General features: G+C 42.0%; 2 protein-coding genes across 4 annotated transcripts; one reads left to right on the top strand and one right to left on the bottom strand.

The window, feature by feature from the left end:
• Positions 1–48,914: 48,914 nt before the first annotated feature.
• Positions 48,915–52,350, bottom strand: lsm6 (LSM6 homolog, U6 small nuclear RNA and mRNA degradation associated). The gene is made up of 4 exons (XM_075464437.1): positions 52,283–52,350; positions 51,757–51,862; positions 51,546–51,659; positions 48,915–49,108 (listed from the first exon to the last, which is right to left on the bottom strand). Exons 2-4 carry the CDS (start codon positions 51,848–51,850, stop codon positions 49,074–49,076), a joined length of 243 nt encoding a protein of 80 aa, XP_075320552.1. The 5' UTR covers positions 51,851–51,862; positions 52,283–52,350; the 3' UTR covers positions 48,915–49,073.
• A 12,863-nt stretch (positions 52,351–65,213) lies between these two features.
• On the top strand, positions 65,214–131,362 carry znf827 (zinc finger protein 827). Of its 3 annotated transcripts, none has more exons than XM_075463144.1 (15): positions 65,214–65,604; positions 88,230–89,507; positions 92,155–92,327; positions 92,612–93,107; positions 99,806–100,084; positions 110,352–110,594; positions 112,533–112,587; positions 112,765–112,865; positions 116,727–116,864; positions 118,112–118,283; positions 119,215–119,381; positions 122,063–122,272; positions 123,412–123,589; positions 126,474–126,524; positions 126,849–126,935. In XM_075463144.1, exons 1-14 carry the CDS (start codon positions 65,562–65,564, stop codon positions 126,520–126,522), a joined length of 3,582 nt encoding a protein of 1,193 aa, XP_075319259.1. In that variant the 5' UTR covers positions 65,214–65,561; the 3' UTR covers positions 126,523–126,524; positions 126,849–126,935. The 3 variants fall into 3 exon arrangements, with proteins under 3 accessions (XP_075319259.1, XP_075319260.1, XP_075319258.1); XM_075463145.1 differs by having other exon boundaries at positions 126,884–126,934; XM_075463143.1 differs by lacking the exon at positions 126,474–126,524 and having other exon boundaries at positions 65,215–65,604; positions 126,849–131,362.
• The last annotated feature ends 12,817 nt before the right edge of the window (positions 131,363–144,179 follow it).

The raw sequence follows: 144,179 nt of genomic DNA, 5'->3' as shown, positions 1-144,179 counted from the left end.
CAGTATCTATTCAGTTCAGTTTGTATTAATGTGCAGTATGGGTTGAGACGAAGCAAAGAAAAAGTTGAGAAAGAGGCGATGTGTTCCAATAATGTGTTAGTTCAGCCTCGGATTGTGTGATAGTGCCAAGACTTGCCTCAAGGGGTCATTTGTTAAATATGAGATTTTGCAGAGGTTTGGGTGTCCTATATTGTTGGATATGATAAAAAAAAAAATATGTTGGTATTTTTTCAATGATCTATGGTTAATCTGATAACGTCCTGTGCTTAATGTCCTGCAGCAATGAGTCCCTTCCTCTATTTGAACAAAGCTGTCACTCTTTCTTGCATCTCCATTGATTAATGGTTTAATGGACTTCTGTAGTAGTCTCGCTCTTTCCTCCGCTCTAAGCTGAAGTTCACGAAGGGCAGAGTTCGTACCCCGCGTTCCCATAGCAACATATGACATGTCGCCCTCAAACAGAAACTCCCTCTCAATCCTACGTAATGGATTTGACCTTTGCACTTCGCTGTCTCTAAAACTGACACATAACCAAGTGTGAAGTCACACTGGCTGTAGCCTGCAGCCGTGTCCACCACAGTGCACGCCACATACCTGCCACACAAGGTTAATGATCAGGTTAGCTGTGGCATATGTCATCTTCGTGAACAGGCTCACATGTACATTTAATGCCATTACTGCAGCACAATCTCAGGGATGACACAGCGTAAACAAGCACTTCCTCTAATGCAGTCATTGTTCAATCATAAGATATATCAGCAGTGCCTGACTCACTACGACCTCACACAGGTCGCCTGTCATCATTATACAGCTTCACCTTCCTCCAGCCAATCCTGTACTCCAACCAGCCTCACTTGCTGCATTATTTATTAGCACTAATCAGGACCCCGGCTCTGGTGTGCTAGCCACCCTACCGGTAACATCGCTTCCCTGACCCGACCCTGCCTGCTTCCCCACAGCATTAACGTGTGTTTACGCTAACGCCTGCTCATTAGGCCTAACTATGCCAGGCCAGGCCCTGCTGCCTGAGCCGGGGCTGGGGGGAGCTTTTTAACATGCTCTAACCAGCCCAGGCATCTCCCTAATGGAGCACAGAGAACCACTACGTGCTAATATCAAACAACAGGAAAATGCAACATCTGTAGCAAGTATACATAGAGGTAGTTTACTGGGAGACATGGCCTGCAAGGACCTGCGATCAGGCTCCATTATTGTTGTAATTAGCGTGCCTCGGCGGGGCCCAGGCTTCCAAACAGTGTGCCTCGACCTCCTTGCCTTTCAGTCTGTTCACAGCCAGCAAAGGCAACACAGAAAGGGCAGGGGGCTGGCCACATGGCTCGACGCCTCTGCTTAGCTCCAGTAGCCGCACAGCTGTTTGTTCATTTGAAGCATGGACACAGACGGTTTTTCATTTCTCTTCTGTCCAACGCTACACAAATATTTACTCAAGCTGCAGTAAAGCAAATGCTGACAAAGGTGAACAGGATCAGATATAATGTTTTTTATCTCTTATTCTGGAAGACTGCAGTAATTAGCCAGTGTACATAAATTAATGTCTGTATCAAAATCAACTAAACATGAACACTAATAACATTTCAAGTTTGCAAGTCAACTGAAGGCAGCATGTACCCATGTGAAAACATGCATGATCACGCTGTGCAGGAAGTGTTGGGACTAAACCTCCTGTCTGACTTATCCTTCACATTTAACTTCAACCTTTCAGCAACTACCCAAGCTCCTCACATTTAATTCCAACCCTTTGGCCCCCCATCATCGAGAGGCCATCCCCTGGTGCGACACCCATCCCCTGATCACCAATTAGCAAGACTGGTCCCTTTCCCAATGCAGACGCTGGTGTGGAAGCATGGAGAGGCAGAAAGGTACAGAGGCACTATCAGGGCAGTGTGAGGTGGAGGTCCCATGAAGGACACGACTCCCTGGGTGGCTAAGCGATGAGCAGGGGAGCGTGAAGGGCTGAGACAGGTCTTTCCCACAGAATATCAACCTTTGAGTCAGATGCTGTCGCAATGCTGAAGCACAAACTGTAATCAGCCAGCTGCTCTTATAAGAATTTTGCCTATTTGACCTGTTTTCTTTTACTCACTGGGGCATTTTAGTACTCGTCTTTGAGTGGATTTGTATCTTATTGTGTTTGCGTGTGGTTGATTTTTTCCCGTTTCTTCATGCCTGTGCTTACATTTGTGTTCATGTTAGCTCTGTCATTCTGACATCAATTCAATTTAGATAAAATCATCATGCGTGCTCTGCGTGCAGACATTCAGATGGATCAACCTTGCCTTTCAGTGGCCTTCGCCAGTGTTTCACTTTGTTGTCTCATTTCATTCCCTTACTTGTTGTATCTGATAAGAGGCCCTGTGTTGCGGTGTAGTAATGAAGCTTGTGTTAGAAGAGTGGCACCGCCGGGCATTCGGCCCCCCCACACCTCAGAGAGTCTCGTTCATATTGATCTTATACTGTTTCCTTGAAGCCAACTGCTTCAGTGTCTCTCTGCACTGTAACTCACTTTGCTGTAGTTTTATGTGCTGTCATGAAAAGCATCAAGTGAAAGCTTCCTGAGTGTTTTTATATGTGTTGCTCAGACATTTAGAATGTTTTGAAAAAGAAAACTCCTCTTTCAAAGTTTTTTAAGAACATCTTATGGTTTAATTTGTACTAAATCATCATATTCTAATCATATAAAAGGAAGCAATATGTTTTATTGTGGCTAAGATCAAGCAAACATTTTTTTATTTTTTTTTACACAAAATGGGATTATGTTGGAGAAACATTCACAAAGCAAAATAAATAAACTATAAAGCTAAATATTTGAAAGGATTTTAATAATTTCTAAATACATACATTAGATCCTACAGGCATCTTTATAAATAAATGACTCAGAGGTCCAGTAACATCATACCAGAGCACTCATATAAATCTAATGTTAATATAGATGCAGTCTGTTTACATGGGGCTTAATCTGTTCATGCAAGCTCTGTGTGTGCGTGCGTGTGTGTGCTTGCATGCTGAGCGCTTGTATCAGCTTGAGAAAGTCAGAGATCTAAAGAACTAAAGCGCCATCTGGTGGAAATGTGCTTCACATGTGCTTTGTTCTGCAGAAAGTATCTGCACGCTGATCTGATCATTCTTTCTTTCCCCGATTAAAATACAGCTGCAGAAATATCACATTTTCTGAGACTTCTTTGTATTACATGTAGTTGATTTCTTTTTCCACACATTTGCTCAGTTGTTCCGTGGGGGGACAAAAAATGTAGTTACAAATTTCCTCTGCGATCTGAGGCCTTTATGGCAATTCTAAGCCAGAAAAAGAAATAATAGATTTTTGTCTCAGTGTTTGTTGTTTAACATTTTGCAATTTAAATCAGAGAAAGAAAAGCAGCTTGTAGACAAATACCAAAAATACCAAAAGACAATATTAAAATCCATTCACTGTTCTGCATTGCAGTTCCTATCAATTCTTTGTACACTTATAACACAAACAGAATATTATTTTGTTTAAATCTGAACTATATTCAGAATACACTGCTCCTACAGTGTAAATATGTCATGTTTCTTTGCTTCACAACAAACTCTGAAGTTTATTTGTTTGCTGAATAACCGGTGACACTTGTCCACTCTTTTTCATCTAATTCTTTGTTCACAGAAGACTTATTTGCAGTAATACATGTAGAAAGGGCTTGCTGTTCTGTCCTCCCTAATTGGTGCTGTCAGGCATCCCTTCACTGGCTTGTTTCACAGTCTGATCAGATAACCCAGTCCACATCAAGAGAGGAGCGAAAGACAGCCTGAGTGAAGCTTTGGAAAAAAAAGGAAGAATGAAATGAGATGCAGGTTGTTAGAAGGTGGTGACCTCCTTAAGAATGATTAACCGCCAAGTAGACGACAGGCTGCGTTCTCTTTTCTACATAAATAGTTGTCTTTCGCTCCGTATCTCAGCAAACAATCACTGATCAGAGGTGTATAAGCAGGCAGAGGGGGAGGATCTCTAATGCAACATGACAAAAGTGCTACTTTGATATTGCTGATGTCATTACCCTCGTTAGGAGGTGAATCCACCGATAAGATAGAATGGGAAAACAGACATGGAAGGCCTGCTTTTAAGTGCAGGGAGGAGCGTGATGTTTAAGTGACGAGAAGAATGCAAAAAAAAATGTTTATTTCATTCCCTTTTATCCTGTCTTTCTACCAAACCCCTCAGTCTCTCACAGTCAATTTTATTTATTTAATCAAGCCTATTTTTAATTTTTTTAAACATTAGTCAGTCAACTTTTAACTGGTAGTGTGTGTATTTCTCTTTGCCAAGCATGGATGTGCGTGCACGCACGTACAAGTTATGCTGCGTGTGTGCGTGTGTGACAGTAGTACCTGTGTTGCAGTCGAAAGTAAGTAACTTCAGAAGTCGAGTGTATCATATTGCCAGGATCCTCTTTGTGGTGACAACAGTGATTAATAATGGAAAGCAGATGTTGGCATCTTGATCTGAAATTTTCATGAAACTTCGCTAACATGATTAAAGTGTATGTCTTCCTCAAGTCACTCTGAGTCTTTTAACTCCTCTCCCTGGGGAGTGGCAACAAATCATGGTTGAGACAACATGTCAAATCTCAGAGAATCTCTTGCATGTCAGAAACAAGCTCTCTGTTTTACCTTCGAAAATTTGAACTAATTTTCCTTCTATTGAAGCGAACAAATGTGAGCAAAGTTTGATTATTTTTACATTTTATTCTTAAAACAGTTTCACTTTTCCTTTTATTTCTCTTTGACGATAGACGTTTACAGCATTTCTGTATCTATATGGCCTCAATGATGTAATTTATTTTACCTTTTTTTTTCAAATAAACAAGATGCAGAGGATCTATATATATATATATATATATATATATATATATATATATAAAATTCAGTATCTATAATTACAACTTTGTACATTATTGCTCCATTAAGACATCAAGTACACATACCAGTGTGTCTGTATGGCTTTGTCTGTGGAGTGTGTTTCGGGAGGATTATATGACATTTCTATTTTCTATTTTTCTCTGTTTTGTATTTTTTGTTGGCGTGGATAAATGCATTTGCAGCTTCCACTCAGCAAAGTTTATTTATATCTTAAGATACATTCAAAAGCTCATGCTTCTGTCAGAAGGAGATGGCTTTGCTCACTTTGGATGGTGAGGTGCAAATGTATGAAAAAAGGCTCGAGCTGGAGAGTCAGCGTAAAGTAACCAGGAGTGTTGTGGCAGCAGAAATATCAGATCGCCTAAATGCTTTCTCAAACATTTCTTGAGGAGACACCAAGGTCTCTTATCTATTTTGATCTCTTGTTCTCTCCATCTTTTCCCCACTTTTAACCATTTCCCAATTTTACTGTCCCTTTGTCTCTCAGTAACTCTCCCCAAAAAATAGCAACACCAAAGCAACAGTGCGGCTGTACAAAGGAGCACTTTCTCCCTCTGCACAGATAAATAAAATCAACATGAAAAGGTGCCCAAAATTCGTCAAACTTTCCTGTCTTACACTTTCTTTTCTTTGTATCCCCACTCGTCTATGATAACTGAAGGTTGAAACCTATTAGTGCAGTTCAACCCTGATCCTAAAAATGATTACTTCTTTTCAAATAGGTATCTAAATCTTCAACCTAAAGGAGCTAGTGGTAATGTACTTTTTTTTTTTTTCTTATATTGATGAACTTCTAAACAAATCACAACAATTTATATTCCTGACAAGTACTGTCGTATTACTAGTTTAATCTGCACTGGCCGTTTGGTCTTTTTTTGGTGCGGAGGGGGTCGATACATCATTTTCTTGCATACATTTAACAGAGGAAGAAGCATAGGGGGAAGCAATGACATCAGTGATGAGTCCTACTTGACAGTGAAGCAGTACACACGAAAGCAAGACCTTCCCTTGGTGGGGAGCATCATTCCTACACCTGCACTTTTTCTTGATATGACAGCTGCAGATACTGTACATTGTCCTGCTGCTGTAATCCTCTCCAGCTCATCATAAAAGCAAAAACATTTAATCCTGCTGGAGATATATTTGTGAAAAACAATAGTGTAACAAAAAAAAATGAAGAAGGTGTACACTCTCTGATTTCAGCTTATTGGTTGCAAATAGCCATATTATTTTCAGTCCTATAATAAATTGAGAGGCGTTGCACAGCATGGAGGCTTCAGTTTGCTTTGATGTTGAAATGTATTCTTTAATGATGACATCTTCTGCTATTCTTTTGCCTTCTTCATTTTGCTTTTCCTGATGGAAAGATTTTTCTGCAGGATTGCTGTATTAAACTGCATCATTTGTTTCAAATTGTCTGGATCCGGACTATCGTAGCATTTTTGGCCTTCAGTAAAAAGAAGAGGCTTTGGGCTGAGTGCCACAAACAGGAGGTGGATGTCAGAAAACGTAACTTTTTTTTTTTTTTTAACTAAGGCTTTGGTGATTTTGGTCAATATTTGTAACAGTTAGTAAAACCCCTGAGCCAGATTTCAGGCTGAGACTTTATTTCCTCTTTGCAACAGCTGAAGTTCTGGATGCAATGCAAGCAGGTAATATAATCAGGGCCTCAGCGGTGATGATACAAATTATATACTATACTGAACATTTCACACCTCCTTTAGCATCTTCTTTTCTTTACCCTAGACCCTAGCTATAAATTCAGGATATTGCACTTCTTCAGATTATAATTTTTACAACAATTTGTGCAATGATTTAAACTGAAGGAAGAGGGCTTCTGTTGACTCAAAAACCCCAAACTCATCTCACTCCCTTCTTCAAATCCTCGGTATTTGGGCTCTAAAGAGCAAGCATCATAAAGTGCATAAAAGAATGTGGGTAAATGAATATGAAAAGCAATTTTCATTTCAGCAAGCCAACGATAGCTGTTTTCACATTCAATCTCACTTTTGTGTTTTCTCTCATACCTTTCACACTCTTCCCTGAGGCCATAAAACAGTACTTTTACATATATTACCTTTTGATTAATGGAGCTGTATTCATTATTCTGCCCTAGTGCTAATTAGAAAATGCACCCTGCTAATGATATACAGTTGGAATAATACTTGCCCACGAGGCACCCTATCACATCAGGTTTCACGTGCTCCCGGTACGAGCCTTCACACATACAGATCCAGATCTGCCTCCTTTTTCCCGGCTCGGCCATCAGCAAAAGAGTCAGGGCTTGCGCTTGGTGTCATTGTTTTTGTTCTGGCATAATGAGGCCTGTTTTCTCTGGGGAGTTGTCGCTGAGGGTTGATGAGGTGTGCAAGCACAGAGTCAGTCTTAATCAGGAGATCTGTGGTGTGTGTGCACGTGTGTGTGGTCTTGATTGCTTTTGTATTGTACACGAGGATCTCCTCATTTCAGCATCATCTCCTGATAGTCTTTGCTTTATTCCTTGTAAAGACAAGATACCATGTAAAACAAATAAATCCCATGTAGTGAATCAAATCATTTTGGGAGTGGTAGTGTTAGTGGTTCTGTAGTATCAGAGGTTCCCACTGCTCAGTCAAATGCTCCTGTGTGGCAATCCTGTAATGGTCAAAACAACCAGCAGTAGTGACAACCATCCATATCACACAAGCAGACTGGCCTACTAATGCAGGCGAATTCCCCTGGCTGCGGCCTAACTGCGTTAATGGCTGGAGGGGTGTGATGGAGACGCAGAGGTGGTGATGGGTGCGATACAGATTGGTGACAAGGTAACACCAACTTTTCAGTTGACATACTGTATATCACTTGTCTTCTTCAGCCAACAAGCTAACTGAAACTTTAGTATTTTTGTATATTATATATGCTTTGTTACTTTTTTTTTTTTTTTTTTGCTGGCATTTTATTGAGCTGCACGGCAAGACATGTTTACTTTATCTGTGCTTAGGATCAAGGTCACTTTTCCAGTGTCATGAATTTTGACTTCAAGCAAAACTGAAACATTGATCACATGACCTTCATTTCTAAAATCGATGTTTTACAATACTCTCAGCGACGCAATGTTACTAAGTACAGTTACTCAAGAGTTGTAGTTTAGTCCAATTTGAGGTTCTTTACTATGTTTCTTTACTTGTTCTTCACTGCCTTTCTCTGACAGTTTTAGTAACTTATTAGTTTTTACAAATCAAGATCTTGTACTAAAGCATAAACGAATGTCATATTCATTAAAAATGAAAATATGAAATAGTTCCAGTCCATGCAAAAAGAAAGAAAAGTTTCAAATAATCTTGCCTTCGAACAAATATGCCAAAATTATTTTTGTTTTTGTCCTTTTACCATTAAAACCTAAAGAATATCTGTGGTTGATAAATATTTCTGCTCTACATTTTCACTGCAGGACTTATAACAGAAGCACTTCTGCTCTGTGGTATGGGTAACTCTATGAATGCCTCCCTCGTTGTTCCTGACAATTTAAAATAAATTTAATACAACGCTTTTATTTGAAAAGGTTTTTCTTTGTTTTTTTTTTTGTGTTTTGTATTGATTGTACTAAAATAACAGTTTCAAGCTATCTCGTTTCATTTGTTTGCAATTTATATTAAACTAGCCTTCCCAATCTAGCCGCTAAAATTTCTGTACCCACCATAGGATGGGTGTCACACAGAGATACATCCACAGGCACATGTAAAATTACATTACCCAAAGTTAAGCTGCTGGTCTGGAGGAAAAGTCTAAAAAGATTTATCTTTGGTTTCATTTGACCCTGAAATGAGGCCAGTCTGTGGAGAGAATATACTGAAGGTAACGAAAAAGAACCTCAGAGTTGGGCCAAGCAGCCTTTAACACTTCGTATCTAGTTTTTTGTGGCTCAGAGGTCAGCATTTTCTGAGATTACTACTTCTTATTTTCTCTTTTCCACTCACACCAAGCACCATTACAGCCCAGCACAGAGCCATTAGAGATCAACAGCCCTTACAGTTGTAATAGCACCCTCACATAGCTCTAGGGTCTACTAACCTATAGCCTCTGCTGTGTGCTGTATGATCCTGCTGCTCAAGTTCTCACAAAGGTTAAGTAGGTCGGGTGAGAGGACTATAGTCTGTGTTACATCCATGTTCTCAATTTTTCCAGGCTTTGATAATAACAACGATGATGTGGTGCTTTATTGATCCCTGTGGGGAAATAGTTTATTCTTTCAAATGAACTTTGAAGTGTAAGTCACCATTGTAAAAGTATAATCAGCTTTACGGTGCATATTATATCCTTTTCTCTACATTTTTACATAACTTTTTGTTGGGATTAGTACAGAATAGAAAAAAGTAAAGCTCAATGTAGGACAGAAGTTGGTAGGATTTTCTGGCATTCTATACGAGTATTTAAACTGAATTAAATGACTCCGAAAACAACAGTTGTTAATACTGCTGATTCTGTTTTGAATCAACAATCAGTCTGCAGCTTGATGGCGCTTTTAGCATTCATCACATAATTGTGTTTGTTCTAATAATTGTTCAGTCTTTCTGATTCACACTCAGTTAAAGGTTGAACTAGAAGATAAACTTGACAATGTAGTGAGAGGGAGCGGTTAATTCAAAATCATGAGCAAGGTTTTGTGCAGATTCAGATTACATTCATGGCCAGATTGGGGTGGCGGTGGAAAATTTGAAAGAGAGCAAACTAGCAGCCAGGACATTGACCCGCAACTACCCTCGGGCCAGACAAGGCTACTCTGTTAAAAAGCATCATAAAAGATGAGGTTTACCTGTGGGTTGAAACGGGAGACCCGAAGCCTAAAAACAAGGAATTCCAGCAGATGACAAACGTGTGCTGGTTTATCACACTGTACTGTACACTGCACTGGTTGTCTGAGAATAATGTACAAAAACAGAGCAACAGTGTCTGCTGTTTCTTAGAGGTTAGATATAAAAGAAGGGCTATATGCAAGCAGTGATTATTGGATAAATAAGAGAGAAGAGAGATCACCAACTGAGCAGCACATTTGTATTGTAATCTCGAACTGCTCACAAGTCTTCCTTTGTGATATTGTCTATCAGGAAATAAAGAACAAGTGACATGGCACAGATGAAGCATCCTAAAAGTTTTCTGGATGAGGTGGAATATGGTAGTTTGGTGTGGAAAGTAAATAGGAGATCTGAATTTGCATCCTTTTCTTATTCCATCTGTCAGTGTTGTTTCCTTTTTCCATTATAATGACTGTATTTCACTCTAAATGTATTCAAGTTATCAATCCAACCAAACATGAGAGAGTAAATGATCATATCGTTTGTTTTGCTTTCTTTGCTTTGCAGTGTCTAAGCAAGTTAGTATTGTTTTTATTTTCATTCTATGTTTTTCTTTTGCTTTGTTATCATAACCTGTGAACATAGGCAGTAAAACATCATCCATCCCAAATGTGTGACACTTTGCAGTATGTGTAGTAAGCCTGTTTTTGTTTCATTAGGTTCATCTTCAGATTTAAATGATAAACTGATGGATTTTTTACCTAAATTTGAAAAGTTCGGCCTGTTTTTAAAGTCTGCCAATCAGTCACCAGAGAGCTGGGGAAAGGCCTTATGCAAAACTCCCATCTTTTCCTGATTTTATTCAGAATCTCTGGCAGTAAGCCCTGCGTCACTCAATGTAGAAAATACTTTTAAATCACTCTGGATTGATAGGAGATTGAGTGTCAAAATGACAGAATCAAGACAGGGTGTGATTTTCTCAACTCTAGTAGAACAGGAAGATATAAACTCGGCCCAGATGGGGGGAGAATTTTCTCTCTACTGTCCCTCTAGACTCTCCAGTTTGAACCTCACTTTTCCATTTTGATAGCGTCACAGCCAGAGTACTTACCGTTCCCTCCAGAGGCAGTGACGCTTCTGTCAGGATGACACAAAGGCAATGAAGTCAGGATGAAAACTTTCAGGAGGCGGTGGCACTCCTAGAAACAAATTTAGAGGGCAGCACATATTTCATTATCAGTCATAACGTCTGCTGTAACTTTGAATCACTTGAAAAACTGAAGATGTATTGCACAATACTTGATTTATCTATCTATAATTGATTTATCATCATCCCTATACCCCGATTTAATTTGCTTTGTACATGCATACGTTTGATTAACAGACAAACACTGCATTGTACTGTCTGATTCCTCTTCATAGGGTGTATAGGTGTATCAGACCTCTGTGTCTCATGCTGTCGCTCAGAATATCATCTGGACCAACATCCCAGAGTACTTCAAAGGTGGATTGAAAAAGGGAGAAAGTAACGATACAAGCACAAATGCTGCTGAGTCCATTCAGTGCATCTAATGTTGAAGCAAGTAGGTCTGGTTTAAGCAACTCATACTCCTCAATTTTTGGCTGAAGAGAAGAATCTCATCTCAAATAACCACGGTTGGAAGATTAACACAAAGGATGAACATTCCCATAAAAGCTGTGTTTCTTGCAAACTGAAAACATCTTTCAGTACATTAACAAATGTTCCTCAGTTTCTGTTTTCCATATGTTAGTTGTCACCATCTTTTCTCAAAGGAGATGTAGAATTTCTGAAAATTTCACTTATGATTTGTGAGTTTCCTAACATGTGCTTTTAACAGGATATATAACACAGATCATTTTCACCGTGCAGTTATTCAGAAGTGTTGCAACTCTTTGGCAGTCTAATAATCCACAAAGACATTTAACTGTTCACCTTCCAAGTCAAACGCATCCGAGGCACATTTACATCGTTTGTGTGTCTGGTAGAAGTTAAGCGGTCAAAGGGACTGGGGAGGTGTTTCCCGTATTGTTGAACAAAAAGAGAAATTGAGGAATTTTGTCGAATGGGTTGCACTAAAACTGTAATATGGTATTAAAAAGGGATCGACTCCATAAAAACGAAGAGAAGCAATGGAAAAGGGTTTTTTTCTTTCAGACACTTTGAAATTTTTCCATCAAATTTTGTATGAATGTTACGATATGTATCTTTCTTCTTGAAGATAACTTGCTGTATCACTGATATTTTTTGATGACACACGGGCCAAATCGTTTGTTTAGGAAAAAAAAAAATAGTGAAGATCTAAAACAAACTGTATAAAATGGGATTTTGTGGTTTGTGCAGTAGCTCCTTTGGGTGATATTATTTACATAAATTTTTCATAAACTGTCTTAATTACATGCTTTTTCAAAAACTTTAAACTTAGTTACTTCAGCTTATTTTTGTGCGTGTGTGTGTGTGTGTGTTTCCCTCTCCTAAAGCATCATGGGAACTCATTACTGAACCCAGCTCTGCATCTTTACAACAAGTCTTTACAAGAGGGCAAACCTCAAACTTCCAAGGACTTGAGTTAAAGGTGTAGACGTGAGTACTGGCGTGTGCGTATCTGCGGGACAGCAGGCCAATTATAAAATTATGAGTGAAGAGTTCCTCTAGATCCCCTACTGCCACCAAGAACCCCAATACCCAGCAGCCTTGGCTTTGAACACATCTCCCACACCTAAAGATGACACAGCCTCCATTGCTGACTACTGTCAGGGAAAGCTTCTGCAACAGAAGCCATTTTCTCTCCTTCTCCCAGAGCATTTAAAAGCAGCACCACGAAGCCACACTTCCTAACAGTGTCGGCTTAAAGGCAACACTGGCAATGTGACAGCCAGAAGAAGCGGCAAGTGCCACAATTGACATATTCCCCATCCTTTTGGCATGTCATCCCCCTTTTTCTGGACACCTGATTGATTCTGACAGCCTATATTGGGTATTTCATACAAAAGAGAATTTTGTGATTAAATCTTAATGAGTTGGAATTTCTCTCAGTGCTTTTATTACAGGCCGCCAGTTTTGAACATTTTTCAAAGTAACACACCCAAATTCCACTGTTTGCAATGAATTAATAATACAGTCTTGTCACTGAAGTATCATGCATTCTTTAATCAGGCCTCGAGTCTGAAACGGAAACGTCTTGAAAGGTATTTCTTTATGATCAGAACAATTAGAAACTTAGCGGCAATCATAAAAGGCTGCGCACAAACTCTCTAACTCATATATATATGTATTTATATGTTGTGTATGTGAGAGATAGACAGAGACCCCTGGGGTGCACTACTTTCTTGTAGTTGCTGTCTGAGTTATATGTCGTGACTGGCTTATATCAGCCATGACTGGGGACTTGAAAAGACCCAGGCCAAAGGCTGTCTGAACTGCCAGCACAAAAGAACAGACCCACACGCCTTTGTTCCATGAACTCAAAGTGCTCGCCAAGTTGTAAAATAAACATCCCCAAGTTTAGCTCGCCCCTCCTTTGTACAGTCAAGCCTTCCTTCAGCCCTTCATTGCTGTTCTTGCTGTTGAGGACAAGACACAAATTTGTGTTGTAGTTTGCAGTGTTTGGTCTCCTTTGTGCTGCGCAGCATTGGTGCTGACATCTATCTCATGTCTGCATCTGCCTCCTACCTGAAATCCTCTGTGGCTTTTCAACAACTGCCAGCAAGAGAAGAGAAGGAGGCAGCCAAGGCTGTTTCATTTCATCATCAGAGATCATGATGCTGCCTACCTCACCCAAAGTCTCTTTACCACTTTACCACAATCTGCTAGTTGTGTCTGTGTGCACTGACATGGGAAGAGAAGGAAATAAAGGAACAGGTAAAGCAGAAAGTAAAGAATACTCAGCAAAATGTCTGAGGTGTACTCACGGTCATATGCAGTAATCACAACAGGGATTGACAGATATATTCTTCAGTACTTCTATCTTTATTCTCCTTTAGTTTTATAATACTTGGTATGTCAGGGCCGAGCTGGGGTGTATGACACCAGGCTTTATCATCTACCAAAAGGGTAAGAGGCCTTTGTGGATTGATTGGCTTTATGCCGCTTTGGAGTTTGCTTTTCAGAGTTCAGTCTGTTCTGTTCTGCAAAGTGCAGCCTCTGTGAAACAGACCTCTGAGACCCCTCTGTTCCTGAGCAGAAGTTAGAACAGTTGGTTCCCCTCAATAAGTCATGCCACCATCATCCCAACTCAGGAACACGCAACAGTCTGGAAGAATTTCAGGTAAAAAAGCCTGTCTAATTAGTTCCCATCAAAAATGCAATTCTCTTTTGGAATTGCGCCGCAAGGGCAGAGTAGCCAAAAGCGAAGATACCTGGTGGTGAAAAAAAATATAATGAATGAAAAGAGATATTCTGACCTCGAGCAATAAGTACATTTATATGCTTGACATGAATCAGCCATCAATGTTGGGTCGAATTCTAATTTAATTTCTGAGATGTATGTGTAATTTTGCCATTAATATGAATGTTACCAGCCTAAATATTTTACGCTTCTCATGGATATTGTGAGCTTCTCATATATCCTTCAACAGTGTATTAATTAATAAACTCTTTTCTGATACTTTTTTTGCTGGAAACTTCTAATAAGAGCAAGCAGGTAGGATGATATAGTGAGAGGAGCCAGAACACGGTTGTCTGGTGCCTCATTAACATCCCCAGTTCATTAGGAAGAAGCTTTTTTCCTGTCATCTTTTAACATTGTGCCAATGTTGTGTGGCCTTTAATGTAATTAATATTAAATTAATGAACCAAATTAATCCTAGGTTGGAGACGTTGTTCTGTAGTGAGGCCAGTCAGTTTGGATTTGGGCCCTGATGGCTGAGGCCCTTTACAAGCTGATGTTGTTCATGTTTCTGACAGTGCCAGCCCACTGTCTAAAAGCCCTAGCAAGTGCCATTTGTCTCCGGGTTAACAGAAAGACGATATATAGGGCGGGCTGAATTATTTAAGCTCCCACAACACATGCACTTTTGCTTTTCAAGCATGAGTCATAATTTAATTAGAAACTTCTGGTGCATTGCTGGCTATTTAAATATTAAAATCTTCCGCTGATCACTTTGGATTAGCCATCCCTGTGAAATTCCCTGAGATGTCAGTTGTTGTCTTTCTGTCTCCGTCTCTCCTTCTTCTAACTCTCACCCCTTTCTTGTATTTCTATCAGCGTATTCTGATCTCCCACACTCACAGATTGTTTGTTAACTCTTCCATCAGAGACAAAGGAGTCATCGTGGACCTGTGGGAGCCTTAATGGGTGCCAGTGTGCATGAGTGTGAATACTGAGCTGACCTGATATGAATCAACAGAGAGAGGTTATGCTCATAAGGAGGTCTGCGTTAGGAGATGATTGCATTAGGCTTCTCCAGTAATAGTAGAAAAACAAGGGGTGACGGGTAAACCGCTGTTGCCACGAGGCCTGTGTCCCCCACCTTTTGTTCTCGTAATGTGAAAGGTGCAACCTGTTGACTTGTTGTGCTGTGTGTGCCTGCGTTTGCACAACTGTCCCAGCACCAAAGCTCACAGACTACATTTTTTATCCAAAAACTGATTGAAGAATCGCCGCTTGATTTTTCACTGTTCTTTTAATTGCACAGCAAGCTCTCACATTAGTCTATTGTAATTGCAGTGCTGTGTTTTAACAACTTGGGCCACTTCAACACATGACTCGCAATGAGATTGTGGTCAAAAGTGGAATCAGTACCAGCCGACCATGGCCAAATCTCAGAAATTTTAGAACTTAAAAATAAAACTGCCAGTTAAGTAGTTTTAAATCAGTTTGGCGTGTGGTGGTCTGAGCTGGGTTTGCTGTGTGCGTTAGTGTGAGCTCTGAGGCTAGTTACTGATTGCTCTGTCATAAGGTAATATTGTGCTTAATGAGTTATGAAGTATTACAGAATTCATAAGAGGCAGACCCTGCAGAAGAGAGGGGTGGAGGGGAGTTGAGGTAGTCTATCCGCACCCTGGACACTCTGCAAACTTTTGTAAATTCATGTTTGAAAAAGGAGATGTTGTACCTTCTCTATGCACTATTTTGACCAAAGTATGTAACAGACATTTCTTCAAGTCTTTAGGGAATTATATCAGGTTAGAGAAAAGGAAACATCATGTATTCCCTTTAAACAAATCTGAAAAAAGGACAGAAGAGCATGATGGATTTATTTACACATTTTTAACATGTACATTTTTCTATTTGATGCACTCTTTCATTATCATGAAGGAACAACTAGGCCATCCTGTGCAACAGTGTCTAATTTACATGTTTATAGTTCATAGTTGTCAGGCTTCAATGGAAGTCACTTACTCAGATATATAAACAGTCTTTCACTACTCAGAATTTTTTTTCAAGAAAACTTGCTTGCAGTATATTTTATACTGATTATTTTCAGAGAAAAAATGTAATATTTAAGAAATGCTAAATTAGAGACAAGAATTTAGACACTAAAAATTGAGTTCTTTGTTAAGGAGTATTTGTGAATGTTGTGAATTAGGGCTGACAGGTTGCTCTTTTTGTCCCCCAGTCAAACCAGTGTAACACACACTCTGTCACCAGTGGCAAAGATGTTGTATTGATTTCTAGTATTGGGCCAGCTGCCTAATTATAAACCAACATCTACTTTAATCGGTTATTTATTTCTTTGGCTTCTCTTTCCTGCTGTAGGTCGATAAATATATCCCTCACCTGCCTTTGATTCGGAGGAATCTCTCACATGACATTCAAAGAACACTTTACTTTATTCCTCACCGTATGCTGACGTGTGTGTATGTCTTCCTGTGTATTTCTACATGTCATTTTAGGCTCGTGAACAGGTGTACTTGTCTGCTCACAGTGTGCTCTGTTTCTCCAAACTCTGGAAGGGGTCCTGGCAGCAGCCCTGGAACTACGTGTCAATCAGGCTGCGCTGCAGACGGCCTCTAAGGCCCCCCATTGCGTGGGGTCCTGTTCTCCGCCTGTCTCATCCTGTCATCCCACACTCCTTTCATCTCTTCCTCTTTTCCTCCCATAAACCCTTCAATCATCATCCGTTGCTCTCAAAGAAACAAATCTCGCTTCATTTTTCATTCTTCTCTAACATCTGCTGCTCGATTCGATGGCATTCCAATCTATAAAAAGCAGACTGGCATAAATCTTTAGGTTAATGGTGTGGACTAAGTTCAATTTGGGGGTAACAGTGGCAAATTCCATTGTCCTGCTTGAGCTTCTATTTAAGATTGTTACATGCTTAACCACTCCTGCTCATAAATAAAAAATCTAATAAAATAGTATCACGTGGACTATGTGCATCAGCTGTACTGAATCATTCATTACAGTATACATATCAACATACATATCATTCAGATGATAATAATATTTAATATAATTTAGATTCAAAATGTTTCATCTTACATAGTTAACATAGTATATATATATATATATATATATATATATATATATATATATAGGAGTGTTAGAAAGAAAGAAAGAAAGAAAATAGAATTCATTAAGTGAAAGATTTGTACTGCTGTCTCACGGAATATATATATATATATATATATATATATATACATATATATATATATAGCAGAAAAGTCCTTAGATGTTTCCATTCAATTTCTTTAATCATCTTGGTTAGACTGTATTTTCTCCATTTATATTTAATTTTCAACCTTAAAAAGCGATTATCCAAATTCTAAATTTAAAATCCCCTTGTTTTCCGTGAGACAGCAGTACAAATCTTTCACTTAATGAATTCTATTTTCTTTCTTTCTTTCTTTCTTTCTTTCTTTCTTTCTTTCTAACACTCCTCCATTCATAGTTTGTTGGGTTTTTTTTTTGCTTTGAAACACTTTATTTCTTTTTGCAAATTAAATTGATTTCAGTGACACGATTGTGTATTCAGTACATAAGAAGTCAAGCTCTATTGTTGTGTCTAATTCAAAGGACAGTTGTGCTGTTTCTGTGCATCATCCTTTTAATTGAGTAATGAATAAGAAAAAATAACTGAAGTGATGATTGTCCACACTTCTACGCTTTGTACCATTCATGAGCCAGTCCAAAAAGGCCAATTGGATTACCTACAGGTGCTCTGTTACCTGATCAGTACAGTGCAGTCAGTGACAGCTCTCACTGTATCAGCGTTTGTCGCGCTTTCCAGACCCCCTAAGATGTTATTTGATTTCATTGGCTTTAATATTTCAGCAGTTTGCACAGTTAGAAGGCCTGAATTCACTGCATGTTTTAATTATGTTACGTCCCTGTAAACACAGTTGTATCAGTTGAAATCTCACCATCGCTCTGGGGTAATGTTGGATAATCATAGAATGTGGGAAAATATACTCAGATGTTCATGATGCCTGAAAGATGACAGAAAGGGTCACAGACAACGGTAAGTGTGCAAATGCAGAACATGCTGCCTGCATGTTTGGCCCTGGGCTTTAGGATTACATGATTGGGCAGCTTTCAGTAGCTTTAGTTAAGTGAGTAAATTGACCTTCAGATACCCCAAATAAAGTCTTTTGGCCTTTCAACCCTGCATACTCTTTCAGATCAATTGATAACTAAGCCACTAACATCCCAGCACAGGCCTTTTGAGCCTTGTCTGTTCTTCTTTGTACATCCATTCATAAAGAGTTCATCAGCAGCTACATGTTCAATTCAAATATGTTAAAACAATCTCTTAGTCAAAGGCTTTCTTTTTTGGGGAATAAAGACTATCAGATGGCCCTGACGATTAATACTATGGCGAAGAGGGCACTTTAATTATTAACTCTGCGTTACATTTGAAGAATGCTCACCAGGCATGAGATTTAAAAGAAGCTAATGTTTCACTATCAAACCATTTCATCCAATCTTCATAACAGATGTGTGTGCGGGGGAGGGCATTACTTTCCACAGTAGGCACTGAAAATATGCCTGCTTTCCTCTTATCAAAGAAGAAGTCATGGTTTGTCTTGAGGGGCCAAGTGTCTTCTTGTCACTGGTCATTGGTTTTAAGTGGCTTGTACATTTTTCATGGGACAGTGGTCGGTGGGAATGTCTTGTCACTCTATTAAGGCCCATTCAAATGGTAGCGGTCATAAAACGAAGCAGGCACTGAAATATTCATTTGATATTGCAACACACCACAGTGTGTGTTAATTAAGGAGAGAGCTATATGCTTTAGACGAGACAGGGCTTTCAATGAGCCGTAATGGTGGAAGATGAGTTAAATGAATGTGGCGTCAGGGTTTCCCATGTGTATATGAAGAAATTTTCTTAGGTGCTTGTATCTTAGCAGAAATGAAATGCCGGTCTTACATGGACAGTATAGAACTCAGCATGACATTTCATGTCACTGTGCTGTTGTTTGTTAATATTTGATCATAAATTGACTGAGTAGTATAATAGTTTTACTGTTTAGTTTATATTATTTTCACTGGATTTATTAAACTTGGCCAGAGCCATCGTTTAGTAAGCATAATTTAAGGTGCCTCTCTATCAGGTGTTTAAATAGAATAAAACAGGATCTTTTGGAAAAAAATCAAACAAAGATGGTCAAATGGCTGTATTATCAGATCTGTCTATTAATGAATTACGATTAAAAAAAAAAGAGGCTCGCAGTTACAATGTGTACCATATAAGTGTCCCATTTTTGTCGAACTGAAATAATTCTTTAAAAATTGACAGGAGATTGTTAAAGAAATACGTTTTTTTAGACATAGAAAATTACATTGTGTTAACAGAAGGTGCGATGGGCTTTTCATCAAAAGTGACAATATTCAAATCGGGTGTAATAGATTTAACACTATAGTATTAGTTGTGACCCAATGCAGACACTTAAACTTTAATAAAAGAATGTGGGCATGATTTCTATACCCTTCCTTTATATTTCTTTACTTCATAAAGCAGTTAAAATGTCATTCTGCTTCATTTGTATTTCCTTCTTTTGGGTCTTTTATTACCTTTTCACCATTTTCCTTTTCTCTATAGGACAGGCTAGCGATTATATACCCTATCTTCCATCTTAGAGCTTATTAACCTTTTTGTTGGAATATCTGGAGCATAAAGACCTCATTAAATATTTACATATGCACTAACCACGATGAAAAATTAAGAAACCCAAAGTTTTATTAACCTGTAGTAATATAATGTCTACTCTTGGCCAGGAAAAAATGTCTTTTTTGCACATTAAAGCATTCTGTTGCGCATAATAATGTATGGTAAGAAGGCTCCCCTTGCATAGATTAACTCCACTTTAATATAACATTAGGTTTCCCTAAACTAGCTTTATCATAGAATTATGCTTTTAATACAAGGTGTGGAGTCGAGGGCAGGGGAGAGATGTTTTGCCTGCAGAAATAAAGCATTGCGACAATCTTTAATTATCCATGGCTTTGTGTGTTGAGACATACGTGAGGACTTGAGAAAATTTCATGCGCTCAGATTTCATGAATATATTAGGAGCAGTAGCATAAAGGCCTGTCCCTGCAAGCCGTGCTGACCCCATGCCTCCATAGGTGTAGTTGATCCACAACACTCAACCGCCATTCAAAGGGGACTAAGTGGCTTTCCATTATTTAAACATATATTCAAGAAAGGCTGCATAATGCTGACTATCTTCTGCTGCTAGCGTTACGCTATTCTGTTTCAGATTGCAAGTGATAGCTCACTGCTAATAACTCAGTCAATGCTCAATGAATCGTTTATATTTTTCCCTGTGGACAGAGAGATTGGCCACTAGGCCATATAATATCCCCTCTCTGTCCAGTGCGGTCCTCCAAAATAATTCTCCTTTGTTCTGACGGGTAGTCAAAGTCTCTGGTTTCCAGAGATCTGCTACTTTGATTCTATCAGCGATGCATGCCGAGCAGACTGTGCTTCAAACCTGCATACCTACAGGCAGCTGCATGACACCAGCGCAGCTCATCTGAGGGAATTATCATTATAAATTCATAGTGGGAAAGGGTCTTATTGGTAGTGTCAAGGCCAGATAGAAAGACTTATAGAATGTGAGATATTGTTGTGGTATATTTTAGCCTACTGAACAGGGTAATAATTTTGTCTTCATTAATCAGTTATAACATTGTCCTGGTCATTATAAGAAAACACAAAAACAATTATTATGACAGTAAAAGGAGGTTTATTAGTTTCACACATTTATTACAATCTATTTATCATAGTAAATTTAATCATCACAGAATACGTAAATTTGAATTTTTCCTCCTTTACAGATATATATATATATAGGCATGTTATATACAGTATATATATATATATATATATATATATATATATATTGTATATACAACTACAGAGTCCCACACCTGAATGTGTAATGGCTACATTGGTTCACAGTATAAAATGTAGCTGTTTCACAATAAAGGCTCAATAAATGCTAAATGCTAATAATTACTCCAATTCTAAGCCTTAAAAAAGTAACATGCCTGATTTCCTTTGAAAGTTGAAACATTCATTGTGGTAAACTTTTACAAATGCGATATCTCACAACTATCCCACTGTTCAAAAATGCTCATCAGGAGGTAGGGTGGGTAGAATTCATGCCAAATGATTGTGTTTCAGTCCCATCCAACCCAACAATACATTTTCACTCTTCAAATTCGCGGTCAGTCAGGGTTTGTTAGGCTTGGGTATAAGAAATACATAGAGCTAAATATTGATAAAATCCTGGTCAAGGTTTTGGATAATAAATGCACATTGTGAGGCTTGAATATCCATAAATATCTGGTTTCAAGATCATGTTATGGTACCTGAATGCCTATACTAAACAATAGGCAATGAGACAGTAAGCAACCTCCTAAAATTTCTGCACCTTTATTGAGACATAGCTGTAGTTTGAAGATGAAGATAAACGTACCTATGACATATTTTCTTGTGAGACTGGGCTGATGCAATAAAGACCATTCCAACATTTTGAAAAGTTGAACTTTACTTTCACTTTACTGTAATAAAAGATTCAAACGTGTCTTCCTCTGATTTAGTAGTGCAAAAAAAAAAATTGGAAGAGAAATCAGAGCGAGTCAAAGACAGCGGTCAAAGAGGGACAGAAGTGGAGTGAAGAGTAAAAAGAAAGAAGTGCAATTACAGTGCATGATGAAAAGCTTGGAGAAACAATCCAAGAGAGAGAAACATGGAAAGTGAGAGATGAGATGTGACTGAGAGCTGTAAGTTGTAGGTGTTAAACTTTGATGCCTCCAGTGAGCGAAGCGGTAAAGTACAGTACAGTGTGGGCCGTGAGTAGCAGTAATAGAGTGAGGACCTATCGAGGCAGACAGAGGGGAAGAGATGTGGGGGGGTGAGTGGAGGGGGGCATTGTAAAGGGAAAAGGCGAGCCATACATAGTTTGAGTGAGACAGAGCGAGTTAGGGGGTGCAGATAGTTAGATAGCAAGAGAAACAAGAAGGTTATCCATGATTTAAAGCCTATGGGGTTGTGAGATGAGCCTTACCAGTTCAGGCTGCTGTGATTGCTGGCTGGTGCTGGCTGAGGCTAGAGCCTTTCAGCTCATTTCATCATGGAGCTCCTAATGAGGCCTGAGCCTCTTCCCTGAGCACGGGGGTTTCACTCTGATTGAGGGTACTGTGGGGCTCCAGATTCTACCAGCAAACACCGTGAGGTTCTGAGTATTTGAAGAGTGGAAAGTTGTGGTGGTTGAGGGAGTGACGGTGGTGGTGGGTAATGCTCCAGGGTGAGCTGGGAGAGCCACTTTGTCCCGAGGCTGTGTGAAAAGGTCACTGCCCGTGAGGAGAACCCACAGGCCCCTGCTGCAGGGCGTCTGGAGGGAGAGTTGTTTTTGTTCAAACAGGAAGTGGCAGGTTAAGAGGAGCACGTCCGTAGAAAAATATGTCTGCTGTTTGCTCATAGGAGCAGAAAAAGGAGTTTTTGTTTTTGGGAGTTTTTCTGGAATACTCTAAAAGCAGAGCTGGTCACTGCCTAGCTGCTCCTTTGTTATGGTTTGGCAATTTTCACTCACTAAACCAACTGTGAATGCATAGTTTTACTCCTTTTTTTTAGTTACACTTTAATGTCTAGGAAATCTCCCTGGCAAATAGCTGAAAATAGGAGTGTGGGTTTCTGCCTAATGAGGGATGGCTCTTGATATGAAAGGCAGAGCACCAGGAGTGGATGGCAGGGAGTGGGGCAGCAGGCTGGTGGAGCGACCTGCCTGTTCACCCCGGCTCTGGCCTTTGTGCAGAGTTAATGATGTCACTAATATGTTCTTTAAAGACCACACGGTGATTCATGGCTTTCATTAGCCCTGTGTGCCAGGGTGTCTTTCTCCTTCACTCTCATTCTCCTTTCTGTCGCTGTTTTAATGATGGCCTGGAGACGAGGTGGCACGCTTGACCCTTAATCATAGGAGGCTGGGGTGAGAGAGAGGTGGTGATGAGGTGGGAGGTTTTGGGAGAAGAGAAGGGGGTCAGGGGGAGGAAGAAGAAATCAGGTGGTTTTTCTTCATAATCCAACTCCCTGGGGCTGCTTAAGCATGAGCCTCTACTTGGGCAGGACATTTTAGCCCGATGTGCAGGAAAACAAACACTCATATGAGCAGTATCTGCACTTATGATTATCCAAATAATAAAGTGATCTCCTTTTAAAAAAAAAAACAACAATATTCAGACACGTTGTGAGAATAACACAATGCTAAACATCACTTGAGCTAATGAAGGTCAAGTGAACTTAAATATCTCAGTAGTTACTGGCGTTGAATAATTAGTATATTACTTATTAAATAATAACAAGTTCAGCACCTGCAATGTTAGTATCAGCAAAGATTGATGTCACATTCAGGGGTTTAACTACAATGTATTTTATCTGTAAGAAGAGACTGAAGAATATTGCCTGAGTCAATCACACAGCACTGAGGTGGGACAAACACGCAGCATGGTGTTCCTCTACACATACTTTTAGAGGAAAATGCAAGGTTTTGAAAATCTACTTTATGCAATGCCATGATCTTTTCCTAATCCTCATCCTTTTTTTTTTTACCTTAACCAAATCCAAGTAATCATCATCATCATCATCATCATCATCATCAAACTTTATTATATAGCCTTTTAACACAGCCGTGGCTGAAACAAAGTGCTGTACAACACAAAATAAAACAAGGCTTAAAACACAAGAACAATGTAAAAACAACAATAAACAACAACAATATTAAAATAATAAAAACAATACTAGAAACAGAGTCTCATGCTGGGTTATAAGTAGTAACTCAATGAAGTACAAGGAAATGGAACAATGATTCTATTCTTGAATCAAACCGGGGAATGTGTGTGTCCAACCTGGTCTCATGACAGATCCTGAAACACTTATATTAGTCCACACACAAAATGTTGCACTTTCACACTGTTGAGCTAGTTTCAAATGCTTCTAAGTAAGTGAATAGAAGGGGAGGGCGCTGATCACATACCTTTGTTGGTTAGCATAAAAGAGACAATTGGTTCAAGGCTCTTTCCACACAATTCCCTCCACAGGATTCCGACTGCATTCTCACCCATGAACGGTTAGGGTTAGGCATTAAAAGCACATGGTTAGTGTTAGAATTATTGTGCATGGTTAAGTCTATATGATACCAAAAACATGTATGAACAGCAAGGAATGTCTACATGGCTTCCGCTCACACATTTTTATATTCTCGTGTTGCAAATTTTCATCATGGTACGTGAATGCTACCCAACAAAAAAGAACCGCATTACCGTCTCACAGTTTACAACCATGAATTGTAACACTCCAGCTCAAGGGACAAGTGGACAAAAAGACTGATTCCAAGTTTTTTGCAATGAAACTGGGCTGGTGTGTCTGTAACACATTTTGTGCCGCTAACACGTTATCAAGCATTCACATGCTTTTGTAAGATCATGTTGAACTGTCGTCTTGTTTGCAGATTGATGAGGCCTGTGCTCATGTAAAGTGAGGCACTGGCTTGTGCATGTAATAGGGGCAGCATCAAGAAATGTAAACTAGCAACTTGAGAAACAATGAGATTATATATCTCTGTGGTGGAATCTCAAATACGTATTACTCTGATGACAGCAAAAAAAAGAAAAGAAAAGACTTCCGCATTCAAAATAGGCTGAATGCACGATGGCTGAGAAAATCAAAGAAAAATAGTGGCTGTTGCTGAGGGGGTAAAGTGGTCACCTTCAATTAGAGGATAGATACTTCGATCCCAAACTTCCTCACTCTACATGTTAAAGTGTCTTTGGGCAAGATACTAAACCCTGCATTTCCCCAGATGTGTTCCCCGCTTGTAAGCTGCTTTGGATAAAAAGTGTTGACAGAAGATGTTATTGATTGGAAGACAAGGACTGCCATTATTAGCTTTCAGTCGGAGCCTCATCTGCGTTCCTTGATGTGCTATAATAATAAAGACAAAAAAAAAAAAACTTAAAATTTCCACTTTTTGCATCACATCCTGTGTTCTGCCTCAATATCCCTCCAGAGTATTTCCAGTAGTAGAGAATGTGTCTCACCCAAGAAATTTCCAGCTCTTTCTAAATAAAGGATAACTGCAGACAAAAGGCATTAAAATGATAATGTTTATATATATATATATATATAAGAGTAATTATAAGAAGATCCTCCAAGATAATATTAAAAAAATATTCAATACAATAGCACTACATTTAAATTACAATTCTCAATGCCCCCCATTTATGACCAGATCCCCATATCCCTCCTTGCATGTGTGTATTCACAGCAACTTCTGTGAGTAATATGAATAAGTAAAAATTAAATGCATGAAAGGGTCCCACAATCACAAATTCTTTTTAACTGCTTTCATAGAGCATCTCTGCCAAAGCAGTCCTCTCACCATCCTATCTATGCCTTCACCTGCCCTTAAATTTTTCCACAAGGTCCCCACCATAGACTCCCTGTTAATTCAATCTCATTATTTTTCCAAACATGGTCGAAACTGTGTGGCTCCCCCTCAATCAGTGGCCGGCCTAACCCCCTGATCTCTGGCAAATGGGGCCCAGTTGTGTGGCACTTCTCTCAGCGTTCAGAGCAGACAAAAGGCCATGACCCAAATTGCGGGGGATTTAGGCCCTAATCTGTCTTTGCTCTGAAGAAAAATGGATGGCTTGGATGGAGACCAGAGGAAAAAGAGAAAGACGAGAAGAAAGGGAGGGGGTGATTTTATAGGATTGAAGGGGTATAGAAGCATTAAGAGTATACCCCCAGTTGGGAAAACATCTGCTCTTTATCATCAGGGTGCTCGTCTGGTCCAAAGCCATGTTATGGTTGTGTCCGTGCGCGTGTGTGTGTGTGTGTGTGTGTGTGTGTGTGTGTGTGTGTGTGTGTGCTTGAAGGTTGTGGATGTTCTGCACGGACTTGCCTGCCTACAGACCACAACTTTACATTTTTAAAAAGCAACACATGAGGCATCTCTTACAATCACATAAAGTGTAAATAATTGAAATTATCCCTGGTGACGGTGGTCTAAGACAGCACAACATGATGCACGGAGACGTGTGGCTCTGATCCCCCAACACGTGTAAACAACGTAGTCCTCTGCAATGTAAGTTCAAGTACAGTATGTCTGGGTGTAAATTATCTATCATTTATTTATCTGCCTCCTAACAGACATTTGAAGGTGAGAGGTACTCTTTGTTTACACCCTCTAGAACATGAAGTAGATACTCAAACCACATATGTGTGTGGACACGTGCACACTCTCGCTGACATCCGTCAGACTTAACGCAAAACTGCAGCTCTATCACAGATCACCTTCAAATCTTTGAACTTAACTGAGTTAACTAATAATCTGAAATTGAGATCACATTCTGAGAAATGGAAGAAAAATAACAAACATCACCAGAGAAAACAGCACATGGGTGCAACAATTCCTGACTTCAGTTTTGTGTGTATTACCGTCTCATCCAAAGTTCAAAGCAGCATAATGTTAATGAAGCTTCCTATGTACAAAGAGAAGCTTATGTAAATGTTACCTCTCCAGATGTTCTGTAGCTCTCAGAGCTAGAACTTCCAATTTGCCCCGAGCCACATACAACCAGTTAGCATTTAGACAAACCTTTGTACCTTCTCTTGCCTATAGGGCCTATCAGATTGTCGCAGCCTGAAAATCAATATCTGCTGCTAATGAAGTTTAGCCACACATTTTAATGAAGAACCAAATTTGCATTTAAAAGTAAGAAGAGGGGAAATGGGTTCATTTTCCCCCATATCTTATTTAGTATGTATATTTTAACAGAAAGCAAACGCGCAGGTTTGTTATGTGCGGCAACGTCTGTCTGTTTGTAAGGGCTTTTATTCTAATACTTTTTTTGAAATTTTATTTCATTCTAATTGGGCACTGTATACATGCAGTTATTGCATATCTCAACAAAATGAACTGACGCATGTGCTCTGCATGCGTGTTGTTTTAACACAAAATAACATTTAACAGAACCTAAATAAAACCAGACTCACTATTACTGACATGATAAAATAAATCACAAATTGTCTTGATTAAAAATAATGGGCATTGTGCACAAACAGGACATTTGTTTTATCCAAGAATTTTGTCATGACTATCCTCCAGAAGGACTAAAAATGGGGACCTTTCAGATGCATCTTTCTACGAATAGAGTCTATGAAGAAGCTCGTCAGCTTTTGTTTTCTACTCGAGCCTCAGACTGTTGAACGGTGGTAGCAAAAGGTGAAAAGGTTTTAGACACGAAAAGTAAAATAAAAAATGATGCCATAAATATGTTTTATTTATCAGTTAGCAAAATACAGTAATCGAAAAAAAGACAACAGAGAGCAACAAAAAAATAAAAGCTAAAAGCACCAATTCCAATGTCCAAGTTTTAAAGGTACTTTGCAGAACCTGCCGCAGCTTCTCTTTGGGTTAATGCCATTGCTTGGGTCTCTGTGTGTAGCCCTATCAGTGATTGTGAGATCAGGGCTCCATGGAGTTTTTTTGGTTGGAAAAAGAAAAAAAATCAATCCATTAACTTTGAAGTGGAGGGACAAGTTGGTGTAAAATGTTCAGGTAAAATATTGAACAAAAAACTTTGTTCGAATATTGATTTCGATTTTTTTTTTAATATTCTCCATCTTTTATATTTACCTGCTTTTTTCTTTATCTAATATTGTATCTTAGAGTATCTCACACCTGCCTCATTTTGTCCAGACTCTCGGACTTTTCAGTTTGGTCTGGACTGAAATTATTGGGATGAAACACAGGAGATGCTCTCATTCTGGGCCATGTTTAAGTTAATTTCTGGTGGGGATAAATAATTACGATTGTTTGGACTTTTATACAGGTCACAGGAAGTTAAGCTGTGTTTTTTTAGTTTTTTTGTTTTTTGTTTTTTACACTGAGCTTTAAATTGGTGATGTATTGGTAAGTATGCCATTTTAACATATATGAAAATGAATATTTAACCCAATCTCATGACAGATTGTAAAATACGTGTGTTAGTCAACGGGAAAAGATTCAGCAAATTTGCAATAGAGGCTGAAAAACTGTGCAATAGTTCAACTTCCCTGCCACAGCTCTCTGCAGCTCCTGTCATGCTACTGAAGACATTTCCACTCTTTTTGACAACATTGAAGTTCGTAAGCAATTATGTTGACGGTTCCAACGGTTAAGTGAGATAAATACTCTCTGTAAGTGGTTGGTAGGTTGCACTAAACCCCTGTTCTTCAAGCAAGATGTTGCTGGTTCAAATCCTGACCTGCACAATCTTTTCCACAGTCCTTTAATTTTTCTACTTCACTCCCATGCACTGATGATTACAGAGTTAAGAGAATTAAAAGTGTTTGGTTAAGGTTAAAATTAATGCACATGGTCGGGTTTAGATGTTAAAAAAAATCAGTGGTTGGATTACAAATTACACCATTCGCTCCTAAAATGACAGATGATTTAACAGCATTCTGGTTCCCGCACATATCGTTGGTGGATCTGAGGTGGGTTCTGGTCCAGCTAATCCTATTGATGCTCTGTTGGATTTAGTTATAGGTAGTCTAGAGAAAGGTCAACGCCTGTTTTTTGCCATCAAAGAGTTCTGTTGCATTGGGGGGAGGTGTGTGGTCTGCTGCAATTTTTAGTTGGGGTGTATTGGGGTGTCAGAATCTGTTTTTACACACGTTCACATGAGAAAACGATGTTTAGGACAATCTCCCAATGTTCAGGATAATATCTGGACAATGCGGTCAGGTCTTTTTCTTCAGTTGCAGTTCAAACAAGCAAAAGGGGCTGTGAGCGACTGTCTTGTGTGCAGAAAAACGCTGTGCATAAAGCACAGTGCGGAAGTCATTGTGTGCTCTCTTTCTATCTGTTTAAAGTAGCGGATGAGGCTCGTTGATGACCATTGTTGCCGTGTACATTATTGCTGCATGCATCTGAGCATATCCACGATGGAAAGGAGTGAGTGGAAATTAGCAAGAAGGTCAGCAGTAAGGAAAATTAGCTGAAACTCTCTCCAACACACACTCTCATTCAACTCTCTCATTCAACTAGCTGCAAAGGCTCCAGAATATTCATGAAACCATAGATGTGCACGGCCCCAATATTTCTCAGGAAATACTCCAGCAATTTGCACAAGACTTTGCCTTATCAACTGGCAAACAAGCCTACATTTAAAGTTAAAGGAAGTCACTGGACCTTAGTGTAAGGGCAGTCCCGGGTGAAACCCTGGTCATTCTAGTCCTCACATAGTGTCAGTGTGGTTTAAAAAACCATGAAAAGGCAACATGTTGTGGTTTAATAGCGTAAAACAAGCAGCTGATGTACATTTCCCAACGAGACTGCCTTTGATCTATATTTACCTTGCTTCTCTGCGTGAATGCCAACCTGTGTTTTTTTTTGGTATAATATTGCAACGGCATAAAGACTGAGGGCATTTTTTTCTTTTTCTCTTTTTCAAAAAAAAAAAGACAATAACAAAATGAGACTAATAATGTGGCCATGCCTCGGTTGTATTCTCCATGGAGAAAAATTAGTCTTTGGACCGGTGAATAATTGTTCAGTGCAATCGTTACATCACAACCACTGGTTTGACTTGTGTTAAATTAATCAAAGACAGCCACCGTTCTTCTTCAGCTGTGGCAGCTCATAATACAACAAAAATGGGGGGGGGGGGAAACAACATATACAGCTTTGGTGGTTGCTTATGTAATTGCCCTGCACTTAATAAAGAAACTTTTTTCTGTTTTTCCATCTTCCCAAATGTACCTTATTTTCTCATCAATGGCAGTTAAAGTTCCCTTTGAATCGTACTTGCAGTATATTCATGTTCCTTTTCTACCCAAGCATCTCTGTGTTCATGAAAGCCAACCTGCCTTATTTTATGTAAATAACGACAAGGCTGAGTCTCCTGTGTGCCACACTTGTTTAGAATACTGTGAGATCTTCGCAACAATTTTCACGTTCTCCCCTGCCGGCAAAGTGTGCCACAGTACCAGCTGCAGCAGGAAGGCAACTTAGCCTGCAGCAAGACTAAAGTGTGCATCAGAGTAAAACAGTTGTTTACTTTGTTTGAACTGCAGAATCTCACCCATGGGAGGCTGACTGCTTGAAGTTTTGCATCTTTGGTTCCCAACTTGTGACAAAGGACCGGCTGGATAACAATGTCATTTTCTTTACCTTCTCCCTGCACGTTTTCGTGTCACATTCTTTTCTACGTTCCATCTATTTCTTATATCACTCCCCTGCCACCGCAGCCACCATTCTAGCCATTTGCATTCTTCTCAAATTATTCATCAGCTCCTTTAAAGTTTCAGCATGCAGTAAATTGATGGTGACACACAAACTACATTATGTTTCTTCACTCCTGTTTTTATAAACTAACAGCACTGCTCATCACTCTTTAATTGCACGGCAGCTGCGGACACAGATGCACACAGATGCAAGTACAGAAGGGTGAGATGAGAGAAGGGAACGCTGGGATTAAAAGACAGCAGAGCAGAGGATTGTGTAACTTAGTTAAAGTGATAAGGCAAGGGCCCTAAGTGACCCAAGTCATGCGCGTGTGAGTGTCGTCTGTGCACTGATGTGGATACAAAGGAAGGAAGGAAGTACTGATACTCTTTCTCTGGCTTGCTTCTACTTTAACTGCCGCTCAAATGAACCGGCTTTAGGCGGGTTTTGTACTTTGACAACAAATTCTTGAAATTGGGGGGGGGGAAGAAATAGTTATTTAATCAATCAAAAAAAATGATGATCAAAAGGTGTGCAAATTTGACACTTCTTTAATGGGACCATTCAAGTCTTTAACTTCATTGAAATGTTTATTTAAGAATAAGTGTTCAGGTCAGAGAATGATCCCATGGCACAACTAAATATTCAGTTTCAATCAATTATTAGGTAATGAATGTCCTTCAATCGGAAGAGGTGCAATTTTTGGTTCTCTGGAGGATGTCATCCTACTGACCTTAAATCCTGTCAAGTGAAATATTTACACGATAAGGACAATGTAATTGTGGGACGTGTGTTAATCTTGTGGATCTTTATTTTTTAAACCGGCACTTGACTTCTTCCCCTCCGTGGCCCAGCCCCCCCCCCATAAAAAAATCTGTTTATTTCGCTATTCTCTTTGAGTTTAATAGAGATATATCTATGAGTGAACAGCTTCAGTCTGGGGACGTGTTGAACAGAACAAAAGCAAGAGCCAAGCAACAAAGGATTATTGATTGGAGGAAACTGTGAGATTTTTTTTGGTTCCAGACGTGCTTAAGTCCCTGTTCTTGATCAAGTGTGTTCTTTCTGTATGTTGATGGGGATGTTTTACAGCAAATTGAGCATGGTGTGCCTGCGTGCCTCAAAACATGTCAATACATCTCTCAGCAGGCATATTATAGATCAAAAACTTTTGCCCTCGAGAGAAACAAAAGACATGAGATACCAAAATATCTCCTTGCTTTTCTCTCAGTCCTAAAACGTGCACACACAGACATAAATCACCATGATGACGAGGATAAAAAAGATCGTAAATTGTCACAGTTTTGGTATATCGAAAGTCAAACACTGAAAGAGATCAAAGCAGCACATAACGTGTCACATTTTGCGCGGATGTTTGCATGCGTGTTTATGGCAGGACAAGGTTCACTTTTCACCATCCTGTCACTTCCTCCTTATTTCAACCTCTGCACCCCTCCAACAGGCAGGAAATAAATAAGTAATACCCAATATCATCTTATGTGATTGAGGAGGCTCTGAAATGGAGGAGTGAAGAGCATCGCCAGATGAAGTGAAGTGTTGAAAAGAGTGATTATTTTTGCTTCACTGAGGTCTTATTTTTCAAAGTGCCACTAAAAGCATGAAAGACTTATGTCACTTTGCGCTGGGAGGATGGAGGAGCTGAACGGTGATTTGATAAAAGATGAAAGGAAGGTAGTGACACCCAATCCGCCATTTTTTTTCAGACCTTTGCTCAAAATCTTGATTCTTCAAGTGGCTCCAATCATATTCTCCATGAGGCAGTGTGATATTTATGGCCAAGAGCCCACAGCTAAAGCTAATATTATGAACTTCCACAGTGCCATCCATATTGTTTTACCTCCCAATGCCTGCGGTGAGGAATAAATAAAGTGCCTGCCACTGTAGTGGCACTGGTATTCTGGGCTTTCAAAGCAGTCTTCCAGCAGGCCAGGCTGCAGTGAGGGAGGAGATGGGAGGAAAGCAGGCTGTCACTTTAGGTTGGGTAATTTTTGATGTGCAAGTCAAGGCCTTGACAAGTGGAATGTGGCCAGCTTGTACATTAGAGTTGGGCTCACAGGCAGTGAAGCACTGGGGACAGGTAGTAATGCAGTCCCAGAGAGTGCTGCTCATCTGCTCACACTATGTACTTGTCTGGTGCCACACAAGGATGCCCCCTGTCGCCGCGGCTCCACTCCCCCATCCCTCTGCAGAAATGACTTTAGTCAGTGAGGGAAGAATCCATTTACAATGTGTGCTTTATAACATCTCCTTGACAATGCAGTAGTGGATTAGAGACATTTGTGATGAATCTTTTATAAAGACTTTTTCCCCATCTTTCTTTTCCATGTGCAGAGGCTTTCTGGGTCCTGGCGCGCCACAAGCACATGCGTCTGTTCGGATGTCACTGCAGATAGGGAGAGGAGATAGCAATGGCTGCTTACAAAAAAGGAAAGAAAGAAAAAGGAAGAGGGAGAGTGACACTGACTCGTCAGAGTGGGGCATTAAAATTTATCTTCAAGTCACAATAGCTGCCACGATAGCGGCGTGAAACTTTCCTTTGAAACTGAACGTCACTTGTCCTCTCAGTCATCCACAGGCCTCACAACCAAGACAAGCGCTCTCTGTCCTCATCAATTCTTCACTGCAGTTTTGACATTCATTTCGCTCATTTGCATAACCATATAACTCCGTTTGAGCACAGCATTCCCTTTTCCTCCACTTTAAAATGCTGCTTTAAAATTAATGTTAGGCCAAAGAAATATATAAATATATCCCAAAGTTCACATGATGTTGTTCTACAATATTCCCCTTGAAAAGCAATTTTGTTCATACTTGCCAGATACTCAGGCTCGACGGCTGTGGAGGTGCAGCTACACATTAACAAACATGGACACGGTTGTCTGGCTTTACCGCCGTCTGTGTGTCTACTCCGGGTTGTTAACATTGTAAGAGGCAAACTGAAAGCTGCAGTCCTGAGCAACCAAACACAAAACTCCGGTGAGCATTCAGCAGACAAGTTCCCTTGTACCAGAATGTGTTTGAGGATGGTCGTCTTATTTTTTGTGGGCATTTGTGGACAATCTTTTTAAAAGCAGCCCTGCGACATCTATGTGATTCGGTGGTAAATAAAAGAAAAAGGGAAAAAAAGGGAGAAAAAAAAACTGAAAAATAATTCTATTTGTCATCAGGGGGAATTAGTTTAATTCTCATCAATAAATTTTTTAATAACTAAAGGTCAATGTGGAGCAGAGAGTCACATTTTTTTTGTCACTTCCCCATCTATTTTGAATAAATCCTTTTTTCAGCTCGAGCTCAGATGTTTTCTTCTTTTCCATTTTTGCACTTTTAAACTCTCCTGCGTGCGTGTCCATTTGAAAGGGACAGCAGTAGCCCCGGAATATGAGAGCGAGTCAATGCAAATGCTGCATGGAAAAATATTAAAAATTGATCACCTTTCTATTTGAATTCAAGGTAGGCATCACTCTCCATAAGCAGGCCTGTCTCTTTAAATCAGAGGAACTGTCACTTGTCTGACTGCCTGTTTACAAAATATGAGGCTGAAAATGAGACCTGCTCCCTGTGGACAGGCTCCTTGTATGAATATAAATAATGAATATTCACTAAATAATTTCTGCCGTTTAATAATGTACAACTTGATGAAATTCACTCACAGTGTGAAACTGGAGAATTTTAGTAAAAGTAGATAATGCAATGGTACAATAGGGGTTAGAGTGTTGTGTGTGGCAGAGAGATGCAGGAGAGGTTAGAGGCCCCGCTGACCCTGTGTTCACCTCACTGAGGTCATACTGCGCAGGTGGTAATACACTGGGTGGTCAAAGTCAATCTGAATATTACATTGCCTGGCTGCTACTATGTATGAAATTATTATGAAATGATGAATGAACAAGTCCTGTTTAAACTAGATAAAACTGTATTTACAGCCATAACAGATCATCAGTGGCATCGGTTACAGCCTGACTCCGTTGGGGATATGTGGCCTTGGGACTCCGGAGGAATCAAAGTGAGCACCACCGATGCTCTACTGCCTGGGTGTCTTCTGGCGAGAAATAGGGTGGAGAATTGATAAATGGTTAATTATGAAAGTCCTTGTGCCAAAGCTAAAACTGTAATTAGCCTTAATTGGCTAATTGGGCAGAATTGGTGGATGGCATAAGCGTAATTACTTCCTCTTTCTCTAAGCATTTAGTGTAAAATTGAGTATGTAGCTGTGACAATGACAACCAAGTCTTTTTTTTTCCTCTTAACAGGGTGATAGTAGCACAACCTGTTGTGAAGGTGAAGTTTTTTGCCACATGTTTCTATCAAACTCAAAATGACTGCCTTGTTTTGTCAGTTCTGATTCCAACTTTGTTTTTCATTACTGCTACTTCAACTTGTTGTGCTGCAGGCAAATGGCTAAAAAAAAAAAAAAAAAAAACAACCAAAGGAAGTCCAGCCTCCTGATTCACACCGCTGAGATGGATTGCGGGAAGACATTCCCTCTGGTTTGAGAAATGCAGGTAAAACAAGAGTTTTCTGTCCTCCCAAAACCTCCTTTCTCTCTCTGAAGCACCAACACAAACTCACACTGAGTATTAGTGCAGCTCGGCTCAAGGTGCTCAGACTCTCTGCTAATAACACCATCTAGAATTCACGCCCTCCAAATAGGTTAATGTGTTTTTGCCCAGAGGGCCCTATCTACTTCAACAGCAGAAAACTCTCTGCACTTCCATTAAGCTAGAACACTGACGCCTATTAGCTGCTTAGGTGTGTACAAGGCTGGAAGTGAGAATACGAGTAAAGACACAGTTTGTGAGTGTTTGTGTGTGCTTGCTTGTGTACGTTTGGACCACAAAAGTGCTCTGCAGAGCTCTGAGGGTGTCACTACCTGGAGCCGCACAGTGTGGTGTGTTAACTGCTGCAGAAGAATGTTGTGGCCCCTGACAGCTTGTTAAGGCTTCACTGTGTTGTCTACTGGGTCGTGTATTAGCACCCGGCAAAATAGCACATATATATAAAATCACCCACACGCACACACAGTGGTTTTTTGTTAAAGAGAGAGCCTAATAAGTGAGTAGAACATGGGAGAAATTTCGTGCTGAGCAAACAAATAAAATAGTGCATTGCATTTACTTTCAATGTATCGCTGATTTGTTTGCTTTTTTAAATGTCCAAATATTTGATCCCTTACCTGTCCTTTCATTGACTAATTGTGGCTTGATTGGTGAATCCATGAGTTCAACTCTGGAAAAAAGAGTATTTATGTGAGTTAATTCATCACAGGCAATTTTCATGTGAGCAAAAAACACAATCTATATTGTCATCTTATTGTTCAAAGCTTAGATGGTATGTTTAATATTCCTAATGATTTCTTATACCTCCTTGGACTTAAGTGCTTTTTTTGGCTACATTATGACAGCATTCAACCTCCTTCTTAGACATGTAATAGTGCATTTATTTTTCACAATGATGAGACAAAATTGGTGGGAAAGAACTAAAAGTGATTTGTCAGGAGGTGAACAAAATATAATGCAGAAAATAGCACTGTTCGCATAGAAAGCAGATGTTGATGTAAAAGCTTCAATTAACATGTAGGAACATGTAAGAAAAAGGTGAGGTTCAGTTTCAATTTTACCTTCAAATTGAATCTTAAGGAAGGTTCAAATTAGAAAAATGACAAATTTGGAAGATCAGAAGTATATTTGAGCATTATTGATATCCAGTTAAGTATTTCAGTTTTAGCTTTTTCCACTAATCTCTCAAGGTTCACCTTTAAAACAAATCTAAATCTAGACTCTCCAACCTACTTTCAAATATATTTGTGTTCCACATTTGTCCATATGAAGTTACAGCCATGGAGGGTGCTATCAATAAAGCACAATGTGGCTCTGTTTGGGATGTAAGCTGAGGAACGTGCACTTTAAACAGTTGGTTCCGGCTAGCAGTCCGACGAGGGTTGTACAAGATTTTCATTTTTAAGCATCTGTCAAAGTTAAACTCAAACATTACAGCTTTGTCTGCGGTCTCTTATTGTCTTTCTTTTTCTTGATACAATTCTAAAGGTTTTATATGACATTCATTTCCTCTACACTTTTTTTTATTCATTTGATTTTGTTTTTCACATAAAAATCAACTTTTCTCCTACCATCACTTTGGCATTTTTACTTTATGATCTCAACTTACGGTTCGTAACGCTCAACCATCTCACTGTGTGCAAAGTTGTCTCACCTCGTACAGGCGGCACGAATGTTTTGTGTAAGCCTGACCCCTGGTGGACATCCCCTCCACCTACGGATGCGCAGCTCTGACTTCTACTGGAGCATGAAACACAAAACAGTCAAAGGGAAACATCTATAAAACTTGTATAAGTGTTGTTAAAATGAATAAATCATCTGTTTAGATGTTTTTGATTGGATTTCACAGCAACACATGTTCTGAATTGTTTTGTAGAAAGCATTCAAATTAAAATGCCTCAGGCCCTCCGCACTGGTCTGCATCTGTAAACATTTATTTGTATTTAAAGTAGTCTGAGCCATTATTCATACTGTTTGATACCAAAGTCAGGAACAGGCCATACATGAATGTGAGCTAAATTGCCCTTAATTCTCTGAACTGCAGATCTTCTGGTTTTGACAACAATAACTTAGACACTGAGTAGGCATTAACATCTGAATAGTCCTCAGATATGCAATACATATAGTTGATGAATTCCATGAGTGACTGGACCAGACCATATCGTGGAGAGTAAAATAGATCTGACCAATTTAGAGACAGCAGAACTAATTAAATGGATAAAAGATATATATGGCCTCCTTAGAGTATGTAAAATTAATAGCAGACCAAAGAACTTGCCTCTAAGCCACTTCATTCAATCTGCAGCGTTTCACTGCTACAGTGTGCTCAGTATTGGAGGGCAGAAAAGGCTGACTTTGTGTTTGTGTAAATACTATATGTGTATTTAACTGTGCACGTGCATCTGGTCTTGCATGCGCTGTCCGATGCAAGGATAAAATTTCTCTTTTGCGTGTTGTATTGTCACATCTGCATTCATCTGCATGTCCTTTCACGTGATCTGCAGTATTACAAAGCCTCTGCGCTCAACATGTATACTGATATACGTGTGAACATGAATTACCTTGTTGTATATGCACATCTGACCGGTACACATGAAGAGGTGTGAAAAGAACTGAATTTAATTCTAATGTAAAGTATTTATTTTCACCCTGTATCCTGTAATTTCATTTGTTAACTACCTGAAAACAATGCTTGTGAGGAGTGGAAAAGCAGTAGCTACAGTTTAAAAGGAAGCTGCGGTTGACGATTACTGTCACTGTTGATTAATATGATAGTTGTTGTCACCATTTTGACATCTTAAGTTGGGGAAAAAAAATCTATTTCAGTTGTATTTTGAACAATGTGATTCAATTTGACATTTTATAAGGTCTATTTAGCACATAAAGCTCTAATGAAGGTAAAACTTAAGGCAGTAATTAATATTTTTAAAAGACAGTTCCTATGATCAATGATCATTTCAGTCATGTGTGCTGTACTATAGATGTGCTCTCACCCTGAACTTGATTTATTTTAGGAAGAAAGAGAGTAAAAAGAGAGCCAAAGCATGAGGTCACACCAGTAGTGGGAGTACTTTTTCTGACCCACTTTGACTTTTCACTTTTTCCCCCGTGATCCAGTGAGATCCAGGTTCAACTCCCAGCTGAGGCCTTTCTGTGTGGAGTTTGCATGTTCTCCCCGTGTATGCGTGGGTTCTCTCCGGGTACTCCGGCTTCCTCCCACTGTCCAAAAACATGCATGTTAGGTTAATTGGTGTCTCTAAAGTTGTCCTTAGGAGTGAGTGTGAGCTAGTGTGTGGTTGTTTCTCTCATTTGTCTCTGTGTGGCCCTGTGATGGACTGGCGGCCTGTCCAGGGTGTACCCCGCCTCTCGCCCATTGACCGCTCGGATAGGCTCCAGCCCCCCCGCGACCTGACCGACGGATTCAGTGGGTATAGAAAATGGATGGATGGATGGATGGATCCAGTGAGACTTTTGATGACAGGTGGAGACTCTGTGATTCCAACTTACAACTCACCCAATAACATATGCCTTTATTAAGATTCCAACTGCCGTTGTACAGTCGCAAAACACTAGCTTTCGAACATGATAGGAAAGAAATCAGGACGTGGCTTATTGTGTTTCTGATCCACTGCGATCTCAGATACATTGTGTCAAGATGCTCAAACAGCTGACTTATAAATCCTTTGTAAAACAAGGGTTTTAGATATAGCATCATTAAACTATGTGTAAATTGATTGGAATTGATTAAAAATCACACGAATCATGCTCACAGACAAACATTTCCAGAAGGCTAGCTAAAGTCTTGTACTGTAGGGAATCCTATCTCTGCAGGTTTTGGTGTTTGTGCTCCCATCTGGTGCATTTTGTGCCTCTTGAAGAATAATTGCTGTTAACACAATCCACCACTAGAGGACACACGTGTGAGAAGTCACTGCTACAGCTTTCAAAGGAGTGGCCAGCCCTGCCAACTTGCCTGGCCTTGACCGTGCACTTGGGAAGCCATCATTTATTTTTGGAGCACTAGGCTGCATAGCTGCTCTGAGACTGGCAGGGGGTGAGGAGGGTAAGGAGGGAGGAAAAGATGCAGGGTGAGGGGAGGGGAAGCAGGGAAACTCATGCCAGCGCCAGTGACACAAAAAGCATTGTCCTGATTTAATGGCTGTGAAGTCTCGCCTCCCACTGGTCCAAGGAGCTGCTGATGCTTAATTAGGACGAACATTCATTCAAAGACGCACAACAAATGTCACGCATGCACACGTACACCTCAGCCACAGCCTTGCCAGCCCTCTCCCAGCCCGGAGCAAATATGATTCAATCCAGCACTGCTGTCACAGGAGAGATGAGTTATGAGGACAGGATGGGTTCCTGTTGTAGCCCGACGCAACATACTCGCTCTCTGTCCAATATGGAGACCATTAAATTGTCACCGGGCTTTAATGTGAAGAGTTAAACCTCTGATGAGTCATCAAGTGTAAAATCAAACAGGCCCATGGTCTATGATTCATGAGTGTATGGGGAGATGTTTCTGCAATGACAAGATTAAAAAGCTAAAGAGCAGCTAGGGAGAATTGATCCTCAAATATGCTTTTTATGTGGCCTGGTATAACACTATCACAGAGAGTTGATGACATATACAAATGACTCAACTGTTATGACTTATGCACTGATGGTACGTCATCTATTACAAGGTAACTGGAGAAAGACTAAATCTTTTCTTTCTTTTTACTGTCGGAATGCTTTTATTCAATAACATTGGGTACAACACTTATTAGATCCATGGAAGGACACTGTATCTACCATGTGAATATATCATGTATTAATTGCGAAGTTTCATCTCTATTTAATCTTTGATCCAGCATGTTTTCATTGAATGACCTTGGTGATAATGAGGAAAATTGATTGCATTGTACTGATAATGTGAGCAGCACATTGAGAGGCTGAGAGCAATAATAGCTATGTGTCATGAGTCATACGACTGTTGGCTGTTTATTATTTTAATCGAGGACTCAATCCAGGCCCCTTTTTGTACGGCTTTCTGTTCTCTTAAAAAGGGGATCCTGCTCATTCTGTTAAACACAACCGCAACTAAAGATAAAAACATTTTACTGCACCTTTACTCAGAGAAATGAGGATGCAAGGCAAACTCATGTCCAAAACCCCCACCCGGATGTATGCCAAAAATGTTTCTTCAGTGGATTTACATTCAAATGTATTAAAATTCCCTTCTCCATTATCTGAAAATGCATATTTCTTAATTATTCATCGCAAGGCATTGAAGCACCCAGGTCTTTTAAATTTTTCATTTCTGTTCAGCTTCAAACAGGAGATCTTGTAGAAGGGACCCAGTTTTAGGGTGTGGGAATTGCTTCAGGGTGAAGCTGACAGGATTTTCAGTCTCGAGGCACCTCTCACTTTTTCATTACAGCAAAGCAAAGGAACAAATCCAGGTCAATTAAAATAAGAGGGCTGAATGGCTGGCTGGGAGTGAAGACAGCACCAATACATGCCACAAGAGGGCACAAGGGGCTTAGATATGTCTTGAGAACATAAAAACAGATACCTTAGGGTAATACAGTGCACCAGCCAGGGGACCAGTGGCGGCCTAGATAACAAGCAGACAGCCACAGCCTCACTTTACACAGTTAATTTGAAGGTTATTTGAGCTTCTCCAAAGCAGAATATGATAACAGTTGTCACAATAAACAAAGGGGAAAATTATGTCTCAAGTTGCATTTTGAATGCAAAGATAAAAGCCCTGCACCATCACTTTTGGCTCTTCATAAAAGCCTATCAGATGGCTCCTCGTGCAGGTCTAACCTTTATATGTGTGTTGCCTATCAAAGCTGCTCCTTCTATCCTCTGTGTGTGTGTGTGTGCGTGTGTGTGTGTGTGTGTGTGCGTGTGTGTGAGAGTGAGAGAGAGTCTGACAGCATCCCATCTTCACTTTCCATGATGGTCATTAAAAACTCTCAAAGCGACACGCCCACATAAAAAGCATCAGTGGATAACCTGAGGAGAGTCACTTTGATTTTAATGGCCTCTTGTTCCTGCACTGTGCTGCACAGAAAATCCTATCTTGATGTGAAAGGTGCTCTCCCTTGTCTGCCTCTTAATATGTTGTGATGCAACTATTCACGTGCTGTACATTTTCTCTTAGTCTGTCTCGCTCACACACACACGCACAGCAGACAGAACTAACCCAGGCCCAAGACTGAAAGGCTGTAATTGTGTTTATGACATCGCCCTGACTCTGATGCTGGCCGTAGTCCAAGGTATGCGTTTGTGCCTAAGAAGTGCTCTCGTATTAGGTAAATGTGTGTGAGCGCAATTGAGTGTGTGACTGTAGCCTCCTTCTGACCTCCCTGATGGCCAGAGATGGGCTGAAGTCATAACTCTTCTGTCGGGCTTTACCCTTGAGCAATATCACTGGCAGGCTGAGAGCAGCAAGTCAAACCTTGGAGCCTTCCCTGCATAACTTTAAAGACCGCACACATACTTACATAGGCATCTCCAGAGTGGCACATACAGTCAAACTCTCTGACAGTCAAAGCGACCTGGAACCACTACAGGGAAAGAAGCAGCTTACTTTCACTGTTGGAATTTTTGCATTGACTGTTAGGATTAGATAGCACTTATGTGCTCCACCTGTCCTCGTGTCCTTTTTTTCTTCTGCTAGGATTTTGCTCTGCAGGTGTATGTATCACCATTATTACCGGTATCTAGCATCCAATGCAGCCACATTTATGATTTACATACCACCCATTATTCCCTGTTAATTAAGACTTAATCTAGAAAGGTAACAAAGAGGACTAAGTCCATAAACTTTTGTCAGTGCATTTTATGTTTGTGGTTAATAAATTACATATAATGCATCAGGAACATGACAACATGGTGCACATTACTTTGTTCACTCAGTGAAATTAATACCTATTGGTACATATACAAGGAAGAGTTAAAAATGTACTTTAATCTAAGATTAGGACAGTAACAATTACTTCAATACAATAGGAGCATGATAAACTGAATTACCACAAGAGTGGGTTAGACATGTTGTTAAGAAAGATAAGATAGATCAGGTAGATAGACATTCTAGCGCCAACTTATTGAGGAGCTACTCCTTTGCAAAGAGTTAGAAACAACTAGAAGGCTATCAGATGTGGTGTTAAAAAAAAGGAAAAAATTTTTTTTTAATTAAATAGAGAAAAAGACACTTTTTAAAAGTCGAGCTGAGAAATAGCAGTAATAATTCTTCATTCACGGAACACTGAGCTGAGCCACTTCATACCTGAATGCTCCACTATGGTAATGGATGATCACAGCACACAGTGTTTTTATTTATTTTCTTTACAACTGCGTAACTCCTCTTTTACAAGATTCCTACTCTCCTAGCTTCAACTTGCAATCAGCCTGTCTTTGGTGTTGTCCGCAATCACAGAAATGTTCGACAAAATATTGTGCCTGGACAAAAAAAAGAAAAAAACAAACACGCAAAACCCACATTTATTTCCATCTGTGTGTAAATTTTTCACTAAGATCTCGTATTGATGCTGGGAGAGTCGGACCACACTTAAAGTCCTCTTCAGCACATCCCAAAGATGCTCAAGCTCTTTACCCAGTGGTGGCCAAACCACTCTTTCACAATTTCAGACTGTTGGCACAGTTATCTTCAAAAATGCCAGTGTCATCTGGGAATAAAAAAAATCTATTCATGGAAAAAAACCTGGTCATTCAGTTTCTCCAGTTTGTCAGCCGACCTAATCCTTTTAACCTAGACCTGACCAACTGAAGCAACCCCAGATCATCAGGCTGCCCCCAAATGCTTGTGCAGTAGGCTGTGCACCCATCACTCCAGAACAGGGCAAATCTCTTCAGATCACATAAGCTCATGTTTCTTTCTATGAGCCTCACTGATAAGTGTTTTTTCTTAATGCTACACAGCTATTAAGTCCCCTTTGAGTTCTCTTTGTATTCTGTGTGCGTCGTACTTTGAGTATTAAACAATGATTTGCTATAGATTTTCTTCAGTTGGCTTTCCCTAAATGTGAAGAGATTTTCTTCTACCCACTTTTTTTTCCTTGAAGATGACGGTTCACCGCTAACCTTTCAGGTTGTGATAATTCTTTGGAAGGTTCTGAACCCAGTTGTGGTATTTTCAGCTCTCTCCTCACACCAATTGCTGGACTTTTTTGAAACATTTTTTTCCACTGCCGCTGGATGTGTCTTCAAACTCACTGGTTTGAGGAACGAAACACTTCTCACAACATAAGCTACAGTTAAATAACTTGCCTCCAGCTGAAACCCATTAATCACTGCTCTAATTTTCCAGTGGGAGGCTCTTACCTATTTGCTTTGTAAAATCCAGGTGGTGATCTTTAAAGGCTGTTTATAATCCAAGTTGTTATACACGAAAACTTCCAATACATTATCATTCTTGACTAAGTGTTCCCCAGTTATTTCATTTTTTTCAACTAATGTGCCCGAAGAGATAGTGAAACAGCTCATGTGGACTCCTTTTCTTCTGGTTTTACCATGTGCTCTTCCTATTCTTAGCGTGAATGTCACCAAGTAATTATCTTACACAAATGGAGACCTCGTTACTATATGTGAGAATGCAAACATCCACGACCTAACTCTGCAATCCCTCTACGCACACGAACATACTGTTTGAAATAAGATTTATTCTTGTTTTTTTTCCAGAATAACTAGACAAAAGACCACCACGGAATAACCCATAAAGACAGAATAAATCATACACAACAGCGCTCTAAAAGCACTTGGATCGTAGAATTTGATTCTCCTGAATGCACAGTAAACATTTCCACTTCCTCAACATTTCATTCAGTGACACACCAACAGCCTTTGTATGTTAGTCTGAGAGGAAACTACAACAAAGGACTCTTGCATTACCATTATTACCATTTTGGGTGCTTGCCAGATACACTCCATATTACTTTGCATGACAGACAAATTGGCAATGAGAACACCAGTGTAATGAAGGCTAATTGCCCGAGTGCAGGGTTACTAGGTATTTTGTGCAAATCTTCTACACACAGTAGTGAAACTTGGCTGACAAACAGGACAAGTAACAGATATTTTGAAGCAAACTGTAATGGGAAATGGCTCTTTTACAAGAGCTGCTCACCTCACATCCACTGAGTCCTGGTCACAAGCACTGGTGAGCTCATCCCTAAAAGACAGGCACCCAAGGCCACAACTGATGCAAGAAACTGACGTCAATACGTATTCATGACAGTAATTTTTATTCTTTTATTGTTTAAATTGGGAGTTTGCATGTTCTCCCCGTGTATGCGTGGGTTCTCTCCGGGTACTCCGGCTTCCTCCCACTGTCCAAAAGCATGCATGTTAGGTTAATTGGTGTCTCTAAAATTGTCCTTAGGAGTGAATGTGAGCGTGCGTGTGGTTGTTTGTCTTGTTTGTCTCTGTGTCGCCCTGTGATGGACTGGTGACCTGTCCAGGGTGTACCCCGCCTTTCGCCCGATGATGGCTGGGATAGGCTCCAGCCCCCCCGCAACCCAACGGACGGATTAAGCGGGTAGAGGAAATGGATGCATGGACGGATGTTTAAATTGGACTTGAGTAAGTCTAAAAGGTCAGCTTCATAACATTTTTGAAAATGATTTTTAAAGAATTAAATATCTATCAGAGATAGGATCGTAGATTATTTAAGCAATCTGAGGCACGTCCAAGTCAAGTCTCAAAGCGTGTAAAGCAAATTTTTAGTGTTTATGAATTCTAACTATTCAAATGGCAGCGTGTCTGGCCTTCAGTTGTCAAAGTTATTATGAGACGATCTCTTTTGCAAGGTTGAGATGTACGGCACTCACCCCTTTAATGATTAGGATAAAGCTCTAAATATTTAATCAGTGCAACTATGAAAAGCCTGCCTGTTGCTTCTACTTTTGAACTGTGTCAGCTTCAAAACAGAGAGCAGAAAACACAGATACATTAATCTCGAGGTCTCTCGTGTCGCCATTTTCTGTCTCTCAAAATAGCGACGTGCGTTACACGTGTGTGCACGTTGTTTGGGAGAACCATGTTCGATCAATGAGAAATAGCTGTTTACTACTGTGGATACTGCCATTCCAATGACTTGCGAGTCCCATTCTTTTTCTGATTTTAAATTGTCTCTTTTGTTTTCCTTTCACAAGTTTATTCATCAAAATAACTTGGGAGAGGAAAAGATCATGTTTTTCCAACAGCCTGGCATGCCTAAAGACATAAGAACATTATGAGTTCAAGTTCATTCTTGATCTAAGTACAGTTGACCAACTAATGTCATCTTAAATCATGTAGTGGCAGCCATGGAGTTTTTATCTTTGTCTGAGTCAAGCCTCATGTCTGACTTGAGTCTCGTTCTCAACCCCATTAGATAACCAATTTTGTCTTATAATTGTTTCCATCATATGAATTGAATAATCCTCAATAACGATACTGCAAAATATGTTATAACACAAAATTAACTAAACAATTTTGCTCTGTCTAGAAGAATGATTGTGACGTGCTTTGTGTTTCACAGCCATCCGACTCATTGTTCTTTAAGGAGATCAGGTCACGGTCAATAATACAATATGTTTAACATAACTAAGCAAGTGAGTGTGTTTCCAAAATAGACCCTACTGTTTAGGGACAGCTGCAGAGTCTTTTGTAGTCGAGGTTCAAGGACTCACATGGAGTCCATATCATTCAATTTTTTTCCTGCCTTAATCCTCAATAAGTCTGTTACTGCTCACAGCAACAGACGTACACACAGTACATAGAGATTGCTACTGTATAGAAGTGAAATCATACTGGGCTCTAGCCTCTGGAGGAGCACCTAGTTACCCTCCCCTAACCTTACCATCTGCATCAAGCTGCCATTTGGAGCCAAGATAAATCGCAGAAGCCTCTCTCGGTGCTGGGAATAGAACTTTTCCAGATAAAGGGGTCAAGGGTCACATTTCTGGCCAAGGTTGACTGTCCTCAGGGTCTAAATAAAGAGCCTAGGAGTTGCAAAGCAACACAGGCTAGCACAGACCCTCACACTCAATTAGGATCAAACAACCCTTCAACTTGAACTTGGATTGAGGCTCCTAAAAAACAGGGAAGAAGAGCAGGCAACCTTGTGGAACAAAATGTCAGCGAAGCATATAATGCCCGCCTCGTCCTGTAACATGGACAGAAAATCCATAACCGATGATTGGATTCATCAACCAACAAGAGCCCCTTCATTTCATAATAAGGAGGAGATGCTTTTAAAATTCAGTTGCTGGTTTGTAAGGCTGTTTGTCAGGGATGTTTGTTTATTCTGCTCAGACCAAATAAGACCTCTGACCCAGCCCGCGGAATGCGAGAGCAGAGCCAGAGAGCAGGAGGTCACCGCCATCGTTTACATCCTAAACACATGACAGGCTGTCAGGCGGAGGTCAAAGCTGGTCAAGTTCACATCCTTATACAAAGTGAAGAGGGCGGTCTCTTTATACATGCTGATACAAACAGTTGCTCATATCCACACATCTATGCATGCAAGAAATCCCATCTCTATTAAGATTATTACGGTTTGTCACAACATTTCTCATACAGAGCGATCCCTTTGAGGGCCATGATTCATATACAGTGCAATATAATACACAACAGAATGTTTACCACACCATTTTGTTAACCCCCGCCCCCTATATGTGCGGTAGTGTTCTCTGTCAAGCCCTGCAAAACCATTCATAAGAAAAGATCCACTCTGAATATATTTCCATTGAAGGCAACAGAAATTTGTCCTTGTCCAAAAGAGAACCTAGTACAGCCAGACATAAAATAACCGTACAGATTTTTAGTTTGTCCTTGTCATTCTTTGATCCCTTGTGAAAAGGCTGGAGTCATGCTGCAGTGATCAGTCAGGGTCAGATCCTACTCCACTTTCCCTCCCTCCTTACTCTCTTAAGTCCCTATTGTAGTATCGCTGCTCTGGCAGTGGGTGGTGCTGTAAGACTTGAGTCTCCCCATCACCATTTCCTCCAAACATAATAGGGCTGTCACCTATTCTACCCTCCTTTGTCCTCTCCATCACTCACCTCCAAACGTCAACGCTGAGCTACTGCAGCATCTTCCTTCAGCCCGGTATTATCGGGTGAGTGGGGCCAGCGCCCTACTAAAAGTAGCCTGAACGAGAGGAAAGGCATCTTGCAAAAACAACTACGTCAAGTAAACGAAGTTTGATTTCTTTTTTGCAATCATCAAGACACCTAATGTCTCTGTTTTAGAAAGGAAAAAAAACAAGAGGGTTTGGAAATGAATAATTATGCTAAAATCGGTATTGATACACACATATACATGCCACATAAAGAAGTGGCTGCACCAATTCAAGTTTTTAAATTCTAAAAAAGCACACAGTTTAATCGCATATCTGCCATGAGGTCATTTGTGTGAATGATATTAATTGGGTTCCTGGCGAGGCCACACAGCCTGCAGCTCAGTTATGATTCCAGTGAGTAAATATTTGTCTGTACTAACCCTCACTAGGTGCCATAATGATTCTTTGTGTGTTGCACTGTGTACAGCGGGCTTCCGTGTACCTATCACTCAGTGCCTATGTCCGTCTGTGTAGCAGCTCAATCACCCCCTCCACCCCAACATTTTCTCTACAGCTGCAGCCCGGCAGAGTTTGATCAATAACGCGTCCTTCATTCTCAAGTCAGGCCTGACCTTGGCAGCCTTTTGTCTCCTTCCAGGGGCCAGAGTGCGCATGTACAGGTTGGAAAACAAGGCTCTCAAAGAAAAGAAAAGAAAGAAAAAAAAACCTCCCTTGGAAGGAAAAGAATTACCCTCGCTGCCTCCACACTACAGCCCTCTTATGAAGAACCTAATGAATCATACATTTATAGCATTGTTATCTTTTCTAAATGAGGTGATGCTGCTTCTGAACTTATTTGCTCATTTAACACAAGCCTCAATGAAATGGGATAAACTTCAGATTACTTGCATATGCTGCCGTATTGATTTTCACAGGTTCGAAGTCACCAGTGTAAAAATCCAAACCTGCCGGAACAAAACCAATGTTCAGCTATAGAGGACAAAAGGTAGGCTGCGTGTTTGGAGTCATTTTAAAAAGGGCTAAAACAAGGAGGGCTGCTGCAGAGGCCAGTGGGAGTCAATCTGACAGATCCTTTTACATGTTAATGCGGCCTGACACAGCCTGCAGGTGGCACCATTTATAGATTAGTCCTGCGGTCACATTCTCCTCTGTACCAATATGCATTTGCATTGTCTGCAAGAAAGAAGAAAATTCTCTGAAGATAGATATCGAATCAGTCTGCGGTTGTGTTACTGAAATGAGCAACAAGTTACATCTGTATGTCAGAGTGTTCGGTCATTGGCTAAAGCTGCTCAATTTATTCTGGCGGATATCAGCAAACCCTTAAATAACATTACGGGAACATTTTCTCACTATCCAACAATTGAGGTGGAGGAAAACTTTTAATGTCATTAATGTTTTTCCTTGAAAATCAAAAAGCTGAATGAGAATCAAAGAAGAGCTTTGATTTAGAGAAAGTTTTAATCTGAAATCGTAAAAAAAACGTCTAACGATGAGAACATTTTCACATGAGCCATTCGTTTCTGGTGTCTGAAAGCCAGCTGCATTAAGATTAATGACAAAATTAGCATATATTAGGACTGACAAATGTTGCTCTGATCCACTTGGAAGCTTGCAGGAAAAGAGTGTTCGATTTGTAGTGCTCCAGGAATAAACTGAGTGAGTTATTCAGCCAGAAAAATGAAAAGAAGCTGAACCAGCATTGTGGAATCCTGACTGCCATAAAGTTAAATCAAATGAATTTCATCTTTTTTTTCTTCCATCTAAATAACTTTAGGGATAAACCGTTGCTGTTTAAATTGTTCATTACTGCCTGGCTGAGGTACAATATATGCACGTTTGAATCAATGTCTTCGTTACAAGCAAGCGCTCACCAAATGAGACTTAAATCAAAACTCACAATTTATTAACTTCTTCCACTTTTACAAAATAAAAAAAACTTCTTCAGGCTTTACAGAACCAAAAACTTTAAACAGTAATCTTCTGAAACATCACCAAAAAAATAAAAATAAAAAGATGACAGTGAAACCCAAATGATCTTCACTACATCTTCCTTTTCTGGGTACTGATGTACAGAACTGTGAGGGAGAGAAGAACAAATGAGGACAAAGCATTAGTTTGTGCATTTTATCTTTTGTGACTAACTGACGTACAGTCACAGTTTTTCAGAAGTCGGTCAAGATTAAAGATGTTAAAGCTTTGAGTGATTGCTAACGCAGGAAGATGCATTATTCCACATTAAATTCAGTCTATTTTACATCACACAACATTCCTGGTGGGTTGCCCTACGTAAACAATTTAATTAGTGACCAAGCCAAATCAAATTCACCGCAGCAAAAAAGTATGGAACTGAGGGCTGGCTCCGAAATACAGTGTTTTATACAACATCCGACTCTTGATGCTCAACACTCTTTGAAGACAGCCCACCCTTCACTTACTATGATTGACCAAAAATAAGTTATCTGTGGGAAAGCACTGACTGACCGACTTAAAGGTAAATTGTTGAGTTGATTTGCTCTGGTCACACTGGGCACAGGCTGAAAAACAAGACAGGTATGTCTGACTGCTGCTCATACCTAAACCTAAATTCATCCACCTGCCCCACTGTGACTAAAATAGTTCTATCGAGAGACCAAACTCCACTGGCCTGCATGATTCACATTCACGATTGAATCACACAGCAGATACAGTACCTGAATCGTGTCTGGAAAATGTAGAAGAAGAGAGGAAGATGAGGACCACGGTTCAACAAAAAAAGCAGCGGTTCTGAGTCTTATGGGGAATCAAGGACTGATTAAACCAGCTCTACCCACAAGGTCCTTATAATAAACTGATGCTGAGAGATTAAATTTAATGGGGACTTATATAAAGGGATTAAACAAGCGTAAACCATTTTTTTTTTGGTTATTTGAAAGTCTCTACGACAAAAATCATAACTATTTTCTGGGTCTGCTCATAACTTTAAAATCTTCTTCAAATATATAAAAACTCAAGACCCTCCAAGAAGATCCAATAGCTCCATTCTTCAGAATCCAAATGTTCAAAATTGCATCTTTCACTGAAATCATTCACAGCATGCAGACTAATGCAAATTTCTTTGTTTACCAGCCAGATTAAATAATTGGTGAACTATGCTGTTAAATACTGATCCGATGACAACTACCTCAAAGTAGCATATAATAAACCCCAATTTATCGGTGGACTGATTAATCACTTAACAGAGCACGTGATGAAGTCTGATTAAGACTTTTGTGTCACTGCCTCCTGGTCTCCAGAAGTTATACCAAGAAACACCATAATATTTCTGCAATGAATGAAGCCTGTGTAGATAAACACCATAAAGATACATGTAGAAGAATCTAAATGAAAAGCTGCCTGAGCGGGCACACCTCAACGAAAGCTGAATCTAAGAAGAAAAAAAAATCCTAGCAAAACAAATTAAATCCAGATCAAATGACTTCTAAGCTGAGCCCCACGACTGATAACATCTTCAGATGGCCAGTGACAATATTTTTCATATTTGTCGGATTTACTACAAGAGATGCAAACTTTTTAAAAATCAACTATCGGTAAAACGTATAAAATACACATCTTAAGAGAAAGAAACTGCAATTGAATGCGAGTGTCCCATCTGCCCAATCACAGTCTATAAAGACGCGACGCAGCGAACCCATTACATCAGAAAATGTCATGCAGGAAGAAAGAAATAATATGCAAATGTTTTCTTGACGACTGCATGTTTGTTGCACTGTGCCATGCCTACTACCCTCTCTGAAGGTTCCCACTCAAGTTAAGAGAGAATGAATAAATAATAGTTTAAAAAGAAATAGGAACATCTTACAACAGCAGCGTGCACTCTCCCACACAACTGCATCTGAACCAGCTCAGATAATGGCCTGGAGGGTTTTAACCAACCGCTTTGTATGCTCACAAGTTTATGTTCTGCTAAAGGTAAGGCTTATTCAACATTTCTTGGCTAATAGACGTTTAAATTTATTGAACCATTTGATATTCGTAGAGTAGTTTTCTCTTTAAACAGACATTTTTCATTTGCAATGATTATTTATAACAAAATGATGACAATAAATGTAAATTTTGTGCTTCTATGATCCCTCAGGCAGTCGGTGTATTAAAATATTAACGGCGGTACACATTGCTGAAGGAGAGTAGATCATTTTACTTATTGAGTCCAAGTGTGCAATTCTTTATACTTTCACATTGTCTCAATTGCATGTGTGTAAAGATGCTATCTGACATTCTCCAACGTAGTTTTGCATGTAGTTTTCATACAGATGGGGGCTATTATGGAACTTGTAATCCCATAACTATCTATGATATCAGTTTTTATGTCTGGCTATGCAATACTTAATATGTATACAGAAAGCCTATACTTTAACATTAAGAACATGTATACATAAAGGAAATTTTAGGGCAGGTTGTCCTAGAGTACCACAGTGATCATCATTAAGGCTAGCAGTGCCTCAAACTTTTAAGTCCCAAAATGTAAAATCTTACCATTGTTTCCTCTCAAAAAGGCATCCCCATACTTGTTCTTGAGCTGTCCATTGACATACTCCTCAGTCTGCTCAATGGCAATATTCATGTATCCATCCAGACAGGCCAGAACACCTGCACATTGACAAACACGAGAAGTGGCTTTCATTCAATTCTCCTTTCTAGATCATCGTACAGAAAACATTAGGCTATGGCCTACTAGTTTCATTACCTCTGTAATCGACACCAGAGTTCAGTTTGACCACCACAGGTCTACCAATTATCTGCTTCAGGAAGTCACTCGGGGTTTGCTTTCGAAGACTCATCTTGGCTGCGATCTGAGAAGATGAAGCACAAAGTGTTGCAGTAGCAGTCATGGCAATAAGCTACATTAGCATCGTACAAGCTAATTCCCTCATGATCGATGGTGTTCGATTCATTTATTAAACTAGAGTATTTAATTTCAGTCGAATATACAATACAAATAAATATCTCATAGTTTTATTTGAAACAACGTGATAATAATAGACAGAGTACTCAGAGCAAATGAGTAACGTTGACGGCAACTGCTAACGCAGCTAACGAGCTAATCGATAACTCTTCAGAGTCTGCTAACATCTAACAATGTAGGAGGTTAATTCAACTTTTAACTACATTGTATAGGTATTGCGGTATCAAAGCGAACCGTAGTATATGGCTAATTAAAAGCCTTTTGACTTTAATAGCAGGAGCTACGAGTTTGTTAGCATTTCACTTACCCACGGTCTCCAAACAATTGTGTTCGGCGTGCTGCAGTGATTAACCAATCACAGACGTTTACCATACGGAAACTGCGTGAGGACAAACATCTAAAGGCGCATTAGTACCGATAAAGCTGGTATGTCTTCCCTAGTTTGAGAGTATAGCATATGTCATTGTGTTTAAGACTCATTCTCAGAATTAAATAAATAAATTAGAATAAACTGTGATCAAATCCCGGATGTTTTAGAATTTGGAAGTGAGTATTTTACATTTGTATAACTTGATATTCAGATCAATAGATCGTTGTCACATAGAGATATTTACTATCAAATTATACTTTGAAACGTTGGAGTTACCTCAATTACGACTTTAAGAAAAACAGGCTTTAAGGTAAAGAGTTACTGAAATGTCTTGGCGAGATTCACTGAAACAAAATGTCAAGTTTCGTACAGTGATTCAATGTGGCACATTACAAATGTAACTAGAGAGATGGAAGGACCATTGTTTCATGGACATCCAAGTAATTTAAATGCAGTTCAATTTATGCTGCACCAAATAAGAACATCTCATGGTATATTGTGAGGTCAAGGTCATTCACTCAATGCAACCACACAGCAGGCTCTGTATCTCATTATCAGACAGGAGACTTTGTCGCTTTGTTTCTGTATGCAGAGTTTTTATAGTGTAGCTTCCACAAACTCGGTGCTGCTGGACAGATTCTGATTCAAGGCACTGGGTGAAGTCGGAGTTGTCAACGAGCAAGGAGAACATGGTTGGAAAGTTACTGTACAGAATAATTATTTTCCGCTTGTTTTGATAATCAATCATTTTAGTGTTTTTTCAACCAAAATTTGAAAAGAAAATTCCTAATTCAAACTCCTGAAATGGGAAGACTTTTTTTACTTTTCACTCACAGGATAATAGAACATTTAAGTGTTTTGAGATTTGTGTTGTTGGTTGGTGAAAAACAGTGAAGAAATACATCACATAGTGCTGGGAAAATTACAATAAGCCTTTATAGACATAACAATGCAATTAAACGAAAGACTATAAAGTTTTTTTTACCATTCTTTGTCAAGGAAGAGAAAAGAAAGGGTTATCTCACAGGTTATAAACTCTCCATCTACACAAGACAAAAATCCAAAAGCAGTTTCAATATGATTTAGATTTTTTTTTTGTATGTAATAGATGGTTCAAGTCTTTTTAAATCCAATTATTATGCTACTGGTAAGCTGTGTTGTGGAGAATAGGAAAAAGTCTATCCCTTGATAAGTCCTGGTTGTTGGGAGCATGACCCAAACACTGCACAGCTTGGGAGGTACATGAAAAATGGTGTAGGGGGGTAAACAGGGATGAAAGGGTGAGGTGAAAGATAGAAGAGGATAGAGGGCGGGCGGAGGTGCCGGGACGTGTTAGTGGAGAGAAAAAGAAAGGGACACGGAGAGAAAGAGGGGGGATTGAGAAAGGTGGAATCATAAAGTACTTCTTGTGTGTCTAGACAGGTTGCTTGTTAGCAGGGCATGGCTAGCCCTGTGGAGGCTAGAGGTTAATTTGGTATCTGCTGCTGTGTTAAACTAAGGTCAGTACTACAAGTCCTTAAGTCATAAACAAGAGTGGTTAAGAGCCGTGTATACACCTAGGCACCAGTTAATGAATATTCAATGAAGATTTTTTTTTTTTCTTCCCCTTGTCCACTGCTCCTTTTGTTGTTGCTTGCTTTGAAGAAAAAGATTTGGAAGGAAAAAAGAAATAAACACACTTTATATCTTTGGCTCTCAAAAAATGACCTCTGTGCACTTATATTCATTTGTCCTTTGTTATCACAACACAGCTTCGGCTGTATTAAAAAAGTGTTTTTTCCTACTTGAAATATCCTTGTCATGCACTTCTGTTCTTGAATGAGCCAAATGTAACTACCCATCATTTGGTTGCTTAACACAATAAAACCAGTGATGTAATAATAATACAGTATTATTCCAGGCTGATAACTTTGTGGCTAAAATAAATCTTAAAAATAGAGCCAAGGCTGTATCCTCCGTGCTTATGAGGGGCAGATCTTCTAATGTGCTGCTTTGTAACTACGCAGGCAACGAGAAATTGTTTTTGAAGCGAGCTTTCAAAGACAAATTAAGGTATCCAGGGGTTCTGAGTTAAGTGTGTTTTTACTGTAAGCAGCAAAAAAAAACCTCCTCATATAAGTTAGCTGAAATTGGGGTTAATTGTAATCAGTGACACTGTGATCTAAAATCGTGGTTAATATCACGTCCTATATTATCGCAGATTGCATGTCAATGATGGTCACACATTCTGCTGCGTATGAATTATTTAAAATTAAAGTGTGTGGGAGTACACATCTGAATTGCCAAGCCTTTTTTTTTTTTCCCTACCCTGAAACAGATAAGTGCAAAAGCATTAGAAGACTTTGTCTTTGCTGCTGGGTTCAAATCAGAGTTGACAGGTGACTGTCAGCATCTGAACTATTTTGTGTATTGTCAAAAGAATGTGTGAAAAGACATCATGAACATTAGTAACGATAACTATCGTCAGAAAATGAAACAAAGAATACAGTTAATCTGTAGCATATTTTTTTGGGGGGAGGGTAATCTAGTTTGACCAAATGTGAAGGCAGAAAATGTTTTATTGTATGTCACAGAAAGTGTCTCCTCTCTGGTTTTAATAATTCTGGCTTAGTATATATAAGTTTTATTTTCTTTGCGATGTATGGAAATTTGAGAGCGTCAAATTAACATTTGAGCACTTTCTTCTCTTGCATTTCAGTCCTTATAGTGACCATTTAATAAATAAACTACAAAAAAAACGCATCCCAAATCATTTGGCTCATATGTGCTGAAATGGCACTTTTGATTTAACCAGCTGTGAATGCAGAATTTTCACAAATCCCATTTAATTTGTAATGACAACGTTTTGAGACTCTAAAATAAAGATATACAGATATTTGCTTTAACTCAAAACGTTCAGTTTCCCTGTTGTTTTTATTGAATGTACCACTTCACTTTTTTTTTTTTTTTTTGGAGTAATACTCACATAAGATCACCCTTTTGCTAATCCAATTGATTATGTTGCTAATTGTGAAAACTGCCATATTTTTTCATTCAGTAAATGACTTTGAACTCATTTATTTAGTTAGTTGACCTAAACAGGTCACCAGTGAACTGCACAAACTCTTCCTTGTTATCACTGACAATTAGTATATTATTCATTTATTCACTTTTATACTAATTTGCCCATTTTCCCAAATCCAATTTGTGGTATTTCAATATAAGATCACACTTTGGCAGATGTTCTTAGGTAGCAGATGTTTTGTGTCAAATTGCTTTGAGCAGGTTTTCTGTTTCATTGAAAATGTTTGTCTTTGTCACGTTTTGTGTCGGTTTGATTTGTCATTACTTTAAAGTTGAATTCAAAGCTGCTTTAATCAAAACTGCCAAATTAAGAAATTGATCAAACTGCAGTGTTAAAAGACAAAATAGGTTGACTGTAATGACTAACCCCACAAAGAATTATCATCAGGATCTGCAGTTCCAATCAGCTTCGTGGAGCACTGCGCGCTCTTTCTGCTCGTTGTTTGTGTTTTATTGTCCACAACTAACTCCCCCAAATCAGCAGTGTTTTCAGCCGAAACAGACATCTGTGTTCTTTTAAAAAAAACAACAACAACAACACATTTCTAAAACTACATGAAAGAAAATTTGCATGAATATCTGTACAAACAGTGAGTGCCCATTCCTTAGAAAATGCTCTGGCCATCCAGTAAAGAGTGCTCAGCCAGAAACCACAACATCAGTGCTGTCAATTGACAGACAAATCCTGTCTCCATCTCCAGACCCCTTAACCCTGAGGGATGGGCTAGCGAAATAGAAAGATTATGGTGACGGGAGATGCTATTGTAGGTGGGAAATGGGGGACTGGACCGAAGCAGGCGAGGGCTTTAGGTGAGTAGGAATAAAGAGGAGGGGGCACATCCCTCTTGTATCCTAAAGCAATATTCAGGATGGGAGGTAGAGGTGGGGGTTGGCAGTGCAGGATGAGAAGAAATTCTAGACTTCATTGACCCTTCTGTGGCCAGGTTTTCTCTTGAGGTCAAGCTTGATATGGAGAAGATAATGGAAAAGCTTGGGGGAGTTTTCAAAAAAAAGAAGGAAAAAAAAGATAGGTAGACAGAGTACCCCTGTTCTTGCGTCTGTGTAATCCCTTACTGTATGGAGGTAATAGCTTGGAAGTAATGGGAAACCTTTCTGCCAGCAAAAGGGGCCTGGAAACCTCAGTTGCATGGTTTGATGCTTGTATCTGTTGCTTTTGTTGCACCAAGGGTTGTTTTAAATGGCTGACTTGTTCAAACCTCTTATGAGTCTTTCCATGCCTGCCCCCTGGTTCATTTATCTGTACAACAGTAAAATGAACACCCACCGTAAGCGTTCTGAATCTCTTCATCATTGTAGGTAACTGCTAAAGTGTTCAAATTTGTATGCATTGGTACTTTGCCCACAGAGTGCAACGAGTGTCCCTGCGGTTTGGGTTTTGCTCCATATTATTTCCATGCCAATGACACAGCGCTCAACTTCCACTTAATAACTCAGCTGAAAGTTGACAGTGGTTGGCCGACCTAGGGGCCCCATGCCGAGTAAAGGGGCTGGGCGCAAGGCAGACTAGGTGGGATGTAATCACTCCCTGTAATTTGGAGGAAATCCACAGAGCTGTTCACAGTCAAGATGAAAGCCCTCCTCTTGTTCCGTCTCTTCACAGACACCAAGCTCCAGTGCTTCTGAAAAGAGTGGTTCAGAGAACCAATTCAGCCTGGTTGGTATCCCCTGAGGGTTAGTCCTGAGACCATCTCAAATCAGCAACAGCCCTGGAGCCATGTTCTTTCCCCAAGGAGTGCCACAGCAGCCAGACAGTCAGACTGCCCATCCTGCGCTGAATGGCCCAGGCGCAGCCAGCCAGCACACAACTCTCCTGAGATCCTCCTCAGTGGAAAGAGAGCTCAGTGGAGCTTATGCTGCAGACTCTACTTATATCAGGCTGTCTGTCTTTCTGTCTGTCTGTCTTTCTTTCTGTCTGACACTGTCCCATGCTGCCTTATCCTCTCATACTTCTCTTTATTATCTCAATCTGAGACAAAGAGGGAACGCGGCACATCCAGCGTGTTTATTTATTTATTTACTCAGGGAGGGGACAATGATTTTTCTTCATTTTTCTTACTGGCAGCTATTCAACCAGCTTGTGCATTTGTCATACATTTGTCAGTTTACTTTATAGTCTAAATGACAGTGAACTTCACAAGAAAATTTGACTCAAGCCATGAGCAGATTGCCCAGCTTGATCACTTTGTCACACAACGCCATCCTACCAAGTTGTCAAATAGACACTGTAGTGGTTTTGCTTGATAGATGGTGAATGGTGCTTATACAAGGAGCCACTCCAGTGCGCCCATAAATATGCATCGTGACATTTGGAACAAAGCCGCTCGTCCTCTCTTTCCTGATGAGCTCTGCCTGCATACTATAACATATTGCCATACTGTCACACCTTGTGTTTCATAGCCAATCTCTCTGTTCATCAACTTGGCAGATAACCTCTAGATGCTGACAAATGATATGGGGGATGGCATTAGAGCTCTATTGTATGCAAAGCCAGGAAGCAGTTTTCCAAGGCTGATGCTTACACAAGTAATTAATGATTAATGCTTGTTATCTTGTGATGATTACACTGTATAGTCATATGAATATTTTAAAAAATATAAATGAAAAAACAAAAGGTCGCACGGTCTGTGTGTTAATGGTCTTGTTTTCCTGATAGCATGGGGAATAAGTCAATCAAATTCCTCTATTCAACAACAACAGGTTAGAGGTGGGAACACGTTTTCAGAGAACACTCAGAAACACTCCTCACTCTTCTCAGTGCTGCATTAGGGATATATCTGGCCTCTTCCTCCAAACACTTCATTGCTTTACAGGGGAATAAATATCCAAGACAGCCAGAAGCAGTTCCTTTCAAATCCCACACACACACATATCTCTCTCCCCTCCGTGTTTCTCTCTCGTTCTCTCCCTCTGTCATTTGACCAGCAGTGCTTCCTGCCACCGAGGACCTGTGACTCAACAGCCGGAATACAGCAATGTTCTTTTGCTCACCCTCTTGAATATTCATAGCAATAAGAGGACTGAAGCTCAGACCCATCCATCTTGTGTCCATTCGCAATTATATAAAAAAATAAAAAATACAAAAAAGAGGCATGTATGTTTGTGTGTTAGGGGGGGTTACAGGCTAGTTCTAGATATCTAAGTGGGTGCTGTGGGGGAGAAGGGGGTTGGCTGGGCTGTTTTACACTAATTTCTTTATCCCTTTCACAGGAGTGCCATGTTACAAGAGAATTCCTGAGGCGAGCCAATGGCCCGATAAATCTGCCGGAGCCTCTTTCAATTTGTCTCAGTGGAATGTCAGCTGGCAAGTGCCCAGACTCTGAGAACCTCTTTTCACAATGCGCCAATCTAACAGACGAGATCCCATGTTGGAGCTACAGTACAAGGACTGGCATGGATAAATTGCCACGTGCCTTATCTATGTCTCTTTATGTCTAACTGTCTGAGGTCTCGCTCCTCTGAAGGCCACTTTCTCGCAGGCCCGACAGTTAACCTAAACGCCTGAGCGGGTGACAATGATAAAATGCAGGTGTCGCCAAAGAGGAACCCGTGATATGACACAGATGCTGTGTCAACCCGTCTCACTCCACATGACCTGCAGTGTGAACAGAAATTGCTCTGTTTGGTGTTGTTCATCACTGTGTGGCGCAGTCTCCCACATAGCTCGCTGTCCAGGTGGCGGAATGGCAGAGTGGGAGAACAGACCATGTTGGTGTGAAGATGCAACAACTCTCGCTCTCTTTTTCGCTTTTTCTCCCTCTCATTCCCTCCCTCCCTCCCTCCTTCCCCTCTCCCTCTCTGTGTTCAAACAGATTGCTGTAGCACTCTTTGTGCTCTATTTAAAGGTTGTAGGTTAGGAAACAACAAGATGACTTCCCACCTGTACCCCTAATTGAGTCGTGACTCATATTCATCTGTGTATTTGGAATAGAAGTATGTGTCCGTGTATACAGACTGGTAGGGATGAAGTTGGAATAATTCAGTTATTTAAAAAAAATAGATAGATCGTTTTGCTAAATTAAGTTTAATCCAAATGTTTCATTCATTGCTCATTGACGGACAGCAGGTAAGTGCAGCGGGACATTGAATTGGTTGCGACGTCATGTCATGCAGACATTTTTATTCTGCGGTTTTATTGTAGTACAATTGAATGAAAATTCATGCATATCTGTTTCATCAAAATGTGGCAATCTGAGCTTATTAAAAAAAAGTCTTTATTTCATGAAACAGATAGCATCAACTGATACGAGGCTAAATTAAAAAACAAGTGAAAGCGACCCTTTTCCCTGTACTACTCTGAAATTTCAACACCGCCAACCACACAAGCGTATTTAAGGGGTTCATGTTACTGCATGACAGTTGGCATGGCTGTTAAAAAAAGGCTTGTGCCAAGTGAAGCTGCCAATGCTCAGCATGGCTCGTTTTAATATTTTAATGTGCTTCATTACAACATTATGGTCCAGATAGCCTTTCTGGGGTCCAGACAATTGTCTGCAAATGAACAAGATTACATGACAAGCCCTGAATGACAGAGCTGCCCACTGTTGCCTGCCCCAGCCAGTTATCTGATGGTAGCCTAGCAACAGATCCCTGACCTGGCTTTGACCCTCACCGATAAGGTCAACACCTGAAGGCTCTCTCATTGGAGGGCTGGCTGGGAGAGAGGTGGAGCTTGGGGATGCAGGGAGACAAAGGACTCACAGAGCAAGGGCAGCCTCTTCTGCATATAGTTCCCTGCTCCTTGCTGGGGGGGAAAATGTGTGTGCAAAAGGAGGCCAGACCTCTTCACTCAGGTTCATTCTATCTGTCTTTATATATGAGAGTGCGCGTCAGAGGAAAGTGAATCATACAAGGCTGGTTAAAAAACATAAGTATCCAAATTTAGACATCAGTACCTTATTTTTAAAAGGGTCAAAAATGTTTTCCCCACCCCTCCACAGGAGGAAAAACAGCAGCTGTAACTGATCATAATGAAAAGTGCTGTGGTGACAAACAGAAGCATCACATTATGAAGGAGGTGCTGAATGTGAAATTAATCGACCAGAGCATCCTACCCTGTCAGACAGTCCCTCTTCTCTGTCTTTTGTGTGCCTGCGCAGATACAAGCCTCACTTGGTTTAGCAGCAGTGATATGGAAGTTAATCCAAATTGTGATAGTGGTGATATCCTATTAGACCGTGGCAATAAAATCAAGCTGAGACTGGTAACACATTACAGATATCAGAACATGTTCAGCTCACTCCATTACAACATGATGTGACATTAATCAGCAGGGGTCTTCTTACACATGCATAGAGGCAGAAAACAAACATGCAACTCCCACACACTGATGTGCAAACGCTGAGAGTACATCTCGAAAGAATACAGCTTTGAATTCAATTTGGGCTTTAAAAAAAACACTAGAATATCATTGTATATAATTCAGATACACTGTAAATAAAACTCATGGTTAAGCTATACCAGGAGCATTGATGGGGACAATGAAGAGCAAGGTTCGTTTGTAATTAATTTTGCTCATCCATTACTGGGAATAAAACATGATTTAGAGGCAGTGTGACCACCCACTGAAAACTGTACGGTACAGTTATCGTGTATGACTCGAGTAACTACTTGAAACGATAAAAAAAAGGAGGGCATTGTTTCTGGAAGCCCTTCACAGCAGACAGACTACGATCAATGACACAGTTGGAAAAAGCAAACAACTGTAATGCGCTCCTAATGTTTTTTTGAACGGTTTAGTTGGACATGTCTGCATCTAAAATATGTACATCCCTCTAACTTTCAGATTAGGTGAAGTTTTGGCACGGCAAAGATGACTGTTCAGCCCATCAAGTTTGGCACTAAAATAACTTTAGTCCCTGAGTCAAAGGACCTTCACTTCCCTCCAGTGCCTTTTCGCAAGACCTCTGCCCCAGTTCACTCAGGGCAACTTATGCTCCTCCTTTGTGTGTGCATGTGGAAGTGTGCATGTCTGTGTTTTAACTGTCTCCTCACTGCGGGGAAACTGTTGAAGGTCAAAGGGCAGGAAGTTGGCCACCTGCCTCTGTCACACTAGTAAAAGTAGTTGAGCAGTGAGAGAGGAAGTGGTAACAGGAGACATGGCAGAGAGTGAGAAAACACTGTACTGTGTGTGTGCACTCTTTTGTCTGACAATTTCATTTAAAAAGTACAAATGGGTTGCAGCATAAACAGCCTCACAAGATATCTTTTTTTTTTTTTTTTTTTAAATCAAACCTTCTAAAATTTCCTGCTCTTTTTGATGTCTTCTCACACTTTTTTTATGTGCCTCTGTGAAAGTCTGTTTATCTGATCTGCAGACTCCATGCCTGATTAAACAAAACAACTGTGATAATCTTTTGAGTTCCCTGAGACCACTACTGAAATACCTGGTCCAGGGATGTCTCCATTGGTATTTGCCGGAGGCGACAACTCTGCTCGCACCCTGCACAAATGTGCCAACCGAAGACGAGAGCATAGAAGGCCAGAGGGCAAAAAGGGAGTGAACCACCTGCTTCTGTCACACTGTCAGGAAGGCAGATGAGTGCAAATAAGGTGAAGAGTGTGTCTGTGTGTGTGTGTGTGTGTGTGTGTGTGCGTGTGCGTGTGTGCGTGTGTGCGTGTGTGCGTGTGTGTGTGTGTGTGTGTGTGTGTGTGTGTGTGAATGTTGGGCTGTGGATATAGTGTAGGAGGGGGACAGGTGGCACGCCGAACACCGCTGGCACCGGCCACCCCAGGATTTATCACTCAGCGACAGTCATGGCTGGGCAGGGGACAGATGTTTCTGTTTACCCCAGGGCAACATCTGACTGGCTGAGCCTAACGTTAGCCCAAACCAGCCTGTGGCCTGCACAGGACAAGTCCTGCAAGGACTCAGGAGAAGGAGAAAAAGAATCAGCAAAAAGAATAAACTGGAGAATGCACAGTCCAGCCCCAAGGCACACAAGGACGTTTGCTCTTTTCTCTCCAGTCTGCTCTATCCTTAACTGAGGCACCTGAAACTCATTTAGCCCCAAAAACTCTTGAGCCACAGTAGGCAACCATCTTAATAAGTAGTGCAAACAAAAACACCAAATATGAGCTGATACAAGAAAAATAGCGCTTGTTGACCCTGAATTTATGTTTCATTTATTTAGCTTAGCAAACAGAAATAACCAGCCCTTATTCCATCATTTACGTACACATATATAAATCAAATGCAAAAGAACACATTTATACAAGATGCGTGTTCAAGCAGGGAAACTCGAGAGCATTTATTAGAAACATAGCTAGAGCACTCATCCCTGGACTACTGAGGAACGACCTTTAGGTTCAACCCTGAGTGAGGTCATGTCATTGTTGCCATGGCTACTATCAGCAGACTGCCCTGTCGCTCGCATTACCTCAGCTGCCTGGCATTGTCAGGGTCAGAGAACAGGCTGTGACCTCCCCATGGTGACAAAACTCGTTGGGGAACAAAAACACCACCAAGACAAACACCGGTACCCTGCGATGGCTTATTTGCCGTTACTGTAAATCGTTACTGGAAATGTTGAGACCAAAGGCAGAAGTTTCATATTTCTGCCCTGATTTGTGTCTGGAATAAATCAACCAAGTACACTGGGTTTGACCACAGGGGGAGTTTGCTGTCATTAATGATCTCTAATGTGGTGTAATAAGTGAAGGCTGGACACGCAGAGCCAGACTCAGCACTGATTAAGCCCAGCATGCAACACCTGAAAAAAGAATTTAATTTGAGGGGTGTTTAATTCAAAATGTGGAAAGCATTTCTCAAATAAGTCAAAGAACAAGCATTTATCTGCGATTCCAGTGGTAAGTACAAACTGTGCAGCACCACTGATTGTCCGGAATGATAAAATGCACTTTGCTCGAATGTAAACTACATCTGTATCTGAACCAAATGTCTTTGTCATGTATTTACTTTTAAAAAAAACAACTTTTCCATCTGTTACTCAATTATAGCCAATGTGCAATACTTTTTAATTTGAAGTTAAAAGTACTCCGAGAAGTGGCTAAGATTTAGAAAAAAATAAATACTGTATGAGTTAAGGTCTTTTTTCTCGAGTCACCTCAAGGATTGTTAGAAAATCTTGTTTTCTGCGTACTTTTGCAAAGCAAACAGCAGAAGACAAAGGAATCTAAAAGCTTTTGATCTTTTTCTTGCACTCTCTGTTCTGAGCCCCTGTCTACAGACTGTCCAATGACATGTGCAGATGATAACACAACTCTTTACTCAACTAACCAAAGTTTAATAAAACAGCAACATAAATCATTGCTGTGTTCGGTATCACCAACAAACATGATCCCCCTCAGAAATGAAAACCCTTACAGGGATGTCTTCATTATTTTGTGCAGCAGATGCAATAATAAATCGCTCTTTGCTATTTGAGGAACATGTTTGTCCACTCTCCTCCTGATAGGCCCCATTTAATCATGTTGTTCTGTTTCCTAATTAGCAGAAATGCAAAGTGTCTTTGTCACCTGTGGACAGCCAAGAGGGCTAATTTGGGCTTTTCACTAATTGCCACGGTAACGAGCCTCCTGCGCCTCCGCTGGGGGTGGGTGGAAGGCATGGCAGGAGGAGACTGGAGGATGGAAGGATGGAGGGATGAAGCTCTCCTCACACACGGCCGAGGTGTGAAAGAACGCGGCAGGCCAACAGAACGCAGCCTGGAGGAGTCCAACAGCAGGGAGTGGGGGACAGCCTGCGCTGTGAAAAAGCCCCAACACCCAGCCGAGAGGGAGGAGGATTCAGCTCTGGCCAGTATCCCTCTCTCGCAACTTTGATGAGGAGATGACTGCATTAAGTTGGATAATTGTTGCAGATTTTTTTCTGGTTCTAACACCTGTGATTAAGCCCTCGTGATTTAAGAAAGGTTCTCACACAATGTCCTTTTCTGTTCTTATTATAGACCATTTCTAGGAATAACTCAGCAGGCAAATTTTAAACAAACAGCTTAGGATGTATGAATCATGTGCGTGGCAAATGAGTCTTGGATGAGCTGGACTAAAGGAAGTCAAAGCCTATGTGATAACAATGGTGATTTTCTCAATGAAGCCATAGCTCAGTTTCATGTAGGCCTAACTAGATACTTTGTAATTAACGATGAATTGAATTATAACAGAAACTTTTCAGGAGGAAAGAGTGCACATAAGTCAAAAGCTTGAGTGCGTTTTACAAGACCCATAAACAAACAAAGATAAACAATAATACTGTCATTACAAATTAATCAGATAGCCCAATTACAGTATTACCATCACATGATGCACATAGCAGCAGGAATTCAAGGTACACATTTGCAAATTATATCCGTAAACTTCAAAAGCCCGATATGCCTTCCCAGCGTTTGGATTTTATTGTGCAAGTGTTCATTTGAAATCATAATAAAGATCTGGTAACACTGGTCAGTTGTCTGTGAAATGTTTCCCTGTTGAACGCCAAATTCATGTCTAACATCTCACTACTTTATGCATATCAAAGGAGTCAGAGCTGAGATTGCTGGCATCCTTTACTACATGATTATCGCTCGTCGGTGTTGCGCAATTTTTTATTTTTTTTTTCCAAGAAGAAGAACAGGAAAATCACATCTTCTCTCCGTTAATGCGAGCCGACTCCATTAATATGGCCCCTCTGTTGAGTAGTGTCTCTTTGCGTTTTCAAGTATATTTTCGTTCCAGCAATACACCCTGAAAGCTTGGGGGCACCTTGTCCGTACGCTGCTCTCGGGGGCGAGCTCCTCCACTGTGTGCGTGCGCGCGAGGCTATGTTTGAGTGTGAGAGAGCGTGCGAGCGTGTGCGAGTGAGTGAGCGAGTGAGCGCGCGCGTGGTTGTGTGTGTGTGCGTGCCTACGCGCGTGTATTTGCTCTGCTGTTGCTGCCCTTTGATCCCTGCATTAGTGTTAGTTAGGGGCTCGGAGACACACTTGCACCGAGAGCAGCCATAGTCAAGACACGGCAACAACAACAGCGGCACCTCCTCCGCCTGTGTTCCCATTCCCCAACAATACACTTTAAACCGAGCAAAGCCAGGTGCACGACCAAGTCCCTGCCATCACTGGCGCCTCCAGTCTCAATGGGAAAAACCTTTTTTCTTCTTATCCCTAAACAAGGACGAGAATGTGATTAAAAACGGGGGAAAATGCCAAGGAGGAAGCAGGAGCAGCCCAAGCGCCTGCCTTCACGTAAGTCGTTCACTCGATTTGTGCTATTTTAACGGCTCTCCGTGTGTTTTGCGCAGTAGTTTAGGGTTATAGAGGTGAAACAGACAAAAGACTCGGCGTAGGTTATTTCTCCCTTTTTAGGTCCGAGCAAGGCAGCCATGTTGTTGGCGATGGGTAACGTTAGCAAGGCAGTGAGTGGATAAATGATACGTGGCTTTAATAAGAGTAGAATCGATAGAGGTCCGGTTCCGCTAAAGGTTGCGGTCAGTTGGCATATGTGTCGGTTGTGTGTGCGGTACAACGGCCGAGCGTTTTCGGTAATGTGTTCGCCTCTGCTTGGTCGCTTTTCGGGTAGAAAGGGGAGGATCTGGGAGTCTGGCCGCAATAAAATGAAGGGTCAGTCGGATCAGACAAGCCAGACTCAGGCTTCCCATACCCCAGTGTTCCTGGTTAGCAATAGCGCTATCTACCAACGCTTGGTAAACTTAATTTCCTCGGCTATAAACGTCTTAACTTTCGCCTCAGTTTTGCTGCTTCAAAATCGGGAACCGAATTCGCTCGCGCTCGTCTGTGGGTTCACTTATGAGAAGAAAAAAAAAAAAAAAAAAAAAAAAGTGTGGGGAGATTCTTTTCTTTCCAAGTCGATGTGTCTTTTTTTTTCTACCCCTCCCAGCTTACACGAAGGGTATGTCAGAGCCATGGTCGGTCACCTGAAGTTCAGGGTTTTTCCCCCCTTCCCTTTGCAGCCATTCATTGCAGACAGACTACGATCAATAACGCGGTTAGAAAAAGGAAGCGACACTTATAATGCGCTACGACGTTGCATACGGTAACGCTGTGCCGGAGCACAAAGCTATTATACTTTCCAAGTTGTTTATTTTGGCGGAGGTCCGTTCACTTTTGTGCATTTGACCCTCCGTATCTTCGATTTTGTCCCTTTATCAGCTCAGATAATGAAACGCTGCAATAACACACCCCGGCCACTGGAGGATTCCTTAGATGTTCGTGGGTAATGACAACGATTATTAGAGTGACATGTTTTTTTTTTTCTCCCCCTCTTCTCTTCATCATTTCTGCTTAATAGACGTGTAAGCAAACGGCCCCATTAGTCACATTGGTATGGAAATAGAATGAATAATTGAGTGGCTCGTGTCTAAATGAATGAAGACTTGATGCGTTTGTAGTCTTTATTTCTTAAATGTCACACCGCGCCAGCTGTTAAACATCACCGCTCGTTTTTTTTTTTTTTTAAATGTGTTTTTTTTTTAACTGCTTATCCACCACTCAAGGTGTTTGACCGGAGGTTGAACCTGGGGAAATTGCAGTGGTTAGTTAGAGGCATAAAGGTGGACACGAGGTGACGGTGGATGCAGTGACTGGGTCTCTGTGTGACAGTGAGTCCTCACTGATGTGCTGCATTAGAAGTGTGGAAGTCACACGGATGGACAGCAACTGAGCAGGGTTTGGATGTATAATAAAAAAAACAACCCACTGGCTATGCTCTTATTTGAGAGTGTCCGAGCATATTTAGTGCATGCTGGATTACACGAGAGAAGGCACGTTTCCTCTTTCATTTTTTCCTTCAGTCAACTTGCTGTGTAATTTCTCTGAATGGTTCCAGTTTGTTTGCACGGCGTGGACCACTGTTATTCTCATCGATTCACATTTGCATCCTCTTCCTCACAGTAAATAGCCTATTTGTTGTTTTTGTCAGTGATGCCACTTCATTTACAAAATGTTGTCGCAGTGGCTTGTGTACGGGTATTTGTTTTAGTTACATCCACTGCTCGCGTTCAATCGCCAACCTTTTAATATTCACAGGGATCAAATCCTGATCCTAATGAGGTAAAGTGTTGTCTCTGGGTTCCCGGTCAAAGGTAAGGTGTGGAGTGCTGAGGTTAGGCTCAGGTTATCTTTAATGTTGGACATGTTTTAGTACCTAGTTCCCACCCAGGAGGGTAATGTTGACTATCAGTTCATCCATCCATCCATCCTTACATCTATTCATTTTTGATACCGGCTTTATCCAATTCAGGGTTGCGATGGGGGGCTGTAGCCAAACAACATCCAAAAATACTCCACTACTTGTCCACTACTTTATTTCCCTGTAAAGAAATAAAGCACCACTTTTTGTCAATGACAGTGTCAGTGTCTTTGCTAGCGTGAGAAGATAAAGTGAATATTTGCTGATATCAGTTGAATTATCATTTAAGATCACTGAAAACTTATCAGAGAACTGGTGGGCCTAATGTAAGACCCGACGCCGAGACTGCACGCAGGAACTAAAGCCTGTCTGATTTCATACGACTGTTCTGTAAGAAGCTCAGGTGAAGTATGTATCAGTCAAACACGAAGACCGATGTTTTCTGTCTTTTTCGGCACAAAAAAAGTCTAAATAAACACGTAACAATATTTCAATTAACCAGCTTCATAATAGGTTTGCAGAATACATCCTCTTCACCCACATATCTGTGCTTTTTGTGTAGGCACTGCTGAGCCTCTGCTCATGAGTTTAAATTAAAGTCTTCTGTGATTTTGGAGTTGTCCCCTCACCCTCCCTCCATCAACAAACTGTCAGAGAAGAGTATGAATTTGTCAAAAAGCTTTTTGCGCTTTGTTTTGGATCTTCCCACTCTAGAATGGAAGTGTCACCTCTTGCCAGCCGCTGTCAGTCTGTGTGTTTTCATTATGCAGCCAACAACAAGCTGGTGGTGTGCCAGCCAACAAGCACAGTATCTAGCTTCAAATCTCTTCATCTGTGGCAAAAAAGGGGCAAGTTAATACACTGGTTTTAATGCTGAAGGTGCTTTATCTTCGCGAAGATCCGGATATGTGGCTTGTGCTGCCCATTGCGCATCGTGTTATTGTCAGTGGCACAGCTTGTGAAAAGAGACTATTCTTTAAGTCTGCAAGCATGGCGCCCGCATGTGAAAGTAAACACACTACTCTGTGTGTATGGGTGTGTACGTGTGCGTGCGTGCACGCGTGTGTGGGTCTGTGTTTGTGTGTCTGAGGGTACATAAGCTGGCTATGGAGGTCACGGTACAGTATGGCGCCTTCACTCTGACAAGCAAACATGACCTTTGGTGCCACAATGAAAACTGCCATTCTTTTTGACCTTGCACTGTCTTATTGTTTGTGCAATTTTGCTGCCTTATTACTCACTCTTCAAAGTTAGGAATGCTTAAATTACTAATGATTTTATTTGTGGGACTCTTTAGTTTAGAAAACAACAAGTCACGGCTAAATGATCAGCACTGAGCACAGGTTATGGTCTCATTAGATCGAAGGATCCTCCTTCACATGCTTCTAACTGTTAGGACAATTCATACCACGGTCCTTGGTGTGGATTGTCTTGACAATCTTGGAGAGCCACTTGTGTTCTTCTCTCTCCTCCCCTGATTATCTACATTTAAATGGAGATGTTGAGGCATTTCAAGACATAATTCTGCTCCTTTTCTGTCAGCCAATAGCTGAGTGACAGGGTGGCTCTCTACCTTACTGTAATGGTGGGTTGCTGGCTCCCTTCCACTTGCTATGATTATAATGACCTTGGTGGGACTGGGGCTTAAAAACATTGGATTACGGGGAAAGGAAAATGAGAGGAGGTTTCCATTTCCCTCTTGGCATAATGTCTTCGGGCACTTTCTGCCAAGAATCCCCACCTCACCACCTCGGCCCTGTCCCCCTCCCTCTGATCTTGATGGGGCCGGGGCGCACCGGTGGCGTCGGGTGAGTCGAGCTCAAGCGAATAATGATACACAGCCTTGAACTTGGAAACGAATTACAGGGCGGATGAAAGATGCTGGATGACTCGAACTGTATATAGTCTTAGAGAACATAGAAATCTGTTTTCAATAAGCAGTCATTTTCTGTGGACAAACTAGACTCAGCCATTTGTATTGTATTTGAAAGTAACGGAAAACACAGACTGATGTAAATGATGTTTGCTCGGTAGAGTTTAATTGGCCTGCTCTGCTCTCACAGAAGTAGCGAAGCCCTAGGGCTAGGATCAATATTTATACATAAATGTTAACCTTATTTGCTACTTCAGACAATTGGCAGGGCACACAGACAAGAGCTTTCATAGCACTTAGAAATAAAGGACTTTTAAAAATCAAAACCTTGTCTTAGCTAGTGCTTTAGACAAAAATGTAGAACATGTTTTTGGAAAAAAAAACATTCCACACGAGTGTTAAAACCTTTATTTGAATTGGTGTTGTACTTGTACAATACTAAGGCCTGAAATAGGTCTTATATGGGACTAAACATTGGTGCAGATCTGTGTATGCTGTCAGAACTGAGATATCGAGCCTATTTTGTTTAAGTTTACCTGGGTAGACTTGCTGAATTTACAGTGATGTCAGTTGTAAAGTGTATTCTGATACAGCAGGTTGAGCTTGCTCAACATCACTTTGGCAGTAATTGTTGGAGGAGATGGTTTTAAACCTGAAACTATGCTCAGGTTTTCACTTCCCATCCTGAAATCCAGGCCAGCACAAAGAAAATTTGTAGAAAAGTTTGCGCATCAAAAACCAGATTCTTGAGCTTCAGCGGGGGATTCCCGCAAATTTAGCATTCATAATGGTAAATGGACTGTACTTGTGTCGGGCTTTTCTAGTCCAGTTGACCGCTTAAAGCGCTTTTACACTACAAGCCACACTCACCCAGTCTCACACACACGGTACGTCTTTGTCTGTACAGTCTTACAGACAACACACACATTTCATCACACACACACACACACACATACACACACCGATGATCAGAGGCAACGCGGAGTCCAACATGTGGGGATGTGGTGTGAGGAAGCTGGGAATCGAAGCTCTGACCTTCCAATTGGCAGACGACTGCTCTTCCTCCTGCTGCAGCCGCCACATAATATGAGAGGTGCTTGCACACATTTACAGCGATTTCATTAACGTAAAACAAACAGGCACGGTGTGCAGGACGCAGAAGGAGGGAACAGAAACACTGCAAGACGGACAGGTTTTATTCCTGGATATTCTCTTCCCTGATGTACAAGTCTGAGAGATTCTGCTGCTGTTTCAGAATCCCTTCATATTGTACACAAGGGTTTGACGGATATGAAATTGAAGGCTTAGGTTTTGTTAGGCACTGGCATCCAGAGCTTTAGCTCCACAGCAAGCATGCTACAGTAGGTTTCTCTGTGTTTCAAAGAAGCCGGTCACTCTTGGCACCGGATGGTAGCTCAGTTGTGTCTGTCGATACAAATGTGGCAAAGTGCATGCAAAGCTACATGAGGTGAAAGATGGCTTGTGTCATGTTGCTGCAGCAGCACATGAGACGCGATAGAGCTGCTGTTTCATCTGAAAGCTCAGGTTAGTGAAGGAGCGAGCTCTTCTCAGGTAGCTAGTCTACCTCCGTGGTTGTTAAACATCTTTAGTCACATTGCACATCATTTATGAAAACATCAGTTGCCAAAGCACGGCCTTGTAAATGTGTTAAGATGGACTATCTCAGGTTGGAAAATTCTCACGCTACAACAGTGAAGTAAAAGTGTAGATAACATTAACCAAATGAACCAAAAAGAGTTTAATGAAACGTAATAGCTCAGAAAATGAATAACCCGAGAATACACAAAACTAGGGATGCACCGATACCACTTTTTTTCAAAACGATACGATACCGATACTTGGATCTGAGTACTTGCCGATACCGAGTACCGATGCCGATACTTCTACCACAAAAAAATGCAATGAATTGGAAGACAGGTTTCGGTCTCACTAGCCAAGTGGTTCCCAAACGTTTTGTGCCCAAGGCACACCAAAGGACAAGTAAAAATCTCAAGGTACACCTATTGTGCAAAATAGTCCTTATAACATGTGTTATCATTTATATCATGTAAAATATCTGTAAATGTGCATAACTATTTACTAATGCCAAATACAATGTGACAAGACAACTATTACTCATGAAATATTTATTAACGAAATATTAAAAAAATTAATTTGAAACTATCAAATTAGGCTTCATCAAAGCAGCAACACAAAATTAAAAATGAGGCAATGGAAACATCAGAAATTCAGCACAGAGAACTGTCAATGCAAGGAAGCTGCATTGTCCATGGTCCTAAACTACAAATTATCAATGCAACATTTCAGCAATCAGTGAAACATGTGCTATTGTAAATATTTTGCCTACTTACAAATTAGTGAGATACATGTGCCTGTCGGGGCGCGCAGTTTTCTTTAATCCTCGATGGCACTGAGCAGAGGGCCACTCGCAAGTCCTGTTCAACAGAGAGCCGTGACCTGCTGTTGTTCTTCATGTTTAACCCGAGCAGAGAACGCCAACTCACACAGGCAGGTAGCGGGGAAAGGAAGAAGTTGCTCAATTTTGTGGTGGGAGATGCTTAGGTAGTTCGATGCAGAAGAATTAGCTAACTAGCAGTTAAGTTAGCATTAGCTCACTAGCAGTTAAGTTAGCATTAGCTCACTTCTCCCTACAGGAAGCACTCGGGCTGAGGATTGCTGACATCCCCGGTCCAACTGAAGCCATAAGACGGGTAACTTTCATGATGCTGTCTGCTGACAGTTTTTTTTCCTCTTTTCTATCGGTGGTGGGTTGTCAGCAGTCTCTGCACTGGTGGTTGGTGGTTTGCTCCGCACCAGAAAGCGCTCTTTCTCTGTTTTCATGTTGTCCTTCAGCCTTTGATGTGTCACGGTCTCATAATTCCCACCTGCGCAACTGCGTTAACAGCGAAATATGGGTTCTCTGAGGATTTTTTTTTTTCTGAAATAATTTTTTTAGGAATATAGTTTTCCTCTGTATTATGAAATGAGTACATACAAAGCACTGATATAGTAAATAAAAAAATAAAAAAGTTAAGAGTTAAGAGTACGAGTATGTTAGAATAGTATCGGCCCGATATCGGTATCAGGGCATCCCTACACAAAACGGTAGTTCAGAATAGTTTGCAAAGTTAAACAAACGACAAAAGCTGGGCTAACAGAACACAAATCGTAGCAAAAAGTTATTTCGAGGTACACTGTTGGTATGCTCAGATAAATGTTTAAGCTTGCCATGCCATGAAAATGAGTACAGAGGGTCCACCAGACGAAAGACGAGCTCTTTGATGCAACCCAGAGAGATGACCAGTAAAACGCAGGGACAGCGAAGGTACATCAATCTTTATGCTTCAGAGTAAGCTCAGAGTATCCCCACCTGCTTTGAAAATTGTCATATTGCTCTATAGCAATGTCTTCCTCTGTCATCCTCGATCTCTGGCTCAGTCTATCCATATCACTACTTTAATAAAGATGAATTCTATGTACCGGTACACACTGTGACAATTCCTTTGCATTTTGCAGCATTTTTTTTGGAAACCGCGCAATTTAAATACATGACCACCAAATACATGACCTTCATAACTTGCATGTATGCCCCTATTTGGTCGTGTCATTTTAACTACTTTCTTATATCGTGTGCGTGTGAGCGCATGGTGTTTGTCTGACTGTGGCTGGAGAGTAAACGTGATGTTGTCATAACACGGGAAGTATAGCCAGTTCTGCTCGGCCTTTTGAACTGTTGCTTCATTCCTCTTAAGAAAAGATCCTTCAGATCCTCCTGTAACACTGCAGTCCAACATTTGAGATTAGGATAAGTCCAGGAATCTGCCAGTGTCATTCTCTCTCTGACTGGAATGGTTCCGTTACTGTGGTTGAGATGTTGCAAACAAAGGAACGCCATTCATAGGCTCTCAGTGTTTTTGAACAATTGCGGGGAAATCTGGTTTGCCAACTCGACTGCAAACTCAAAGCATGAAGCACTTGTAAAGCACGCTAACAGCGTGAAGTATAAACTATGTGGGGACAGATGCACTGATGGGATTGCAGCATGTCTGCCAGCAGCATTTGGAAGACAGGAATCTGCTAGGAGGTCTGTAGAAGAGGTTGAAATTACAATAAAATTCCACGTTGTAAAAAAAAAAAGAGAGCCGCCATTCGCTCAATTCAAGGATCAGATCAATTGGATTTAGAAAAAGAAGCTCATCAGCGGTAACGCCGATAGGTCGGGCATTTGAAATGACATGCTCGTAGCAAACTGATTTATGTGGTGCTTGTAAATTTTGTTCAGTGCTCCTAAAAGCTTCAGTTGTGCTAATGGTGGGAAAACTTAGACCTGTTGAGGTAGGACATCATCCTTGCAGATGCACAACTATTGTTTCACGGTGTCATATATTAGGGGTGATACTGTCAGCGGGAAGTGTGACACGTATGAGCTGAATAAAGGTGGTCTGAACTTTGAAGAGCAGACCTCTGGCTGTCACCTAAAGTTTGCGAGTCCAGGTAGCTTAACTCTTCTTCCAGTAATTACCGCTATGAAAGCAGATGAGACACAGAGCTGGAGTATCTTTCCCTTTTTTTTTTTTTTTTTGCACCTCCCGGTTTGGGGTCATTATGGATTTCTAGTACCAGCTCACAGAATGAAGACGTAAACTCACGCGGTTAAACCCATTATTATGCTGTTAAAGTTCTGTTAAAATTAGCCGGAGATGAAACTTTTTTTTTTTTTGGTTAATTCCTGAGCAAGAGATAAGTGTTTTAAACCAATACACTGAGCCAGAGCAGCAAGGGGTCTTTCTTCCTGAAGCATAAAGTGCACTGCACCAGCTTCAAGACGTTCTGCTTCAGACTTCCCGAGTGAACTCATGAGGGAAATTTTGTTAAAACGCAGACAACACTTTCTTTTTTTTTTTCATATCCGCAGTAATGTAGAGGATCAAGCTGTTGCTTACTTTTTCTTTCGGATGAACCATACTCAACACTAATGACAGAATTGACACCGTGTGCAGGCAGCTGTGCAAGGGAGGAAAAAAAAAAAAGAAGAGCTTCATTAACCTAGAGCTCTTTTGGAGAGAGGGACAAGGTCCTGCAATCCTGCAACCTTGAGCAGTTTTGGGAAATTAATTAGTAGCCACTCTTTATCATGAGCATACAATTGACATTTCCACTAAAGAAAAGAAACGGAATTGGCATGGCTGAAGACAAACTCGTCCAAGAAAATTGTTGCGGTTGGAACATCTGAAGTCCCAGGTCAACCAGTCGTGGGTCTTACGCAAGCTTTAGGTCTAGATACAGATGCCTGATTTAGAAAAGGTCAAAATAAGTTATGTATGTGCAAAAACGGTTGCATGAAATGGGTTTAGATGTTTGCGGTGGCATGACCCCCACTGAAGGAAAAAAGAGTGGGATTAAAGTCACTTTGTTGTGGTGTAAAGGCTGGCTTTGGAGAAGAGCCACTGTAACAATATTTAAATGCCACAACCTTTTTCATTGTATCCATCGAGCATTCTACATGACTAAAGTTTAATGGTGAGAATTAAGTCAGCTGTATTAACTCTTGTCTGCTTTTGAAGCAGAATGTGAAGTAAAATCTTTTCTCAACTTGTTTTTACCTATGCCATGAAATCATGCACAACCCAGAACTGAAAACTGGGAAATTAAACAGGATTGCACACAAAACAATTGACTTTTTTCCCCCTCCTTTTATAGACTTTTCTTTGTTTCAGGCCACTGGAAAGAGCCCTGAATGTTTTCAGCAGTGGTATTGATAGTGTATCTGAGAGGCTAGTTCCTTTATTTCTACCTGAAGATGTGTCTGTGTTTTAATAAAATCTTTCACTGTGGTACTACATTCCCCAGTGGCAGCAAAGAAACATTAAACTACTTATTCTGTTAGTCGTGGCATTACTGCTGGAAACTTTAGAGCTAAATATTAATGTTTCGTTGTTAAAGTTGAATTCAGATTGCAACAAGACAAACGAAGTTACCTGTCCGCCATCTAATATTTTCAAAGTTCCCTCATTGAGCAGATATTCCTCTGCCGTACCAAACCAGGCAACAGAAGCTGTCTTACAGCCTCCTGTACAGTACCTGCCTGCCTGCCTAGTCGCAATCAGAACCCCCCTCTGTGTGGAATGGAAGTGCCTCAGTCTCGGTAACGATTTTTTTCTCGTGTTGACAAGTCACAACATGGAGATCTACAGCTCGGAGAGCAGCCCTTTGGCTACGCAGAGCCCTGCTTGCACTGAGTAATAGCAATCTCACAGGAGTAGCAGGCTTTCAGCTGGCAGCAGTTCATACGGAACAGCTCGCCGGTGCAGCTGGGAAAGACGGAGCAGAGTGGAGAGGGAGAGAGGAGCTGGTGGTGGTGGTAGCAGTGGAGATAGAGGGAGGGAGGAAGTGGAGAGGAAGAGCTGTTAAGAGCTTTGGGCGGTTTCTCTGTTGTTGTACCACACAAGTGCATCCAGGCCCTGCAGGACAAGCCTTTAACAGGCATGAGGGATGGAGAGCATGAGAGGAGTGGAGGAGGCGGCAGCGGAGGAGGTGGTGGTCTGGGCAGCTGAAGCCGGCCAGTCGTGCCAGACGCCTGCTCTAAACAGGGATGTGATTTATTGTTTGCCTCTGTATCACGTTTCACTCTTAGAAAGACACACTAAGAGATAAAGAACATTCTCAATTGTTTTAAAAGAAAGAGCATCCCCTCTGGGCTGTGGAGAAATTCCTGAGCATGTGGTACATCATTAAGTAGTGCTTGAAATTGAGAGTTTGGCACAAGATGGTATCTGATTTTCCCTTTTTGATTTGTATAGATTGCCCTTTGATTATTGCCATTTGACTGTGTTACTTGCCGCATTGGCATATTGCACATTAACTGTCCACAAATGTGCCTTTTTAAACAATTTAATTTAATGTAGGTCATTACTGTACGTATATTTGCTAAGAGGCTGGCCAACACGTCGATCTCTGTCGCCCTCGCTGAGCACAGTTTGCATGGTGCAGTGCTATGAGATGACCTCACTTCCTGTGTGGGTAGAGAAGAGGGCAGGAGGCCTCTTATGCACACACACTTTTCCCTCCTGAAGCACAGCCTGGCTTCAGTTAGCCAGGCTCCTCACCCCTCTCTCCTCTTTGTGTGGAAGTGTTTCAACTTTGCACTTTGAGCCAGAGAAGAGCAAGAGATGGGCTAATGTCTTCAACTAGCTGGGCTAACAGCTGCGTGTATGCAGCTTTTCTGGACATAGGACCAGCTCACTCGAGAGATTAAAAGTACGGAGAAGGCGTACGGGGGGGGGGTTGCTGCTACAGACACGGCATTGTAGGGCCATGAGGCAGTGACAGCTCTCTAGGGAAACAATATATCACCTCTAAAAGGAGAGTGGAAGTGTTTGGCTGTGGGACAAAAATTCCGAGAAGTTAAAATCATTGACATGATGTCATCTGTGAGGAAGCTATTGTCAGTGCAGTGTGACATTATTTATGATGCTTAAAACGCAGGTGAACATCTCAACCAATTCAGTGTTTCACAGACGCCGCCCCCTTTTGCACACTGTGGCTGTAGCATCTCGTGGTGCATTAAGAGAAAGATGTGTCTCTGGTCTTACCCTTTCATTGTTTACCAAGGACATTTGATCACTTGATTTTGCCCTTGTGATGCTAATGAGATTAGCTAATCGCTGGATATTTCTGAGCGAGGAGCCCTTTGGCTCATACTTCCTCTAAGAACCAAAACCATAAGCATGAACAAATTAGCAGTGTAAGTTAATGTGTGAATGGACATAGGAAATCACTCTTAAAAAGACCTGAATCTGATGGGTCAAATAGTAACTGCCTATGTTTTCCCATACCCCATGAGTGTTTTGAATGAGGGCCATGTTAGTTCAGATCGCTATGTCATTAATCCCTCGTACTCTACAGGGAGTGGTCAGTGGCAGATGTATTTGCGCTTCCTCCAGAAGGTTTTCTAGATTAGCACAAATCCTCCCAGAAAAACCGTTTAAAAACCACATTTGGCACGCACAGCCAGACTTTGTGCTCATAGCTGGCCAACGACAACCATCCCTCCCCTCTACATCTCATTCTGTCAGACTCCCCTGATTTTTTTTTTTTCTCTTCTCCTTTTAATCCCCCACCTTGTGGTTCCCAGAGTGTGGCCCCGTGTTGATTTGGACTGGGGAGTGTCATTGTTTGGAGATTTGGTTCTTTCATTTGCATGTAGCAAGCAGCCACTTTTCCAGTTTCAGTGGTTTGACCTTGTTGTACCTGCCAGCCAGAAATGAGATCATCAGAAGAGTAGACGAGAAGCTGACATCTCTCCTCCACCTACCCGTGGCTTTAAGTGATGGTTGTCATAGCAATCATTATGCCACAGAACAGACTCGGTGGGTGAAGGATGGCTTTGAATGCGGCAGCCTCAGGTCACAACCTGGTTATGACAGTATAGATAGACCTGCGAGGATTGGTTGCAGTACACGTCTGCACAAAGTAAACAGCTGGATATATAGCTTGTTAGGTATGTAGATTTCATATTGAGTTTTAAATTATTAAGGCAATGCCGCTTTTTATACCACGTAGACAGGAAATGCAGGTATTGGTGTAACAGAGAGGGAAAAAGCAGCACGGGGTGAACAATGCCTCGCATTCCCATCATCTGCCCCAGCTAGCATTTAACATGGAGATTGGAAATGGAATAAACCCCCCCCCACTCTCCCCAATTCTCCCTGGACCTGCATGTAAATGAGGTTAGCGGTGAGCATTTCCTGCTGTGCCACAGCAATTTTTCTCCCCTACTTGTGCCCTCCTTTTTCCTTTTTTAAGAATAATAGTCCGAAAGTGCTCCCCCTTTCCTCGGGTAGGGACCGGGACCAATCCTGATTAGTGTCCCTGTCCTAAGTGACAGGCTAAAATCCATGCAGGCAGTGCCTTGGGCACTTCTGCCAAACTGCCGTCAAACCAATACCTCCGTGAGAAAAGACACCAGCGTTTTCAAGATTCCCTCCCTCTTTCGTCTTTCTCACTACTCTGCTCTTTCTCCCCTGCTGTTCTTTGAGTGTCTCTTATAGATGCTGCCTCTATCGCGCTAACAAACTGTCCTCTTATCTACGTACATGTACACATAGAAATACCTCTCTCTCTCTGCCTCCACCTCCCACTGGACCTTGCTTTGTGTCGCTGGCTAGTGTGGCTGCCATAGAGCCAAGTGTCCCTTTTACCAGTAGGGTGATTTACAAACAATACATGGACGTTGCACACACCCACCTTCCACCCTCCTACTCTCTCTCGCTTCTCTTCTACAGACACACAATCACCTCTATGAGGAGCTTCAGTATGCCAAAAAACTACACAGCAGGGTGATGGCCTGTTCTTTTCACACTTGTTCTAAAGAATGTACCACGTCTTCTTGGGGAGCAACATCCACGTCCATGCTGAGCGAGCCTACTTTGTAAGGCAGCTGGAGAAAAAAAAATAAATAAATCGATGACTCGCTATCTAGTTTATCAACTGGCTTATAATTACTAGTTTTCAAAAGAAACAAATTTGCCTGATACAAAGCAAGTACACGAGGGAGCTGATTCAGTTGCCACGTCGCAATGTTTGAGAATGTTACAGAGTAAAAGCCGACTGAAAATTCTGAATAATACTCATGGTTTCTAATCGGTTTTCCTGTGGCCGTCTGGAAAGAGTGAACCTGTGCAACCGCTGCAGCCCAGTGAACTGATCTGGATTTGTCAATCAAGTGTGGAAGCAAGCTAACACTCAAGCTAACACATTTTTTTTTTAAAGTTGGAAGCATGTGTGAGCACAAATATGTAGATAGCATATCTAGCAGTTTTCACATAGGCTTGTGGAGCACTGAAGCTTTTTTTTTTGTACACCATATGTGGTCCTTTTTAAGTGTACAGCACATGTTTACTTGTATTCAGCTTCACAAAGGATCCGTCACACACGTGCCTTGTGTTCCATGTGTCTCTGCAAGCCTTTATGAACATGAGCGCCTCACAGAGTTAAGAGAGAGGTCTGTGAATCGTGCCGTTTGAATATTACACTGGCTCCCGTTTACCGAAGAACAAAAAAGATTTTCTTCCCCCCATGTACACCCAGAACGGGTCCATTTGATGTCCATTTATTCTGAAAGACCGAAAAAAAACCCCAACAAAAACAAAGCTGAATAATTTCTGATATAAATCCTCCAGTTTTAGGTGATCATTTTCAGTAATTATGCTTTTAGGTCAGTGATTCATAATTGACCTAAGACTTCTCAACAACATCTTTCTGAACTACAAGTTGCTTCTTCACAAATAAAAGAATTGAATTTGTGCTTTGGCTGACTACAGACAGACTTGGCATCTGGTGTTTACTCTCAGATACATTAGGATTCATAATGGCAATGTATGATGCAAATGTTTAGCAGACTATGGCTTCTGAACACTTTACCCCATCTAACACAAAGTAGGCCCAAAGGGACACTGAAGAAATAGAAACAATATCGCCAAATAACTGTTGTTTTGGCTTGTCAATGCAGGTCCTCATGGGTTCAAAAACCAGGACCTGAAAAGGCCCCCATGTTTACTACTGAACTTTTATACAATAAAAATCTGGTACCTGTGTCTGTACTAAGAAGAAAAATGCCAGAAAATCTGGGTAAAAGACTTAAATGGCAACACTTTCACAGCTTATAACTAGTAAACAAATTGATTTTGATTCATAAGTTGTCAAAATTATGTTTTCTGTCTTACATAATGTGACATTATTATCCTTCACGCCTGTGTTTGGCTTCGACAGACACCATAATCTGCCTTCCTCGCCATCAACATTTGTCACTTAAGTCCAGGTTTTCTGTTAGTTATCTGTTATTACTTTCTTGCGAATTGAAAGGCATCATTTCTACTTAAAAAATCCACTTGAAATCATAGTGACGGTGACAAATTGAGAAGCAGCATTTTGAATTATAAAGAGAACTGAGTGTTTGCAAGTTCAAACCATAAGAACGATTCATAATGGTTCGATGCCTCATCTCCTAAAAATAACGTAGTTAACTTGCGGTCATCTCAGATGTAATGTGAGACAGACCTCTACTCTCTAAGCTTTCCCGTCCTCACCATAGCACCGCACATGCCGACACGGATCATTCGGTACAACCGTTTGGTTAAAAATCCTCTGTGGGGCTGGCTTTTGTTTGCTGTTGAAAGGCACAACGCAAGCCAGTAAATCTACAAAATAAGGTAACCGTTATGATCAATGTTGTATTAGCAAGTCCTCCTCTCCTCTCCTCTCCGCTCCGCTCGTATCCATCCATCCATCCATCCATCCATCCATCCATTTTCTGTATCTGCTTCGTCCAGTTCAGGATGGCAGGGGGGCTGGGACCGATCCCAGTTCCCACCGGCAGAGAAGCGGGGCGCACCCTGACCGAGTTCCCTCTCCACTTGCTTTTCACGTCATATTCAGCAAACCTATGGTAATTGAATGGAACCCATATAGAACCCAACTTACGATATAATCTGTGGTTCTGGTTCTGGTGAGAGAAAATTTCTGCTCTTCAGCATTTTTGTGCACTTTAAAACCCCAATGTGGTCATCTATTTTGGGTACATTTGATTTCACATCGTTGGATGGAAAGTATGGAGGCGGTTGTTTTTTTTTTTCTTTCTAAAATGACTTCAGGAAGCAGGGTTTCCCGCACAATGTTAATATTTATGCGTGCCGTTCAGATATATTCGAAAAGCTGCGCACATATTTTTATGTTTTTCAATCCAAAGTTGTGAAATCTAATCTACTACTGTAAAACTACATGAAGGGTTTCGATTTAGTCCCACCCCTCTCTCACTCTCTCGCTCACTCGCTCACTCACTCACTCACTCACTCACTCACTCACTCTCTCACACACACACACGAACATACTAGATCATGGCTCAGTGACAGTAGGAACCACGCGCTGCCGTTGCCAACTAGATGCAGCAGCTTTTAGACTGCTTTCCAGCAACTTTCAGCCCAAATCACCCCAGAGAAAAATGTGGAGACCTTTCGAAGAAACCTTTAATTAATTTGTGTGCAAAAGTATCTGTCTCAGGTGCTGCTCATTGTTGCTTCAAGCACAGAGGAGGAGTGCTGGTATCGGTGCATTACCGATGGTAAGGACTTAAATGTGATGGGCTGGCTGACTACTCCACCACAGTCTGTTCATTGAGTGGCAGAATGAACAAGGAGCACACGGCCATTGACTTATCAACTTAAATGATACTGAATTGAAATATTGATAAGTAAAAAGTGCATTGTAAGATAGTGTTGTAATATAAACCCACACCTCCCCCTCATACTTCATCCTGCCACAAATATAAACTCGTTCTGTGGGAAACACTGGGAAATGTACACACATTTATTAAGAAAACAATTGTTCATGTCCAGTAACATCAGTTTGTGCATTGTACATTTGAACTTTCAGTCAGTGCTTCTTATTTTAAAAAAATGTCAGATGATTTAATCACTATTTGACCAACATCTAATCTAGTACACTGATTCATAGTTGGTCATACTAGCTTTTGTTAATTTTTCTCATTTTTCTCATGAGCTTCACGGAGAAAATAAAATAAGTTGTACACAGTCTTATTTGCGCTCCATACCATCACAGATACACAATCATACCATCACGTGATCACATCACCACCCTAATGATAGTGCCGGCAATGTTAAACTTTGACACCACAAGAACAAAGCATTTTAATCATAGTTTGGCTGTTTGACCATGGCAGTACGAACTGGAGTACAGCTTGGCAGAATTCAGATGCATTTTTGACAAACTGCTGGAGGCTGAGCATGTCACCTCAGCACCTGTGTCATCTAACCAGCAGACTAATTTCTCTCACCAAGGCCAAAAATAACATGAAAAGAAAAAATAAATAAATCTCAAAATACATTAAATGAGAAAATCTCTTTATGTGCGAAATATTTGTCCTTTTAGTTTGGCTGTCATTTATGAGCTTTAGTGCAGTTAGCTACAATGTAGGCAGGCTATTGTTACAAAGGGGATGAATGCCATTGTAAGTCATCGCAGCCTTTAATCTGACTCTACATATGAAATTAACTGCACAAATGGGTTAAGCTTGAGTTTTCAAAGGCTGAAGAAGATAATACAGCAATCTGTGACAATAGCTTTTCAGAGACTGCGTCACCTTCCACACTGAGGTCTTTGAATGAAGCTTGGGATGAAACGTAATGGTTAAACAAACCTGTCCATGTATGTATACAGTTTATTTAAAGTTTTGAACGTGCAAGTTTTCTCAAATTTTCAATATTATAATTCAGATTTCTTTGGTGTCTCTTCACCTTCACTTGTATACGGGAACCACTTGTGTAGCGTTATAGATAAGCAATTCTATATTGTCTACAGGGAGTTTTAGAGACCTCATCTGACAAAGCATGATCTAAGAAAAATGGAATCTGGCTTATGTTATTATTTAAAAAAAAAAAAAAAAAAAGGACGTTAAAATTCATCAACATTTCGTTGTTTTTGGAAACTTTATAAAACGTAAAACGGCAACATAGTTCTTATAATGACGCACGAACGCACCACTCTGGCAGACTTTGTATGGTTTTGTCTTTTTCAATCCTTTTCTTTGCAAACCTTTTGAAGAAACGAGACGTTAAATACACAAACATCTTTTAACATCTCTGATAGCATCGTACCGTGATTAGAAACTGTCTGCCCTTTGTCCGCCCAGTTGAAATGGGGACTGGTAGACAGAGATTGGATTTGACATTTTCATGTGCGACACATATTTCAAATATTCCGATGCAGTTTTTTGGGGACAGTGATGGACAGCAATCTATGGCCAGTTTTCACTCGCCTATTAGTGTCATTAGCGCTCTGATGCTGGTTGATTTTCAAGCCCCGCATGTGAAATACAGCTGGAATGATGATCGGAATCATTTAGCGAGAAGCTTTCTGTGTTAACACAGTCGCAGGATGTTGCCACAGTGAGGTGAATTGTTATGTTTGTGTCCATTTTTTTGGGTGATTTATTTATACAGCTCAAATAGTTGTTAGGGCCACATCAGTTACACAGATCAGTGCAGGTGAACTGCATTCATGGACTGTTGGCCGTAGTGTATTTGTTTTGCAGAACAGGTTTGGGACCTGCACTCTTTTCAGATTCAGTTTTTGATAACGGGGCCCCATGACCAGCTGTTCAGGTGTACGGTCCACTACAGTTTAGTAAACAAACGTTGTTGTGATGCCATACTAGAAACGTGTTCAGCTTGAGATGGTCTGATCAAATCCTTTTTTAAAAACAGCTGAACTTAGTGTCACTTTTTTGTGTTTTTTGCTGTTGCACTTCAAAGCGGCTGACGCGTGATATTTAATGATGAACTTTGTAACGTTGCGGTTTTATGCTGCTCAAATGCAGTAGAATGAGCACCTCTCTCCCTCGAGCAGTTCGGGCCCATTGATTTGATGACACATCTGATGTTATGAGCGAGTGTATACATTTTTTATTTATTTATTTTTGAAATATGAGATGCTAAAAATGGAAGGGAAAAATAAACCAAGGGGTAAAGTGCACTTCATCTGCATTGAGGAATTTCAGAGGTCTCAGTCTCTCGGTTGTCTCATTCTCTTCCAAGAACACTTCTCCTTCCTGTTTCACCTCTGGCACGCCGCCCAAAGTACCCACAAACCACGGAGGCCAAGGCTGAAAATACACACATGGTAATTTGCACTACATTTCAATACGACTCAACCACCAGTATATATAGCCCTGCAGCCTGAACCCTGATCCTCGCCGAGCGTATCGGCTCACCTCAGATTCCAACTCAAAGATGAGCTCTGTGTGTTTTTGTCACAGATGCAAGTTGGACGGGATAACCGATGGTTGAACAGAAATGTTAATTCAGACTTCAGAACATTTGACAGCGAAAAATTTGAATGTCTTAAAAGAACCCCGATCAAGACCCGGTAGGCTTAGCGAGTCAACAAAATTGATTAAAACTGTACTGTAAGAACATGTCAGTTTTTCAGACTAAAGTAGAAGAGGATATAAGCTTCACATATTGTTAAGCCCTGCCAATACGAGCGCGGTTTATGAAATGTAAACTTGTTGGTTTAATAAGTGATTTAATAAAGGGAGTGCTGTTGCTTTACAACATTATAGACAGTCCATATTTCTAAGTTTATCGAAAGTATATAAGTTGTCCACTGTGCTGGATGACATTTGGCCTCATCACTTGTCTCGCTCATGTTTCATCAGCTGCCAGTGGAGGTAACGTGGTGAATCAACGTATGAATTGGCGATAATCAGTTTGCACCTGATGAGGAACGGCATATTACAGATTGACGGCCCATCATTTCAGTTATGTCTTCATATATTTTTGCTTATTTGCATTTTCCTGTCATGGAGAGGGAGAAAGAGATTTCAGTGTGAGAAAGGAACAAAAGAAAAGCATGTTGGTGTAAAAGAGATAAGAGATCAAGCAAGTGACAGATCATGCAGAGAGGAGAGAGATGTGATCCTGATCCAGTATGTCCCAATTAATGGAATTACCTTCCTCTTCGGGATGACTCTTAGTCATTTGCTGAGACTTGAGCCAGCCAGTGGTGCATCTCTCCCACCATATTGTCCAGCGAGTGCTTAATAAGGCAGCCCTGACCGCTGGGCGTTCTCATTAGCATAGCCCGCGGCCGTGGCAAGCCCCGCCAGGGCTCAGCCGGACACTTAATTACCAACACAGCTCCTTCTTCACTTCTTCCATGCTCACTGCTTTGCTTCCTACATCCTTACCCTCTGCTTAACCCCCTTAACCCACCTATAAAGACACTCACACATAGACATACAACCATCACCCACCGAACCTTAGCAGGGAAGAAAGGCTAATCATTTTGGTGATGTAAATGTGATGACTTTAGTCTGAGTACGTTGTGGCAGTCTTTTATGTTGCCTCACTTTGTAGGGCTTTGCGGTCAGCAGTCTTTGAGATTTTAGTGACTCCTTGACCTGCACTACTTCTCTCTCTATCTCTCCGTCTCTCTCTCTCATTCTTATATTAGCTCATGGGCATGACTCTCCTTTTGACATCGACGCAGTATTGATGCACCCCCATCCAACCTTAATCGGCTAATGGCCTCTTCTTCTTGCCTGCCCAGCCAAATCAACCCCTCCCTTAACCATCCTTATATCTGTCCCTTCCCTCCTTCGCCTTCTCGTTTCCTTCGCCCTACACTGCTCAGGCCTGGGGTCAGTGATGGCAATTTTCGTGCCCGACTAAGCAACAGAGTAGCTTTGTGTGTGTGTGTGTCTGAATGAATCAGTCAGCATCCTTACACAAGTCATATGCTGGATGACCCCTTGACCTACCTTTACCTCTGTCTTTTGATCTTCTTTCCCTTCTCTAATTCACACTCTTCCCTTTGCTATTTTAATAAGATAAACTGAAATCTGATGGCTGTACTGAACTTGTATATTTAAGCATTGGCCAATATAATCTTGCCAAGTTCACAAATGGGGATTGTTGAAAGCACTGTGTGCTGAAACAGCCTGAAAGGTCCAACTGCTTTTAGCTGCTGTTACTGACTGTGAGCTCCCAGTTCCTTTTTCTGACTGATTAATGCAGTCATTTTCCAAACACTGTAAGTTACAGAGATGCTTCATCTAGATGTCTGGTGTGTATCTCTGGTCAAGCTCAAGCCTTTTGGGCTTTCATTTATGTAGACTCAGCCTGGACTTAGATGTCTCACTTTGTCTATGATATGGTGGCACTATATCATTTGTGTGTGAGTGATAACATATCCAGACTGCTGAGCACCCTGCAGCTGTTTGTCTCAACATGCAAGTCATCCCCGCCATTACACCGCTAAATGGTCCCCTTTCAGTGGCAGACGCTTGCCGCCTCAGCCTGTATCTCCATGTCTTCATCACTTTGGGGGCTGGGGTAGTTACTGTCACCAACCCAGCCACTGTTCCAGAGGCAAAGCAGTTGACTGTGTCAGAAACAACGCAGAGGAGGGAAGCCTTAAGCATTAAGTCATTTTGGCTATGCATTTGCTGTTTCATTAAAAGTTTGCATATGTTTTTCCTGTTGCATAGGGGGAGCTTATGGCGTCAGTGTTGAGCACAGAGCTTGGAGGTTGGGCTGGAGATCAGGACCTTGGAAAATGTCATTCTGCCCACGGGGGTGGCTCGCCTGTGACACACAGAGCCATGGTAGTGGAGTTCATCACTACACTGTAGTATTCAGCTAGAAGCCCAGCCTTGTGCACAGCTGCACCTAACCCCGAGGTTTAAGAGTGAACCTAGGAAGCAGGAAAGTTCAGCCTCCGAGCTGAAACCTTGGGTCAATCTAGCGATTTCCCTCTAACCACATTATAGCCATTAGTGACTCTTGCTGCTTTTCACATGTCACATGGAAATGGGTCAAGCCCTACCCTGCAGGACAGACTGGCTTTTTCTCCTTTGCCTTATTTCTGTTAACCCTACTCAGGTGGCAAAATGGCTTCAGGGGTTATGGGAAATGGGATTTACAATCAGTACATTTTTGTGTTTTCGTTCACCTTGATAACATTTACACAAATGGAGAATTGTCCTGCACTATATGTTGATTAGACTATTCACAACAAGCAATGCCCACTGGAGTGAGAGCTACTAGAAGTGGGCTTGTTTAGGAAGCCCTAAAGCTTAAAACACAGCCTATTACTTTGACTTGTTGTGCTACTATAAAATATAAGAGGGCAGTCAGTGTGGATGTATTTTGGAACTGTTCAGTGTTGAGAAGATACATAGAAGGGTTTGATATTTGTTGCAACAAGAGAACAGCGGTCATGGCGGGTTGTGATTTTTGACACCCTCGTGGACCACAGTGAGCCACGCTGGCCAGATGTCAGCCAACTTTAATAATCCCAACAGGTCGCTGGGCTGGGTTGCTTGGCAACCCGTTTGCCTATGCCTGTAAACAGAGAGCAAACCCACCAGGCCTCTGTTAGGGTCATTAGGGTGAAGACAGCTTTGGTGTGAGTAGATCTATGTATGTTTGTGTTAAAGACATTTCTCGTAATTCTTTCATTGCTTTATGAGTATGCATGAGTACCCAGTTTTCTCATAAATCTCAGCCTGCCTCTTTGTATCAGATGTTTGGGAGGTTGTGTACAGTAATGCAAAGAGAAAATGTCAGCTTTGACATTTTGTTTCACCCAGGCTTGGTGCTTTTGACATATTCTTATGGAGGTTTGTTAATATGTCTCAGGAATATTCACTTCTCTTTGTTCGCCCTTGTCTGGCAAGCTGTAATGTTTTGCTTATGAATATTGATATATGAAGTGTATATTAATGACCCTTGGTGACCTTAACCCTATCCTTATTGGCTCCCTGGTGGTATCTGCAGGCTCATGAATATTAATCTAGTTCTGTAACCTCCATTACCCTAATCTTTGCTGTCTAGCCTCCCAGAAGGACCCGTTGTCATGGTAACCCCTTTACTAGGCTCTTCCAGACCAAGGGTGGGAAAAATGTGGTTTTAAAAAAAAGGGACAGAAAAACTAAATTACACAAAACTCTTGTGCCATGTGGAAAGCTGCCATTACATGTAAAACAGGGTGAAATTTAGACTTGGAGTCATTTTTACTGGTCTCCTTGTTGAAGCTTTAAACATCCATTTGAATTGTGTTTTGTAAAGTTTGTAAAGTGTTTTGACAAAGTCGTGTGTCATGTACACTGCAGTGTACATTTGTCTTGTTGCTCTTAAACAATGTAAACATGCATTAAAAACAAGTTTTTAAACTAAAGTATCGCCAACACAGTACTTGCACAGCCACTTGCCACTGGATGAATTGTTTAATATTTCTCTCCTCTTATAGATGTGGACGGCAATGAGGAAGGAGGGACCGATGGCGGTGCTGTTGAGGAGGAAGCCTGGTTTGGGAATGCCTCTGACACGCGCTCAGAGTCGTCATCTTTTGGAGACACCCAGGATGAGCTCATCCTGCACAGGGGCTCCTCTCCTGATGAACAACCTGGGGTCAGCGCTGGGTCCGGGGATCATGATATCTGTGGAGTTGAGAGCTCACTGGGTTGCTCGACACCCATCCATCGTGCCTCTTTGGAACTTCTGGGTCTGGATGGAGGTGCATTCTCGGCCCAGGACACACTTTCCTCTGTGGTATCATCATTGTACGGCGAGACGGCATCTCGAGCCCTGGGAAAACCCCTTAGCAGCAACTTACGGCGCCTCCTGGAAGCTGGGTCGCTCAAACTTGATACTGGGGAGGTCCTTGGCCGGTCACCCAGAGGAAGTGCTGGGGGAGAATCGCCTCCAATCGCTTTAGCCCCACCGTTGACCCTCTCCCCATCTTCCCACCATGCCCAGCAGTTAAGTGCTCTTGCCCGAAAACTGGCCAATAACAACAACAATAGTGGCTCTGCCTCACCTGCCTCCTTGGCACCTTCAGTCACCAACATTAAGCAAGAGCCCCATGACCCTTTTAACTCTGTCACCCCCAGCAATGGCGGTGGCTTTGTATGGGCAGGTGTGGCAGATAAGTGGCCACCGGCCACCTGCTCTACACCCTGTGGCTCCAGCCTGTCTCCAGACTCTGCAATCCAGAAGTTAAAAGCAGCAGCCAATGCTGTACTTCAAGACAAGAACGCTGTGGCTTCTTCTTCAACGACATCTTCCTCCTCCTCCACCTCTGCCTCATCTGCAGTGCCCACCCTGGGCGGCGGTGGTCGAGCAGACGATGTCGTGCGCTTTGATGCCTTCAACTCTCCGTTTAGCCCACAGTCGGCTAGCTCCACGCTCGCTGCTCTTTCCAAGAAAGTCAGTGAGAGGAGCCAAGCATCGTCAACAGCCAGTGCTGCTTCAGACCACCAAGCCTCAGCAAGTTCCTTTCTCTCTCTTGTGTCAATGACCTCCTCTGCTGCCTTGCTAAAAGAGGTGGCAGCCAGGGCAGCAGGAAATCTGTTGGCAGAGAAGAAGGAAGGTTCCCCCTTGGCACCTGCAGGGGTCCTCCAAGAGGATGTGAAGCCCCTGTTGGACAAGAACCAGAAAGCATCTACACCCTCTACACCCACCCAGAGTCTAGAGTTGTTGATGCCCTGTACTCCAAAGGGCAGAAGCAAACCAAACAACCAAGCAGGTAATCCAAATGTCCAAAAAAGTAATTGTGTATGCCTAAAAATCTCTGAGGTGACTATCTACTCAGCATACCCACTTTATTTTCGAGTCACCATTGACTATACCCACTTCTAAATCTGCTGCTGTGTGCAGCACATTCACGAGTGTTTTAAAAGTCAATTCTTATTTTTCTCGGAAGGTAAAGATATGGCCCGACTGTCTCTGCCCCTCACTGGTTTGTACGTGTTGCCTTCAAAGAATCAAATGGTTAGGTTCATGCCTGAGATTAAGTGATTAAGAGATTAAGCACTAATTTTTTTATACATACTGTTGCAGAGCAGCATAAAACATGTGGCAATGTGCTTAAACTGCTGGCCTGTTTTTGGGTTAACTTAAATGACAAAGTACTCAGAATATGTCACTGTTTATAACACAAGGCGGTTATCCTTTGCTTGGCAGGGCGCTAAAATATTGCCCAAAATTAAGAGCATATACACCTCTTGAGGCACCACTACACCACCTAATGAAAATTATTGCACAGAAATCTAAATAATGGCTGCACCAACAAAGAAAACAGCCCAGTTTAGCTGAGGTACATTTTTAGATATTTTTCCACTCAAGATATATCTTAAGTAACATACAGTTGTTGCCTTGTGATGAACACACAGTCGTACTCCTTATGCTCACAAGGTTGCTGCGCTAAAATAAAGTGATGCTATGTTTCTTTGGAGATACATTCGATTGTATTTATTTGAAGAGATGACAAATGTGCAAGATAATCCTCCTCTTCACTTCATGTATGGAGAGGTTTCCTCCTCCTTCGGTGACGAAAAAGTGGTACAAATTGAATATATATATATATTGCCTTATTAATGCTCATTCAGTAATTACAGATGAAAAGTAAATTAAAGCTATTAATGCTCATGAATAAGAACTAGAAGAGCAATGTAACCACAACTCCAAAAAGATGAATGCCTTTGCTTTCATTGCGTGGGACAGTATCAGGTTTACATGTCACCATAATGTCATCAGAAAAGCAGAACTCTGAACCTCTATGTTTTCTCCAGCTTTGCAATAGTTTTGTTCTCACCTCACGGGTGCTGAAGTAGCGAGCAGTGTAGCCTCAGCTTAACTGTCAGTTGAGCAGAGAGCATAACCGAGAGAAAACAGCCCTGGCTGGCCTTCTAGTCTGGGAAATGGTCTGTGTGCTCAACGGGGGGGTTCCGACTGAGACCTCACTGCCTTCCCAAAGCAGCTCGTTTGTGCTCGGATGTGTGCACTGCCAAAAGGGGGCCGTCAGTGTGTGCTCGGCACAGCGGGAAGCCCTGGAGTCCATATCCATCTCAGCAGCCTCCTCCTGGCTTCAGCCCCCGCTAACCAGAGCCCTCTGCACTGATCAGCACAGTAGACTTAAGGCCAAACACATCATAGTTTCCACTGACTGGATACAGATGCGTGCACACACTCTCTTTTTCCCTCTCACACTTTCTCCCCCTCTCTGTGTTACTCACAAACAGACATGCAGTATAATATGCAAGCATGTGCTCAGATGTAGACATGTAACCCAGACAATGGTGCACACAAAGATCTTTTATATGGAGAGACAGCTTTGGACTCTAAGTAGTCTTAAGGGAGAACTGAATGCTTTCAGAGAGATTGATGGGCACTTTTGAAGGATTGTGTCGCAACCCCGCCAAACCTAAAATGGCTGGATCAGATTGACTTCAGACCGATGAGGCAGTCGATGTAATATTCTGTGATCTGCATGCTAAAAAGGGGGGGTCTGCTCTAACCCAGCGTGCTGTCAAGGTCGAGCAGCGCTGTAAAAATGCAGGTAGCTGTTTGGTCACCAGACTGAAAAATGTGACCTTGATTATTGACTGTCATGTCTTGTTTTATTGTCATTCCTTGCCAGTTAGAATACAAAACTGTCACAGAGCATGTTTTGTGCTCTGCATACTTACGGAAAACTTCCTTTTTCTGATGCATGACTGCAATTACATGGGGAAACAGACTTGTTAAACAAAAGCAAAAAGGTACCAAGCACACACATCCCAGCCTTCTGTTTTATTTCGGTTTCATTCGCCTTGACTTCAAGTAAGCAGAAGTCATTTTTTGCATTGTGTGATCTCTGCAGAGCTTGGAGAGGTTGGGCCGCAGATGGTGGTTTATTGTTGCAAATAGGCAGTCTCGAGGTTTTACACCTCAGGTCAATGAATGGCTGAGCACAGTAATTTCACCAAACACTGATTACCAGATGTTTTTCAAGGAACAGCACTGGAATACTTATGAAGCCATCCTGACAGGCCCTTGTAGAATTTGTAATGCAATCATGCCTCTTTCTAATAAGACCAATTAAACAGTAATGGATGCCGGATATGAAGCCAACAACAATAATCGAGATACTAAAACATGCCTGAGTTTTTACTTTCATTGTTCCATTGCCTCCAGCTGACATTTCCCTTGATAGTTTTCATCATTAGGTGTGCAGACGTTGTCCCTCAGAGATCTGAGCAAAGTTGAGAGTTACCTCCTTATTTAAGGGATGTTTTCAACTTCTTTACACAAATGATGGTGCATTTCTGGAATACTACAGACTCAAGTATAGATTCTAAAACTCAACAAATGTCTCTTTTTAAATGGTAACAATGTTCTTTGTCTCCCTCAAGGCTCCCCTGAGGATGGTGGCAAACCGTTCCAGTGTCCTGTGTGTGGACTGGTCATCAAACGCAAGAGCTATTGGAAGAGACACATGGTCATTCACACAGGCTTGAAAAGCCATCAGTGTCCACTGTGTCCCTTTCGCTGTGCTCGCAAAGACAATCTCAAATCCCACATGAAGGTTAGATAATATTTTTTTTTTTCCCCATATTGTGTATCTGCACCCAATGTTACCCCCAGCAAAGTTACTTTTGATTAGTGCCTATTAAAGTCCAGGGAATTTGATTGCCAACATCAAAGCCATCACATGCTTGTGTTAAATTTCTCACATTCCACGTCTGATTGAACACTTCTGCATGTTTGTTGTACTGTCTTGCTGATGCATTTAAATCCTGCTGCCGTCCTGTAGTGCCAGAGAGAAGGAGTGATTCGATACTTAAACTTGAACCTGCCCTCCTTTTGCAGGTACATCAGCACCAGGACCGGGGTGAGACGTTTCAGTGCGATCTTTGTCCCTTTACCTCCTCCCGACATTTCAGCCTGAAGCTTCACATGCGCTGCCACCAGCACTTTCCCCGCACAGACGTCAAGGTGAAAGAGGAGCTCACAACCGACACGGAGGGCGAGGGCTCCCTGTTGGGTGACAGTGGTTCCACAGACCTGAGAGCAACAGAGGTGTCTCCACTGCACTCAGACACCCAGCAGCAGACTTCCCCTCCTGTCGAGGCTTCCTCCAATCATGTCCACATCAAGGAGGAACCACAGGAGAGAGACCTGTCCGTGCTCTCTCCCTTTAGCATCTGCAGGGACCGCGCCAGCAGCAGTGCCAACTCCCTGGACCTACCTGGAGTTGGGGTTGGAGTTGGGGTGAGATCAAGTCCGAGTGGTCCAACCACAGCCTCCATCTTCAGCCCCGACATCACTACCAAAACGGCCACTGACCTGCTTATGAAGCTTTCAGGTGAGTTTTTTTTATTTTTTTTATACATATTTTTTTCTAAATGAAAATTATATTCCATTTCGACTTGCAATTAACTATTTTTGACCTTCATTTCATCTACAGGAATGCCAACAGATAGCAATTACATTCCAATTACAAGTTTGCAGAGCAAACAATTTGTTTTGTTTGTCAGAAACCTGAAGATACTTTGTAGAATATCAAGAAGTAGCAAATAGGGAGCATTTGTTTGTAGAAAAACTTCAGTCGTCTAAATATATATTTTTTTATATATATATATATATATATATATATACACTAATTGATAAGATTGTTCATTTTGACTCTATAATCAGGTCAGTGCATGCAGTTTTCATCTTAATGAATACAAATACATAGAAAAACGGCTCCTAAATCAATAATTGCTTTATTGCACTGCTCTCTTTACTCACTGCAGTTGCAACTTCAATTCTTCCAAACTTGAATAATGAAGACATTCAGGTTGATCTCCAGCAAGATGTCATGTTCCCTTTGCCTAAAGTTCTGTTAGTTATTAATACCTTTGCACTGTTATCAGAAATAACTTTCATAAGAGGTATAAACTGTTTCTATTTTTTATCATTTCAAGTCGAGGCTGCAGAGTGTCTTTGAGCTGTTTTTACTGGATTTTAAAAGTGATGAGAACTTAATTGAAATGTCTGGAATTCAGTTCGGGCATGTTGGGAATAGTCAGGAGTTATTAATTAAAAAGCAAGTGAATAGAAGGAGTTCACACTGTCCAAACCAAATCAAAGTGCACAGGTTGTGCATGAGTAGACTCAGACAAGTCACTAAGCTGCTTAACTGTTGTTCATATTGAAGATATCACGCATGCCTTCACTTCTACACCGAATCATTCCCAACTTTACAAACAGAATATTTACCATGAGTTTTTTTTTTTTAATGAAGTAGATTGTGCACTTTGAGCCTTTTCACACACTTCCTTCACCTCGTGTGACTTTAAACTAGACACGACTGCACCCGATTGATCAAAAGCAGCTTTTAGGTTGCTCTTTGGATCGATTTGAGGATGAAAAAATGACACGCTTTGCTCTTCACTTAACAGATTTTTTTCACCTACAGGTAGCCTTCTAAACTATAACATCTGTCATGCAGAAAGAAAGACGAATATCCTAATCACAGCAGTTTGACACACACAAAGAACTGTTACCATTTTAGATACATAGTATTGAGAGCATGTGGATTCAGCACTAATTGTCCATTAGATACAGTATGGTCATAAAGCATAATACTGTGTATTATGACTGTTGCTGGCCACTGACTAGCTCCACTAAAGCAGTCGGGAACTAAATGATTTGCTCAAGGGCACCTCAGCAATCGCTGTGGAGAGATTCATTCTTGTCACCCATATCCCGTCACTTGTCAGTGGAGTTGAAAAAGTGTAACCTCCAGGCATCTTCCTCTTCCTTTGAGTTGTCTTTGTCAATGTGAAGGGGCTATTTTTACTGACAAAATGGTGACAATTTTTAATCCCAAGTTGCTGTGGCGACACAAACGGAATTAAGGGTTGATTTCTTACTCTAGAGATTTCCTCATGCTGCCTGTAATTTTTGCTTTTCACTCACTGAGGCCGATGTCGCAGTTCCAGTCACGTGATACAGTACTTTTTCTATTTTCTATTGTAAAGTTGCAGTGCGACAAACTATTTTCCCGAGCTTCAACACACCAAATCAGCTCTACAAATATGCTGTTGTCAGGTGTACAAGGTCCACGCCATGTTTAGATGCATTTTGCATGTTAGAAAATATCAAAGGATGAGCTTGGCGACAGTGGCAAGATTGATGGAAAAAGGTTAACCGAGGTCGAGCGCCAGGGTCGAGGCTACAACTGCCACTCTCCCACTTAATGCTGTGTAATTAGATTGAGATCTTGAGCAAGGATTGGAGGGGGGGAAAAAAACCCTGGGAACATTAGATTAATTAAAAATTTATGCATAATTCATAATTAAAAAGGAATTCATAATTTGAAATGATTAGCGCCCTGAGCGCCATCCTGTGACCCCGCCAGGATGCAGAGGGACTGGGCCGGCTTAGTTAACTCCCCCACAATCTTTCACGCCCTGGCTCCACATGGATGCCCCCTGGGTGCCAGTCTCACTTCACTCCCAGACTGCACAATCAAGCCCAGGCAACTCCCAGAGGAGCCAAGATGGCTCCTTGCAATGTCAGTCCAGTGTCAAGCGGCGGACATCTTAGTCAGTACATCATTCAAGGAGAATGAGGGGGCATGCAGAAAGGCGAGACGAGAAGATGTCGAACTTGAACGCATGATGGGATGTCTTAATGACTGCTGCTGCTCTGATCACAAAGTTTTCTTTTTGTTTGTGGATGGAGTCACAGAGAGAGGGGATATGAAGCCCTCTTCAGATCTTTAAGGCTAACCGATGACACAGAGCAGCCAAGGAGGCAGAGGTGAGGAAGTTCCTCCAGGGAACTCTAGACTATTTCTTCTGACCTCTCTGCCAACCCAGATGGAGTGTGCACACGGGCATCTCATCCCTCCTGCTTTTACTCTACTGTCTCAGTGCCTTAGTCCCACAAGGCCTATGAGAGGCGATGGGGTGGTGGTGGTGAGGTGTTTAAAAAGCTGAATGAAAAAAACTAAGTGGCAGCAACTGAGTGAGGCAGAGTGAGAGGCATAAGAGGGAGTTGCATCGTTTTCCCCAGGCATAAAAAAAAAAAAAAAAACCCGGTGAACTCTTTCTGACCTCTGACATAATATGCATATCTTTTTTTTTGGGTCGGCCTTCTTTCTACAGATTGTTTTACAGATACCCTTTGATTTTTATCCATACACGCTGACAACCGTTAGCCATCCAGTGTGATCCACATTTTGATTCAGAGATGAAAGCCACCGAGGCACTTTGAAATGCACGGCTCCTACCCTGTGCCCGGTGGACCCTGAGTTAATAATGACAGTGGGCACTGCACACCCTCCAAGCACCACCCCCACCCCCGCTGCGGTGACACAGGCACAACGAGCTTGACCCCGGCTGGGTGTGAATAATTGCCATGCGGGGGGCTGTGGGAGGTGTTGCATCTGTCATGATGCTTCTGCCGTTGTCTTATTTATCTTTTTCCTTGGAGACTATCTTGCATGAATTTCTCCTCTGCAGTAATATGATGGATCTCCAGTTTATTCACGATATAAAAACCTTCCCCCCCATCTCGGCTATAAAAATAATTTTTGTGGTCACGATAATGAAAGAAAAATGGAGGTCTCCCACTGTATGTCGCAGAGTGAAGGTATTGCAATGGATTTTCCTCACAATATATTTGGGACTCTTTTTCTTACTCTCCGATGTGAACATCTAGATTTGATCTGATGTGTCTCTTGCTTTCCAGCTCTGCATGAGCAGACACATGCGGGCCTTTTGTGCGTGACCTCTGGTCCATACATCCCCACTGCAGCCATCAGTATCACTGTCCAGTGGCTCGCACACTGTCAGCTATTGTTTAGTTCTCAACCTGCCCCACGTAGCCCTGTGCTCTATTTTTTTTTTCTTTGGGAGAAAACGGCAGCCAATTGTCAGAGGGGGAGCAGGACGGCGTGACAGAGGTGGAAAGCTAATGAAGTTATTTGACGGCAGCCCTGGCCACGGAGCGAGAGGTGAGGTGGAGTGGACAAGCGCCTGGCAGTGAGACGGATGAGGCGCAAGAGAGAAGTGCGGCAAGGGGGAGAAAAATAAGCAAGAGAATAGCGATAGGAGTACTGTTGGTGGCAGGTGTCAGAAGGGTGCGATAACATGGAAACATACTGATAGCATCGTCCATCCTGAGCTAGAACCAGCCTTGCAGTATCATGAGCAAAGAGCTGACACAGGCCTTGGTTAGCACATAAACACACTGTCAGGAAGCTCACAGAACAGAAGCTCAGTCACCCAGAGATGCCCGTCTCTTCTGCAGATCTGTATACACAGAAAAATCTGCCAGGGACTGGAATAGCGGTGATGCTATTGTGATTGCGAAACTTTGACAGACAAAAGGCCAAAGTGTAAGCTTGGCGTCGTTGTCTGAATTTTGCCGCAGCAGGGCTTCTTGTTGGCACGGTCTTTTTGCACTGAGCCATCAGCGCGTAGAAATAATAATAAAAAAAAAAAAACGTGCCTATTGGATTAGGCTACTAAATAATTCAATGGGCTCTGTAACAGAGATTCTGAGTGGAAATACATGCTATTTATAGCAACAATCTAAAAGGTCAGTGGAGTGGTGTGACTGTGTGATTGCATGTCCTGAAGTTGTTTTTGTTCTTGTGAGGCCACAGGGGAGAAGAATTTGAGAAAGTTTATGTTAAGCATGTATTTGCAATTGGCTTATGTGCACCTCGAGTGTGTCACAGCATGCATACTGTTGAATTTGGCAGCACAAATTAAAGTTTCCCATGAAGGAGAAATAAATTTGTGTTTCTGCTTGATTAAAAGTGTATTTTATGTGTGTTTGTAAGGCGGTGACCAAGTGTGTTGTCCCTGTCTGATCCGACATGGCCCAACACGCTTCTAATTAGAGGACGTCCTTCCAGGTGCTGACCAGGTTATACTTAGCCTGCCCGCTGACATCTGACAGTGTGACATTTCCAGCTGGTGCCGTGTGCGACCCTGTGCCACTGCCCCCCGAACTTGAAGGTCGCTGCCCCTCCTCTCCCTCACTGCTCAGCCTCTTCCTTTTTCGCCCTCTTGAACTGCAGCCCCAGCCTGCCATGGTGTGGCACTGTGGCATCATGGCATCACATGGGTGGTCAGAACACCAGCACCTGTCCCCTTTTCCTGCCCCGCATCCCCTGTCCCCGAGCCCTTCGGCACAGATCATCATTAATCAGAAGAGCCGGAGCCGGCACAGATTGATGGTGCGGGCAGCGGGTGGCAGGCCTGTGGCGGTTAGATGTTAGGTGTGATGGTCGGGTGAGGAGCAGAGCAGATCTCTGCTGGGGCCAGAGGAGACTGGACAGCAGTCTGCCCAAGAGTGATGGCCTCTGTTATATCCATGCCCTGTGTGTGTAACAGTGTGTGTGTGTTTAAGAAAGATTGAACACACTCTCTGGGTTGTCTCAGACTGCATAAGTGCCAAATGTGTGAGAAGATGTGCAGACTTGTTTGTTAGTGCCTCACAGCATTGGGTTGAAAATTCTAAAGAATGGAAATACAAATGAGACTAAAACTTGCGCACTTGTAACATCTGCATTACTCCTTTAAAGACCCAAAAATATGGTGTAATTAATTTCTTTCACATGTCATGACCATTTGACTTTTTCACTGTGAGGTAAAACAACTCAGCTGTGTCTATGTCTTTCTTCTTTCTTTTTTTTTCTCCCTGATGCAAGCTAATTATAGAAAGGAAAAAAAATCCGCCTGCGCCACATTTGGTCATCAATATCATATGTGATGGCCTTCCTTTTAATCTTTGCCATAACAACAAGGTTCTTCTTCTTGGCTTTCAGTTTGAATAGGTCCCAAATCACATCTCCATAGCTGAGGTGCATGCACACCGAGGCGTTCATATAGCCCATCCTATTTACAATTTTAACAAAAACGATCAAGGTAACACTGCTGAATCTTCATATAAGGTTTTACAGACAATCTACAGGTTAATTATGTTTGCGTTCAACCACGGTGCCGACAAGGTAGCAAAATAGAAGTCGAAGGGAAAATGGATATTTTAACATATGAAATGGCCCTGAAAGAATACATTTTGTGCTCGAGTCTCCTGCATGTGCTTTTACAAACCAGTCTGCATCGTGACATTCTCCCACTTCCGACCAATGGTGCAGTGAACCTGAGCTTCTTTTAATGTTTTTCAGCCATTTTATATTGAAACTGCATTGTAAGCTACAAATTGTATTAACATTTTCTTTAGCACGGAGAGTAGTGGAACATACTGACGGACACAAAGAGAGGCGCTTAGCCTGCTGTTCTTTTCTTGGCGGCTATCGGAAGTTGCTCCATGTCTAATTATTAATTATTCATCTAAGACGGATTAGATGTGGCCCAGTTTCTCTTAAAGATGACTTTAGAACAGAGCGATCCATGTGACAGTTCACTAGCTAACCAAGGCTGCACACTGCAAAGATGACGGATCAGGGTTCAGCTGATTGCTGTGCAGCTATACGCAACTGCTGGAATTTCTTCATGTCCTTATGTCTGAGGGGGATTCAGATGAGGTCAGAAGCAGTATAAGATGGAGAAGGCATGCTTAGCGTTGGATTAAACGGCAAATAAGGTGCAAATAAATGAATGGGAGTAAGGGTATGAAGGGGAAATGGGTAGGTAGAACATTTGGGGATGTCCTGCTGATGCCGTGAAGACCAAAAGATATCATAAAGCTGCAACTCTATGTTAGCCCTCAGCAGCTGTGGTGTCCTGTTCTGCAGCATGGCAGGGAGAACCCACTATGGAGTGCCCTGTTGTTCCAAACAGTAGGCATTTTCATGATGTATGTATATTTATCTAGTCCTTTTCACCCTCTAATGTTTTACTTGGGGAAGGAAAACAATGATATGTTGATGTCTTGGAGAAAATGGAAAGGATTGCATCTTTATTGTGATTTGAGTTAAACCTGTCTTTCAACTCATCGTGCACCTCTCACATAACCAAAAAGCCTTGCTTGGGTGTCGCTAGTTTCTTTTGATCATTCTTATCCTTTTGATCTCTTCTTTCTTTTTGCCTGCAGCGGCCAACCAGAGGGAAACACTCAAGTCTCCATTCCACCTGAAGGAAGAGCCCAAAGTGGAGGAGGCGCAGAGCCCCAGACCGTCCTCACAGTCTCAGAGTCAGGTTCAGCCAAGCTTCCCTGCGACTTTCTGCCAGGACGGGCCAGCGGGTGCTGCCGCATCCACAGAGCGCCCAGGGTCACTGAAACCGAGGGAAGGAAGCCCCATGGCTAAGAACAGCTTGCTTAGCCAGGATATCAACATTAAGGTGGCCTCGGAGCTGCTGATTAAGCTTTCAGGTAGGGTGTGTTTTAAGTTGGTTTTTAGATCAACCTATGCTAACAATGGACTATGCAAAACACTGAATCCGATGTCTTTAGATAAATCCACTATATGTTTTCTAAGTTTGTGTTAAAGAGTTCAAGGAAATATTCTTGAATGTTTAAAAAAGATACCACTAGCAAGTATTTTAAAGAAAGACCTGGCTGATATTGATGTTTGTTGTGTTGGTGAGATGGTTAGAATTCTGGGAAATGAACTGTTAGCCAAAGGTTATGCCACTGGTCACCATTTAATGTAACTGATGTGTTTGGCATTCAGACCTCATTAGGCTAAACATGTGAGCCTCTCAAAAGTAAGCAAAACCTACCTGTGTGAAGGAGCAAATATACAGTGAAAAAGTCTTTTTTTTTTATTTTCTTCTCTGCTCTGAATGGTGGCTGAGAAACCATAAAAGTTTCATATCGCTTGGCTTTTATCTGCATCGTTTTATTACAGCTTGTTGAGCGAAGTATGTTTTTATTATTTGTAGTCCACTGTTCCACTCTGCTCTGACATCCCTCTGAAAACAAGGCCAGCTGATGGCATGTAGATATTGTATCTACTTGCATTATTGAACTGAAAACTTAACCCTGACGTTTTTCTTGTTCTGTCAGACATTTTAAGCAAAATTTGTGTGTGTGTGTGTGTGTGTGTGTGTGTGTGTGTGTGTGTGTGTGTGTGTGTGTGTGTGTGTGTGTGTGTGTGTGTGTGTGTGTGCCATATTTCAACCTATGTGGAGCACTCTGATATACTGAAGCGCAGCGTGATTTAGCCTTTATAACTTCTGCTTTGAACTAAGCAAGAGTGTAAGTAACGAGTCCTCAGGCAGGGGCTCAAACTTAGCTCCGTACTTTGTGGCGCAGTGGCTGTGCTGTTGATGTTGTCAGTACCTAAATGTTATCATAGTTTTTAGTTATGCAGTCATGCAGTTTGTGTTATGCCAAATTTAGTCGTAACACAGGTGCTTTTTTAACTTCCATCAAAATCACTACTCAATGCCAGCTCTACTTCAAGTACATTGTGGACAGGTGCTTGTTCATTGTGGGCTGCTGGAGAGCATCTCTCAAGCACTTAAGAATGAAACTGGCTGAAGTACCAAGTGTGTGAGCATACACTTGCATAGACATGGCAAGCAACTTTAGCAATGTGAAACGCAGAATAAGTTCCTTCCTTAATGAATTATTAATTGCAATATATACATACAGTATGTCTACATGCTTGCTCTACATTCTTGTACATTAATAATTTGTGAGCTAAATTTGCTATACAAATACGGATGGATTACAAAGCTATTTGGATATTGCGGCTAAAACTGCAGTGTTAAAATGTACATTGTTATATACTTGTGGAAAATATGCTTTCACAGTGTTTGAAAACCCAAAGCAAATGGCCATTCGATGGTGGTGCAGTGGGGCATTGCTTCACCCGCAGCTCTTCATCCTCTGCCAAAGTGTGCATGCTTGACAGACACCTCACACACCGGTTACCATTGTTCTCTCTAGGTCGACTGGTGTTCACAGTGACTCATGCTGGCTGGTAGCTCTGTGGTACTACACGTGTGCTGCTCCACTGCCTGCCCCCAGGTCACGTTTCCTGGTGTGTGCACATGTGCTTGTGTGTGCGCGTGCGTGTGTTTAAAGAATTCAGAAAAGACGGGAATAACCTAATGCACAATGTAGGTTTATGATTGTAGACAAAGACATTGATAAAATGATGGGGGCGGTGTATATTTCCTTCACTGTACTGCCTCTACCTGAATTCTTTGTTTTGCAGTCGAGCTTCCTCTTAATGTCTCTTCTTTTTTTTTTTTTTTTTTTTTTGGTCTTTCCGGTCCCTGCGCTGACTTAATCCTGCCAGGTTTTTTTTTGTCTTCTAGCAGCTTGGCCAGCATTTATCCACTCCCATTACTTACACTAGCTCTGCCAGGTTGACCTAGGTTAGGGAAAGATGCTGCAGCGTTCATCCGTCCTCCGGCTCCCTCTGCCCCTTCACACAATCCTTGGAGCGCAGTGCCGTCCATTGCCATGGAAACAGTGGGGGCGGTAGATGGAGAGGGCTGTCTAGAGTGACAGCCTTGACAAGAGTCTGGACCCTTAAATGACCCTGGGGGGGAAGGGAGGGAGAAAGATGGTGTGGAGGAGAGGAGAAACCAGGGAAAGGTCACTGCCGTTATAGTTGTGTGATTACAGTCATAAGGTTCAAGGGCAGCTACACTGTAACCTCTCTCTGTCCTTTGTTAAAGGTCATCCCCGATAAGCATTCTTGAATAGTGGAAACGCATTGAGAGTTTAAACTAAGCATTTTCTTTCTTCAAAACACCCCTAGCTGTCTGTCTAAGTGTTTATTTCCTCATTCTTATTTGGCAGCGCAGCAAATGAACACGGCCTAATTAAATTTCTGCTGCTCATCCTGCCTCGGCCGTGGCGTTGGACAGTCGGAGCAAGTGGGGTTGTCATCATTACTGCCCATTGTGCTGTAACATGAGTTGCATCATCCCTTTAACTAGGCCGCTTCTTCTCCCCCCCTTCTCTTCTTTATCAAACGTTTGTTGGTGGTGTTGAGTCGCTTTGCTACTGCTACCTCCCCCACATCTGTTTAAAACCAGGCTGCCGGTGTCTAGGGGCTAATTACGCCAGGCTAAATAGTCCCCGGCGCCAGCGGCTAACGTGTCCTAGCAGATGGGCACTGGTGTTGCAGGGCATGAGGAACATGGCGTCACAGGAAGGGAGGATGAAGGGGGGTTGCAGGGCTCTAGGTGGTGCCCTGGCAGACTGGCATCGTGTGGGTAACAGCCGTGCCACCCACTCACCACCCAGCCACCCTCTCCATAGGTGTGAAATCACACTTTGTACTCACTAAGCTCCCCTCTACAGTGCTCGTTACATTGCTTAATCAAGTTACACGAGGGAGTTATAAACTATGGAGCAGAAAGACTTTCAACCGAAGTAACAGCAACGGCTATTAATGAAATTTTGATGTGGTTATTTTCTGTTGATATCATTAAAAATCCCACTCTACGTGCACATTCTGCAGAAAAGGAGCGCTGTCATTAGCCCATTCAAGCAGTTCTAATCAGAATTGACGTGTCGATTAAATAAAAAAGTTTTCCCTGGTTCAGTCCACCACATCTGCTGAAAGTGGATGTACATTGTGATTTTTGAGATTTACTGCTTTGGTTTTTTTCTAATTAGCCAAAAGTGGCAAGAAGCTGGAAGGTCTTCTGGTGGGATTGGCTGTTTTTTTTTTGTTTTTTTTGTTGCAGAGCCTAAATCTGATTGATTTGTAATTGCTGGCCAAAACCAACTGGTTTCTCATTAGTATACTTGACAAGCCGTGAGCTGAGTGACACGATACTGTTAGCTTACAACATGAACCTCGAGGATCGCTTTTGTCAGCTTGATTCACCAGCAGTTCACCCTTCATCCTATCCATTTCTCCAGAAAGAGAAATTGAAAAGCCTCATCTTTATTTTTACTGGCAAACTGCAGTTTCATTCTGTTCTTTTTGAGAGCAGTAACTTTTTTCTAGTGCACCATTTTCTCCGATCATATCTGGGATTTTTTTTTTTCTTTCTAATTGCACATGAACTTTGAAACCAACATTACTAGAATTACTGACAGATCTTGAGATGATATTTGAGAAGACTTTCTTTATGATTCTCTTTTACTTGGCAGAGGGTGTTGGGTTTATCAGTGATGTCGGTGCGTTTCCTTTACAGTGGAAAGATTTAATTCAAACACATGTATTTTTTTTTAAGATTCCAAGCAAGACTTAAAAGCATTTGCAATCTTTTTATTCAGAAGGCCTATAGCGCGATGTCATTCATCGACATTATTTTGAATAAGACCAACAACTGAATTGGCCTCAAGGGAACTACTTGTTTTCTCACATGACGGTATGCTAAAACAGATCAGTTTGTTGTTGGTATTTTTTTCCTAAGCGCTGTTGGGTTTTGTACATGATTTCCTCCAGGTAACAGCTGTGGATCACCGTGTATAATGCCCCTGCTCTGTTTGCACAGAACACATTCTCTGTCTGTCTTACTGCCTTCTGGATTTAGTCGGCTGAAGGCTTTCACAGAGGCTAACAGCTGTTCTTTCTAGTTTTAGACAAAACTAAATCCATAGCTCAAAGCAGACGAGTTCATTGACATACTCATTGAATTTTATACATGCTAACAGATTGTGTAGTTTTGTTTTTCTGCTTTAACCCTCCCATCATTATCGGGGATTTCTATGGCATCGCTGTGTATTTCTAACACACATTAGATGACAAAGATATTAACCCTGTCGTTTGCTGTAAATTATCTTGATCATCAGGAGCTTGCATCTCATCGAAGTTTGCCTTCCTCAGTTCTTGGGGTGTTTTTTGGGGTAAAAAACATCACAAAGAAAATAAAGAGGCAACCGAAAACCAAGCAAAGAGAGCACAGAACTTTTGTTTTTATTATTTCGTTAAAATAGATATGTAAATTTAGAATATATTTGTATTGGCTTTCTTTTTCATAGTAAGTAAATTTGATGTTCATCGTTGCTCTTTACTCGGTATAGCTTATCCCAGCATACTGTCTAAGCTGTTCACCAGTTTGATCCACAACATTGGTGTCATTTTGCAGTATTATCTCATATTAAGCTCTGGACTGCTCTGACAGTGTCCTCACTGTGACCCCTCAGAATGACCGCTCACTGACCTGCTTTACTCCCACCCTCCCTACCTTCTGTCTCACTGGCTCTTCATCACTTCCTATAGTTGTATTTACAGATAATGGAGAGACTTTTTGCCCTATACTGTTTGTTTTGTTCCTATAGTGCCTACTTTTATATGCAGGAATGATTGGCAGAGTTACTCAGGCAATCAATCACCACCTTTTGTCTTGACCTTATGTGATAAAGCTGCAGTAGTCTTAGATTAGCTCCGGCTTGTGCCGGATGTTTTTTTTTTTTAATGCTTAGAACCACTTCATAAAGGCAGCATCTTTCTCCTTATGGGCTGTTTATCAAGCACACTGCTCAAGAGTCAGATGTAGCTGCAGTTTGTAACCGTTGGAAGGTTTAACTACTAAGCGCTGGCTGGTCGAGGATCAATTGTAGCAGCAGCTGTCTGTGAAGTCTGCAGGCAGGGCTGCTGTGGCTCCCACATGACATGCAGTCTCCACACTGCAGCCTTTGAAGCGCCTGAACTCTTCACCCCTGTCTGAGCAGGTCGGCTAGAGAGCAGGAGAATAGAGAGATTGAGAGAGCGAGGGATGGGGGGCAGGGATGGAGAGAGAGAGATGTGGAATAACAGAGCAGGGAGAGGAGAAGACTAGGATAGCAGGAGGAGGAGAGTTGTCATTTACGCTCTAGCCCACTCTCATCCTTCTGTCCTCTCCCAGCTCTTCTTTCTCCTTCTGCTGTCTTTCTTTGCTATCTAACCCTCCGGTGTTCTTTTTCTGGCACTCTTTTGACAATTTCTTCCTTTCATTCACCCCTGTTCTTTGCCTCACCCCGTCTTCCTCACAGCCCGTCAGTCCAAGAATCCGTTCAGATGCTTTTTTTTTTTTTTTTTTTTTTTTTTTGCATCAAAGTTGTCTCATGACTTGACTTTGCTTGCATTAAATCACTAGTTGTATGTGACTTGTTTTTGTTTTTTTTTTATCTAGGGGTGATCGCGAATCTTTGCTGAGTGTATATTCTCAGTAGAACGGGCTGTCAGGTCCACGCAGATTCAAGCCGACACCTGAGGTCAAAGTTGATCACTAAAAACAGAACATCACACGAACCCCAGTCACTTTCAGTCTCACTCAAATCTTAAGTGGTGCTGCGTAAGGGGGTAAGATGGTTACAGTGCGTCTGTGTTAACAAAGCTAATTCAAGCACTTTGTAAAGAAAAGTGCGGCACGGTTTCCTTTAAAATCCTAACACAACCGACGTGAGCTTCTATTTGCAACGTTCCCTATGGCTGATGAGCACATTCGAGAAAGTTTCAACCAAATTAGTCCAGACCCGCTCCACAAATAGGACCCACATGAATTTGTTTAAACAGAGACATGCTTGAACTTGACCAAACTGAAACTATCAGGTCACTGCTTATTTTAAGCAACAGCCAGAAGAACAAAGATGAGTGCACTTGAGAGCGAAACCTTCACCAAAAGACACCACTTTTGAAATTTGCAGTATAATTTATAAAAAATAAATAAATACTGATTTTAAAGGAACAATAGACCTTTTAGATATTGATGTGGGGAATTGAAAACTGTTTAGTTCTATTAAACGGCACTGTGGTACCGTTGGTGACATTTGAGAGCGCCGTCCTAACCTACCAATTGAAAATGTAAAGTTCAGACGAGAGCCCGTGAAACTCTGCAAAGGATTTTCTGAGTTTTTGTATGAAAGACAAATATTAGATCATCCGTAATGCAATAATACTGAGGAAATCAGTTTCCCCAGTTTACTTACTACCACTCAAAATATTATCATAGAACTGGCCGCTGCTGTATACATACCATCACTGTGTTTCAAAAACGTCTTTAGACTTTGAATTTGTTGAGTTTTGGGGTGATTTAAAGAGGAACTGGAGCATCGCTGACACCAAAGGAAGGCTATGATATTTATTGTGCACTTTCCACACTCACGCTCATGTTAAGGTATTTTTCCAAAGCAGATTCCGTGGCCTAATGGCAGCTGCTGTATCGCAGAGTAGGGCTCCGGCACTCGCGGGGATGACACACACACACACACACACACGTGGAACACACGCACGCTCTCTCTTTCGCATGCAGGCACGAGCAGACTGAGGGCTGCTTTTTATGGCTTCAGAACATTAGGTCATGACCCCACCCAAAAAGCCACAGCTATTATCAGCGTGGGAGTGAGGCCATATTTTCATTTTTTATTTTGTGACAGGTAGACTTTCCTTCTGGTCTGCTGGGATGTGATGCTTTCAGTGTGCTTAAGATCAAATGTTTTCAGATCCGTGTCACTGATCTCTCTCTGTAATGCCTCTTAAGGATGTTAGCATGTTTGTTCTCGCACTGCGAGCTCAAGTACATATAGGCTCCTTTAGAACAAGGATGTGTTTTTGCAGCGCGGCGGTTGCTGGAGCGGTGATCCAGTGATGGAAGCTCATGTGTCCCTTGGTTGACCCTTGCAGTGCAGTGAGCCCCCTCCCCCACCCCCCTACCCTCTTCTCACTCTGCTCCTCCGTCAACCTCTCCTAGGTTACTCGGCCAACTCAAGCCACCTGATTAAGGGATTAGTGGGGCCGATGGTTGTCAGTGTCCTCCCCCATGCTGGTTACTACCAATAAACCAGACACCTGGCTCTCAGGAAGGAGGCAAAGAGGGTGGCTCTGTTTTAATTCATTCATATGAGCGCAGTGGTTTACACAAGCACATAAAGTAGTAAAGTAAATGCTCTTCCATCCAGTGAACTGTAGGTTCAGTCTTTGTGTCTCTAGTTGGACATGTCGAGCAGAGGAGTACAGAATGTAAGGGGGGGGGGGGTTAACACAGGGTTTCTGTCTTGTATCTCCCTCCCTCCTCTCTGTCCTGCTCCTCTATCCCTTCCTCCGCTCCCGATGCCCAGCCAAATTCATATATTCCATAATCGTGCTGAGTCGCAGTGTCAGCCACACTGTATCAACCCCACTGCTTTGTCTTGCTCCTGTTTGTCATCACGCTGAGACTCTGCCTCCCGCCATCAGACTGGTCAGAGATCAGCAGAAGCTTTCCCATCCTCTTTCTTTTTATTTCTTTTTCTTTGCGTGTGCATGTGTGTGTAGCCTTTGATCCTAATGATTTACTTAGCTCGAGGTTCAGCAGCTGTACAGCGAACGGTTGCTGTAAAAATGAATTTGATATCGCAAATTTCTTACACTGAGATAGCTCCTCATTAAGATAATAACTCTTGATATTTTCATGGTAGCCCACAGTTTTCGTTTAATATCCATAGATAGAGCAGAGTCAGTGTTTGAGACTGCAGATGAGCTCGGGGCATTCCTAACAGCTGCCGTCTCCCTCTTGACTATTTTTAGCCTGTTCACGATTTGAACCTTTCAGAAAAGTGAGTCAATGGCTATTCTCACCTTTCAGACCTTTGCTTGTGCGATTTTTAAAAAAAAAAAAAAAAAAGTTTTTTATTTGAATAAACGTAGGACAGTTTTTTCCTTAGTTCAGAGTCAGTGTTTTTAACTGCCTTTCTTGTTTGCTTCAGTGAACCCACATGGACTCCTGCAGTCTCCTTCGAGCAGCAGCGTGCCCTCCCAGTGCCCCCCTTACCCTAATCACGACACAGCTAGATGCTAACCGGCTCAGCTCAGCTTTAAAGACAATGCTTGTGTTTTTGATTGATTTGGAGTTCCCAAATTTACATTTTCTTCCATCCACGCAAGTGTGTGTGATGCTTGCTCTACTTTTACATGCACACGAGTCAGTGGTCCTTTCACTGTTGTTTTGTTTTGCTCGGGCCACTGGAGTTTATGTATCACAGCTCTTGGGAATGAATGGAGGTCTTGTCGTCGGTCCACCTCTGTGTGTTCTGACAAAGAAAGGCATTTTAAGTGTCGTCCTACAGTTGTTGGGCTCTTGGAAACAACTTGTAAAATGTGGTTGTCTTGTTCAAAATAATCTCTGACAGGTGATTTTAAAAACACTCGTGGATAATTAGCCGTAACCCTTCCCTAAAAACTACAATCCAGAGGTTTTCCATGTAATTTATTGATCAGTTTATGTTTTATAACTACAGAACAGCCAAGTCCAAACCGTCCTGCTGCATTGTTTTACTGACCATTAGAAAGTTTTTCTTTCAAACAAATGTCGATGCGTTCTTTGCAGCCTTTTGCGAGACTTTGAAGACACTGAACCCAGATAAAATGAAAGATTACTAGAGCTGACAACAGCTTGCTTATAAGTGCAGTGACATGTGGTAAGAATTTGTGACCTCTTGTATTATTCCCGTAGTTAATTTTACACTAATGAATCCTTTTGAACTGGCAGCCAGGTACTCTGGATTTGTCTGAATGAAGCTGAAGAACGTGAACATAAAACTGACTAAACAACACTTTCTTTATGAAAAACCATAGCAACTTTCAGTAGAAGCGAGTCCTCGGGACGTGCCTGCACAGCTCATGCAGTTGATCTCATGGCAGTGAGCTGCACGTTTGAACTGGCCAGCTCTCTGAATGATCATTTTACATACAGATACATCCAAAATTACAGTTCAGTCATTGCCCTTGTTGGTTCGGAGATTTTTTATTTTTTTTTTACATCGTTAGAAATTGGTAACTAGCTTCAGACAAACTCTTAATGAAGCATATGTCGGTCACTATTTTCAGACTTGTTCCAACATCTGACAGCACACAGAAAAATGTCTAGATGAGAACAGCTTCATTTGGAATTCAGCTCTGTTGAAATACATCAGAGTAAATACACGAGAGCAGACAAGGTAATGGAGAATGTTAACATATACTGGGTGTTAGAATATTATGTAATAATGTTGTAGGAATTATGATGCTAAATATTCAAAGAGAATATCAAGATGCGCACTATTACACAAAATATAGTCCACACAGACTGCAGTTTTAAGTATCTGTCAGTTTGCACCCAAGTATAAATCCAGCATTCGAAACACTACTTTAGTAGAGCTAAGCATGAATTGTTAGCCTGCATAAAAAACCCCGTCAAATTCAAAGCCTATTTGAAGGGAAGAGGTCATTAATGCAATGAGACAAAGAAAAAGCAGGTGATGAAACAAGCATATTTGTTCTTTTTCTGAACTTTCCTCATTTATTTTCTCTTATTTTTTTTTTTTCTGTAGTATCGCTTCACAGGCCTGTTTGGCCTCATGCTATTATTTAGATAAATCCACCTGAGAGGATTAGACAGGGAAATCATTTTGATTGAATGGTTACAGTAAATCATTGGCATCCGGGGGGGCAGAAACCAACACTAATCTTTATTTAAGGGGCAACAAAACAGAGAAAGGCTAGGTAGCGCTTGTTTAATTTTAACAGTGCTTTGTGTTCGTGTCAGACACTGATGTTTCTATTTCCGTCAGAGGCTGAGAAATAAAGGTTCTATTGAACAGTGACGGTTGTCTCCACTTTTTCAGAAAGCGAAAAATCTCATTTAAAAGGCTTTGTGTAAACAGTGATTTAGTTTAAAATAGCTTCCTCTTTTTTTTTTCTTTTTAAGAATTCCAAGGTCTAAACGGATAAAATAATCTGCATTCAGATGAAAGTCTAACCAGTAACTGCCTTCTTCTCCAGAGAACAACAAAGATGCCCAGTACCAGAAGGTGAAAGTAAAGGTGGAGCCCATGGAGGTGGACCCGCCGCCTGCAGAACTCACCCCACCCGTCTCTCACCTCCTGGCCTTCAGCACTTTAGGAGCGAGTGAGAAGAGTGAGCCAATGAGTAACCTCCCGGAGACGTTGGCCTGTCCCCAGAAAGATCTCTTCTCCCAAGACATATCGGTCAAAATGGCATCTGAGCTACTGTTCAAATTGTCAGGTACGCTCTCCAAAGACACTTGCACCGTTGACGAAGAGACTGCAGACACCCCTACAACACGCACGCTCGCAGTATAGGATTGTGTGTTTTATTTTTACTCTCTCACTGCGGCACTTTGTTGTGTAAACCTTACACATTTTGTGATACTGGACTATAAACCAAACATGTATTTTAGTTTCCATCCTCCAGTGGCTCCGTGGTAAAGTCGAGGATATCTGCCATGTATTGACAACCTGCTTTTTACCTGCATGGCCATGGAAGTGACACTGAGGCAGTAGACAGCTGTTGTATTGCTAGATTAAGACAGAGCTTTGAGGTGTATCCATCATCCCCCAGAGAAAAGGCAGATGTGTGTGGAAGGTGTGTGTGTGGCCAGGCTCAATTCTTGTCCAGAGTATGATTTGCTTAGTTTAAATGCCACATAGACAAACAAGCTTGTGACAAATCCCCACCCCCCCCACTTTTCTTGCTCTCACACATATTCACAAATTCACACATTGACAATTTTTCTTTCCCACACTGTCTTTCACGCACACCTTTACACACTCCCACAAGGCCCCGTGGGGAGTGGTGTCTGCACAAATGCCCCCTTCTTCCCTCCTCCCTCTTCTTCTTTCCCTCATTCTCTCTTCTCTCCCTTGACTCGTTTTCAAACATGCCAGCTCAAGCACACTTGGCTGCACATGCCCCCCCCCTCTTCACTTCCCCTCCCTTCTCCCTCCCTTTACATTTCTCCTGTGCGGCATCTCCATGGCAACGCGGAGAGAGACCTCTGTCCTTGGCGAGCAATGTGACGGAGTGGGGTGTTTTGGGTACGGAGTTGGTGTTGGCTTGTAAGGAGAGGGGGTGGGGGTGGAGAAGGCGAGTAGAGAGGGCATTGGGGGTACACAGCATGCCCACCCAGAGAGGCCAGGCCATCGCTGGCCTGGCAGCAGCGACAAACACCCCTTTAGAACTTGGTTTGAATGTGAGGGGGACTGGAACAGAGTGGGCTGCTGTCACACAATGAGCAATCAATATGAATTACCCAGAGCAGTAGGACCTCTGAGACACATCAGCAGCAAGGTCGCTCTGAACACTGAGATGATTGCAGCTTTGAAATTCACTTCAGTGCATCGCCTTGAAACTCACACATATGGCTCCATTCTCAGTCATTTTGTATACTGCTCTACTACTACTGAACACTGAGAAGCCATTATCTATGCTTAAGGAGTGGCTGATTTGACCACTTTTGCTTTATTTAACATTTAGAAACCTCTTAGAATATTTTACCAAGGGAGTAAAGTTCCAGGATTTCTTCTTAATGCTTTTTATGTAACGTACATTTTCTGCAGCGTTGCGCCGTGAAGACGCAGGACGCACTTCCACTAATCTGGGGAGAAATTATTACTTTTTTGCGAAAAATATAATACGAGGCTTGACTCAGTAGGTGAGAGGCTAATCAGTCATTTGGTGCCGTCACTTTACCGCCAACGGTCTTACCAGCAATTTGTGGAGTCAGCCGAAAATAAATACTTGACTTTTACAAGTTGTGAAAACTAGACACAAATGTTGCCACCTGTCACAGTAATGAGTTGATGTAAATAAACGGTGTACTGTCCACACTTACTGTATGTAACATCTTTTAACCCTGGCAAATGCGAGGTGTTACAAAGCGCTTTTACAGTGCGATTCTCAGACAGCTTTTTATTGTATTCAATAAAAACACACACACATTGATGAGCACATCCAAGTGGGGTACTGCATCATACCCAAGGACACCTGGAGGGGCTGGTAATCGAACCGTCAACCTTCCAACTGGTGCATCGCTGCTGTAGCACCTGTGCCACAGCCGCTAAAGTAAAAGAAGGAACAAAATAATAGCACCACTTCATGACTCATTTATAAATGTTACCATATTAACTGGTTTCATGGGTATCTTGTTGTTGTCATTTCCAGAAAAAGTCAGCAGAGCCAACAACCACAAAGACATCAACATGGTTGGAATAAACAGGTAAGTTAGTAGCACCTGACATATTTTAAAATGTATAAAAAATACTGTTTTTTGGGGGTCATTTTCAAATGATTAGTAATCGATGACACGGTTCAACTGCAGCCTGCGCGCGTGCAAGTGTGTGTGTGATTTAGTGGCTGTGTATGTGTTGGTAACGTCATCGTGTCTCTGTTTCAGTCCATTCCTGGACGATTGCTTCAGACAATCACCCTTTAACTCGCGCTCCAAGAGCTCTTCCCCCGCAGAGGCCAGCTCCTCTACCAGGGTAGCATTCAACGGTGAGACACATGTTGCACGCGCACACACTTACACACACATATATGCAGTAAAAAAAAAAAATAGCATGAGCAATAGCAGAGGCACCAGGACAAATCAATAACCATTGCGGAAAGCCAACTGTTGGAGTGCCATTATGTTCCTTATATTGTTTTTCCAAGCGGTTTAAGGGAAATGACTTTATTTTGATAAATAGTTTTAATGGTTAAAATAATTTTCTCTGTTGTTTTTTGGTTCCTGCCTTTGCAAATGTAAAAATATGAAATGTATAACTTGAAGTGCTCGACACAAAGCAGTGTTTAAGAAATAGAAATTACAGAGGATACACTTCTATTGGATTTAGATAAGAAAATGGTGGATGTTTTTTCGTAAGACAGAGATATATAGATGTAGAAGATATGTAGATAAGATAATTGTTGTGTTAATCAGAAAGGGGAGGGGGGTATCATACGGGGATTTATTTCTGTAGAGAAATAATCGATCATCCATGAATGCTGATAGTCTTATACGTACTGTACAAGCACTGCTCTCTGTTCAGGCAGCTCTGGCTAACCCCCTCTACCTGTCTCATATGTAGCACTTCATCTGGCCTTTCTGACCTCTCACGTATCTCTCCAACCTAAAGGCTCTGCCCAGGGCATCGCCTGTCTCCCACTTGTCCCTGGCATCCCAGAACTTCCCTTCATGTTTCTTTGACAGTGAGAGATTCAGAGGTTAATTAGCTTGTGCCAGCTTTGCCTGTCCCTGCCAGTTAATGAAAATCTGATTGGCTTCTGGGTGTCAAGAGTGTGTTGAAAGCTAATTCGCCGAGGCCTTTCCCCTGTGTGTTTAAGCCTCATGTCCAGCCTCTGTTGCTTTCTTCTCTTACACTTGTGTTCTGTTTTACCTCTTTCTCTCTTTCACTTGGGCCTATCTCCTCCTAATCCTTATTTTTTTCCTCTGTCTTCATGTTCTGTCCTACCCCTTTTATCGGCCCCTGATCTAAACATTTGTGAATAGCTGCAGGGAGAAAAGAAAATGTGCTCCGAATGGCACAATGGACAAATATATCCAATTAGCACTTACGAGTGGAGTTAGGATTAATGAGTTCCCTCAACTGCCTGCTCCTGTGAGCGGACAACGCGTTGCTTGTAAGTGATGTGCTACAACCACAGCTGTATCGTGATTGGTTGACAGCCGTATATGACTTTGTGTCGGTGTTTAAACAGGCACAAATGGCGCTAAAAAAGTGCGTGTTTCCCTTTAAGCACGAAAGAAAGAGTTGAGTAGGAGTTTGTGTGAAACGAGTGTGACTTCAGGAGTTCAGTGTCTCCTCCTTCCAGACTGGGCTTCAGCACACTCCTTCATTTCTTGTTTGTGTCCCTCTTCTCCCCTCTAAAAGCACTAATTAAACCATTAACCACTTCAAGGCCATACACCCTAATTGGCTTAATCATCAGTGTGTCTGCTGGGTCATGGCTTTCGGTTCCAGCTGTCTGACTTCTCACCACCCTGTGTGACTTAACCAACACCAAGTGTCACTTGTGAGTTGGGCAGTTATTTCTTTCTTTTTTTTTTTTGTTCTCTGTAAGCTTCAGCCACAAACCTTCTAAGGCAGTCAAAGATTTGCAGAACAACCCATGCACAGAGTTTGGAGGAAAGTTGTAGCATTTCGTAGCAGAGGTCAGAAAGCCAGAGTACCATCACATACAGTTTCAGAACTTGAGGAGCATTATTTCTACTGACTGTCAGTTTTTCTCTGGATTAGTCATTTAGTTTCTGAGTTTGGTCAACATCGTCGTGATCTATTCATCCCACTTTCTTCAAGCTCATGGCGACATCTTTAATGTTTTATCAAGTATTAAATTTACTATGAAATAACAGAGAAAAGCGAATAAACCTGGGAAATGTTTGCAAACTGAAATGATTTACAAACTACTGGTTATCTGATGTCCAGCTTGCAGCTGCACCTTTAAAAGCTCTGCTGATTGAAGACTTTGTTGTCTGTAGTCCAGTGTGAGAATCTAGTGTGTGAAATACTGTTAGAAATAGTGTAAAACTAGGTGCATCTCTCAAAGTTTACAAAAATCAAGGGAAAAATCAGGATTGCAGAGAAAGTAATTTAATTTATTATTAATAGTTATTCAGAAATGAGTGATCATAGCACTCCTGTGGTTGCCCAGATGCATTCTGCTCCCCTCTACTCTCTGAAAAACTAAACACGACAAAAAAAATGGGAACAATTAAACAAAAGCATCCAACACAAATATGCTAGTTTCCATTTAGAGGGCAAAGAGGCAATTAAGTATGTGAGACAGATACAGGGAAAATGTTCAAGGTTGGGTGAGTCAGTGCAACAGCAGCCGAATGTCTTCTTACACCACCATCTGTTCATTTCCACTGGCCACAAAAACTGCCCCAAATGCCAGAAAATATTATTTGCCTTTTCTTCTTAAGGCATTCAAATCCTCAGAAATGCCTCACCAGTCGGCCAGACTGGGAACTGAAGTCATTTAAAGAACACCTTTCCCTCTCTATGATGTTGTACCTATACAGGTTTTAGTCAAGGCCAGCCTGTGAAGCCCGAACAACATAGAAACTTAATCTTTTTCTTTTTTGTGCTTCCAGCTGTAGAGGTTCAACAACATAACAGAGAACAGTTCTCCTTGTTTTCCCCTTGTGATTTATTCTGTGCTCTACTCGTGTAATGAGGGGGGAATTCAAAGAAGCGGCTTCAGTTCTTGAGAGTTTATCTCAAAGTATTTGCCACCACTTTTTTCCCATATTTTCATTTCTCTTTGGGATGGGCATACAATAAGGAGAGCTGCAGTGTTTGTGTAATTGTGTTGCAGGCTTCACAGTAAAGCACTGCTGCATGCTGTTGACACTTAGGAATGCATTTACACTGCAAGACCCACAGGCTACATAAGGAGCATCTGTCAAATGGTGCCAGACAGGTTTCAGACTTGTGGGTTAGCAAATTAGCCTACAGTGAAACAGTTGTTCAGCTGCATCACTGAAACAAAAAGCACTTCAGCTTTTCCTTTTTCATGCGCCAGAAAATGTGGGGGGAAGAAAGAGAACTTTAAATGTTTGTTTTGTCAGTATTTTATACCACGCCATGATTTACATGAGGAGACTCCACGAAAGCTACGCTGTGCTGCACGCATCGTGGTGTTGCTAAAGGAGCCACCATTCGGTAATAATAACTCATTTTCACTTTCTCCTTTTTTTAAATGTCATATGTGTTTGGGTATTTTTTGTTCTTGTGTCGGTCATTCATACTTTGTGTGATCATGTACTCTCAAGGGTGAATGGGCACGTTCACAGAAAGGTAACGTCCGATGAAATGATCACAGCGAGTTAGAAGATGTTTTATGTGCTCTAATAAGCCAAAACTGAATGACCACACCTGAATAATACGCTGTTGCAAGGCCAAAGTCTTTGGCTGTACTCCGTACTTCCTCCCGTGATTCTAAAATGACCCCTACAAGCGAGCATGGTTGTTTGTCTCGTTTGTGTGGCCCTGTGATGACCTATGGACCTATCCAGGGTGTACACCGCCTCTCGTCCAGCGGCAGCCTCCGGCACCGCCGCCCCCCCCCCCCCCGACCCAGAATTGGACTAAGCGGGTATGGAAAATTGATGGATGGTACAAAAAAAAACCGTTTTAAAACGGTGTGTTTTCGCCACTTCTGTTGCAGTTGCTTCCTGATATCCCCACTGGGCTGCCATTTCCCTTGTTTCCAGTCTTTACGCCAAGCAAACTGAGTTCTAGTTGACAGTGTTTGGTCCCTGTGCAGATGTTATGTAGCTGGTTGTGGTGGCAGTGAATGATGGCTATGATTTATTTATTTATTTTTTTCTGTCTCCGTGTGTTTCAGACTCAGAGAAGGATGACGGCGAGCCAGGAAACGGGATCGCTCAGTGGAGAATACACGAGCAGCTCTTCCCCTGTCCCGTCTGTGGCAAGGTGTTCGGCAGGCAGCAGACCCTTTCTAGACATTTGTCTTTACACACAGGTAAACAACCACACAGACACACACACACACACACACACCCACTATGACATAATTAGCATTCGTGCACACCACTCCTGCAAATCTACCTGCACATTTGCATCTCTTTGCTAATGTACAGATGTTAGGTATTGTGTTTGTACATGTCTTGTGTTGGTGTTGCCCACAGTAAGTAAACAAGGTTGACCAGACTAGATTACCCTTCCTTTAAAGAGATTACTACCATGATTAGTCTCACTGGGAAAACTGCCCGTCTAATTACCCAGCTAGAAGGATGCCTCACACGCACACACTTGTAATTCCGATGCAGCTATGATTGGTTCGCTCATTCACTTTCTCTCTCACACGCTCACGGACATGGGAGACTTCCCCACTCCCCTGTGACCTGATTACACTGCGTTTTCAAACTTGGCCTCTCTTCACTCCCCATTGATCCATTCAGCCCCATCACTGTCTTCCACTATTCCACTCTCAGGCCTTGTTAGTTCAAAATATGACACTTGTCCTGCCTGCAAAATTTTGTTTCAAGCAAATTAACTCTGAACTCGAAATTAATGCAACCTTCTTGGGACACCAGACCAAATCACAGGGCACAAGAATGGAGAGTCGTGTACAAAATGCCCCCACACAATTGGACATGCTCTCACATTTTGCGCGCGCACACCCGCTACATGGCACACACACACACACACACACACCATCTGAGAGTGTTGGCTGTGAACAGCTTGGCCACACCACAGAGAGCAGAAGCAGGGGCATATGTCAGTGTGATGGTCTTTTTGGTTTCCCAGGCGACATAAAGGTTGCCTGGCTTCGTGTCCTTGGGGCAAATGGCGTGTTTGTGTGTGTGTTGGCGTGTGTGTTTGAGGAGGGGGAATTGGAGGGGTTACATGTGTTGCTATGTTGATTTGTTTTCGGATAAAAGGAAATGTGTTTTTGCATAGATTCTATAGTGAACACAAACATTGGGGGGGGTGGGGGTATGTTTACATGTTTTCACTGTCTAGTGGCATCTATGGAAATAATCTTGTGCTTCCCAGAAAAGTGGATTTTGTGTCAAATATCAAATTTTTTTAATTTATTTATTTTTCTTCATCATCTGGGGATCTAATTTAAAGTTGGGGTTAGGCTTTAAATAATTTGATTTAAACGTGCTGTTACGCCTCAGGCACCGAGCACCACTTCACAAAACATCATCTGAGGTAATGTTGACTGTAACCAGGCTCTTACGTCCGTGTGTTGTGTTGCAGAAGAGAGGAAGTACAAGTGTCACCTGTGTCCTTACGCAGCCAAGTGCAGGGCTAACCTCAATCAGCACCTGACCATCCACTCTGTCAAGCTGGTCAACACAGACGCCGAGCAGATCGTCAGCGCTGTTACAGCCGACTCTGCTGAGCGCAAGAACTGCCCTTACTACTACAGGTAGTGATTACAGAGCAAGCACAAGCAATACACCTACTCACGATGTCACAAGCCAATAATAAGGATCGGAGCTGGACGTGATTGAGGATTTTCTTTCTTTCTCTTGGATTGACGTGTATCTGCAGCCTCGTGCCATATTTAATCCTGGCACATTTTTTTTTAAATCTGTGTTTTGTGTGTCAGCGACGTGTCCTCAAAGGAATGGTTAAACATTTTTGTAAATATTTTTTTCTGCTTTCTTGCTAAAAGTGCATCTGATGGATTAGATGAATTCCACTTTCATATCTGCCTTTTGAACTTGAAGCAACAGGAAGTTAGTCTAAAGGGTGGGAGGGGGGGACAGATTTCTCCAAAGGTAATAGAAAACGAGACTTTAAAGCTCACTAATTAACACTCTGTCTCATGTGCTAAAAATACATGCAAAAAAACTGAAGTATGAAAAATGCTTTTGATTTTCCTGACTTGGGCTTGTTGACTTCCTCGACTTCATGGATTGTGTATGAAACCCTGCAATGATTAGAAGACCCGTTTGTGTTATTAAGATCTGCCAGTAGTTGAGGTTTTAAACATGCGAGAGAAGCAGGCCGTCTCTTCCTGCCTCCTGTTCTTATGTGAAGCCAAACTAATCTCGTCCTGGCTGTGGCTTCATGTTTGCAACTTACAGACTCGTGTAACTCATGTTTTTTCCAAAATGTTGCTTTATATTCTTATGTATACACTGTATATGTAAATTCTTATATTAATTAGTCAAACCATTTCTTAATTACAAAATAAGTCTGTTTTTCCAGTCGTCTCAGTCTTATTTAAAGAAATGTCGATGCACCATACCATTTGCCAATTTATCCCGGCAGAATGTAACAGAAAAGCTGACTGTCTCCCTCCTCTTTTTCTCACTATCTGCCTTCCTTTTTCCTCTGTGTTCTCTGTCCAGCTGCCATGTGTGCGGTTTCCAGACGGAGCTGAATGCCCAGTTCGTCAGCCACATGTCGCTCCATGTGGACAAGGAGCAGTGGATGTTCTCACTCTGCTGCAGCGTCTGCGACTACGTCTGCATGGAGGAGAACGACATGAAGAGCCACATCAGTACTGGGCATGCAGGTAGTGGTGGCTTGCTTTTGTTGAAGGGCGAAAGAGATGAGCTCTCTAATATGTGCCATTAACCTGTCAGTGGTTCTATTCGGTGCTACGGTTTATAAACACAACTCCCTAAAGCCGTCTTAAAACATGAAATTATGCCATTTATTCTACAGTTTATTGTAATTGGATAATAGGATCCGAATCAGTTGATTATCTCATGATTTCAGTTTTTGTGCAACCTTACTCATTCCTTTTGTTCCTGAAGCTGTAAGAAGTGCACGATTTGACTTCTCCAAAATGATTTATGGAGTTATTTTGAAAATTACTCGCACATGTAAGAGTGGGCGGTAGCTTACACGCTGCGGTTCTTGTTCGTGGCTCAGAATAGAAATGCAGGGCAATGTTTGGACCGTAACATATTTTCTGTTGTTTTCATTCTGTACACCGACACGTGGAGTTTAAATTTAACCGACTGACTTTTAGGCGGAGGGGGTTTTAAGGATCGCAGCCATTTTTGCACACATGCATCCCCGGTGCTGCTTTTCTTTAGCTTATGTGAATGGTTTGCAAGCATAAACTAAACTAAGCGACCCAAAGTGAACATGAGCGCTTTGAAGATACTTTCAAACATTTCAACTGCTTCTACCAGAAAGCATTTTATGTTTAATTGTGGACAACAAATAATGGTCAGCTGTAATTGCTTTGGTGCTTGGAACCCAGGTTGACATATAAACCATCATAGTTCGGCTTCATTTCAAATCTATGATATTGAAGTCATGGAGTCATCTTTTCCTAAACATATATTCAACCGTCAGAAATCTGGGAGTGACCTTTGACAGTCATCTGAGGTTGGACAAACAAATTAACAATGTTGTCAGGACTAGTTTTTTCCAGTTATGTCTCCTGGCCAAAGTTAAAATGTTTTGAAGTTGTCATGACCTTGAGAGCCCTAATAAGTTCAAAGTTAGACTATTGCAATGCACTTCATGTTGGCATCTCCCAGTCTTCTCTCAGTCGCCTTCAACTTGTGCAAAACGCTGCTGCCCGTCTTTTAACCAACACTAACAGACGTGTAACACTCCTGTTCTTAACTCCCTCCATTGGCTTCCTGTCCTTTATAGAATTTATTTTAAACTTTTAATGTTTGTTTGTTTTAAAGCTCTTAACAGCCTCGCCCCATCATATTTATCTGAGCTTTGTTCAGAGGAGCCAGGGTAAGACGAGCAGCAGAACTGCTTTTTACAACCAATCCTCCTCTAATCGACTGTCTTTAGACTTTTAGAGCTGCTGGTCTGAAGCCCTGCTGGTCGATATGAGTGTTTTTTGTCTAAAACAGCTTTGTCTAGTTTCTTGCTGACGTTTTGCTCTTCCACTGAACCGCACGTTTGTTAGTTTTTGCTTTGTGTCGAGTCTGTGGGTGGGTGGGTTTGTCCGGCCCAGACAGCCAGGGGTCTTTCATAGGCCACAGTGGCCTTGTTTATCTGAGAAGGTTGGCCCTTATCGTGCCTGAGGGGAAAACAAAAAAATCAATAGGCCTTGGGTCCTTCAGAGACGAGCTGGGTTTACGATGCCACTGTGGCCATCTTTTAAGTCTCCCAGCCTTGTGTGGCATTTATCTCTGTCTCCGACAAGATGGACACCACCACCAAATGCACAAATGTAGAGGAGCGTGGCTTCTAGTCTCCTAAAACTTCCCAAACACACCCTTAGCCTTCACTTTGAGAGTTTCAATTATTTGTCAGGGTTTAACCCAGTTTGGTGAGGTGGAAAATAACTATATGGTAAGATTGGTACAGTTCCATCAGCTGTACTGGAGGCCGGATGACCTGTGTGGACACACCAAGGTAAAAGATTTCAGCAGGTGTCACAGTTTAAGCAAACTGTAACTAGCATAGCTTCTTTGGAAAATAGTGGGTTTTTTTTGTTGTTTTTGTGTTTTTTTTAATAAAGTCATTTTTTGCTTTGTAGCCTTTGGGATAGTTCTGAGAGAAGGGAAGGAGATGATAAACTCTGCTGCAAAGGAGCTAGCAGGTTTGTGCAAAGACCATGCTGTGTGCGACCCGGCATCCTTTCATTTAATTGAGGGCAATTATTCTTCTTCCATTTTAGAACGATTTCCCTGTTGTTAAAAAGCGTACGTGCTGCGCGTTTTTCATCTGTTTGTGTGCCTCTGTTCAAGAAGATGGGTCAACCACTTCAGGAGTCATGCAGGGCTTTCTCCCTCTGTTCCCTCCCTCCTGAGTGAATGCCCTTTGTTGAGCTGTGCCCTGAGATGCTCCCGCCATCTTAGCTCCTTCAGCCATGACCCGTGCTCCTTGGCGCTCCATCCTGCCCCCCTCCCCTTCTTACTCCCTCTCTCTTCGCTGTAAATTGTGGACTTAGAAAAGGGGATCAATAAAAGCACACTGCATCTCGATTGGGCTGGCAGCAGGGCCTGAGTCGAAGCTGCCTTTCTCTTTTTTCTATTTTCCGCTTGTGTGTTTGTCAGTATGTGTGTGGATGTAGATAACATGGGGAGGTGTCAGAAACGGATTGTCTGCACAATACACAGCCCGCAGTTTGTGCAAAAAGTATCCATGTTTTTCTTTACAATTGATGTTGGAACAAATTCCACTCGTTACTAGTTTTTTTAAAATTTTTTAATTTATTTTTTATTACTTATGCCGATGATCATTTCTTGCTTTCTGCCGTCTTGTTTCCAGCTCTGAACTCAAGAAGTCCCCTCAGCGAGACCAAGAGCACCTCATCATCGCTATCAGCCCTCAGCGATTCACTCAACAGCTCCGAGGGCGGAGACCTCACCCACGGTAACGAAGAACTCAAGAGCCTGCTCGCCCCACCCTCCTCCGCAGGCAGCCAGGCCAGCTCCGGAAGTCACTCAGGATCAGGAACTGAGGACAAGTCCGACAAAGGCAAGAAATTGTGGGAACTGTGGCCAACCAGATACACTTACCAAGTCAATACAGCAAGCAATATTTATGCCCACATAAGCCACGGTCAAAGTTGTAAAATGTCTTTACTTATTTATCACAACTTTTCCTTTTTAAATCTTTTAAATTCATTTGATCAGCATCATGAGGACTGAGGGTGAGCTTTGGTCAGCCTTGAATTACATTGACAAAGCAAAGTTTTCCAGAAAAGGCTCAATTCAAGGTTTTAAAACAGACAAAATGTTTTTTAAGCTCACCGTGCCATCTTCAGACCAGTTAAGAACGCATAAAAGAGGTAATAAAAAATCCTCTAATCGCTCAGTGAGAGATTAGCATATGTCAGCATATCCTGTGTTATTGCTCAAAATAAGCAGAAAACAAACTTTTTTAAAAAAAATTTTTTTTTTTAACTATAATGAAACTTTGTCTTCTGGTGCCCTTTAAAGACGTCTGTCAGGAACCTGCTCGCTGGGTTCAATATGAGGCATTGGATAGATAGAACCTGTATGCACATGATTCCAGGATAGTTGCATAACGCTGCATACGAGTTCAACAGGGACATCATTACGTGTTAGCTTCATTCACTGAGTTATATTTGGCTCAATCCAGGCTGTTCTCAGTCATGTTTCTGCTTTCTTTAAGTATCTTAACTCTCACATTTAACAATTGAAGATTAGCTTACGAGACACCAGGAGCACTTTTCAGCCAGTTATTGGAATTGTATAATGTTGTTTGAGGCCTTGTTGGGATTGTCTAAAGTCTGAGAAAACAAACTTCCATGATGTTATTGGGGTTATCTCGGCTTGGGCTTAGACACCACAAATACATAGCTTGAAGTTTTTGTTAGAAACTGGGGTGTGAAGTCATTGTCCACGTGGTCATTTACCAGTCAGGAGGACCTAACAAAATATCAGGATTTGTTGTGGGATTTGCAGGATCTTGTGTTATTAGAGCTTGAGCCCGCTCCAGATACCTCAGCCTCTGCTCTTTTTCTCAGGAAGTAGGTGGGCTTCTTCTGAGATTTCCAGTCCAGCTGAGTCTCAAATCGCTTAAGACATCCAGAGACCGTTGAGCCCAGTCTTAGCTCACGCTTTTCCTCTTTCCCCTCTCTCTCTCCCCAGGTTTTGAGTGTGTCTTCTGCAATTTTGTGTGCAAGACGCGCAGCATGTATGAACGGCACCTCCAGATCCACCTCATCACTCGAATGTTTGAGTGCGACGTGTGCCACAAATTTCTCAAGACGCCTGAGCAGCTGCTGGAGCACAAGAAGTGCCACACCATCCCCTCCGGAGGGCTCAAGTAAGGAAAGCAAGTACAGACAGAGGTTCCTAACGACACCGGTCCTTCCCCTCCCTCACCCTTTCAATTCACTGCACACATTCACAGACCTACATCAGGGGTGTGCTAGCAAGATTATTTCAATTTCACCGCCTTTTGAAAGCTGAAGCTCGAGCTGAAAACGTGTCCTTTGTATGTGGTCATAACCTCACAGGATGATAATAATGGTGAGTCACCTAACAAATCTCAGTGGTTTCAGTTATTTTGCATGCGCTAGTTAACGCTCTGTACATTGAACGCTGGATGTAGAGGGGGTGCATAATTGTATATACACCAAGCTAGTTGACACGATTACTGTCATTACGTACTAAATGGAACAGCACGTAGATGACGCACCCTCTGCAGAGACCAATAACCTACTTTGTCATTTAGAAATCTAAATTAAAAGGCCCCCTCTTTTTCTTTTTCTTTTTTTTTTTTTTCACACGTCAGACGAATGGCTCCGATCACATAAAACTAAGAACTTATGGTAACGGCCACACAGAAGACACCTGTAAACTTGGATTTATTGGGACAGATGAGCACAGATGCACGGTCAATTTGAAGATTATTTTAGCCATGTGGCTTTAATCAGTTAACCTCACTTTTATGTTCATTATCTGGTGCCAACAAATTAAATGAAACAAGCTGTAGTTTCCCTGCTCGACAGCTTCTCTTGGCAAGTCTGACTTATTAGGCAGTGGTCTGTGGGTCTGCAGTGGCTGTTCTGAACAGAAGGGAGAGTGGAAAGGAGATGGAAATGGACTTCCCCTCGGGGTCTGTTGTTTCTCTGCCCACAGCTAACAGACATGCCAAAGAAAAATATCAGAGGAAAACTGCATTCCAGAAAGCTACCCCCCCTTCACAAGCAGACACTTATGATATTATAATCTACAGTTGATTATATAAAATCTGTTAGCACAACCCTGGTACCCTCACTTCTGCATCATAACAAAACAGAGTCAATTTATATGCATATTTGCTGAAACTATATATTGCGTTGAGGGTTATTACACATACAATTTATTCATTTTCAAAAAACAAACACATGCAAATTGGATATATATTTTATTTTAATATATTCTGATAAGGCAGCTTTGTTTTGTAAATATAAATCTAGCTCTAGTCTCCTCACACGCCTCCCTCTCCCATCTCCATATTCCAGTCCCGAAGGAGCCTTTGTTGTACTGTGACACATTTTTGTACCATTTCAGGCCTGTCGAGCTAACACAGACTCATCTTGACGGTGGTTTGGTTTTAACTTGACCGTACAAATATTACTTAAACGCACCTTGCGGAGAATTTAACACAAGCCATGTTTTTGTTTTTACGCCGTTCACATAACTCCAGTCTGTGCATGTGCAGAACCATCGAATATCATTATGATTACCACCTCATCATGTCATAAACACAAAACAAACTGTGTTACATATAGTTTTCTATGTAGCCATCAGCGGAGTTAGCATGTTCTCAACTCGTGTAAATGTCTGGGATTGGTAGCATTTCACTGAATGATAGCAGGAAGCTGCCAACAAAGTCACACTGACTTCTGTCATGTAGAGAAACCCGCAGATAAAAGATAACAGCGAACACAAACACAAGAAGCCCCGTCGTGGCTCAAAGAGCCTCACATAGCATCTTGGTTTTAGCGTAGCGTGGGTGAATAAATGTAAAGGAGTTTTTAAATGTTTCTTCTGTCTGGTGTAAATGTTTTTGAAGGCAGGTGGATTCTTAAGAGAACGAGTCAGGTCGTGTATGCTGTAGATTAATTTCACTCAATGGAGGAAAAGAGAGGAACTACGCTGTTTTGATGTTTTTATTTTGAAATTGAACTGCTTCGCTGCACTGCCACTTTTCTGCCATGTGGGTTGTACTTCAAATTCTGCCAGCTGTACACTGGGGCTGGGTGGTATACCAACTTTTTGAATTCATATCCGTATTTTTTTTAGACAAGATATCAAGTCGGACAAGCCCTTTTTTTACCGTTTTGAGGTGACATTGTCTGCTTTCCCTGTGAAGCCGCACCAACGTATTTCTCCTCGCTCGTAGTGTAGCCTTGTCTTTCTTTCTTTCCGTGTTTGTCAACAAGGTGTGCTTACAACTTCTCCTCATTGTTGCCGACAGAAAGACCTTGTTTGTCTTAAGAAAAAGGAAAAATGAGCCTTTTTTTTTTAACCGTGATTAAATTCTCTTAAATGGAGTCGCAATTCTGCCCTCACCTCTGTCTTTCAGCAGAGCACATACAACGCATTTACGACCAAAGTACAACTTAAATACAACAAGTACAAACCAGACTTTGTCCAAAGGGGAATTTTACTAGACGACGTAGCATCTGCAAAATCGGTGGCTTCTGATAAACGTTTAGTTTTTCAGTCAATATTTATGGCAAATAGTATAAATAGGAACGGCTTCATTTTGAACTCTGCTGTGTTTAAATACATTATGTGAGAGCAGAGGTTGGAGGAAAGAGGCAAACAGATGTTAACAGCTGGCACTGGTTAACAGTTGACAATTGACAGAATGCAAATACTTACTGGTCTATAATGCTGCAATCAATCAATATAAGAGAATATTTATAAAAAAAAAGAATACCAATAAATACCATGTACTGCCAGTCTGTCTGCAAATACCAAGCTTTCATCTTTTTTGGTCATATCACTCAGCCCTAGTTCTCGCAGTCTTTGAACTGACCTAATTTATCAATACTGTTCCAAAGCAGGCAGAACCTAAACGGGTGTAGACAGATGTGTACATGTATATGCACATGAGCAATGTGAAGTGTTTCTCTATGTGTATAGGAGTGTGTAGAGAGGTAGAGAGGGCCTTGACCATTTCGAGGTTTTTCTGAGGTGATTCTGTTCTGCAGGGTTTGTGAAGCGCTTTGGGGCCCAGAGCAGATGAAAGGTGCTATTTAAATGTAAGTGCCACTCATTCCTTCATTTCCCTTCATGTCCTACTGCTCCAGTCTTTTCTTCAGCCTGTCACCCTCCCCGACACACACACATATATACCTGATCACCTCAATTCTTCCTCCAATAAACTGCCTCACATACCGCCTTGAGCACACAAAGCTGTACATTATACACAGTTTTCCTTTATCTGTCCTCCTTTTCATCATTTTGTGTTCATGTCAAGGTGTGTTACATGGTTGTGAACGTACCTTCCTTTCAACTGTCCTCTTCTTGTGTGTGTTGTGTCCTCCCTCCTTCCTTCCTTCCTTCCCTTCTGTTGCATTAACCAGGTGCCCTTTTTGCATCTACTCCACCAATCGTCCAGCGGCCATGGAGTGCCACCTGAAGACGCACTGTAAGATGGAGTACCGCTGCCGCATCTGCCAGGGACTGTGGCCCGACCAGGCCTCATTGGAGGCTCACATGCGGGGGCACCGCTTGGGCAACCACTACAAGTGTGAGCAGTGTGGCTACCTGTCCAAAACGGCCAATAAGCTGATCGAGCACGTGCGTGTGCACACGGGCGAGCGGCCCTTCCACTGTGACCGCTGCTCTTATAGCTGCAAGCGCAAGGACAACCTCAACCTGCACAAGAAGCTGAAGCATGCGCCGCGCCAGACTTTCGGCTGCCAAGAGTGCCCTTTCACCACCACACACCCCTTCGTCTTCAGCCGCCACGTCAAGAAACACCAGAGTGGAGAAACGGGGGTGCTGGATGGAGGCTTAGGAGGAGGAGAAGAGGAGGAAGATGAGGAGGCAGGAGGAGAGGAGTTGCAGATAAAGGGAGCATCACCGGGGCGGTCGTCTTTTCAGAAGAGCCAGGAGGGCTTCTTGTTCGGTGGAGGAGGTAGCAGTGGGGGGAGTGGGAGTAACAGCCCTCTCATGAGTCTAACAGCGTCTCAGGCGCTCCAGTCCGTGGCTCTGTCACTCACGCTGGGTAAGTCACACCAGTTTGACCCCGCCGGCCGTCTGCACAGCACGGCTGGCACCAACGGCAGCGACGCCACCAGAAACTGCTGCAGCAGCAGCCCCTCCCTCTTCCCCCCCTCCTCCCGCCACGTGTTGGAGCAGTACAAGAGTTGCGACCGGGCCCACCTGATCCCCCTCACCACCCTGTTCACCCACAACAACCGCTTCACATTCCACTCACACCTCCACTCCAGATGGCGGCCAACCACATCTCCTCTCCTCTTCTTCTCCGACTCAGCATCCCCCTCTTTCTCTTCCTCCTCACCCTCCTCCCACAAACACTCCTTCCTGGCCTACCTTGGACTGATGGAGAGGGCCAAAACTGTCTGACCTCGCCCTCCACCTCTCCTCCACCTCCCCGCTCTTTCCGCTCACTCCTCGGACGGTGGCGTTAAATGACACTCGACCACCGCAGTGGGAGCAACGTCTTTTCCAATCAGACCAGCAAAATAAGCTGGACCAGAAAAACATATTAAAGAAAAGGTAAAAAAAAAAAAAGAAAAAAAAAACATTTATAAGAGAAAAACGCTGTACATGCTAAAAGGCATTTATATCAAAAAGCTGCTTTTCTTATCAGTTCTATCAATTGAATTATTACTACTTCAAGTACTACACTCTATTACCTTTTTTTTTTTTTTTTTTTTTCCTGTTTTTAAGCATCTGAATGACCTGGACCCTGTCGCTTTATCTGATGAAACTAACGTATCTCAGTTTTATAGATATTTTCTTCAGTCGTTTGACAAGATAAAAAAAAAAACAAACAAACAAAAAAAAAAAGTTGAAAAAGACTAAACAAAACTTGCAAGTGCTATAATTTAGTGCATTTTTGTCCCCTTGCTCTTATGCATTGAGATAGCATGCCTGTTTCTGTGTTTCAGCTAGCTTTGACGTCATTAGGAAGCTGAATTGGAGATATCCTGAAGTGTTAGCGGTGCGCTGTGGACAGAACCAATGAAACGGAACGCTTTTCATTGAAAAAAGGCACGTTTCCAAAGCAACGCGTCAGACCACGCACTTACTTATTTATCAACCTTGTACATAGTTTTGTAGCCTTCCCTCCTCCCATCTTTTTGACTTCTGTTCTTTTTGTTTAGTTTTTTTGTATCATGGTGAAACCGTGTTGTGCTTCTCTGCTGACTGATCTCACTTCTGTCTCAGAATCAATGTAATATTAATGGATTATTAGATCGTTCTAATAGTTGCGTTTTGTTTTTTTTGTAAGCTCAGAAAATAAGCTGTGATAATGTAAATATCCGAATCTGACCTATCATTCGAGGGTATAAAACGATATAAATGCAAAGTATCGCCCATGCGTTTGCACTCACAGGTGAATAAGCAGACAAATCTTACAGAGCAGGGTTCCCCAACATTTTTCAACTGGTTCCCCCCCCCCAACAGAACGATTTTATACTGACAAAACTCTTGTGGGATGAGGGAGGGCACCTAAGAGTCCCCCCCCCTAAAAAATAAATAAAAATTAGCTCCCACCGAGAGATAATGGCAGTGAAGCAAATGACACTCCCCAAGATAAGGACGGTCTGGTCTCATTATGTTTGGGGGACCCTTGTTCTAGACAACCATTGTGTGACGTATTCATTATTTCTGAGACCAGGTTGATATTAGCACAGCATTATATGCAGAACTGTGTATCACACGCATACTTAGGAGATATATGAGATAACTGTTGTGTGGTGGTGACCCGCTCTGGGTTAGCGAGCTACCCACAGCCAGGGTGACCACAGGCCGATTCAATGGTGCTTTTTGGAGCTTTTTGTAATTTTTGTGTACAAAAAAAAAAGAAGAAAAAATGTTCCAAAATGACTTGAATGAATGTATTTTTGTTGATGTACATGGAAAAAGAAGCGGTGCAGAAGTGTGAACAGGGAGTGGGGGGGGGACGGCGTCTTCTGTGCCGTTTAAAGACGGGAAAAGTCAGTGTGTTTTGGTGGCCTTTCTGTGTCTTTTCCTTTTGGATTTGTTTTTGTCTTTCACTTGTTTTTATTTGGACTTTTTTACTGAGCCTTTTACATCCTATTAAACATTTTCTACTAACATTCATGGAGAGCCCATCGCGAGAAAAAAGCTCCTGCAGGTGCAATGAAGAAGCAAGGCCGTGCGGTTTGTGCAGCATTGTGTTGGACGGCACCGGCTTCTGTTCGGCTGGCAGACACGGTACTGTGTGTTGTTGTTTTTTTTGTTTTTTTTGTTTCCCCCTCCCTCCTCAACCTTTTTAAGTTTTAATTGCACTTATCGGTGGTTACTCTTAAAGCCAAAAGCACTTAATCCTTTTGTTTTCCTCTTTTTTTTTAAAAGTGCAAACTTTACCGTAATATGTTGCTGGAAATGACTTAATCAACACCCCATAGTTTCTAGGAATTTCTGGTGGTGCAGGAGGGTCTGCCTCTGTGAAATCAGAGAAAGTAATTGAACACAAATTGCATGAATTAGACAGTAGAGGTCAAGCCCCCCCCCCCCCTCCTCCTGGGAACTAAAGGTCCCAGGCTAAATTGTTTTAGCCAATTTTGCACAGTGCTGCACTTTGATTATGAGAATATGTGTTTATCCTGTAAGAAGCTCAAACAAAAGAAAAAAAAAGAAGTTTGTTTTGCAAGATGAGGCAGCGTAGTTCAAGTATTTCATTTTGAAAAAAGCTTTACTTGTAATCGATTGCGCTTGTGTTCTAAGTGGTCTTCAAGCCAAAATCCCTTATTTGTAATGGTGTTTTTTTTTTTTCTCCTTATTGTTTCCAGTTTTTTATGTTTTACTGATGCATTTTTAACTATTGTTGTTGTTTTTTCTTTTGTTTTTTCTCGTCAAATCAAGTCAGAAACAAGTTTATTGGACAGAGATCATGAATTGTTAAGACCAAATTGTGACTCGCCACAGGATGCGATGTTAGGATTGAATCCGTCACGTCCTGCTCTGGAGCAATGCCTCGATTGTCTTCTCCCCTCGACGTCGCCGTTTGTTTAATCCTTTTTTGCTCTGTCAACTCCAGCATGCCGTTTCTGGAAAGAAAGGAGCATCCCTCCCAACACGCACACACACACACGCACGCACACACACACACGCACACGCACACAAACTCTCTCCTTGTACTATCGATGTTATCTTTTATACTCTAGTGCCACTTGGTGGAAGGAAACCACCTGAGACTTCTGAGAATGAGTCAAACTAATTATCAGGGTCCAGTAGGAGACAAAAGATAGAGATCAAAAGAATGTGTCCACCCTTGACACCTTTTTTCAAATGTCTGCCTTTTAAATACAACGTAATCATGAATGGCTGCACTTCTTTACCCCCCCCCTCTAAGTTTGAGTGTAATGTTTTATTAAAACAGGTAACAGGGCTCTATCCGTTAGACAACCAGTATTCTTGAGCACTTACCCAGTTTGTTTTTTTGCCCAGCTGTACGCAGCACACTGACCTTTAAGCTTGACTACCTTTACAGCACTTCAGAGTATGCATGACATCGTCCTCGCTGGTCCTTTAGCACTTATTTGTGTTCAAAACTAACTCCCATGGTTAGCATTTATTTAGCATCACACTGCACTGTCTACAATCAGTTAGCTTTATGTTTGGCTGTATTTCATGATTAGAAAAAGGCTCAACTATCTTAACTTTTGGCACTTGGTAAAGATTGGTATGTGCTGTACAAAGCTTTTTTTTATTACTCCATTGTTAAGGCTGTACAGGGTTGTGACGATAACTGGTAAATAGATCATTTGTACTTTTTTGGTTTTGTATTTGTTTTCTTTGTTTGGCATTATTTTATGTTCAACTTGCCAGATCTAAATGTAACAGGATTTGAAAGTAAAGCTTACATCAGATATTATGTCAGTCTTCTGTTTTTTCTTCCGTCTTCGTTGGATGATGTATTTCACATGTTCCCGATGCGTAAACCCATTTTGCTGCTGTTATTTTTGTAGCAGGTAATATGCAGCATTGTGACCTCTGACAGGGGCAGTGAAAAACATCGATGCAGCGGTTGGGATATATCAGGAAGCAAGTGAGCATCCTGTGCTTGAAGTTGATGTATTAGAAGAAGAAGAAAAAATGGGCAGGCGTGAGGATTTGAGTTTTTGCCAAAGGCCAAGTTGTGATGGTTCGACAGCTGGGTCATAGCATCTCCACTACTGCGGCTCTTTTGGGATGTTACAGGTCTGAGGAAGAAAAACTAATGAACTCGTGACAGGGTCATGGACGGCGGAGGCTTAGTGATGCACGAGGGGTTGTTCAGTCCAACAGAAGACGATCTGTAGCTCGGATTCTTAAGAAGTCAATACTGGTTCTTAAAGGAAGGTGTCAGAACAAAAAATATATTGCAGTTTGTTGCATATGGGGTTTGTGCAGCCCCAGTCTGGCTGACCCGTGTCCACTGCCAAAAGGCCTACGGTAGACATCTGAATACCGAAACTGAACCACGGAACAATGAAAGGCTTGATAAATCATATTTTCCTTTACATCATTTGGGTCTGTGTGCGTCCCTTAGCCGAAGAAGACGCACACAGACACTTCGGTCTGCTGGGAAACCTATGATGGTACCATTCATGTAGATGATGATTACCTACAGCAACCTATGAAATAAAGTAAAACCGAGACAAAGGCATAAACATTTCTTGACAATCAATGAATTAAGTGTCACATTTATTGCCTCCTGTTATTTGGAAATGCCTCTGTGGTTTCAAAAAACACAGTGTGTCCACCTTGGTGGACCCTAAGAATTAATTCTAATAATCAGGATGATGATGCCACTTTTCTTTTTTTAACACCACGAAATGATACAAAACTGTGCGCTAAACCTCCATAACACACATTTATCTGGTAAAATGTCAAAGGGGAGACGATCCGGGCAAACCCGAAACAACAGATTGTTTCAAATCTCTACCTCAACAGCACAAACACACTCTCTGCTTTCCAGTTTTATTCTCATTTACAGGCAAAAATGACCTATTTTGTCTGCCCCCCCCCCCTGTATTTTCTGGTTTATGGAGCAATAAAAAGAAATTCGAAACCGTGTTCAAAACAACTTTGACTCTCACATGTGTGAATATCGGCATATTTAAACTGCACGGCAATACCAGTTAAATCAGTAGAGCTAAAACATGGGGAAAAAACATGAAAGATGACATGAGCAATTCATTCTGGCCGTCGTGGCAGATTTTTACATCAAGCATGAATCTACACTTAAAAACTAATATTTTCGATTGCAACATTGTGATGAAAGTCATTTCGACAGTCATTACAGTAAGAGCAAAACTTAACTTAAATCCATCATGATACTATTTGCTATGATTTACATCTAAATGACCTCAACTTGCTGTTTAACCACACATAGCTACTTTTTCATTAAACCCTTAAAGCTGCCGTCGGCAGGTTTTCAAAATTTCGAGTCTAAAGTCGGAAAATTCGAACTGACACAACTTTCTGGTCCCTCCTCCAACCTCTAACAAGCTCCAAACCGCCCCCCAAACCCCTCCCCCTCTGTGGACGAGGTTGTGCACGTGAGTTCACACCAGTGTGCGCGCACACAAGCTGGGGCAGACTCTCGCTCAGCAGCGTGTGCACAAGCTGTGATTGACAGGTAGCGATTCCTCCCCCTAACGTGATTGGTTAAAAACAGCCGGGAGCGCTCGATTTTTGCAAGCACGATTACAGGCTTTAGAGGGAGCTACAGATTTCGGGATTTTTCCTAAACAGCCTATTTAATATTCTACTTCCAGAATCTCATGACAGTTCAAGCTAATATGACTAAAAAAAAGTTGCTGACGGCACCTTTAAAAGACTCGACTGTTTTCTACAACATTTTGCCTCATACGCAAAACTGACGAATTGCAGGTAACTGGAGCTCCAGGTAATCTGTAAATCAGATTTTACACATTGCGTGTGTCCTGTTTAGAGTTTGTGTTTTCTGGTAAGGTCTTAAAATCTAAAACGTGTCTAGACATCCCATTTCAAAACACATGGTGTGTTTTTTTTTTGTTTGTTTTTCTTTTATTAATCCCTGCTGAGCTTTGCCTTCTTCCACCACATCGCCCAACACATCACAGTAAAGTTAGCACTCCATCCACAGATGTGCAACCGAGCTACCAACGTAACTTTTATTGTCTTTTTCTTTTTTTTCTTGTTTACAGCAGTTGAATATAACTCACCTGTGGAACTGAGGCCAGCAATTTACCAGCTAATAATCCCATGGTTGAAAACTCTAGACTATGTTTAGTCTGTTATGTATGTTTTGCGTCTCTCATTGCGTTTCTCTGTCAGAGGGAAAATAATATTAATGGAAGAAGTTGAAAAAGACCAACAGTTTGTTTTTAGGCCGATAAGAGCGGCACAAAGAGCAGATATCATCAAGCAGCGGCACGCGTTGAGGAAAAGCTCCGATCATCTTTGAGGAATGTGGCATTCTCTCATTTATAACAGCGGCATGCCATTATAATAATAAGGAATAGGATCTGTCACAGTGTCTAGCTGGTGTTTTTTTTTTTATTAGACCGATGGGAGGTCTCTCTGTCTCTCCTTCCTGTGTTGTCGTAATGAAAGTTACAGCACGTTCTCGCCCAGCCAAAGGTTGGCCCTGCCTAATGAAAACAGATGAAGCAGAGATAAAGTGTTTGCCGACATTAAGGGACTCATTTATCACCGTTAGGCCCCGAGCTGTAGAACACCTTGGTCTGGAGCTCTCCTTTAACAGGCCCTGCCTCTCAGCGCCCCGGTGGCTCACTGCACCCCTCCATTTTTACCTTTCTTTTCTTTTACATTTGTTGCACGATTTCCATCATGCTCACAGATAATTCAACAGTTTCGTACACAGAGTCTCATCCGCAGATTTGGCGGAGTTGGTGTGAGGTTTTAACAGCAAATATAAAAGAGTTTTAGAGGAAGCTTAATCAAATCTAAAGGATTTGGTAGTCCTTGCGAGACATCCATCACCACACCCTTGATGTTGACCCATGTGGGTTCAACAGCCATCCAAAGCTGAATCTCTTCTGTGGAGGAGCCATGTTCTCATCTAGCTGCTCATCTTGCCTGTGTATTAATGAATCTTTTCGGCTGTGTTTAAAGCTGCTTAATTAAGTTCAAAGCAGCGCTTGGGGCACCGTGCGCCCGCTCAGCTGACCTCCCTATGAGTGGAAGTGTTGATTAGGAAGTAAAGAGACATGGAGGCACTGCAGGGGATGGCTATTGATTGAAAAGGATAGAAAAACTTAATCCGTGTTTTTTTTTTTATTGGAATATTACACTGCACACAGGGCCTTTTTTTTTTCTTTTTTTCTCAAATTCATTTACTGAATAACAATAACTCTCCTCCTGCGCCGACAGTTTACTGAAATTGCAAACTAAGTGAGGAATTTCTGAGATGAGAGAAAACGTCAGAGTTTTCCCTCTTCCCAATAATAGCCCTTCACCCCGAGCCGAGCAGTCTGCACAATGTCGACCTTTCGACACCACCTCGCCAAAGTTGGCCGCTGTCGATCAATAGCGTGTTAGCTTTTTGTTTGTAGGTTCAGGCTGCCTTGGCTTTATTACAGCTACTGAGAGTCATGAGGGAGTCGTGCACTGCTTTGTGAGAGAGGAGCTCCCTCTTGTTTGCCAAAAGTGTAATCCCGCCGTGACCTGCCGCAACCCTGCCCTGAGAGGAAAGCTGCTTAGACAGAAGTGTGTGTCTGTGGGAGCTCCCAGCTGCCTGGCCTTTTTTCTCTGTCTCCTATTTGCTCAAAACATGTATCTCACTCGTAGTTTTTGCCTTTACTGCATCGTATCACGTACGTCTTCCTATCTCACCGAAACTGTCCTTTCTTTCCTTTTCTCCAGAACGACTCACCTTCTTTTTCTTTCATTTCTCTGTAAACTCCATGCAAGCCTCATTCAGCATCTGTACCTCTAACACCCTCCACCATCAAGGCTTTAAGCCTGCGAAAGAGCCAAGGATTTGCTAAGTGTAGACAGATCTTGTTGCTTTTTTTGTTTTTTCCCCCTCGAACAGAGAAAATAAACACACAAAAGTCTTGCCACAGATCACCTTCGGTGCAGGCTGCAGAGCAGGACCACTGGTGCACAGGAAAGAGAAAATGAGGGGAGGAAAATGACCTCTGGAATCGATTTGGTTTGGGTTGTAGTGAGGGCTAAAACTGCGTGCAACACGGCCCCACCGAGGCAGCTTGTTGAAAGAACAAGATTCTGAGGTGAACTGTTGAATATGAAATTCCATGTTTATTCAATCTGTGATAGTCTGTGGAAGTTGTACAAGTTTGCCCAAGCTGCTGGGAGCACACAGTTTTATGCGAAGGGCGAGAAGATGTCACGTTCAAGCTTGTGCACAAAAAAAGAGGGGGGAGGGGAAGAACAAAAAAAAAAACAATCTACACCTGATGTACATCTCAGAGAGAAGCGGTGAGAAATGATCTGAGGACTCGTGTGGCGTGTCACCGACAAAAAGCTGGACACACATGGTGGGACATGTATTTACATGCATGTTTGGTGCCCAGCCCAGGGGCATAGCATCACTGCCTGCCTGCTCCCCCGCTGCGCCCGCTCCCCATTCTCTTGGGTGAGACGTCACTCGGCAGGGGTCAGCAGCAATCTGATTCAGGAAGCGCTGCGGGGGGTGTTTTGGTGGAACAGGGGGAGGGATTACCCACAAGTCTCTGGGCCTGGCATATCTAGACTTAGGGCAGCCTGAATCAGCAGGGGGGGGCAGATCATACCCCCCCGCTGGCTGCTGCCTCAAATATAAAGCTAATGCTTGGCCATTTTAACTGGATGACAAACACAGTGAAGAGAAGAAGAAGGGAGGAGGAGGAGGAGGAGGAGGATGGTAATGGGCAGAGAGAGAGCAGCTTAACTTAAGTACGGTCATGTCTTTGAAATAGATAGGAAATAAGCCTGCCAACTCCCCTGTTGTTAGGTTCTGCTGTTACCATGGCATTCTGTGACTGTCACCAGCCATAGGTTACTTAGTTTCTATGGGTAACAATCAGCACTGCACTTCACATGGATCCACATATAATCGCCCACCAAACCTCGGCAGCTTAACAAAAGCTCCCGATTCAAATACAAGCATTTCATTTTGAAACAGTCCCCCTTTTTTTTTTTTTTTAACCGCAGTGATTTCAACTGATTTGGGGTCCGCTGAGTTATAAAGTTAAGAGATTCCGTTAACAGAAGGTCGAGCCCAAACTAATAAGCTCCCTCATTTCTCTGGATGGAGTAATGAAGTAGAACCCGACCCGCAGCTGACCCCGGGAATCCCAGAGAGGAGAAGTGGCCCGGAGACCAATTAGCCAAAAGTAAACTGAAAGATAATAACAGAGCGGACATTTATTAATAAATAGGATTCGAGTGTCACTAAAAAGCAGCTTCAAAGTGCCCCTATGTGAAAAGAATGAGCTTTGATGTTTTACACCCTCTGTCATAAAAAGGGAACTCTTGCAGGATAACAAGCTTCTTTTTCTTCTGCATTCTAGAGTTCAGGGTTGATTATAACCTGGTCCGCTCCACTAATTATCTCGTGCACTTGAGCTTTTAATGATTTCCATGATTCAATTATCCCTAACCGAATTCCTGTCTTCAATCAATTAAAGCCATAGCTGCACGCTCATCCATCTTTTAATCAGGACACTGGGAATCCCTCCATCCATTCTCATTTGAGGAGGGAGTGGGTCAAGCAAATTAAAAGAGTTCTGCATCCATCTAAGTCCTCTCATCCTTTTTTTCTACCCTTTTTCTGTTTATTTTTTGTTCCTCCAAAGTGAGAGTGAGTTTGGCGATGGTTTCTAAGGGAAGGAGAATCGTTGTGTCACTCGTGTTGAAAATAAAATGCAGCCGAGTATTTTTAACCCGACAGATGTTGAGTGGCGTGGGTCTAACTGCTGCCACCTCCAATAAGCAAATTTGAGCCTTTTAAGCCGAGAAGCGCGTGTCCTGCTGCACTCTGCTTGTGAAAATGAGCGACAGAGGCTCTTGTCGTAAGACATTAACACCACACAGACACCAACATTCGTACATGAGCTCACACTGTTTGGCACCATCTGCTGGAACCCTGAGTAACACTTAGCCCGATTGGATTTTTTATTTAAAATTAAAATGCACAACAAAAGTGTATTTGAGTAAAAAAAAAAGCTCTTCCACTGATAATAAACACATGATCCGTATCTAACGACACCGCAACACAACAGAAAGGCATAGCAATGTCTGACTGATGAATGCAGCCTGTTTAGCCAGTCAGATTAGGGGAGGAAGAAGAAGGTGCACAGAAATGGTTGCCAAGGTGCTCGGATAGTCATTTAACCCTCATTGGTTAAGAGGGAAGCCAAGGGCAGCGCAGTCTTTTCTCATGCTGCTCTTTCCATCCCCATTATCTCCTCTGTCTCATCCCCGCACCCAGCAATATGGTTTCCTTGAAAGGGTTTAGCTTTCTGTAAAACGAAAATACCAAACTGTGCTCTCTCTGCGCAGACGCACACAGGATGTGGGCTGAAGATTAGGTTTGATGTTTTATCACCACGGAGCCTTTCTCCTCAGCAAAATCGTTTAACAGCTGCAGAGCAGAGCGTCAGGGGCAGTTTGGTCACATTTAACATCGAGGAAGATCAAACGCAAATACAAGCCTACAAGACTGCAGCGGCCTTGTCCGAGCGTCCCACTATGATGGGCTCTGTGGCAGAGCGGCGGCTTAAAACTTCAATCTAATCACACACAGCAGCAGAGGGCAACTGGGAAGCTTCAGATGTCTTCATTCAGAGGGTGATCTTTTTCTCAGAGCACTTGCTTTTCTTTTTTTTGGATAGCGGTGAGTGCGCATTCCCTGGCACAATTTTCAATAGAGCTCCCCCTGGAGTAGCAGCAGAATGGCCATCACAACAATTACACTGACAGCCCTTTTCTAAAGTGCACTTGATTTATTTGATTTAGCTAAGATTAATGGCCCTACCTCCAAGCGGGCCTGGATGAGATGCGCAGCACAACCAAGGCTTTCCTGCCGCAGACACACAGGTGTGTGTGGTCGCACAGAGACCGCATCCAAACACACGTGTGCACACACACACACACAAACATCATCTTTGGCCATTATCATCAAACAAAACCTTTGCTTGTTATCGCAAGAACTGCGAATATCAAACGTAATTTCCCATATTTGTGTATTTGACAAAAAAAAATCTTATTTAGATTATTCAGTGTTTTGAAATGACAGGACTTGTATAATCAAATTGAAGATGAGCTCCGCTGTATTCCAAAGCACTTCTATGACGTATAATTTTGTGCTGACGTATAAATTTGGTAGTGGTTTCAAAATGGTGGTCCTATGTCTATGTATCTATCTCGTGACCATAAACAGCCTGAAACTAATTGCTGCTTGATGTACGAATTAAGGTTCATATGTTTGCATTTGAGTTCAATAGATTTCCACATAACAGTGATCTAATTTCGGCATTCAGCAATAAAATCATTTAAAGTTTTTCAACATTTTTTCGGCGTGCTCACTAAATTGGCATGCTTTGATCTCTTTTCCAGTCTCACATGTTCAAAAACTGAACACAGACCCCAGTGTTGCCAGGGCCCACCCCCCTCCACTGTGTGCCAGGAAGCACTACGTCTGGCTATTGGCTGGCCGTTGCCAGGCCAGTGGTCCGGTACACAGTCCAGTGCAGTTGGCACTGTCGCCTGCCCATCTGCCCGAGTTGACACGTTCGCTCCCACACCACTTGTCTGCGAGGATGAAATGTTCAGTGGTGTCCTGGCAAGGCTCCCTAAAATGTCAACCTGGCATGACAAACTCATGCCGCCCCTTGGACCTCACAGGCCCGGTTGTGTGGGGCGCTGCCCCGAATCAGACAGGGAGCCAGGAACATGCCACGGTTACAATAACCACTGATGGACTGCTGTGGCGCTACCATCTTGTCCGGGGTGGATGGAGCTTGTTCGGTTGGGGTGGCGGATGACCGTTCTCATTACAGGACTTAAACCTTACTCGTGAGCCACTGGAGGGAAATGAGGCATTGTGAGGGTTTGGGACCCTTTGTTGATACATTCTCATTAAAAAAAATGGTTATGAATTAAACAATTTGTAACTTGGCATCTCCTCTTACAAGCCAAAAACAATGCATGCAAAAGAAAAACAACATGCACAACTTATTTACTGTTGTCTGAGCAGATGGTCAAAGAGGTGTTTTGAGGGTCCGATGTTGGCTGACTCTGGTCCCGCTGCCCCTCAGGCCAGTAACTGTAAGTGGCCATTAACACGAGGAGCAGGCCATGCCAAGAGAAAAGGGAGTCCAGCAGTAGTTAACGGCCACTTTTCAGTTAAATCCTCCTCCTTGGTGCTAAAGACCAACAACTACAGCCTTTCTATTGTAAGACCTTCAGGAGAGAAAACGCCATAGCTTCGCAAGCACATAGCAAAGGAACATAGCGAGTAGAGGTGTATCTCTGTGCCTCACGGCTCTCTTTCGCTGAATCTAAGGTTACAGCCAGAGCGTCTGGCAGTTATCCATACATGGTGAATCATGGCATTTGTATGTGTGTGTGTGTGTGTGTGTGCGTGCACAGATGAGCTGTGGACAGGTATGACAGGCTGACCTCCATGTGTTACCAGAAGAGTGTGTGGCCCAGTGTTACCTGTCAAAACACGGGCTGCCTGGATCCCCTCAGCACCAGCCTGACCAGGCCACTGGGCACCCAGAAATAATAGAGACTGGCAAGAGGGCAATGAGGGGTCAGATGGAGGGAGAGAGGAAGAGGAGGTGGGTGGGTGGGGGGAGGGGCGTGTGACAAGAGGATTCATGGAGGCAAGAAGGCAGGAGAGTGATGGGAAGTGAGTACATAAATGTTTACCGTAGTGAGAATTATGACATGGGTGTAAGTGGGTCAATCAATGTGTAAAGAGTGCACTGCAGGGAAGGTGGTGGCAGTTATCTCCCACTGAGCCTCTTTAGAGAGCTAGAAATTACAAATGAAGAAAGTGAAGACCGACAGGAGGAAATCTCTCATCTGAGTCGCTATCGGTCACCCTCAAACGAGAAAAATAAGCCCCATAGGTCTAACGAGGCAGATCACCTCGCATCGCTTCCCATTTGTTTTTGAGTCCCAGTTTAGCTTAGCGAGTATATATCGATGTGCAGCTACTCGCCCGCAGAGATCGAAAAGCTGAATTTGCTCAGGCAGGCTTGGCCAGCAATTAAAGTGCTGGATTAAGAGTGATTGCATTTTATGTCCTGAGGAGGCGCTGCCTGCCATCTTGAGAGGTCTCATTAACATGGCTGCCGTAGGCTGTACTGAGCACTGCCATAGGCAGTTAAAAAATAATGGACACATCATCAGCGTTAATGTCTTGTACCTGGAGTGGAGAAGATTTTCTAATCACTATTGTGAAGGGCCACAGTCTGCCAGTTGTGCAGCAGAGAAAGGCTGGATGAAGATAACCCTTTTTCCTGACCAGACCCCTGTGTGTGTTTTTTTGATCAGCCACTACACGTGGGGAGTCTGAGCAGCTGGATTTCATTAATTGAGTGCTGGCAGCGCTCTGCTCTGGCGGCAGGGGTGAGTCACACTGGTGGGATTGGTCTCTCTCTCCCCGATATCATCTTCCAACTATAACTACAAATAATTATTCACTCAAATCCATTACCGGGGGTCAATCAAGTTCCCCAATCTGTTCTAAAGTCCAATTACTGGCGCCAAGGCTCTATTCGCGCCTTCCTGCAGATGAAGGCCTTGCCCACAGGCTGCCCTGTAAATTACACATAGGAAACAGCGGAGTGTGCATGTGTGGGAGACTGAGCCTCCTCGGGTGGGTAATAACGCAGAGGTACCTACTGGTCTCCTTGGGGCATTCTGACCGAACCATCCAGCAGACTTCACCAGGTTAAACAGAATTAGCCCATGCAATGAGATGCACTTTGAACACCAACTGCGTCTCATCACTCTACAGGCTAGAGAGCACACAGCATGCACAGCACAGTCTGGTATTAACATCCATCTCAGCAGTTGATATAATAAGGCATGTCGCTATAAGGGTCTTCTTATAAAGAGGCTACACGGTGACCCATCAGAGCAGCATAATGAGCGGGGTGCTACATCTACAAGCGTGTGCGCACATACTCAAGAGTCTAGCTGCAGCTCTCCAACCCCATTAGCGTGTGGCTCACTACATCGTTTTGTGGCTGTATTGAAAGTGAGTCCCAGCTTGGAAGAAATGCTTCTCACACACTCATCTGTCACAACGGGGGGATGGCGGCGCAGCCAGCCGAGTCAGAGCGGCTGGGTGGGCAACAAGGCAGGCTGTGTGAGAGGATGCATGTGTGTGCGTGTGTGTGTGTGAGAGAGAGAGTGAGACAGGGGAATGGATGCCTGGTATGAACGTGCAAGATGTGTAGGTGGAGAGCTGCACGGGTGTTCATGTGTGTAAAAGAAGGGAAGGAGGATGGGTAAGTGTGATGCTATGAGCTTGTGCGGGGGGGAGCAGAGCAAACACAGCAGCGGCAACTGAGGGTTTGTGGATCAACAGCCCATGACTGGTTGTCACACACACAAACACACACACATTGTTTCCAAATCAGCCAGGTAGCAGAGCCAGTCTGACATTTTCCTATGTGCCAGGCTTCTCTCACTCTCTGGTCTGAGAAGAATCAACCAAACTCTTAACGCCGAAGCAACCAGAGTGAATAAAAACACAGACGTCTGTCCAAGTTACGACATGCAGGCTTTTCTAACATCTTTAGCAGTCCCGTTTTCCGGGTGCTCACTCCAGACTTTGTAAGGAAAAAGCTGAATTTTTTCAAAAATCAAAACAGTATGAGGGCATTGTTTAGACTGCAGACTGCTGACACAAAGAAGATCTGTCAATCTAAGCCCCTCCATTAAACATTAAAACAACCTCATCAAAGAGCCAGCCTCTGTCCTCTGCTTACATTCAAAAGATCCAGCAAAATGCTAAACACATGTGCACAGGCACTGTGTTTAGGCTAAGATGGCCGAACACAAGTCTGCTGCATTGGACTTATTCTTCCTTAGTGAAACCGCATGGTGTTGTTTACACTGGAGACAACTGAGTGTATATGCGTATGCCTTTCTGTGTGTGTGCGTGTGTTTGTGTGGATTCAGAGTTGCAGAACTCGCTGTTCCCTTTTGCAAAGCCAGAGCAGTTACAGTGTGTATGTGTTCGTGTCACCATGATGGAGGAGAAGGGAGTTACTCAGACCTAATGAATCCATCTGCATTCAAGGAGCATTCTTCCTCTCGTATGCAGGCGGGAGCAAACGAGCAGCGACCTGGGAGCCCGTCCAGCGGTCAGGGGGTGGATCAGACTCAGTATTTCCAAAGCAGACTGGCAAGGACAAAGACGCACAAGTATTGAATACACCTGATTTTTTTTCCCCTGCAGATACAGGCCGCTCTCAAATAGAGGGCTGAGGTAGTAAGCTGTTCAGTCACACTCTCAGCCCTCCTGTTCTATACTGTAGGAGGCAAAGCTCCTGTCTGTTTTACAGTGAGAATCGATGTAGCCGAGGTGGGGGGTTCGCATCTACAGAGGGCTGGGACGTGCTACAGGAAAGTGGCAGCTGTTGATGTCCTCACCCCTGAGTGACCTGGCACCCTAGGCAACCTCCATGAAGAATGAATGGAGGGCAGGAGGCGGGGGCGTGAAGAAGGGGAGGGTGGTTGGCGCGGAGTGCCCGTTATTAGCGTAATGAATCCAAAAGGTAAGCAGTATTTGGGAGACCTCTAGTGGTTGAAAACTTACAACACTTCATCTCAGAAGGACCATAGTCATGTGAAAAGGAAAGTTACACCCTCATCAATTCTAAGGTTTTATTCATCAGGATATCATTTAAAAAAAATAATAAATCCGGTCCTTAGCAGGTTGGAAAATTTGGTAAACATAATCTCAGATAAATTTCAACACCTGACATATCACGTGTCATTATTTATCGAACAATTATTAAACTGAAATGCAGATAAAATCACGAATGCATTCGATAATATTGAATCCATTTGTCACCTTTTGTCTGTCGTTGATGTGGGGAACGTCATTCATGCCTTCTTTCATCTTTGTAAGTGCTATAAATATAGCTGCTGGGCTTTTAAATAAGTAAATAACAGTAATTGCCACTAAATCTTATTTTTACAGTGAGGGTTTGAAAAAAGGCCTCCGTCCTGATCTTAAGGAGGGAAGAGATGATCCTTAAATCATCTCCTCCCTCCAAGTTAGGTCTGAACCGTTGAGCTGATTTACCAGTTATATGATCTTCAAAAATGTAATTTTTTTTTGATTATTCACATATCATTAAATTCATTTTTCAAGTAAAAATGCCTTACGCTTGCGGGTTCTGACTCCTTTAGGTTAAACAAAGAGAGGCAGTCCTCAGATAACTTGGGATGTGAAAACTTTGGAAATGATTAATTACGGACCATTTGTCACTTTTCTAAAGATAACTCACAAACTGATGAAATGAGTTAGTGCCCAACCTTTGCACAGACTAATGTTGTGATTGGGAAACAGCATTTTGACATACATCACTGACATTTGATTTTATTGTGACGAATACAGCCTGTTTCTATAAACGAGCGCAGCAGCTGCGCTTAAGTTATGAGTGTGGATTCTCTTCGCCTTCAGTTCTCCGGTGGTGTCCAGCTGCAGTGTGAAGTTAATT

The sequence above is a fragment of the Odontesthes bonariensis genome, chromosome 4 (genome assembly GCF_027942865.1).
Source record: "Odontesthes bonariensis isolate fOdoBon6 chromosome 4, fOdoBon6.hap1, whole genome shotgun sequence".
Taxonomy (NCBI): Eukaryota; Metazoa; Chordata; class Actinopteri; order Atheriniformes; family Atherinopsidae; genus Odontesthes; species Odontesthes bonariensis.
This window is presented reverse-complemented; position numbering and strand designations above follow the sequence as displayed.

What these genes read in the sequence shown, in the direction of transcription:
- znf827 (XM_075463143.1), top strand. Translation starts at nt 65,562, where the DNA reads ATGCCAAGGAGGAAGCAGGAGCAGCCCAAGCGCCTGCCTTCAC. An exon ending in CCTGCTTATGAAGCTTTCAG is followed by an intron (nt 93,108 to 99,805) that starts GTGAGTTTTTTT and finishes TTTTGCCTGCAG; the next exon opens with CGGCCAACCAGAGGGAAACA. An exon ending in TACCAGGGTAGCATTCAACG is followed by an intron (nt 112,866 to 116,726) that starts GTGAGACACATG and finishes CGTGTGTTTCAG; the next exon opens with ACTCAGAGAAGGATGACGGC.
- lsm6 (XM_075464437.1), bottom strand. Translation starts at nt 51,850, where the DNA reads ATGAGTCTTCGAAAGCAAACCCCGAGTGACTTCCTGAAGCAGATAATT. An exon ending in CTCTGGTGTCGATTACAGAG is followed by an intron (nt 51,660 to 51,756) that starts GTAATGAAACTA and finishes GTCAATGTGCAG; the next exon opens with GTGTTCTGGCCTGTCTGGAT. An exon ending in CTTTTTGAGAGGAAACAATG is followed by an intron (nt 49,109 to 51,545) that starts GTAAGATTTTAC and finishes TCTCCCTCACAG; the next exon opens with TTCTGTACATCAGTACCCAG.